General features: G+C 36.6%; 1 protein-coding gene across 1 annotated transcript; it reads left to right on the top strand.

Annotated features, from left to right (window-relative positions):
- Positions 1-2,944: 2,944 nt before the first annotated feature.
- Positions 2,945-79,647, top strand: ITGB8 (integrin subunit beta 8). Its single transcript, XM_054564511.1, has 14 exons — positions 2,945-3,514; positions 29,499-29,584; positions 38,056-38,227; positions 44,501-44,747; positions 46,136-46,301; positions 46,889-47,047; positions 57,203-57,298; positions 59,454-59,543; positions 63,329-63,463; positions 66,020-66,425; positions 68,773-68,998; positions 71,605-71,711; positions 74,599-74,762; positions 74,859-79,647. Exons 1-14 carry the CDS (start codon positions 3,388-3,390, stop codon positions 74,979-74,981), a joined length of 2,304 nt encoding a protein of 767 aa, XP_054420486.1. The 5' UTR covers positions 2,945-3,387; the 3' UTR covers positions 74,982-79,647.
- The last annotated feature ends 42,249 nt before the right edge of the window (positions 79,648-121,896 follow it).

Here is a 121,896-nt window from a genome sequence, read left to right as displayed (position 1 = left end):
ACAGTAGAACTTGATAAAGACAGGAATTAATCTGGAACATTTTTTTTTTCTGTTAGAATTCTTCAGGTAAAATAAAAAGAATTCTTCAGGTAATATGAGGAAGATCATGCCACATTTCTCCACAATATGTTGTAAATTTTCTTACAGGAAAACAAATGAGTTGTGGTGACCAATGACATTTATTGGAAATAAGGAAACTTTTTGTTCCTAGGGTACTGATTATATTTACTGTAAGAAAACTCTACAGATGATTTGCAGGGTTCAGGAGAATTGACTTTTATCTTTATAGGCCAAAATGTACAGACAGCTTGTTTGTAAACAACTTGTAAGGATCACAAACTCACAGCTGGGATATTCTGTTTTATTTTATTTTCATAATCAGAATTATAACCTCTTTGTAACTGAGAAGTGGTGATAAATAGCACTGTGTTTATTCTTCAACAACTCCATAAAAGTGACATCCTGAAATATATTTGCCTCGGCCTCACAAAACAAAATGGGGAAGTCTTTCTTTACAGGAAGAAAGAGTGCATTATAGAGTGCATTTACACACAGACCCTTGTAGGTATTATGGATTGACTTTTTTTTCTTTAGTATGGCACTGCACTGTCTCGAGGGTGGCTGCATTCCTTTGGACTGTGAAATAATCTCTGCAAAATACTCATACGCATGCTACACCACTGAAGAGTTCTAATTAGAGTTTGAATATGTTCATTTTGTGTTCAAATTTCAAGTCCCCATTCCCATCCAGCCACTTTTCAGGCCTTTCCTTTAAGACCACGAAAAGCAAAACTACAGTTATTCAAACTTGGAACTAAGGAAAGAAAATAAGTAATGAAGCTGAGCAGGATTTTATTCTACCTATCTATAGTACATTGCCTCTAGTGGAATTGTGTTTATAAGTACTGGTTTTTCAGGTTTAGATCATTCAGTTGGTCTCAAAAAAAAAAAAAAAAAAAAGGAGACAGAAAAGAAAAAAAAAAAAACACCAAACAAAAATAACCTGCTTTGTAGATCCAGGGCACTTGTAATTTTCCAAGTGGGTTCCTGGTTTGCTTAGCTAATTCTGTGGCCTTCAATGTGCAGTCCACACCTGAAAAGGGGGAGTTTTCAATGTTGTGGTTTATTAATCAGGTACTTTCCATTCACTTAGTTAACAATTAGAAAACAGAAAGAAAAAAAGAGAGAGAGAGAGAGAAAGCCTCCTACTTGTTTTTTTTACTCCAAATACGGAGATGGAAACTATCAAGCAAGTAAGTAGGGAAACTCCCGCATATTTCACCTTGACCTGGCTGGATTGATCTGATGCCTGTAAGAGGAGGCTGCTAGTGGAAAAAGAGAGGCCGGATTACGCCAGGGCGAACCGCTCCTGCCCCTGGAGGAAAAAGAGAAGCATCACCCTGTGTTTCGATTGAAAACACTGCCCTGCTTTCAATCCGGGGAGCTGGGTTTTCTTCCTTGGTTTAGCTTAGTAATGACAGGACCCAAGGAGGCGCGCGGCTTCCCTGACAGTTGCCCAGCAAAACACTCGCTCCCTGCTTGCGCCTAAATTTCTGATTTGCAAGCAGGCAGAAATGCTCTCATCTCCTTTCCTAGCCTCTCTCTCCTGTTTCGCCGCCCTTTGTAACTTCTTTGTTCCGTTTATCGGGAAGGTGACGCTTAAGGTCAAAAGACACACTAACTAGCGAAGAGCCCAGGGTCACCACCAGACCCTGCAAAGAGCAGGGCTGTCCAGCCCAAGGTCGATGCTCCCCTCTGAGTGGAGGAGCCGAGAAAATTTCAGCCAGCAGTTCTGAGTACAGCCCCTGTGGACTGGCCCAACTCTCCAAGTGTGAGCGAGACGCCGGACAGTCTTGGGGTGGGGCAAAGGGTAAGCGCCTAACTCTGCAAGCAAAGTGGGCAGTGCGCACCCGCGGAACGGAGGGTGTTGTTGGAGGTGGGGAGAGGCTCCGGGACTCCACTTTGCATACGGCAGCTGCCGAGCCGTGAGTATCTCCAAACAAAGGACTGCGCCGAGCCCGGTGAGAGGCTGGGGTTTGCGTGCAGCTGCCACTCGTGCTGAGTGAGTCTCTACACCCGCTAGGCGAGCGTTGAGGTTCGGGAATTCGGGGAGCAGGGAAAAGGCACAGGTCTTGCGATTCCTGTTGCGCGGGTACGCATCAGGAGTTCTTGAGAACTACGGGAATGGCAACCATCGGAGCCAAGGGGGAGAAAAAGAGCTGGAGTGAGCAAAACAAAGAGCGAGTGTGGGCCGCAGTGACTTCATGCCTCATCAATGTCCCGCCCACGCTGCTCCGAGCTTTTGCTGTTGCCGCGACTGCCGAGGCGAGGCGCTCCGTAGCGTGGGGCGGTTTCCTAGCAACTCACGGCCCCGAGTGCCCCTAACGATCCGCACATCGGGAGTCCCCCCGCCCCAACCCCTCACCCGGGGGCCGGGGCAGGACCACACCTCCCCACCCCCCACCAACTCGCCTACTTCGCATCCTCCCGGGGTTCGCCCCAGAGCGCGCTAGCAGCCCGGGCTCTGAACCACCGAACGCCTGAACTGCACTCTGGGGCCAAAAGAACCAGGGCACGAAGCTCCCGCCCCGCGAAGCCGGGCTTCAGCACCCCCGCGGAACCTCCTTCGCTCGCGGCGGTGCGCTCTACTCCTGGCCAAGCTGCGATGCCTAGCTCTGTGTCCGCCCGCGCCGGCGGGGGCTTCTAGGGCGCTCCCGGAGCAGCCTTCCCCGGCTGCTGGCACCCGGAGCTTTCTCCCTCGCCAGCCAGGACGCTGCTGCTTCCACTCCCCGCTGTTCAGCTAACGAGGCTGCAAAGCTGCAACTAAGTGGAGTTGGCCTCCCTGCCCACCTGTGGAAGAAACTGGCGCTGATTGATGCGCCATCGACTTTTTTCCCTTCGGCCTCACCGGCGCCCCCTCCCACAAATGCAGCATCACTCGGTGAATGTACATTAGGCTGGTTTTTCCCCCCCAGCTTCGGGCTTTGTTTGGATTTGATTGTGTTTGGCTCTTCGCTAAGCTGATTTATGCAGCAGAATTCCCGTCGGCTGGAGAGAAACAAAAGCTCTTTTCTTTGTCCCAGAGCGGGCTGCAGAGAGCCCTGCTCGCGTCGCCACCCCGGGCCATTGACCGTCGGAGGAGGTGCTTCTTGCTGAGATTTCGAGACCCGCCGTGCCGAGCTGGGAGGGCCGCGGGGGCCCTGAGATGCCTAGCGGTACCCGGGCCAGCGTACCTGCACCGCTTGTTCCGAGCCGCAGGGTCCGCCTGCCGGGCCTGCTGAAAACGTCCTAGCAACTCTTGGTCCGCCCGCGCCGAGGTGCGCCTGGGAGGCGCGAGCGCGCATCCGGATAGCAGCCAGGCGGGCGCGTTGCGGGCTGCTCTGCATTATGTGCTGCTCGGCCCTGGCTTTTTTTACTGCCGCATTTGTCTGCCTGCAAAACTGCCGGCCAGGTCCTGCCCCATTTCTCCGGGCGGCCTGGGTGCTTTCAGTTGTTCTTGGACTGGGCCAAAGTGGTAAGTTTTTTGTTTTTGTTCTTTTCTTTTGTTTTCTTCTCTGACTCAAAGGTCTAGGGCTGTCACGAAGACATCCCTGCCAGGTAAGTGGCCCGGTCACCCTCCCTGTATCTACCCTTAGAATTTCAGAAGGGGGCGGTGTGTGCTAGCGTCCTCCATCACATGTGATCTAAGGGAGGCCAGGTGTCAAGCATTTCCGCCCCGGAGTGACAGCGATAATTATAAGTGGTGATACTGTGTGTGGCTCGTGGATGCTGGGGAAGCCATAATAGAATGGACGTTCGAAGAGTGGGCGATCGTATTTACAGAAGCAAGTTTAGGGGTTCTGCCCCATCTTTGAAGGCATCCTCAAAGATGCCCTCCCTCCCCATCTTTCTAGTACATGGGGCTAACCACTAGCTTGCATTTGATTCAAGGCTTAGGATAAATTGGTGTAATGGGAGAGAGCCTTCTGCTCTCGAGGCCATGGAAGGAAAGGATGGCGGCATATAAGTTTCTTGTATTACAGTGATCAGCCTAAATGAATTAAAGTTGCAGTAGCGTTTTGGCACTTTTCAATTATATGCAAATGTCAGGTGACACCACTGGGTTACTAGCAAACAGTAAAAACATACAGTAAGTACTAACCATCAATTTGGGATGAGTTCTTATTGTTTTATACATACGCCAAACAGGTATTTGTCCAATGCAATGATTATTGCCTGCTTATTTTTTTAACTGACTTTATATGTGTTTGGACATCCAGCCCTGAAGTTCTATTAGAGTCTTTCTCTTACCTCTTCTGGTGAAGGAGAGTTATAATTGTTTTTGTAGACTAAAATTTTCTACAGTGCTTTGAATTGGTGTGACAGGTTTCTGCCTGAAGCTAATTAAAATGGTCAAGTGATAACCTTATATGTGAGTTTACAATGGAAACATCCAGCTAGCCTCACTTATTTTTTGCATATACAGTTGTCTAATATTTGTTTCAAAATGAGATTTACCCATTTATGTGAAATGAGAGCAATAAGAGTAAATTTTTATCTCGTGGGTTTTTTTGGCTTATTTGTTGATTTAAAAATAAGTGAAACTTAAGGCAAAGGAAAGAGTAACATTCATTATCAATTATCTCTTAAGTGGAACACACATTTGTTACAGCAGATTTTCCACTGAGCATAATTCCATCCCATGTTAATAAGTGACAAAGAATTTTTCTAGATTTAGTAAACACATATACACATAGTAGTAAAAGGACCAAAACCATGTCAAAGCATGTATTATGTCCCCAATACATAGACATGGAAAGAGTACTACTCGCCTCCAGAACTTGCTAATAATAGTAATAATTTTTGAATATTCATTGTGCTTGCAAACACAAGCACAATTAGCCAAGTTCTCAAGTGATAGCACTGTATTTCCAGCCAGTAACTATAACTGATTTGAAGCAAATATTATGAATGGGCTCCCTTGCACCTGCAGTTGTGAAAAGGGAATGCTTATCCGAAATCAGAACAAGGCATCCTTTTCCCAGTCTCTGTCAATATACAAAGGTTTCTCATGTATACTGGTTTGCAGGGCAGTTAAAAACATGCAAAAAATTTAAATTACAGCCAGCACAACTCAGAAAATTAGAGATCAGCATAAACTGTTGTACTTTCGTGATATAGCTACAAGTCTCAAATTATATGTCTTCACAGTGCAAATTAGACGCTTAAAGCAGAATAGAAATTTAGGTATCAGTTACAAAGGAAATCTTGTTCCCTTGCTCAGTAGTTTACACCAAGGAAATGTTGAGGGCATTAAAGCCACACAAAAGAAACCAGAAACTGCATAGCAATGTAACTTTGGGTTTAATTTTTGAAGTAGAATTTATAGGTCCCAAATCCATAGCAGACTTTTATTAATGAATATATCATGAGCAAGGGGGATATTACTAATAAAACCTGAACATTCTTCTGATCTAGACAGTTTGTTGGAGTTCATTATTCAAATTCTCCTGGTGGAAATTACCAACAATTATGGTAACAATAACACTAAAGAATGGTTAATGAGTAACTGGAAAACACTAAAGAATACCTAGCAGTTAATATTTGAAGACTTAACATGGCAACACTCTTATTTCTACATTTGCTAGTTTTGAAAAGTTAAAAATCTTGTTTAAATTTTATACAACCATATAAGATTAACACATTTCAGAAAAGTTTAAAAAGTATTAACTATTATTACAATGTAATTTCACCTCCTGTGTATAATACACTATTAATTCTTTTAAATAACAACCAGCTGGATTGCCATTGCTTTTTAATTGTAGTATTACTTTACCTCAGAATGTATTTCACAATGTAAGTGTTCTTGGGGTTTTTTTATGCTTACCTAAAGTGAGAGGATATTTAAGAGAACCATGCCTTTATTTTGAAAATTCAATCTTCCAAATTATTTGCACAATAAGCCCAAATTAAGTCTATCTCCAAGCAACTGAGACACTTTCTGATGAAAAAACAAGTTTGTGGTGTATATAAAAGCAAAGTAACTGATAAGATTGGAAAACGCCAGAAAAATTCCTGTGCCTCAAATATTCACCTATTACCAAATTATCTGAAATGGGTATCTTTGAATTAAGCATGGTAGCAACACTATGTTTCTTCTAATTTTTAAGTTAATATTATGGAAATTTTGGAACACATGCAGAAGCCGAGAGAACAGTGTAAGGAATTGCCATATACCCACCACTCAGCTTCATGAATATCAACTCGGGGCCAACTTTTTTCATCTCTCTCCCCACACAGTTCATCTCTGTTCCCCAGCTGACTTATTTTGAAGCAAATCTCTCATATCATTTTTCCTAAATATTTCAGTAAATCAAAATACTGCAGGAGGAGTAACACACTTATTAATCCCAGAACATAAATTTTTTTAGCTGAAATTTAGGGCCACAAGAATGTTCATTATCTTTGATGGGAAGAATGCAGAAGTGAGGGAGGCAAACAAAGATAGTTTCAACCATTTACTTTCCAATGGTTCTATTATGGCTCCATTAAAAATATTTTTCTTAAAAATATGCGTATGTAACAACTTTTTGGTATGCATGTATATGAAGAAGGAAAACATAACATGGATAAATCCACTTCCCCAGACAAATACTACTTTATGCCAATGGAATCCAGCAAGTATACCTTGTTTGAGTTAGTTGGAAGGGTTGTTACCCCTGTCTCTTCAATCATAGTTTTTCTCTTTTCTACTGGATCACTTACAGCATATGCATAGCCATACATGCTGTGATTCCTCTTCTATTTCTCACTCTTATTTGTAGCCAAAATTCTTGAGTTGTCCATACTAGCTGTCTCTAGTTCTCCTTATCTGCTTTTTTTAATCCATTGCAGTTGGACTTTTTTTATTACCTCTGCAAGTATATTACTCTGTTAAAATCACAATGGCCTCCCTATTGCAAAATCCCATGGCCCATTCAGTCTTAATTCTGCTTTACCTATTATATGTCAGCCATTTGATACTGTTGACCACTCCTTCCTTCAAAACACTTCTTTCATTGGTTCCTGGACCCACATTCCCTTGGTTCAAGCTCCTTCTCCATCTCTGATGTCAGTTCTTTATGTCCCAACCTCCAAAAGTACGAGTGGCTCAGGACGCAGTCCTTGGACTTTGTCTTCTGGCCATATACTAAGTTCTTAGGTGGACTGATCCAGTTTTGGGTCTTGAGTACCATTTCTATGATGACAACTCCGGTCTGATCTCCAGAGGGTACAGCAAACTGCCTATTCACCATTACCACTGTATTTCTAAAGGCAAAATTACCCTAATGTACTCAAAAACAAACTTCCAATTTTCTCCCTCAAGCTTGCTTCTTTTATACCCTTCCTCATGTGAGTAAGTGATATCAGTCTTGCAGTAGTTTGGGGTCACACTTTGGCAACATCCTGTTTTTCTAATCCTCGTTAGAATGGGCACTTTAACAAATATATTTTTCTTTAAAAGGTAGTTCTACTATACAAGGTTTAACACTAATAAGACACTTGTTTTAGCCTTCTCAGTCCGCCTGAGAAAGCAGGCTCTTGACCTTCTAGGTCAATCATTAGCAAATATCAAAATAGAGACTTTCTAGTTTTTAATCTACTTTTTACAAAGTTGTTTGCTTTCAAAATTTCTGTGATAATTATTTTAATTGATAATTAACTATAAAAAGTGATCCTGATCTTTTACCTCAATATTTATTTTAAAACTTACTTCTCTTTAGGCTATGCAAACTGGAATTTGTAGTCACTTCACTTCTAACCAAACACTAAGAAAGGTAATAGAAAGACAAACTATTCTTAACCATTTAATTATTATTCATTCAGAGTTTCTTAAAGCACCTATAGCCTCATGCAGGCACTTTTCTGGATTCTGGAGTTAAAAGAATAACAATAGCTAATATTTGTGAAGTATTTGATATATGCCAGACACCCTCTGGACATATAATATGAAAATACATCCTTTAATACCCACAACCTCTTAGGTATAGACTCTAATTATTCCCATTTTATAGGTAAATAAATGAATTAAAGAGACATTGGATAACTTCTTCAAGATGTCTTAGCTGACATTAAGTCATGGAACCAGGATTCAGACCTCTGTGGGTTTGCCTCTGCACTCTCAGTCACTACCACAGACTGTCCTTCGGGGCAGAGATGGTCCTACACTGCTCTGGCCCTCCCCACAGGCAAAGAAGCCGTGAGCCACGCCTGTCCAGAGTTTTCCGTCCTCTTCTAGATCATCTCGAGGATTCTCTGCCCAGACAGCCGCAAACCACTTTCAGGGCCATCCTGTGGGATGACTGTGCCACCCACCCATTTGCCAAACCCTAGGAGAGGGGAGGCATACAGAGCTTGGCCATGCAGGCCGGAGTGTCCGTGCAGGTAAGTGATAGGCCACTTTCAATACAGAATAAAGCTGGAAGTGAGAGAGAAGAGCGGAAGATCAGGGTTGGATGGGCAACCCTTTATACACTGCCAAGTTCGCAACCAGAAATCTAAAGTGTGTGGAATTCTAAATTCAGACCTATCCTTCTGGGACTTTATAAATGTGTACTTATCAAGTTAGGAAAATAGAACTTATTTTACTTGATGGTTTCTTAGCATGAGTTGTAAATATTTAGTCTTGTTATGCCCACCACCATTTGGACTCGTTTTGTTCCTGAAAAAGTTAGGGGCAGACTTGCCTATTAATTTAAATATTATGGGGGAGGAAGGTGGCAAACAATGAAAGCACCAGAGATTAATGCATGAAGAGAACTATCTCTCCTGTCAAGGTATTTTTATATGTTAGTAACTAAAAGCTTTTCGTTAAACCCTAAGATGTATACAGATTACACTGAATTGTATTTTCTTGCAAATGGTGTTATAGTGAGAGTCTAGTGCACGCATATTATAGATTCAGTTTTATTTTTTATATGGTCTTATTAACTTAAAACATGTCACAGGAAAGAACATTTTACTGACATGAATTAGCCAAATTTGATTTAATTATTCAGCTGGTATATATTGAATATCTATAGGTAAATGAATATGTAGGAAAAAAACACTGTCATACCACCTTCAAGGACTGAAAGGACTATTTTTCAATTTAAAAACCAATCTTAATGTGACCTGCTTTCCGTTTTCACGGTAAATTGCCATAATTTGCATATCAAAGAAAATACAATGAAAGTCAAAATGGTTTCCATTGAGATTTCACAATTTAATTAAAACGGTCCTACCTATTAACAAAACTAATGGGATCAATTTTTGTTAGGAAACTACTAATATTAAACACATATTAAATTTATCTTTCCTGAGTTACTTTAAAAGTTTCCCAACTAAAGTTAGTTTAGGAAATAAGAATAAGATCATTAAGTTAAAATGAAAATGTTGTCTTATTGGATATGTAATATTAAAATGATTTCTAAAACATGCTTTTATTTTCAATGCTATTATTCTAGGTATTAAAAGTTCATATTTTAAGACAACATAGAGGGTCTCAAAGAGTGGCCCTCCATGCTGACCTTATCAATAAGCCAACCATCGTTACTCTAGTGGTTTTGGAGATGTAATCTCCCTTTCCCAGGTATTTTGATTGTTTTGTTTTCACGAAAAAAACACTATTATATTTGTCAAAAACAGGGTCTGTTGCCATTCCAGATCAGCACTGGTGCAGTTGATTCGTCTAGAGAATTGCCTCCAAACAATGACAGTCCCCAGGTAGTTCAAAGTATGGAACCAAAATAGCTGCCAAAGGCTTATTCAAGCCAAAATCCCTGGATGAAACCAAGTTTGAAGTGGAGAGAAAGGCTAGTAATGAAGACAGGAGGATGAAGACTAGACATATGTCAGCTCTAAAGAAACGTGCCAAATAGGTCTTATTAAGTAAGTAAGATGTGCAGTGGCCTTTTGCCAGGAATGTTTTAATGTTTTTCATGATTTTGGACCCAACTTTCTTTTAGAACAAAAAGTTGATATTTAGAACAAAAGTTGATATGCTGATGTGAAAATGCAGCCAGAGTTGAGATACTGTTGTTCCACTTGTACATGAAGTACCATGGTCCTATCCTTGGAACTGAACCACATTTTCCCAGGTACAAGAAGTTTTTTCTGATTTCAGTGAGGGCCACACATTTAGTACAATTCCCTAGAAATTGTTATAGATACTGGGAGGGGAAAGAGCTTGGTGGAAATCTTCATCCTTATGGAATGAGGTATTACCACTAACTAAACTTCAGTGGCACTTTAGAACATTATAAGATCAAATGAAAAAAAAAATAAAAGAAAAATTCAAAATTACATTTACAGGACGTACCTTAAGGGGTGCCAAACTAGAGAATGTCTTTCTTAATCTCATGCTTGAGCTGGGCAAAGAGGCCAGGCTGGCTATGCCTAGGTATTCATTAACTTCAGTAGAACAAGGCATGCAGGAAGGTTTGATGGTATGCAGGAATTGCTGTAGAACTGGCTGTTCTAGTTGGAAACAAAGAACCCATTGTAGCATAACTGTATTATTTGCAGAAAAATGATCTAGCTAGTTTCTTTCTTAGTACAAGGCACACCTCCCAAGGTACTGCTCTGTTGCCTTTTTTGTGCATTTGGCTTAGATTTTTATGGTGAATTGAAGACAAGTAGACCATAATTTGCAAAAGAAAAATCTCTGGAAATGATACACGGGGCTCAAGTTCCAAAAGAATTTATCTGGAAGACAGTAACACTGAAAAAGACAATCCAAAAGGGACTCAGTTTCAGGCATCTTGAATTTTGGTTCAAAAGGTCCCTTTCAATGAGTGTTTCAGCCACAACCACATAGAACCAGAGCACTAAGTTGAGGGCCAATGTATACAATCACGGTGCCTGACCTCTGAAGTTGATCACAGAAATAGGAGGGCTAAATGCTATTTGCACTAGTCTTTAATTCAGAGGATATAGCATGTTTAATGCCTCTTAAAGAATCACAGGCCACTTGATGCTCGGTGACACCTGATGGACCTGAGACAAGGTGGGAGAAGGGGAGGGAGTTGCTAAGCATGTACATGTGCCCTTCTGAGGGCAGTGTAGCATAGCTGGTGAATAAGGAGCCCAGTGTTCCCTGTCAGTGTTGATATATATGTCCAGGCCTGACCATTGGCTACTTGGAGGTCAGCATAGCATTGATGCCAGAGGTCACTACTCTCTGAGAACAGCGTTGCAGATGAGATTATCAGGTAATAGACTTGTTGGAGTAGAAACTGATTTATGGGCATTATGAAAATTTGGATATCAAGACTTTTTGGATAAAACCTCCCCAAGATGTATTTGATTCTGAAGTTTAAAAAAGACTAGTATTACTTTTGTCTGAATTACCTGGCCGTGCAGAAATGTTTGGTCAGTTAGAACTATCCTGGGTATTATACACCACTTCCCTGCAGGATAGACTTCCAAAGTACTGCCCAGATGGCATGGGGCTCTTTTCTCCCACACTGCGTACTTAACAATTCTTTTGGGCTTATTTTTTAAAATAGGAAATCCCATGTACTGAACCAGGGTTTTGACCTTTTGACCAAATTAGATGCTTGTAGGCCTGTGTTAAAGAATTTAAGCTCCAGAGTACTCCACCAGGACTAAAGAACTGCAAGTTCTGTAGAGCTGCCATAGTAGCTGGACCTAGTAACTGGTCAATCCACTTTAGGATATTTGTTAGTGCTCCTTATGGACAAGAAGGGAACTAAACACCTAGACAATACCAAGAAATATGGTCTTACACAAACTTTAGAAGCATACCTCCCTCTAGTATAGTGGCACTCCTATGTATGAAGAAATTTGGGTCTTAAGAACTTACTCATAATTGCACAAACTCACTTTTCTAAGGCTTTGAGGATTCTGTACAGTAAATGGCCCAGTATGGTCCAAATGAGTTGCTTAAACAAGGCTGGATGTTGCACAGATGTGCAGCAACCCCCTCCATCCAAAAGATCATAGGAGATACCACATGAACACTGGGAGACTGGCAAGGAATTCTGGAATCTGAGAGGATATTACCAATTACTTATATACCCATGGCATATTTGGAAAAAGTCCTTTCATCATTCTCCTTCTAAATTGTTGGCGTGAAAAGGTGAAGCGTGCTGAAAACCTAGGTGTTTCAGGGTTGTTCAGGAGGTAAGGACACAGGCGAGTACAGAAGCCTAGAACAGAGTTTGGAGTCCAGTTGCCATTTGTTTGGAAATAGAGCAGAGCTGTCCAGGGCAGAAGGGGCAATAAACTGACCTATGTCTGCAGGCCCAGTGGATCTGTAATGTAGATCAGACAGGGTAGGGGCTTACTCTATAAGTCTTGGTCACAATGAGGGAATAGCTCCTTTCCCATTCAAATATAATCATGCTTGATTGTGTATTTTTTTAAAAGGCAGCTTGGGAGTCTTTAGCAGAAGTGTAGAGGTTGAACCTGAAAAGAGAAATTAGGTGTTGGAAGGCAAAAAGAGAAAGGAGGTACAGGGGAAGCTGAGTAGGAAACAGAGGGGTTCAGGCATCAAAGATTAGACTTGGGGTGTTGGATGTTGGCGGATGATTACATTTCTCTGAGTGAACTGCTGCTGTTTTGCCAGATTTTACTGATCCAGCTAAATGGGCTGACTCTCAATAGCAACCAGCAATACCATGTGATTTCCAACAGACAGCATACATTTGGGAGCCAGACAGAATAGAGTGGCAATCAGGTAATCATGTAATAAAGGGGCCTGGCAGATCCCTCAGGTTTTCATTGAGCTCCCTCTCTGCCCTTCAGGTGATATCCTCCTATCATCTGCTGCCTTAACGGCCTGCCTAATCCTTTTTGTAGCATATTTGTTAAGGTTCTGTCATACTTCCATATTTGATGTTACTCTATAAACTTCACAAGACAGGTACCCTCTATTCAATGCCATGAATAATACCATGGTTATGGCAGATATTAAATAACTACTCACAATTCATAGATGGATGAATGCCATCCAAATCATTATAACTTCCCGATTCCTTAAGAAGTGGAATTTTCTGCTTTCTATTCTCAGATGATAATGTCCTTTGCTTTTTTGACCTAATCTTTGCCTATCCTCTTCTTCATAATCAAGAAATCTTATAATAATCTAACAGAGTGCCCATGAGAATGTGAAAAAGAGTTATTCCCAGATTACTTAGAGTACACAGGAAAGGTGGTATTTTAGTTCCTTAAATTCACGATCATTCATATTTTGACTCTTTATTTTGAAAATCTTTTAAAGACGTATTTATAAAATTTCTTGTCATGCTAAGTACGTCGTTCAGTCTTTGAGATTTGAGGAAAGCCTCACAGTTATCATTCGATCAGTAAATCAAAAGGTCTTTCTTGAGCACCTATTAGGTACATTTGGCTTGTACCAGTTGCATTAGGAACAGAGGAGAAGTAAGGTATCGTGCAGCTGGGGTAGCTCAGCTTGGAGACCTGTGTGAGGTCATAGTACAAGAGAGGGATGTGAGGCTGAGGCGGGCGGTCTGGGCCATTTGTGCTGCAGGGCTTTACACTTCTGATTCGGACAGGACGTAGGTCAAATGTGTTCTGTTACCAAGACAGAACCTTGATGTCTCCTCGAAATGTCAATACTTCGTTTCAATATTTCCTATGCTTTAGCAGAGAATTACAGTGTAGAGCTTGACTAACTTAAGGTTCCAACTACTTAGATTTTATTATACATATGATTTACCTTCTTATGTAGAGTGTATTCCTAGAGACTGTTGTAAAATGCATCAACATAAAGCAAAATTCAGGTTGTATATCCTGTACCCTAATAGTACACATGATTAATTGCATTGTTTTCATCTATTAGCAGAAACTGTCAAATGAGTGTGTAAAGAGGGAAAGAACAGAAATATTAGTATTAATTTATCAAATGAGTATAGCAGGGATATAAAAGAGTGCTGGGGAGCAGAGAATGATGGTCAGAGAGAGTACGTGCAGTAACAGAACAAAGTCTCCCTCTTAAGAGGAGGCATCCTGAGCTATATTCCAGAGTTGACTGAGAGAAGGAAAGTTACTTGAGCGACACAGAAGTGAACATGTCACGTCAGAGACAGAGAGCACGTAGGACATGTTGGTCGATGCAGAGGAGACATGCATTCATCTTCTCATTCAGCAAATGTGTACCAAGTCTCTACAAAGGGCCAGATATTGCTCTAAGCCCTGGGGATAGGGCAATAGATAAAACAAACAGAAATATCTGCCCTCATGGAGTTTATATTCTAATGGGAGAAGGCAGCCCACAGATAATATAAATAGAATGTATAGCAGACTAAAAGTTGTCTCCATTCTGTTTATTTTGTCTATGGTCTGCCTTCTCCCATTAGAACGTGGTATGTGAGCCAAGTCTCTAAACCTGGAGGGAACTTTGAACAGGATAGCATCTACCTCAATGATATAACACTTTAAAGGAAGATTTTGGCATTTAAACATTTATTATAATCTAATATATTCTACAACTTAAACTAAAAGCCAATATTTGCTAGTCATTTAACAGAGGTTTTTCGGCAGTAACTGTGAAAAGCACTGTTTAAGGTATGTGAAAGACCTTAGGAAACAAAAGACAAAAATCCTTGTCCTCACGAGTTTTACATTTTGGAGGCAGAAATAAAAATAAAAGTAGACATGCCCTGACTAGTGTAGCTTAGTGGGTTGGGCATTGTCTTGCAAAACAAAGGGCGGCCAGTTCAGTTCCGGATCAGGGCACATGCCTGGGCTGCAGGCCAGGTCCCCAGCTGGGGGCGTGCAAGAGGCAACTGATCACTGTTTCTCTTCACATCAATGTTTCTCTCTCTTGCCCTCTCTTTAAAAATAAATTTAAAAATCATTAAAAAAGTAAAAAGTAAACATGATTATAACAAATTATGTAGCAGGTTAGAAAGTGATAAGTGTTATGGAAAACAGTAGAAAAGGTTTAGGGGGTAGGGGGAAGTTGCTGTTTTAAATGAATTAGATGGGACTGATTGAATTAAGAAAGGGGATGTTTCAGCAAAGTTTTGAAGGCAGTGACAGAGTTAGCCTTGTGGATAATTGGAGACGGAGTCAAGAAAACAGAGACTATCAAGGGATGTAAGAGATATGAAACAGATGGGAGGATGGAAGGACTGGAGGTGGCGATTGTATGGTGTCAAGATCCTGCAAGGAGTGAGTTAGATGGAAAGACAGGAGGTGTGGTCAGACAGGATGATACGGGAAACTGAGAATGTGGAGAGGTTGCAGTTACTGGTAATTACAAGGTCTAGAGCTATGGCCATGGAAGTGAGTGGTTAAATCAGAGTGGAGGACAAAATAATTGGAGAACAAGGAAGTGAGGCCTGGAGGTATTGCAAAGATGGCCTGCATATACAGGGAAATTTCCAAGAACTGAAATAGGACTACTGTTGGAGAGTGTGATAATAAGCGAGGAGTCAGAATTCTCACGGAATGACAAGACATCACCGTGGAGTCAGTAAATGCCTGCGATAATTCAGGGTTCTGGGTGACATAATCTGCGTACGGAGTGTGAAAGCTGGGGTGGGGAATACCCTGGAAGTGGCAATGAGGAGAAATAAGGAGGGCGGCTATCTGCCTCCAGGCCCAGCGTCCTGCCAGTTGTGGGAAAAACAGCAGCCATTATTTGCGAGATCAGCAAGGGAAGCCCCGTCCTCAGCGGAAGCCGGGTTTCGTAAGAGCAAGAAGGTATGGGGAAATAAATGGAAAATTGTTCCAGGGAATTGTTCTGGAAATGGACTATGAATTTTGGAGAGCACAAGGTGAGGGCTGTAAAGAGGTGCAGAGAGGGAGAGAAGAGATTGTGTAGAGCCCTGTAGGGATTAGAGCGTGAGGGAAAACTGGGGGCATCTGCAAGTCTTAGCCTCCTAGGACTGACATAAACAATAACGAGTGAGATTAGTCTCTGTGCATTCCAGGTAGATATGGTAATGAGGCTCTGAGTGGTGAAGGGGTGGGGAGGTTCTGGGCTTGTTCTTGGCTCCTGTGGAAGGAAGGGAAGATATTTGAAGAAGCCTGATTTACTTCTGGTGTGACAGGGTTCACTTTATTGGATCTCCAACTGGATCACAATTGGATTCCCAAGTGAAAGAGAGACTTGCTTTGTGTGCCGTGGTATGCCCTTGACCCCAGATGATGAAGCTGCCTGTCTGAGGAAGTGTACAATACCTGAGGGTCATACCTGCAGGTGGCACAAACCAACAATGTTTTGGAAGTGAAAGGATTTACCGAAGACTCCCTACACTACCCCTTCCTGGGGGAATTTGTTTCTTGCTAAATATATTTCCATATGCGTAATATGGAAATTATATACACATGTGCAAAACACAGAACTAAACAAACAAATAACATAACTAAGTAACATACATACAAATAACTATAAATCAATGCAGAATGTAAGAATCACAAATTTTAAAAGGATTCCAAAGTGCAGAGATCACATACATCTGACGGGAACAGGAAGGAAATGATGGCAAAGATGTGTCTGTGAGAGAAGTGTGTAAATTGCATACTGGAGGTCTGGAGGGATTGCAAAGAGGGAAATACCCAGGAAATACCCAGCAAGCAAGGAGAGGAGGCATAGATATCAGTCAGGACATAAGGCATCAGAAGAGAAGTGAAAGAGAACAGAGTTAGATAGAGGTAGATTTGTTTGAACTTTACTTTTCAGCAGGAAAGGCTTTTTATTCGATTGTTTAGTAAGGCAGTAATATGATACATTAAGGACAGTGTATCAGGAAGTGAATCTGGCACTAGTGTGTATGATGAATCAGTGGTAGAGGAGTGAGGTAAAAGACTGTGAGAAAGTTGTTACAATAAAGCAAAAGATAAAAATGTTTCTAAACTAGGGTGGAAGCTCACTAATGGAGAAATGAATGCTAAAGATGCCTAGGTAAACGCAAAAAAGTCTTGGTGACTGACAGGTCGTTAGGATTATGGTAGAGCGAGGAGTCAAGGTTGACCACAAAGGGTTAGAGCAGGGTAACCAGGAAAATAACACAATTAACAGAAATGTCAGGCAAGTCAGGAAGAGCTATTAATGGATAGGAAGATAATTTTTATTTAAGACTTACAAATTTTGAAGTTCTAACAGGAATCTAGGTGGAATTTCCCACAGATTGTTGAAAAGTCAAAATAGAAACATGGATGAGAGTTTGGAACTACAGATACTAATTGGTGATCATGTGCAAGAAGGTGACTTAAAGTCATGTTAGTTTATGAAGTCATCAAGGATTAGTTTAGTGAGATGTATAAATAGTCTAAGATATAGAAAGATAATTAGTTGTGAGAATGGAAGAAGTGATAAAGTGCCTACTCCCTATGAAAAGATGGAGGGCATTTAAACATTGCTAAATGCTATTTGCTAAATGAAAATAGGAAATCATTGTTTGCCTTTGAGTGAGCAATTCACTAGAAAGATAGAGGGAGTGATCTTGGCAAGGAGGAAAATTCTTCTCCCTCTGAAAAGAGAACATAGACAATTTCATTTTTTTAAAGTAAAGTTATTTAGTTTAGGTAATACAAAGGTAAGGTTAGGGTCATATCGTAAGTATGAGGACTTGGTGGAAGAGGTTGGAGATTTGAGGAGAAAGAATTAGAATAGTGCACGTGAAAAAATGATGATGAAAGTCAACAAGAGATGAATAAAAGCAAGGCCCAGGGGCTCGGTGAGGTAAGAAAGGAATTGGGAAGAGAGTTAATCCTTAATATGCTTATGATAGTACTCCACCATGAAGGCAGCTTCAGATGCTAAGGTTTAAGCTGTTGCATCACCCCATTTGTGTCTGATATACTGTTTATTTTCAACTTCGTGTTCAGAACTGCTGGCTCAGAAGCCTGCCTTCTGTCCTGTCCGGTGGCTCTTCCTGAATTTGTCACTCTTTCTGCTTCTCTGTGTTCTTTGGGCCTAAGAACCCTTTCATGGTTTCATGATCCAGTGGCCCCTTTAGTTCATGAGAATTCCCCACCACAGTCCCTGACCCCAGGGATTTCCAGTGACTGTCCAAGGTGAAGGGAGCGTGATGTGGGGATGATGTGGACGGTAACGTGGGACCTAGGGAGGTAGGACACCATCAGTAAGGTGATGAATACATTGTAAAATTTAGAAAAGTACCTGGTGATGATAAAAAAAAGATGGGGAAGAACATACTACATAAGAGCTTTGAACTCTGAAAGAATAGAGGCTGATACTGTTGGGAGGTGAGAGTAGGAAAGAAGACCACAAGCAGCCAGTGAGAAGGAGGGGTCAAAGCATCGGTTGGAGGTTTACCTAAGAATGAGGAAATCCGATAACTCTGGGTTTTGAGGAAGGAGAAATAGTAGTTGGACCATTTGGGGAAATATGAAGAATATGGAATGAGAATTTCATAGTATAATATGGACTATACATTAGTTAGTGATATAGCATCAGTAGTAAATGTCCTGAATCAACCACCTCTGTGATGACTTTGTAAGAGAATGTCCTTGCTCTTAGGAAGTACACACTAAACACTATGAGGTAAAATGTAGGTAATTGATATATGTATATATCTGCATATCTCTCTATAGAGAAATTCCTGCCAATCAAATTGAACTGGGCAATTATTATCTGAAATATTTTAAAGTAATTAAAGTATTATAGAAGATTACATTTCTACCTTATAAAATATTTAGGTGAAATCTTTTGATTATAATTCAAAATTTCCTTTGAATTCAAAAGTAAAATTTTAAATGCTCATTAAATCAACTTTTATATAATTTGCATCAATAAACTGCAATTATTGAAAGCGTCGATCAGTGGGTTTTGACAGGTGTACGCGTGGACCAGTGAAACCACCATTACAATCAGCATACAGAACACTTCCCATCCTTCCAAAAGTTTACTTGTGCCTCCCTGCTGACAATGTTAAAACATAAAACAATGAATGATTCTGCATTACTGGGCAACTGATATACCTAACAGATAGGGTATCAGATGGCCTTTTAAAATAACCCTTCCATATTAAAATATATTGCACCTTAAAATAGTCCCATAAACAGAATTGTACATGCCTTAAAGCACATGCTCTCCACGACATCTCCATGATGTCATTTCACTCATACTCTACTTTTTAAAGTGTTTTTACAACTCAGTGGATGAATGCAGCACATAAAGAGGAGGAGCATTTTCCCTACCTCATCAGCAAAGAAGCAAAACCTCAGCAAAGTTAAATTATGAACTCGAGGTCAGAGGATAGGCAGAGAATAGAACAAGTTGCTTGCTGCCCTATTCCAGATTTGGCTTCGAAGGCAGAACTGGAAATTCACAAATGGAAACAGCAACTACAAAAATCATTTCAAGTGCTTCTGCCTAATTAGCATGCAGCCCAGAGCCATCCCCTGGCAAGAACTTGGGGAAACACAGTTGTAAATGGAGAAGCGCTCCCCCATCCTGAAAGAGTGCCAACCAGTCAAATTCCAGCACTTGGTGAGATGTTCAGGCTGGGGTTTAGTGTTAAAACTCAAAGTTTCCTTGTGCATGGAAACAAAATGAATTTCAAAAAGGGCACTGAAAAATTTAGGGAGGTCTTTGGCACTGAAGATAGAAAATAATCCTATGGGGAGAATCTAGCTTCTTCATCTCTAAAGTGGGACTGATGACAGGAAAAATGACAAACTACTTGTGTGAAAGAATTGTCTTGACCTACATGGGAATTATTATTGAGTCATCACTTAAGGACTAACAGTAGTCCAATTAGCAAGGGTTTTAAATCATACTTTGGTATAACTGTCTTTCTTCATGATATTCCTGATTGCATATAGTGTTTAAGGGGGAAACAAAAGCCTCTATAATCAGACCTGGATCCAGACTTGGTCTCTATACTTACTAGCTGTGTGACTTTGGGATGATATTTTGCCTAAGCTTTAGTTCCCCATCTGTTAAATGGGCATGGTAATGCTTTCCTCCTAGGAATTTTCATAAAGTTTCAATAAGATAATACAGACAGGGCCCAAAACAGAGTAATCACTTAATAAATTCTTGATGTTTTCTCTAATTTTAACCTCTTGTGTACACAGATTTGAGTTTCAAGGGGCAAAGTAAAATGTAATCACAGGAAAACCAAATGTGAAGTGAACTAAAATTCACTTTGGGTTTTAATTTATTTATTTTTACTTAGAATGAAAGTCTTTACAATATAGGGTGTTTCTTAGCTGCTCTAATTAAGTGTGCACCTGTGATGCAACTTCAGGTTTAAAAAATATAATGTAGAAAATGCATTTCTTTTTTACTATCTTGAGGCATTTCTTTTATGCCTTTAACTATAGCATTTGCAGTTTTGACATGAATTATGGTGTGATTTTCTTTTTAAGGGGGAAAAGGGAAATTCATACCTGCCAATAGTTAGAGAGGAAAATAGGAAGAGCCCCTGGAACTCTAGTATGTTAAATTAAAAACATTATTTAGAGCAACAGAGTGGGAAACCGGTGAATATTTTGGCTTTTATAAAAAGGGAGTATGCCTCATAAACAGGACAGTTGGAATGTATGGAAAGGTTCCAGTTAAAACAAGACACAAAGCACATGACTAATACTGCTTTTCCAAGTTAGACAAATTCAGCTTTAACCAGAATTTGCCTCCGAGGGGCCTCTGGAGCCCTCCCTGAATCTTGAGATTTTGATCCATTTTGAAGTTCCAAGTCTGAAGCTCTACTGAAAGGTGCTGTGTTTCGAGCCGCTTCTTTTTCCCTGAGTTTCTCCTACTCTCTCACAAAGTCCCACCAGGTGAGTGAGTGTCAGAAGACAAGCTGATGAACTCAGGTAAAGAAGCAACTGAAAAACTGAATGTTGATCCTCTCCAGGAATGATTATCGTTGTGGATTGAATACCCGCTTGGCCCACCAAGAGAAACTTCGTTGTCTAGGAAATAATATGAACCACAAAGTCATTTTCAAATGCAAGGGACAATGATCCTTAATACTCTTTCACATCTTTCCTGCATCAGTGAATATATATCAAGGTGTAGGTGGCATATAATCTAAAAACTTTTAACCAGATTTCGACATGGTACTTATCCTTCAGAGCCTGTCAGTCCTTCCTTCATGTAAAGACTCCTTCATCACTAACTCTGCCGTTCTCTTTCTCCTTTCACACTTACCTGTCACCTTGATCATTGTTTTTATTTCTTGTTCTCTACCACGAAACTACTGTGCGTGTCGGGTGACCTTAGATGTCAGCTTATCTGAGGAGTCCCGGTGTACCTACACCTGCTGCGCCAGGGTAATTAGTAGTGCCCCCTTTCGACTTAACAAGTGTTCTCTTGTAGACCGTAAGCTATACCAGCATCCAACGGATGCTGCAGTCAGAAGTTTTCCAAAGCAAAGTTGATTAAAATGTGTGTCAATGAATCACAATGAATGGCCGTGATGTGACTCCACCAGAGCGCCCTCCTCGTGATGGCCTGTTTTGACACTCACTCGTGTCATCCGTGGCTTCGCAATGGTTCTGCCTGTAAATTCCATCATGACCAGAGTTTTGATTTATGCCATCCCACACCACTTTATGCCGTTCTGACTCACTTCAGGATTGCCCCGAACAGGGCAGGGCAGACTGATGGAATGCGTAGCTTTGCCCTAGCATTTCTTAACCTGCCCAGTGTTGAAAGTGGCTTCCCCCGTCCCCACCCCTTTGGCAAAAATCTTTCTACTGTGTAACAAAGGAGATTGGAACTTGTCTCTGAAACATAAAGATTACATGTAATAAAAGCCTAATAAACCTGGTTGCAGAGAAGCAAAGATAAAGTGCTATTTCTTAACAGTGGCATTATAAGGAAGTTCTGCTCAGAAAGAAATTACTTAACTTTGGGGGGCAGGGAACTTGCTGAATTGAATTTGGATTTAGATCTGAGCAATAAGAGAAAAAAGTGAATTTCATGTTTTTGTATTTGATAATGGTAGCATTTAAAAAGCACTCTTTCAATTCAATCATCCGATCATATATTGAGTTTAACTAGCCTTGCTTTAGAACAAATCAACAGCACTGTACAATATCAGAAAACCAATTATAGAGAAAGGAATTTTGTCACTGAGGTATTTTTTTTCACATTTGGAAACATCAAGAAGGGTTCATGCAGATGTGGATCATTAAGTAAATGTAATCATATTGCCTTTTTCAATAAATTGGTTTTGGAAATGAAGATTCTTTTAAAATGTAAATAACCAAGAGCTAGAAAAACCTAAGAAATTAAACTGTCAAGTTGATCTCCACTTAGAATACCATTTCTTCATCACACTTTTACTGAGTGTGTTCCAGGTGCTGGGCTCAGATTCTGGGCCTAAAAGAAACATGTAAGCACTTGTCCTCCAAGAACTGACAGCCTAGTAGTCTTACTTTTCCAAGGAAAAAGAAAACATCAATAAAAATCTCATCAAAGTGTATGGTCTGTTGCATGTGAAGTAATGTTCTGCTAAAAAAGCATCTACATTAATCCTGCTTATTATCAAAGCTCCGTTGAATTTTCCTCTTACATCAGAGACAGTTCTGAGAGACAGCCCAGAGCGGAGGCAGCGATTCCACGGGGATGTGAGTGGTCCAGGCCCCTTTCCCTTTTGCCGCCTGTAGCGCTGGCTTCCATGAGACAGGCCCCCTTAGGTCTGGAGACGGCTGTCTAGACATCCTTTCATAGGGGTGGCGCACTAACCCCGTCTGCCCTGAGTTCTGGCCCTTAACAGTTCACAGCTGCCACCTTCTCAAAAGAAGTGGCCTCCATCAAAGCAAGCCACATAGCTCAGAGATTTCAGGAGATTAACCCGCCCTAACCTCCCAGCCCCTCCAGCCTGCTGTCACCAATGACGACTGATGGGAGGGTATAAAAGCCAGACCCCGCCTCCCCACCCCAAAGTGGCACAACATTGTTGTGTCATTTGTGTTCTGAGTTCTGGGTAAAATCAGGCTGGGGACAACTTCGACTGGATTAACATCGTTGCTTAGCACCTTAGCCGGTCCTGACCTTCTTACCGTACTTCCTTTTCCCGTGAATCACGTGCCAAGACTCACTCTCTCAGTTTCTCCTTCTGGAGAGCCAAGACAGTTAGCTTTTCTTATGATGTCCCCATTCCCTCACCCTTTCTTCTGAGCTCCTATAAAGGGATTGAAAATTATCATACCACCACCTATTTCTTCAAATATACCTTTAGACTATCAAATGTACCTATTCACTGAGGCAACTAACAGAGAAGACAAGAAGGGAATCCAAGCTGCTTTTCCCTAAACAAAAATACTGGTAAATGTTTTTCCAAATACAAGTAGAGGCAAGATTATTTAGACAAAGTGGTTTTCCCCATAAAGATACTCACTTTCATTTTCATGAGCAGAATGCTTATTTGCTACAAGTTTGAAACAATCAATATGGTAGAGGCAGAAGAGGGGAATACTTTGGTCTGGGTGTTGTTGCTAAGAAGTAGTACTTTCTGAATGTATAATTTTGTAGCAAACTATAATAATTAAAATGAATTTTTCAACTAATTATATATGAGCACAGTTGAAATATGCACTTGTTGCAAAAATTATTTTAGTAAGCTGATGTTTTGCCACAATGAATTAATTCTTTTCATTATATCTGCATCGGTGTCTATTTCAACAGTAAAATTATGTTTCATATATTCTGAATGCTAGGTGAAAGAGCAAATGAAAAAGACTAATAAAGACTTCAGTTTTGTATTATGTTTATATAACGTTCAAGGACAAAAAAAAAAACAAACAAAAAATCAAGAGAAAGAAATACCAGCAATTGTGCTATTTCTTTGCTCCCTCTAATCTGAGACACTGCCTCCAGGGCTACCTTCCCCCGACTACATCTCTAGCTCTTCAGAACTCCCTACTCAGATCTACCCTTTCCGGAGAGCTCCCCATGCTTCCAGCTGACTCTGGTTTTGTTTCCTGTGCCTGCTTTCCCAAGAAATAGCTCTAACCATGCCTTCCCTCCCTATATATTTAAAGGGGCTTTTAGGAAACAATTCCTCAGTCAAAACTTGGAATAACCAGGTGGCAAATGATTAGAACACTGATTTATTTCTTCTTTTTGATTCTTTTTATCAAATGACAACACATATTAGATTTCTGGGTAAAATTTCAATAATCAGGTAACATATTTGGAAGGAATCTATAAAATTTCCATGCGCATGATATACATCTAGAGCAAGGAAACCCCCAAAGTTATACTCCAAACGTTATTCTATGTATGCTCAGTTAGCCTGGTTTTGAATGTTATCGAAGTAGAATATGTACTCATTATAACAGTGTTTACTTTGTCGTTGTTTTTTAAAGGAAGCAGCTTTTATAATTATCCAAGTTTAATTTAATTTGTAGAGTAAATATAATTAGGAAGAGGATACTGCCTGGAAAAAAAAAAGTGCATTTCTGCATTTTTCACAAATCATTCTGTCTAGGGGTAACAAGAGAATCTAGAATAGATTGGTTCTTAACATCAAGGACTACAGCATTTATCAGTTTTGGTGGCTTCTTCTTCCAGGTAACTATGGATATCCTTCAAATTTTGTTAAAAGTTTGTGGCTTAGGCTTTAGAGCAGAAAAACATTAAAAATGTTTCCAAAAACTTTCACTGATCACTTGATTTAAAGAACGATCTCAATCTAACATAATTTTCTATTGCCTTCTTTAGTTTTATTTATTTATTTTTGGCCCATTTCCTTTTTCCTTTCACTTCTATAGATTAAACATTCTCAAGATGTTATGAATAAACCCATATCCAAAGTAAAGAACACCTAAAAGAGTGTCATGAATATGTAGTTTCCTGATTTTTGTGTATTCTATCCTGTTAACAATGGATATTTATTATACCTCCTGACAGAAAGTTATAGAGGTCATTTCACATGCATCTAAACATTTAATTATGGGAAATAATTTAAAAAATCATTCAGATTAAGTCAATGTTCACTTAGCAAAGTGTGAATAAAATGAAGATATTCTAAGACATTTTTAGAAATTAAAGTATACTAATGCTAAAATTGTATTTGTGATAGATGAGACCGATGTGTGTATACTTGACTAAACTGGCTTTAAAGAACCATTTTTAAATAACAAAAATACAGTAACTTTTACCTTAATAGGTATTTTTATATATTAGCTATATTTTTAAACCTTTATCTTTATGAACCAAGTGACTTTCATTTTAAAGACAGAGAATTACATTTACAACAGATTTAGAGATGCATAATGCCTTCCTTTTTCTAAAGCTAGAATTAATACAAGTATATGAATATATATGTGTATATATGCATATAACATATAATATTAATTATAATAACACTCCAACAGTCCCTGTACTCAGTGTCTGCTATACCCTAAGCACTATTCTTGGCCTCCTTATACTTGCTCATTTCACCTCATATCAGTATTTTAATATATGAGGTCTGTCCAGAGGGTATCCAGCAATGTGCTATGAAAAATAGAGCCATTTATTGAAGCAATACAAGATATAAGAAACAATGTATATAGGACAATGGTACATCAGTCCCCTTCAAAGTAGGTACTTTAGGACCTCACACCGTTATCCCAGCCACCATCAGATGCCCTGTTGTATTTTCCTGAATCTCATTGACAGTGTGAAATTTCTTTCCTTTCAAAGGTGATTTTAGTTTGGGGAAAAGTCAGAAGTCACAGGGCACCAAATCTGGGCTGTAGGGGGGCTAAAACACCTGGGTGATTTAATGTTTCTCAAAAAAACTCTGCATACTATGTGATGCATGAGCGGGCGCATTGTCATGATGAAGCTGCCAATCACCAGTTGCCCATAGCTGGGGCCTTTTGAGTCATCTGAATAGATTTCCCAGAGGAATGTTCAAGCTTAACACAAAATTTGATGCAGAGTTGTTGCTCTACTCAGTCAGTTTGAGTGCGATAGCAACACAGTTACACGTGCTCACTCAACGGTGTCCACCACCCTCACTGACTAGTATAGCGAAGTCATCACTGTTCACACATGCGCAATCCAGTCCACTCTTCTTGGCTGCTAAACTACATGGATATCACACAAACCATTTTCATATTAACAGTGGCTGGGCTTTTTCTGGACCAACCTCATAGGTATAGTTAGTCCTGTGTTACAAGGAGGAAATGAAGCCTCAGAGAATTTGATAAGTAGCCTAAGGGCACATGGCTACTATGGAGCAGTGCTATGAAAATTAGGAACTTTGTTCCTAGTATCCATTTACAATGCTTACCTCATCACATCTGTTACCTCCAGTTGTAAGAAAATGAGAAAAAGTGAGACTCTCAACCCATGCTAAGAGATGAAGGAATAGAATTATTCAGCATGTACACACTTACTGACAATATGATGTTAAATTCTCTATTGATTTCTGTCATAGCAGCACATTTTTTAATGACATGATTTGTGAGGCACTTAGGACTAAAAAAACATGATACAGAAGAGGGTTCTGAGGGTGTGTGGTTTAAAATATTATCATTCTACCTCCATTTGCTTAAAATTTCTAGTACAATCCATAAAAAACTATCCTTAATGAAATATGGTGCTAGAACATAAAGAACAAGGTGTTTAATACCACATCACTGGACAAATAACTGGACAAGAAGCTACCACTATCATAGACGGAAGAAAACCTAATCAGGCACAACTTCTAATGAGGTGTCAGCAATGAGAGCTGCTAGAAAACCACGTCTGGAAAGTAGCCTTCCTGTGAGGTTGAATCAGGGATGGGAATGAAATGAGTAGCCCCAGAGGCAGGTGACAAACTGCCCCTGTCTGTAAACAGAAGTCACACATTGATGTGTGCAGTGTAAGGACTCTTTTGCACAGAAATGTATGTGAGAAACAAACACAGAGAATCCCCACACATAGTGACAAATAACCCCAACAGTAGCAGGTCAATTTAGTATAAAGAATTGCAATAATTGGTGTGATATTTTTGTATTAGGTATTTATTTACTTGCATGTTTTAAAATTAAAAAGAAAATCCTTAAAGTTCTGCTTACCAAAGTGTATCTGGCTTGTCTTTTGTGAAGTCTAACCATGACAGACTCCAGCAATAACATTTGACTCTATTTCCATGGAGTTCAATTTATGGCCTTCCTCCAGTTCTGCAGAACCGTAAGGCCTACCTCCTCCATATCCATTTATGGGATTATTTTCCAGTAGTTATGTAGACTCTGAGAAATGTCAGCTTTGGAACCAGGGAAGTATTGACAGAACCAAAGTCTCTATCCCTCTTGGTCATCATCCTTAGGTGTTTGAGAACAGAGCATGGCCTAGAACACTTTAAAGAAAGCAGTCAGAAAGTGGAAGACAAAGAAAACAGATTTTTTGCTTGTACATTCATTATTAACCTCATGCACTATAAAACTAGGAGCCTGACTTGAACTTGACTCTGGGTTAACTTAGGACAGAGTCAGAAAACCATTACAAACATGAAGACCAGAGTCGTAGAATCTGCTACTTCCCTTCCAGGAGATTGAAGTCTTAACTGCCAGAGCAAAAGTCCTACCTATTCAATAAAAGGCTTGGTGAAGTCTGATCTGTAATAAACTTAATTCCATTTCCCAGTTGGGTCAAGTTTAAGAGTTGGTAAAGGTCAAGTTAGGTCTGCAAATGTGCTTAATTGCTAGGCCTAAATTCTTTTTCTTTCTGGGAACAAGTAAAAAGGTCACTCCCTCTTCTGAATATTTTAGGAATAAGCAGGTTTTATAGTTTTGTAAGCTAAACCACATAGAAAGGTTTTAGGCTATGGAGTCTTCATAGTTAGGTGGCCACATGGTAGTAAAGGGAGCCCCAAACATTAGTTATTTTTTATCCTTGGTACTCTAGGCCAGTGTGTCTATTTAGTGAGGAATTTTTAGATAATGTATTTTAAAAGTTGATATAAAGCCAAGGACAAAGGGTGCAAGGGAGGAGGTAATAGAACAGCAGGGATGTTAGGAAAGGATGCTTTCAGCTTAACTCATTGGTGTCTGGGGAGTTATAGGAAGAATACCCACTCCCACCATAGTTAGCACCTTTCTGCTATGATTACTCTCTTACAGTTCCTCTCTCTTTCCTCCCCCTGCCAACACCCATCCCATGCCACCTCCCGGTCACAACTGTTTTACCCTTGTATTCTAGAATGTTTGGGGCAAGTTGAAAAAGAAGAAGATAAACCAACTGGATGGGGACAGCTAGAGACTTTGTGGCCTCTATCCTCTTTCAAACTCCCATGTCAGAGTGATTGTGCATACCCACATGCTCTTCTTTCATGCCTATTACATTTTTAAAAAGATATAAACACAGATTAGGAGAAATAAAGTGAGATGGCAAAGAAGCACACTAGATACCACAGCCTCTGGGGCAGACATCCTTGAACATGCCCTTTCCACAACCCCTGCCCTTCCTGCTGCAGCAGAGTGACAAGCTCCTCACTGTGTTCCAAGGGCCTTGGTGGTATCTCTCTTGTACCTATCACACTGTATTTCACTGTTTGCTGAAATAGTCTTCCTCTCACCTGGATGGTGACCCGCTCACAGCCAGCATTACTGCTATAAGCCTATGTAAGCCTATGTAAGCCTATTGACTGTGTGCCTATGCATGAGCCGGACAGGATGCTGGGATTTCCAGTGTCCTTGGGACATTTCACGGAAAATAATAAAGGGTGGAATGCAGGAAGCATGTAGGAAGAATATAGAAAGCATGTGATTATTCCACTAACAACTCAAAATAATTTGACTCATTATTATATTTTATGTGTTTAAGTCTATAATTATGAGCCTCTTTTTAATGGTATAAGTAGTTAGTAGCTAGAGAGATAAAGGTGAATAGTTTCTAGGCACAACTATGTTATTCAAATGTCACAGGCGAGTGTGGGTATCAATGGAAAAGTGAATAGGTAATGATCTTGAAGTAACCCAGTCAGAGAAGTTAAATTAACTAAAATAACTCCTTCATTTTAACCACTTTACCTTTAAAATACTGAGTCATATATCTGGTTTTGATTTCCTTCAAGTGAAAATAATCAATATTACAATATTAACACAGATTAATTACAATTTATATTCATCAAGATTATTCCTCAGAAAGTTCATTCACTGTGACTCAACATGGATTTACATGTTGAGATTGAGGTCTGTATTTGATTATTTTTACAGGAAAAATTCTAAATCCAAAAACACCTCATTGGTTCAAATAATATGAAATACAGTGAAACTTCAGCACATTAAAAACTTTGGAGGGTCCTCTACTATTGCAGCAGAATTCAAGCCAAACCCCAAAACTTGGCTAAAATCACATTTTTACCACTCTCATTTTCCCCAAATAATAAAACCAAATAATAAGTCTTCAGGAAATGCAGTATCTATTAATAGCTGTGAGCAGGTTAACTCTTCCCAAAGAAGTTATATATTATTTTTTTATGTCATGTACTTAAAGCAATTGTTCAGCTTATTTCAGCTTTCAAAAAACATTTGCTCTAGAATTGTGTATACTTCCCAACAGAAGAGTAAACCATAACTCCTCGTTTTGTCCTCCATTACAGAAAACAATAGATGTGCATCTTCAAATGCAGTGTCCTGCACCAGGTGCCTTGCGTTGGATCCAGAATGTGGATGGTGTGCTCAAGAGGTGTGCCTATTTTTCTCTCTCTTTCCCTCCCTCTCTCTTGCTTTCTCTCTCTCTGTTTTTCTCACAGTTGTCATCCCTCTAGCATAATTTCATTGCCCTGACATTCTGTGCCTTGAAGGTGCATCAGGAAAAAAAAATACTGATGAGCATCAGGAAATTTTATTTGGTTTTATGCTTGGAAACAGCATATCTGACTGAATATAAAGCATAACCATTTTATTAGGAAAATTATGGTAATTTTGAAATAAAGTGCAAACCACTTTATGTTTTCCATCTGTTCCATAGAGAAAATTGGCAAACACAGATAGTAACTTTTGCTAGGTCAGAAGGCTTTGTGTGAAATTCTTGCTGTAGCTTGGGGCATTAGGTTATATATCCAAGTTGGATCATTGTCTTGTACTTGCTTATTAAAGAAAAGCCAGCTAATTTATTGGTCTGTTTTATTTGTTTTCATTTGAAATACTTGGAGATAAGTAATTTACTCTATCATAACACTGTACATCAATTATTTACTTATGGGAAATGGGAGGGTGCTTTTCTTTCACATGTGGTGCTGCTCATGTGATATTGTGTACATCTAAATTCTGTGGAATGGAAAATAATTCAGAAATGTTTATTGTTCAAAATTAGTGTTTTATATTCTAACAAGAGAAACATATCCCAATCACTTCTTAGTAAAATAATTATAATGCATTCCTTCTTTCTTGGCTCTAAAGTTGTGTTATGAGTGTTGTTATTAATCTTCAGTGAGAACTACCTTATATAATAAATTGCAATGAAGAAGCCATCTGCTAATTTGGGCTTTCTTTTAAGAGACTGCTTAGGTAACTTTGCATTTCTTTTATGTAGCCCCCAGGACTGGGAACAGACAGATCTTTAATGACCTTTTGTTTGACATGAAGAGAAATCTCTAGCTTTACCTCCTCTAATTTAGCTCAAAAACTGTGCCTACCATTCTCTTTCCAAGCTTTCCTGTCCTGCTTGCTCTAATGCATCTCCCAGGAGTAAGAAAAAAGCTAAAAAGTAGCACAGGATGGTAGACATTACTTTATTTTATGAACCTTGTCAAGAAAGGTTCATAAAATAGTAGCCTGCCTGAAAATAAGTGCCTCTCCTACTGGTAGACTCAAGGCTTTCTGAATGGAGACTGGGTTTTACCAATGGGAAAATTAGATGTCACTCAAAACTAAGTAGTGCTTTACCAGAACCCGTGAAGCCAAGCAATGGTATAGACAGGACAATTCCAAAGTTTCTAGGCCCAATCTCATTTCTTCCACTTCCTATGAGCCAAATGACCACACAGAACTCACTCCATTCTCTGGGCCTCCTTTCCCTCATCTCTATAATCTTGATTTTAGAGTTTACTGCCAGGTTTTTCTCTGTTAAAAATGTGTCATGGCTTAATAGTTCCTGACCCTAACCTAATACTGCATTTTAGATTTTTATGGTATCACTAAGGAAGATCCGTAGAGTCATGAAGTTTGTGCCAGCTTGCCATCAATTGCTGAGAACTTTAGTGAGTGTTGTTCAGAAGAGCTTTCAAAACATGGTCAGAAACCCAGTTGTCAGCTAAATGCACCATGCCAACCACAGAGAATGTCGAGTTCCAGAGGGACGCCTTCTCCATCTCACACCTCTGCTAGCACGAAAAATCTGCAGAGTCACAGTTGTAGGAGGTGCAATGTCGGTCCTGCCAGGGGAGAAGGGTTTTGGAGAGGAATGGCTGGTCACATGGAAGGAGGTTCGCCAAGGGGGAAAGTTGGGCAGTTATCAGAGCAGGAAAGACAAGCCTGGGTTTGCTGTTGGTCAAATCCTTACGAAGGGATCTCAGAAAATACTCATGTATGACTTGGCTGTTCATGTCTCAAAATATTCTATGTAGTGCAGGGTGGTCTAATTTACAGGCTGAAAAAGCAGGCTTTAAAATGAGATCAACTTGGATTCCGATCCCACTTCCGTCGGTTTCATTTTAACTGCGTAAATTTGGACATGTTAATTTACCCACTCTGAAGCTCAGTTTTCCCTAGCTCTAAAATGGAAATAATAACTGCACCTATGACACACTGTTGTGAAGATTAAGTGAAATAGTATGTGGGAGGCGTTTGGCAAACAGATGTTGCCTACAAAAATTGAAGTTGTTATTATAAGAACTTTGGTGAGATTCTGGAGCAATTCATTCAGACTTAGGAAAATCAGAGGATTACCTGTGTTAAGAACACAACCTTAGAGGAAGCAACGAGCGTTAGGACTCAGAAGGAGCTGTCCACTTCCTATAGGCTGACCTGGCATCAGCAAGAGGAAGAACATAATGGTTAATTGTGAAAGATGAGACACCACTTAGACATGCACGCAACTGATGTTTCTTATGCCTCAATCAGCAAGGGTGGAGGGACAGGGAAGGAAGATGCTGTTTTCTCTGTTCATGATTAGAAGAGATAAACAGTAACAAATTAAGTATGGCTCATATAATTTTCAAAGCTGGTCAAAAGTAAAAGAAAAGCTGGAGGAGTTCATCACCACAAAACTAGTTATTACAAGAAATATTAAAGCAACTTCTTCAAAAAGAAGAAGAAAATGAAAAAAAATGAACAAGAACATATTGCAGAGAAAAAAATTCTCACTGACAAAGGCAAACACATAATAACAGCAGTGGATCAACCAACACTAAAGCTAGTACAAAGGTTAAAAGGCAAAAGCAGGAAGATCATGTGTAATTACAACAGTAAATTAAGGGATACACAGAAACACACAAAAGAAGTAAAATATAATGACAAAAAAACCCATAAACATGGAACGGGTGAGTAAAAATGGTAGTGATTTTAGAATGTGTTTGAACTCAAATGACTGTTAACTTAAAATAGACTGCTATAAACACAGCTTGGTATATAGGAAGCATGTGGAAACCACAAACCAAAAATCTACAAGAGATACACATGAAATAAAGAGAAAGGAACCAAACACAACATTAGAGAAAGTCATCAACATACAAGAGAAGAGACTGAGAGGATAAAAAAAGAACAGAACTACAAAAACCATGAGAAAACAATTAATAAAATGACAATAAGTACATACCCATCAATAATTACCTTAATGTAAATAGATTAAATGGGCCAGTCAAAAGGCCAATGGATAAATAAAAAGTGGCATATATATATATACACACACACACACACACACATATATATATATATATAATGGAATATAATATATATGTATAATGTAATATTACTCAGTCATAAAAAAAGAATGAAATCTTTCCACTTGGGACAACATGGATGAACTAAGAGGGCATTATCCTGAGTGAAAGGAGTCATACAAAGAAGGGCAAACACCATATAATTGCACTTATCTGTGAAAATAAAAAAGCAGAATAAAAAAAATAAAACAGAAACAAACTCATAGATACAAAAACAAACTGATGGTTCCCAGATGGGAGAGGGTTTAGAGGGCTAGGTGGAAAAGGTGAAAGAATTAAGAAGTACAAATTGGCAGTTACAACATAGTCACAGGATGTAAAGTACAGCTTAAGGAATATAGTCAATAATATTGTAAATAACTATGTATGGTATCAGACTTATTGGGGTGATCCTGAGTTACGTAAATAGCCAACCACTATGTTTTATACCTGATTCTGATACAACATTGAATGTCATCTGTAATTCAAAGATTTTTTTTTAAGTTTAAAGAAATTTTATTGGTATCTTTTTTCTTTAGTATTCATGACCTGAAGCTAAATTAATGATCAGTTAATTGTAAGCACTTAAGCTAAGAGACTTTTATGACTCTTGAATAAAATTAAACCTAGGACCATATAGTAGATAAAATAACTAGTACTAAAATAAGAATGACAACTGTACTATAAATAACAAAGTGATAAAAAACCTCTCTATGTGTTCTCTTTCTCTCACTTCCTCTTCCCCACCCCTCTCTCTTTCTAACAACAAAAAGTAAAAACGATTGCTAGAAAATGTATACAGAATATATGAGGTCTGTTCAGAAGGTATACAGCCATATAATATAAAAAATAGAGACATTTATTGAAGAAGATACAAGATCCAAGAAATATTATCCATAGGACAATGACACCTCAGCCCTCTTCCCAATAGGCACCTTGGGTGAGACCTCACACAGTTCTCCCAATTGCCATCAGTGCCCCATTATATTTTCCTGAATTTCATAGACAGTCTGAAGTCTCTTCCTTTTCAAAAGTGATTTCAGTTTTAGGAAAATCCAAAGTTGCAGGGTGCCAAATCTGGGCTATAGGAGGGCTGAGCCACCTGGGTGATTTGATGTTTTGTCTAAAAAATTGCACGAGACAGGATGCATCAGCAGGCACATTGTCGTGATGAAGCTGCCAATCACCAGTTGCCCATAGTTGCGGCCTTCTGAATCATCCACATAGTTTCCATGGAGGAATGATTAAGCTTAATGCAAAATTGGATGCAGAGTCATTGCTCTATTCTCTCAGTCATTTTGAATGCGAACAATCACATAGCACGCATACTCGCACAGTGGCTTCTACCGCCCCCATTGACTAGTACAGTGAGGTTGTCATTGTTCACACATGCACATTCTAGTCTACTCTCCTTGGCTGGCAAGTTACATATATGTTTTGCACACCGTTCTCATTATATTAGCAATGGCTGGACTTTTTTCAGACAAACCTCATATGCTCAATTTGCCTACCTTCTTGTGTAGCATGTTAATCTGCCATTCTATGTATTTTATCTTCTCTTTCTCTCCATGCTACATAAAAGTAATTGAAAAATATTCAAGATAGACAGATTCTTATTAATATTACCTGGTTTAATGTCTCATGTTCCCTTTTAACATATGTGAAAGACTTCACCAGTTTTCCCTTCCTCTTCTGGCTGATATGTCAGATACCGGTGATCGCATAGCCAGACATTTAGAGAGCAGCCTTGGAGCATAATTATATTAAAATATGATATGGTCCTGGCGAGGTACCTCAGTTGGTTAGAGCACTGTCCCAATACACCAAGGTTGAGGGTTGGATCCCAGGTCAGGGCACATACAAGAATCAACCAACGAATGCATAAATAGGTGAAACAACAAAGTTGATGTTTCTCAGTCTCTGTGTCTCTCTTTCCCTTCCTCTCTCTTTAGAATCATCATTTTTTTTTAAATGATACAAAGGACATTCACTGTCAAAAAGAAAATGATAGAATTCTTTCATTTCTGTACAGATTGTCAAATTTGAAAGCCGAAAGGACTCAGAAATAAGTAGAAGACACTTTTCTTATATATCTCTCCAGATTATTACATTAAATGAGCGAAAATAATAACTGAAGGAAAGCCAACCAGGGTAACTTCTACACGGGCTTTTCATTCCAAAGTTGTTACATTTTTTATTTTTACTTTTTAAAATATAAAGTAATATATTTTAGAAAGACTAGGATACTTATATAATAAACACAATGAAACACTTGTGAGGAAGTTTTTTTATGACATAAAATTTCCATGACTGTAATATAAATTCAATTAATAACCTTAACATAACTAAGTTTATACTATAGAATTTGATGCCAAATTTAAAAACTTAACATTTGATCTAAGTTTTTCTTTTAGTTTATTGGGGTGACATTGATTGACAAAACTACATAGGTTTCAAGTGTACAACTCAAAATATCATCACCAAACAGGTTTTAGATGCAGACAGTTGAAGTATGAGTTTGCTTAAGTATTTCTTATAGAAAAAGTAAAACATAAAACATAAGAATTAGAAGAAATTAAAATGCCACAAAACACCAAAAATTAAACGGGTGTGGCCTTAAATTCCTTTCTTTTACACAAAGTGGAAAAGTAGGCCACAGTGGACAGGGGCAGCATTCCATTCTTTATTTTGATGCCATGGTCTTTTCTTCCCTTTTCAAACCTAATTGTCAAATTGGCGATATTTTCATAACTTAGGGGTTTTTTTCAACAGAAGTTAGCTACTTTATTCCTATTATTATTATTTCTGGCCCCTGCATTGGCCTCCCTATTGTTCCTTGCCCAAGCCAGACATACTTCTTTCTGCCTGGGGCATTTATACAGTATGTTCCCTCTTCGTGTATTTTTTTTCCTCCAGAAATTCCTGCAGTTTCCTCTCTGATGCTTCACAGCTTTGTTCTAATGTCATATGACCATCCTATTTAAAAATGCAAACAGCATTCCACCTCCTTTTCACATTAAAAAAATTTTACATTATAGTTGGCATATAATATTAGTTTCATGTGCACAACATTGTTTTTACAGTGTAGTAAAAACAGCCATGCTGATTTGGACATTGCACAATAATTGAGACTATTTGGCCTATTTCAGCAAACTGATTTGACATTTAAAGGTCACATGGCATAGTTTGATGTGTAGTTGCAGTGAATTAACCACATTCCATTCTTTTCTATTCTGTACATACAAATAGCAAAATTCGTGGCTGAAAAGAAAAATCAGAGTTATTTGTAAGTTATTCTTTTGCTGATTTGAAGGCTTGGGGTTTTTACATCTGTAAAGCACATGTGGCCCTTGGTCTGTGTCTTGTCATGTGAGCATGAATGAGCACATAATCCCCAGGCTCCCAGGCTCTGGGACAGGTGGCATCCCTCCACCCCCATCTAGCCTGCGGCTTTCTGAAGGAAAGTTACACAGATAGAAGTATATGCAACCTTCTTCTGAGGAACTCTAAGTTGTTTATAAACCAAATCTCACACTCAGTTCCTCTAAGTTTTATCAATATGTAGGATAAATTTGGACATGAAATTAAGGCTTTGAACATTTTAAACTTGAGGCTAAAATCTAGGTGTATGATCAACAGCAAAGTAAATTGAATTTCAGTTTCCATGAAGTCATTTACTAAATGAAATATGAAAGTCTTGAATGAAAAGGAAATATTCTTTATTGTCTTCTAATTATATTTATATTACAAGTGTACTCCACACTCTAAGGATCACTACTGTGAAGGGTCACATAGTAAAATTTTTTAAGTTTTGCGGGCTACACACTCTCTCTGTTGCCTGTTCTCTTTTTTATTGTTTTATAGCATTTTAAAAATGTAAAAATAATTTTTTATTACTAAAGCCATACAAAAACAGGTCATAGGTTGTATTTGTCCTACTGTTCCTAATTTTCCAATCCCTGTTCTAACTCGAGATGGGAATTAAATGAAAGTCCTTGTACGAATGTTTTTATATAGCCTGCCACCATCCCACCTAATAACTCTCCACCACCAGGGATGTCCTTGTTCATAACTAGTGAGTGAACTCATATTCAACTAATATTAAATTTGATCATCTCTATAACCCTATGACAATCTGTGCTTCCCTGAACTTTAATGCTGATGATAATTACACTCACCTGCTTAATGGCAGAATTCATTGATGGTCTGTTGACTTTGATGTCAGACACTCATTCTATCTTGTTCTATCCTGTATTCTCAGCACCTAACAAATTTCTGTCTCTGAATAAGTATTCAATCAACATTCTTTGACTGAATGATTAATTGACAGTTAATCCAGTTCTCTGAATCAGCTGAACTAAAGGAGGAATGACTGAATGCCATATCAAAATAGCCACTGCCAGAAAGATCACTAAGCAAATGTCTAGCTAATGTGTAAGCAAATATCACAAATAATTCAGGCCAACATTATCTATAATAAAGTATATTTATATTCGTTTCAATACATATTCTGTTCTTAGGAAGAAAATCTGAATGGTTATATGAAGAATAAAATATCAACTTTTTCCTCAGTTAAGATAAACTAGATTTTAAGGTTGTTCCATTAATTCCAAGTTTATTGGATAAACATCAACTAGCCAGTGTTGAATAGTAATGAAAGTTCCAGATTCAGCTGCAAAATCAGGAGAATTTGAGCTGCCATCTCATGTCCCTGCCTCATTATAAGCATCGATCATCCTTGGTTTATTGGATTACTGTTGTGTGAATAAGAAGTTGGCAGATTTCATAGTCTAAGAAACATAGATTTCCAATTCATTCTCTTATGAATTTTCTGTACCTAATTAGGCATGTGACTTTGAAGACTTGCTCTCATATTCCAAACATAATAGTATATAATAAACACACCAGTTGAGTTCTTTGAGAACTGAGGCTTACATTTGGAACGAATGAATGGTCTATTTTGGAGAAGCTTTCTTTTGGAGCAGTCTTTCCAAAGTAAAATATTTTGAAGGAATTAAACTGGTATAATTTTACAGTGATCAGTTAACATTTAAAGTACTTGGTTTAAATCTTTAATATGCATTTTCTTCTTTTTAAATAAGATTTAGAAATTAAAGCTTTACTGAAGACAAATTTGCCAGTACTCTTATTGAAAACATGCAGCTGTTTTGAACAGTTGCATAATTTGTGAAATATTAGGAGATGGCTTCTTTGCAATATTTGTAATGTGATTTTCTTTGGTTATAATTAAGATGATATGCCTAAAAATGTCAGTGATTTTCCTTCTTTTAAACAGGATTTCATTTCAGGTGGATCAAGGAGTGAACGCTGTGATATTGTTTCTAATTTAATAAGCAAAGGATGCTCGATTGATTCAATAGAATACCCATCTGTGCATGTGATGCCAAGTGAAAATGAAATTAATACCCAGGTGACACCAGGAGAAGTATTGGTCCAGCTGCGTCCAGGTTTGGTGATTTCCAAATAAATCTATGATGATTTTTTAATTCAAAATTACGTTTACCTTTATTTACTCATATTTAATATTTTGTAGCAGGTAATGTTGTTGTAGTGAAAATAACAATAGGCTCAGAATCAAGAAATCAGAATTCTAGTCTTTAGTGTGTCTGCAGTTAGCTAGCTGTGTGGCCTCAGATACTGTCTGCAAATCTGACCACACTATATTACTATATTATAATAATGTGTTTCCAGACTTGATCACATTATGTGTGATTGTGTTCCTGCTCTACTGTGAGCTCTGGAAGAAAGAGCATATTTTATTCCGCTTTGTTTCTCTAATGCCTAGCAGAATGCTGGCCATACACTAAGCATTCCATAAGTATTTGCTGAATTTATTAGTAGAATAGCTAATTAGTAAGAGATGAGAATTAAGCTAAGTCCTTAGAGCCTTTGTGATAAACTTTTAGACACAGAACTACAATTCATAATTGTCATAATAACTTAAGCAGCTTTGTCATGGCCCCTGAGATTAATACACACTTTCCCTCCCATAATTATCTTGTATTCGCCCTTTCATTACATGGTATTCCAGAGTTGGGCATATGTAGTAGGCCACTAGAAACTATTAATTTTCCTCCAATGCTAGAGAATCCCAATGTACAACTTCATATGGCAAGATAAGTTCAGGTACACAGGGATGCATCACTCAATTAAATGCATTTAGTTTTAACCAGCATGCACTTGCCTTCAAGCCTTCATTATTTCATTATTTCATTTCATGATCTTGTCCTGTCATTAAATTTTTAAATAACTATTATTGACATACAACCTCCCTATTCCAAAGCTGAACTATTTCTTCCACAATCTTGGACTACCAGATAAAAAAAGTCCATTTCTCTTTTGGCTGTAAGTATATTCCCAGCTTCCAATTAAAACTATACTTTTCACCATACAAACAATTGTATGACACAGTATGGACATATATGAGCAACAGTATGGAAAGGGATACACAAAAAATGAAAGATTGTGATGCTTGCCACTTTCTATTGCTGCCATAAGGAAATGCCATACACAAGGTGACTTTAAATAAGAAATTTATTTTCTCATAGTTCTGGGGTCTAGGAAGTCCAAGATCAAGGTGCTAGGGGGTTCAGTTCCTGAAGAGGAAAAGAGAGTGACAGGAAGAGAGAGAGAGAGAGAGAGAGAGACAGAGGGGGGAGAGAGAGAGAGAGACAGAGAGAGAGAGAGAGAGAGAGTCTCTCTGATGTCTATTCTTGTAAGGGCACTAATCCCATCATAAGGGCCCCACCCTCATGGCCTCATCTAAACCTAAGTATCTCCCAAAGGCCCAGTCTTCAAATACCATCACATTGTAGGTTAGGGCTTCAGCATATAAATTGGGGAGACACAATTCGGTCCCTAGGACTTACTATATATAATAATATTTTCATAGGCCATAAAATATTTTCAGAAATTAGTCATATTTTAGATAAGAAAACTGAATTTTGAAAAGTAAAACTGCTTTCATAGGCCAATATCTCTAAGCACTGTGGAATAAAATTTGAAATCAAACAAGAGGATGAACAAATATTAAATCACAAAGAAACTAAGAAAAACTTCTCCTAAACAAATTCTGTTTCCAAGGATAAATCACAACTGTGGTCATAGACTATTTAATAATAACAATAATAACATCAACACACATCAAAATATATGGGATGTGACTATAGTTGCTCTCAGGAAAATTCAAACTTTAAATGCTTTTATGATTAAAGAAGAATGAACAAAAATGACCTAAGTATCCAAATAAAAATATAGGAACAACAAAAATAAAATTACCATAAGAAAAACACGAAGAAATTCATACGTTAAGAATAAAGCAAAATTAATGAAATGTAAAACAGAAATAAAAAAAGTAAAATGAATGTAAATCCAAGGGCTCATTCTTCATAAAGCCCAATCAAATAAATAAATTGGTGGTAAATCTAATTTAAAAGAGGACAAAACACATATAAACTAATTATACAGACTATAAGCAGAGAAACAAATAACAAGGGAAAAACACTTTAAGAAAATATTAATAAAAAATCTATGATAAAATGTATAAATCTTGATGATATAGATAATTTTATAGCAAAATATATGATTAAAAATTGACTCAACAAGAGGGGAAACCCTAAAAAATCTTAGGTATAAGAAGTTAAGAAGATGTAAGAAGTACACATGAAGGTTGTATGTTATTTGTATCTAATTAATGACTATATCCTTTAACAATGTCTTTTCAAAAAAATATTTGAAGATTTGAAACTATTAATACAAGATGCATTTTTATGGGTTTGTTGCATTTATATTTATACACTTAAATGACTTTAACTTGTTCCTTTTTGTAATTATGATAGTAGTTGAATCCTCCCAAGACTATAAAGCAACAGTTAAAAAGTTGGAAAATTATTTCAGTGCTGTTTCCACAATGATAGTAATGCAGTAATGGTAATGAGGCAGGAGAAAAATGGACAGACTTGAGAGATAGCAGGGAGGTAGCATCCTCAGGTGCTGGAGATTGATGAGGAGGAGCGTGGGCGTACAGGGGCTCTGGCTCAAGCAGCTGGGTGAGAGGGGGAAGGCTGCCCCCTGTGGCGGGGGTGGCAGTGAGTTGAAATCGAGACCACTGAGGTTGAGGTAGTGACTAATGCGTGTGAGGCTGAAGTTCAGGGCAGAGGTACAGGCTGGAGATAGAGACACAGGAGATGTCGACATGAGATAGTAAGTGAAGACAGTGTGGATGAGATCATAGGTAGAAGAAGAGTGGAAAGAGAAATGCTTTAATGCCTATGTTAGTCCTTATGGGCCTTGAATATGTTCAATTTCCCACTACTATTTGTACTTATATATGCAAATTAATATAACTGTCTAAGGTGTGTAAGTCATCTTTCCAACATAGCTAAAACAAAACTATATTTTATAATCTGCATTTATAGCAAATAGTCACTAAATTAGATTTACTTAGTTCATTTAAATAATGCACTGTGATATCAAGGATTTGCCAGCTTTAGGACATAATATAAAAAACTTACTGTATCAACTCCAGATATATTGAAACATCACCCCTCATAATGTGCAATAAAAGTCTTTTCCACCATGATACATGTAAAACTTGAGGGTTTGACATAATGCATACCTAAGTGTAAAATGTATCCCCTAATTGATTTTTATTTATTTGATTTAGTTATAGATAATCACTTTGTTCTTTTTTGATAAAACTTCATGACTTTCAATGTAGCATCTATTAAGAATTTTTAAAAATTTTCATGGATATTTATATTACATCATATATTGACTAAATTTTTAAAGGAATTTTAGTATATGTATATAATAGTAAATATTTAAAATGAGGTCTTTAAATGACACTTTCCTTTATGTTTCACTTTGTAAACTGTACTTTTTTATTATTTTACCTATCAATCTTACAGAAAAATAATAACAGGAATAGGTTACTGATCCTGGCTGATATTCCCTAAGAACACTGAAATGAAATCTTTAGAAGAGAGGAGACAGAAGCTGCTTCAGAGTAATATAATGTATATATAATAAGGATTAGTATAATCTATACTTCACTAATTCAAAAAATTTTTCTAATTTGATTCATTTTAATGTTGATAAAAAGTCCCTTATTTAGTATAGTTTAATTTAAAATAAAGGATTTTTTAGGTATTCTTTTTAAATTAATGTTTTTTTTCCAAAAAACATAAAAATATAGAAATTATGCATTTTCTCCCACCTCTACACATACACCCCATTTTAGCCACAACAAAAATTCAGGATTGCGCTGGAGTCTGTGCCCTGCTATTCGAATCAGTCTCATTCTTGGGACGTCTCATTCCCCTGCCCAAGTATAATTAATAGTAATTGGCTGCTCTTTCTTCCTCCTACACTTTTACACATTCTACTATGGTTTTTCAATTTCATCTAATGGAGAACATTTTAAAATTTCTTTCTTAATGTCCAATTGTATTTGTTGCAGCAAGTACTTCAGAGATGTTCATTCACACCATCATCTGAGTGATTCAAAATCATTCTAACAACTTTTAATTAATTCTTCAGACTATTCAGACCAATACTGGCAATAGCTCTAAGTAGGTCTCAACTTTCCTCCAAGTCCTCTTTCTTATTCTGTGTAACAGACTCACTTCTTCCCTTTGAAGTTAACTGAAGGAAACAAGGATCTGAGCCTTCAAAATCTCAAAAGGTATCAGGATGATGCTTTCCTGGAGATGATAATATACATAGTAGCATAAACATTTTGGGGCTAGATGATACTCCTTTCCTTTTTAAGAGAGACATTATTTAAATTCCCCCTAAACTGTGGGAAAGAAATCATGGATATTAGCATCTTACTGTCATAAATATGAGGGCTTTTGAAAGCCTATATAATAATGTCCTTCAAATATTGTCTAGTTAAAAAATAATTATGAGTGGCTATGCATGTACCAAACCCAAAGGCTTCAGAGATGAATAGACAGTTCTTACCCTAATGTTGCTTAGAGTCTAGTAATAATAATAGTAATAATTACTAACATCGAATGAAACTAGGATTTGCTTGCTAGGCTCTGAGCAGCTGGTGCATGTTGAGGGCTCTTGTGTGGCCAGAATTTGGTTGGAGCTCCCTGAATGGCCTAAGCCTCCAAGGACTGCATTTTGCTGATGCTTCACAGACTCTCCCTGTTGGCTGAGATAACTGACAATATAACAACTTGCAAAATATGTGTAACTGGTTTATTTTGCTATGACTCTATAAAAACAAACAGCCATTGAGCTTTAGACAGAGCCATGATAAACTGCAATGGTCCACCAAGATGAAAATACCATGTGGCCAGTGCCTAAGGCCTTCAGCCATATGTCCAAGTCAATGATTAAAAAACCTCTACACAATTTGTTTAAAAAAAAAACAAACCTTCAATCCTGACCCACACATTAAAGTTCAAGCTCCTCCTCATGAACCACTCTCACTAATTATACTCCGTTTCTGTGTTTCACCCACCCAGCCCTGTCTGCCGGATTCTATCATTCTGCTGAATTGAGATTCTCTACTCGAATTGCAGGACTCTTCCAGATGGGCGGGCTTTTTCACCAGATACCCAAAAAGCAGAGCCTCTCTGGAGGCAGCCCATCTTTTAAATGGAAGGCGTGAGTTGGCTGGGCCGGGTGCCACAGGCCCAACTTCTCCTCCCACACTGTTGGGCTGAAAAATTTGGAGTGTTACAGTGAAGGGGTTTCCTCCACATAACGGCAAATTAGGGATGAGTAAATAGCCCCTTTCTTCCATAATTATTATGTATCAGAAAGAAAAAAAACTTCTATTTTGAATACATTCCTTTATCTGGCTGAAAAACATCTGATTTGTAAAATAAGTTAAGAGATAATATTGCTACTTTTAAGCACATTAAGACCGAAAATACAATATGATAGATGAGAGGATTCCTTTAATAGGATCAGGCTACCAAAAATGTATCCATAAAAATAGTTATTCATTAAAATTTTTTCCACTCAAAATATTCTCTATGGACAAATAGTGATGACTTACAAAACATTTGCTTTATTATTTACAAAAGTAAAATTCACCAAGTATTTAAATTGATAACTTTTCGCCATCTCCTTCAAAAAATTAAATACTGAGCTGCCAGGCCTACAGGATGGTCCTTGGGCAGCGCCCACAGTTCTCCCTGTGGTGACGCTCTTGTCAGCTAGTTCCCTTCCGCTGTGATGCCTCATCAACATACGTTTGTTGAGAGCCCAGTATGTGTTGGACAGGCGCTGTCCCCTACATTGCCCAGGTCCTCAGGGTGGCACTGCTGGGCCCTCTTCTTTAGACCACCACCTCTTTCCCTCTAACAACTAACTGCTGAGAAGAATCTTATCACATAATTCTTGATGAGGTACTAATTATTTTGAATAGCTTAGTGTACTCAGTAACAGAGTTTTCACAGCTTATATGTAAATATGCCTTACTTACCTCAAAAGAATGAATTTATACCTGCATCCAATAAGAGGCAGTTTTTCTTAAGATATCTTTCTGGTTTTCTTCAAACCTGAAAGCCAACTTCAAACAAACACAGCTGCCTACTCTCTCTTGAGATAGAATAATACTTGTCTTCTGTGGTGCTTTTCTCGATGTTAAAAATACACGTTCACATGATAATAAATACATTCCCTCTTACATTTATTCACAGCTTATCCTGAGATACTTACAATAAATACATCATATTTGTCTTTCTTTGACCTAGGAGCTGAAGCTAATTTTATGCTGAAAATTCATCCTCTGAAGAAATATCCTGTGGATCTTTATTATCTGGTTGATGTCTCGGCATCAATGCACAATAATATAGAAAAACTAAATTCCGTTGGAAATGATTTATCTAGGAAAATGGCACTTTTCTCCCGTGACTTCCGTCTTGGATTTGGCTCATATGTTGATAAAACAGTTTCACCATACATTAGCATCCACCCAGAAAGGATTCATAATCAATGCAGGTATCTTGTATTTGAGGTGGATTTCATAATGCTAAATGAAATTTTTTTCTTATAAAGTCTCACTTTGTTTTTATATAAAGGAATTACTAAATTTTGCACTTTTGTTTTTTTAAATGGGAAGCGAAAATACTTGGAGGGGAAGTATGTTCTTACCTGAAAAGTTTGAGATTATCTGTAGCTTGGGATTTTTATTTTATATTTTTAAAAAATATCATTCACTTTTTGTCACCAAAAAGCACAAATAATATGAGTACTTTTGGACAAACTTCCAATAACTAGGCTACCATGTATATAAATACCCCTTTGAAAATGCCCTGTTTCTCCTTTTGGTGGCTTCAAATTTGTTGAATTAAGGTTTGTCAAATTTATAGTATGTACATTGCCAGTACTCCATCTATCTTCCCATCACTGTGTTGTGACTGTTCATAATTCTTTTGCTTATTATGTGACTTCACAGAAAGCTCAGCTAGCACATAGAAGGTAGGTCAAAAGGTGAGAATCTGCTTGCTATAAAGCGGCTGTTTTCTTTTCATTTTGGAAGTATAATTTTAAATAGCATATACCCAAATGTGAAACAAAAACTGACTTTAAAAATACAAGTTTCTCACATAATATTCTATAATTAGCCTGTTGAATTTTCAGAGAGAAATATGTTTAGTTCTTCTTTAATAAAATGTTTCATTGTAACATCTTCGTTCCTACTTCCATAAATTGCCCAGATCGCTTCACAGTACACATTCTAATTTACCAAAACATCTCTGTTGCAGGGGAGCGGGACTGGAATGTCTGCCTCTCCCCATGCGGATGCTCCTGAGGAATGAGTCTCACTTTTTGAGACATCATGGAATTCTTAAAGCAATTTTAATGCGCTTTGAATATTCATCAATAATTGTATACCAAACATCACTTTTAAAAATAGCATAATATTTTAAAATAATCTAGGAATAATATACAATTTTAACTAAACTCCTTAAAAAACATTTCCCAAGACATGTTTTTCAGCTGCTCCATGGTCAAATGTGATAGGAGACCACTACAAATTCTTATCTCTTCTTAAAAATTAATACTACATGTTAGCATAATAAAATCCCTTTGATGTTCTATATTATATAATATGACATATTTAATCTTCTTTATTTTTTTGAACACCAAACTGTTCTATTCTTATTCCCTGATTACAAAGAAATATCTACCAATATTGAACTTTTCCCTGACTTTATACAGTACAGATATTTTTCCAATAAAATTTCCTTCACAAAAAAATAAAATGAAAACCAAGAGCTGCATTACCTTCTCGTACCAACCACACAATTTAACTGTTAGTATTGGTTTGGATCTTTGAAGGAAGTATAGCAAAATAGAATTTGCATTTCTTCTTACCCACACAGTGACTACAATTTAGACTGTATGCCTCCCCATGGATACATCCATGTGCTGTCTTTGACAGAGAACATAACTGAGTTTGAAAAAGCAGTTCATAGACAGAAGATCTCTGGAAATATAGATACACCTGAAGGAGGTTTTGATGCTATGCTCCAGGCTGCTGTCTGTGAGGTAAGAAGTTTCACACCATTGAGTGTATGCTCAAATGCAAAACTCCACAAGAATTTAGGATTCTTATTTTATTTTTGATTTATGAAGTGAAAACAGCATAGAAGAATACCTTCTATCTGTTACTTGTCATCAATGTTACTCATTTTGATATGTGTTGAGACAAGGGGCTAAATTTAGGGTGAGCTATAAATAAGAAAAGATAAAAGGGAAAGAATAACTTATGCACTTGGAAAATGCTTTCCAGAAGGGCTATTCTTGTCACTCAGCACCATCCAAGGAAGACCCAGGAAGTGCCTGCCGCCCTCCTCACATGATGTTGGGCATTCTGCACTTCTTACACATGGCTTGTTCTTCCTCCGGGGGACACCAGAGATCTCTAGCCAAGACCTAGTGTGGTCAAATGGCTATAGTAACAAAGAGAATATACAAATAAAAGTTAATTCTGTTTATGAAACAGCACTGTATTTATGCACATCATTCTAACCTGACTTAATGTTTATGCACTTGAACTTAATGTTTACTTAAGATAAAGACCACAGTGCAGATCTATGTTATTGGACAGGGTCTAATTACATGTTTATTTTAAGAGCCATATTGGATGGAGAAAAGAAGCTAAAAGATTGTTGCTGGTGATGACAGATCAGACATCTCATCTTGCTCTTGATAGCAAATTGGCGGGCATAGTGGTGCCAAATGATGGAAACTGCCACCTGAAGAACAACGTCTACGTCAGATCAACAAGCATGGTAATTAATGTAGCTGCCGCCTCTTGGTAGTTATGATTCTTGGTTGAAGTATAAGTTTAAGTGGGCAAATTAAATCTATTCTTGTATCAAGAAACTACCTCAATGAGCATCAGACATAGTCAGGATAAGTCATGAGAGAGAAATTCTGGAATAATGAAACCTATAAATGCTAGTCAATAAAATATAAAGCTAAAATACTTTGACAATATGTAGCAACTGACTTTCTGATATGCTACAAAGCACTTTATAATTTATGAAAGCAAAAATGATAGAAGAACTTACTTTTTGTTCAACTGAAGGACAGCATAAGGGAAATATGTATATACATATATATTTTATATATACATCTTATATATTTTATATATATTTGCTTAATATAAATAAACTAGTTCCATGGGGTTGGTATCTAAAAACATATTAAGCATTGGTAAGAAAGGCGTATTTGGCCTGAAGAAACCCTGCAATATACAGATAGGATCTAAGTAGAGACAAGGGAGAAAAAATAGTAAAAAGGCCCACTTTAAGTATTCTGTACCTCATGTCTTCCCTGTGAAGCCAATCTATGTTTGGGGGCTCTTTTTTTTTTGAAATCAGCAAATACCTGGATTGCTTCCTAAGGGTATTTCACCTCTGAATCATATATTTGCATACACTCTTCCAGCATTATCTATTCTACATGTGGAAAATCGACCGCATGGAGCATCATTTACTTCTAACAGTGACACATATTTACACATTCATGCAAATGGTAGAACAGAAACTTCTAAACTTTCCCAGATCTTTGTACCCTAGTGTCTCAGGAATTTTTTCTCTTGCTCCCCTAGGCCAAAATAAAAATAAAACAAAACAAAAATCTGACAATTCTGGTTATTAAGTGGTCAGGTCCAAATAACTTAACTGTTTATGTCCAAAAACTTAGCAGCCAGTTAAAAAATAATATACATCATGAATCACACATACAGATATTTGTGTCACTCTTAGTAAGTTACTAACGGAAACTTCCAAGCCTTGGAATCAGATTGGATATCACCACCCTCATTTCCTGTTTCACGTTGATTTTCATCCTGCCCAGCTCTATAAAGACTTGATGTCCTCTAAAGGAACAGAGCCAAATGTAGTCTTAAAACTGAGAATACCTCTAGACACCTGAGAGATGCCAATGATCTGTGTTTCCCTTAAAATTGTAAGACATTTTGAGGCACCCTGGTGAGTGTACTGCAGTGTTCCAAGGCACCTCATGTCCAGTTTAGGAACTGCAATATTAAAAGCATATAAAAATTAGGCTGAACTGCATGTGGTTCCCATGAGTAAAATTTAAAATGATTAAATTTAGTTAATCTGAACACTGTGCCAGACTTATTGAAAGTCTAGAGGAGCGTTTGTACTCTTGCATGAAACAAGTTCAATCCTCGGTTAGTTTAGTCTCTTGAAGGCAGCCTCACATTTCAAAGATATTAAAAGTTAACTGGAGTTTGAATTTAAGAATTAGGATTGGGGGTTATTCCAGCTGTGTCTTTTCCCTTTGTTAATTCTCTTTTACTCAGCCATATTTTGCTTTGGTAGATCCATCCACTTCAATTTAGTCATTTCTTATCTTTCCTTCCTTCTAGTTAACCTCTTTTAATCTGAGATAGAGTTTGAATTTATTTACTGCAGAGTGAAGGAGGAGACAAGAGGAATTACTTTGTTGAGACAAAGAGAAGCTTTTTGGAAGGAAAAATAATAATCACATTATTCTCAAATTGTTCTGCATTACTCTCCTGAAGTTTGGCCAAGTCCCTGAAGTCATCTCTCCACAACTGTATTTTAGAGGATGCTCATCTAGGAAGGGTTCCTTAAGGCTAAGAAATGCTCTCATAATTTTCAACATATGCCATGCCATATAACCTTAGGGAAATAAATTCTAATTTTCTTTTACAAAGTACTGGGGCACCAATGAGATCAGGAATTTGTATATTCTATCATAAACTTCATTTGCATCCTTCAACATTGTTCTGCCTACTTAAATGAATGAACATTCCATATGTCACTGATGTGTATTGAGTAAAAACAAACAAACAAACAACCCCAAAGAGTACTGTGTTTGTTAATATCTTAGAAAAATATTTTATTTCATTCCAGGTATGTGTTTTAAGGGATCCTCTTCCTAAGAATTATCATCCCCTTCATTTCTAGGGACACTGCCCTAAAATAAAAGCTGAAGCATTTTGATTGACCCGCTGACTATGCATTTATATATACATGACGTGCTATTGCTTTGGATGCAAAGCTACCCTGAACTTAACTCTACTCACATTTACTGTTTATTTTAAAATAACCTCCATCCTCTCCTATTGGCCATTATAGAGAAATTTTAAAAGGTGTAAGACAAGCAGTCAAACACTTTGCTTCCTGAATTTATCTCAGCAGCCAATACCCATAATATTGAATGTCATCTAAGTTTTTTGGTCCAAGATTCTAGTTGTTTTATTTGTAAAAGGAAATAACTGATAAAAGACTTTTTATATGTCTAAATTACTTGGGCCAGAGTTCTGCTGCTTGTATACATAGCTATTTCAATGTGACCTCCAAAATGAAAACAACTACTTTGTTTTGAGTATTTACTAACCAAAAACACTGCAGCAAACACTGCAAACAGAATCAAATTTATCTTACAACAACTATTTAGGGCAGTCATAATAATTTTTTATAAACACAAAACTAATGGTAGAAGAATTAAGCTGACTAAGGAGACAGATAAAAAGTTAAAAAGTTAAAAAGTAACAAAGCTGGGGCTCAGTCCAGTTCAATCTTATAATATTAAAATCTGTATTCTTAACCACTTTGCCACACTGTCGCAGGGGAAAAAGTAGAAGAAATAGTGCAATGAAATTCTTGTTGTAATTTTTACTTTCTGGTTGCAGTCTTACTTATGAAAGAAATAAAGCACATAATTTGGATTACATAAATTACAAAACAAGATATAATTTAAAGGAGTTTATATTTACACATTATTATGATATTGTATATGGCAAATGATGTTATACTATTTTACATTTTCCACAGCTTTTTCTCCTAAGTACTGGAATGAAAAACTCGAGTAGTAATGTAGTTTTATAATTTATCCAATACTAATGGCAGTTTAAAATATGGTATTCTTTCGAAAATGGTAGAAGTAAGTGTAACAACTGTTGATGGTGTAGAAGGTAGGTTATTAATGCTAAGAGTCTGGAATTTCACCCCGTCTTCCCACGCCCACTTCCAGGGTAAATCCCAACCTCACACAGAGCCCTCACCAGCATTCACCCTGCCCTTGGCGGAGGCCAAGAAAAACACCAGGGTCTCCAGTAACAATAAAAGGGGGCCAAGGATCAAGTATTTGGAAGAGACACACAGGTCAGACAATGAACCCTTATTAATTGGATTTTTAAATGCTGCTATGACTCTCTGTCCTGGATGGAGAGATGTACACAGGCAAGATTTCGCCATTCTTTTCTCATTGTATTTAGTCACTTAAGTTTGGTGTTTCTTTCTTTACTCAGCCTTTTTTTTCTGTGCCTCATCATATTATAGTCAGTGATTCTTTAACCTTCCTATCATTATAACTCATCAGAATTTCCTTATTGCTAGTTTCATAGTTTATTCCCTCTCATTTGGGTAGACTAACTGCTGAATTGATCACCATCTTACAGAACTAAAGCTGAATTGCTGAAGGCTTGTTAGGCACCACTCAAGAGTTTTGCTTCCTCATAGGTAAAAAATGTTAATATTCTGCCTCTGACTTTTCATTCAGCTTTGTTTAACATGCTCTTGATTTCTAGTAAGCCATTTAGAAAGCTTTCTCTTTACTGTGTATCTCAACTACTTGGAATTATACTCCATTTTTCCAGGATTGCAGATGAGAAAGAGAGCTTGAGAAGATACTTTGCTAATTTAATTTATAATTTTGCTACCTGAGTTAAAAAAAACTCATAAAATATTATATCTATTTGTGGTTTTTTTTCTGATTCGACTATTTCTGACATTTTGCTATATCTGCTGATATCAGACAGCATTCCAAGTAAGGTTACAATTTTAATCTTTTAGTAAAGAGACAATTATTTTGCTCTGTGACTAAGAAATAGCTTCTTCAATTTCAGAAAATATTAAATGTCTCTTTTTCTTTAGTATCTGGGCTCCTTTGTTCCAGATACATTTTTATTTTACTAATAAAAGTACTGATTCACTGAGCACTTATTTTGAGCTAGGCACCATGCCGATCATATTGCTTATATTATCTTATTCAGACTTCACCATGACCCATTATAGTTGAGAAAACTTAAACTTAGAGGCACCAGGTTAATTTATGCAAGGTCACAGAGCTACTAAAATTATAACACCAGAGTCCACTGAAGGGCTTCAACCTGCTGCTATGCTGGCTGCCTTTGCCATTACCATTGACCTTGAGCTAGGTCATCTGCCAGACCCTGAACATACCTTAGCTCACTAGATCTCAAATGATAGGCATCATCACACCCATCCACAATACATAAAGTGGAGAGGAAGAATAAATATCTTTCCCAAGGTATGTGAATCTCAGACCTCTAGCTTGCTCCATATTTCTCCCCCTTAATGCTCAGTATGACCGCCTTTCAGAAAACCAGTGAATGCAAGCGATCGCACTGAAAGGAGCTATATTAGAAGTCACTTCAAAAAATATTTTAAGCATTTTCAACTCTGAAGATTCTTCCTAAATGTTGTAAACACTTGAAAAAGATGTACTTCCTAAGCCCAAATTTACAGTGTTCCTAATTTTGCATAATACCGAATCCTATAGCTAATGAAATTTTTTTTTGTTCAGGATTTTTACTTTATTTTTTCTGCTTAATATTGTATAAAAATAATACTTTTTAAATTGATTAAAGAAATAAGATCAGTTTACTGTGTTGGCACTTTTGGGTTTATGAACATACAAAATCAGGAAAGTAAAGGAAATATCACCCAGACAGAATGCACTTAAAAAGTTTTAAGTCCATGTGGAAATAAAGAACATACTGACAGTAACGAGAGGGGACAGAGGAGTGGGATAACAGGGAAAAAAAGGGAAAGATCAAGTCAGGGAACATGTATAAAGAATCCATGGACAAAGACAACGAAGGGTGGAGGACTGAATGTGGGGGGTAGGGGTGGGTAGGACAGGGGAGAATAATGGGGGGAAATGGGAACAACTATAATTGAACAACAATAAAAAAGTATAGCAGAATATTAACTGATACTAAGACTCTATTAAAGAGAATTGGCATTTAGATATTCTTGCCCTGGGGAAAGCTTATTTGGCACAGTATGATTTATTTATTTGTAGCTCTTCTCATATTTACCAGTTATAAAACCCTCTGTTAAAGAATTGCAGTACCAGATTTAGGAAAATTTATTTTCAAGTTCTGTTTAAAATTTTAATTTTCTATGCATGATTTCTATAGGTTCTGGAATTACACACCTCAATATAGGCTTTATTATTTTTATCAGCAAATATTAGCAAGCATGTATTATTAGTTCTGACATTAAATTTCTCACAGTAAAAAAAAATATTGTTACAATTTTTAAAACTAACACAATCTCTGACATCAGCTGCTCTGTGAACTGTTTTAAATTGTAAATGCCATGAAAGCAATAATCACTTCAGATTAGACCTGTGAATGCTTTTCATGGTAGCAGTAAAGTAGCCAGGAAATGACTTCTGCAAACAATATTCAGTTTATTTTTTTTTAATTGAAAGCAAAAGTTGCACACAGAATCACCTGGGCCAGGCTTAGACTAGCGTTGCTTTTGTTGGCATAATGGCTCTGATAATGAGAAAAAATAATGGTTTGCTAAAGTGGCACAATGAAAACAAAATTTGATGACAATATTTACAAAATGGAATGTTCCAATTATATGTTTCAGTTCATACTTAAGCACAAAAACCTTTTTATTACCACTCTCATTCATTGGAAAGCTTGCAAAAATTATCAATCCATGCCCCTCACTTCAGTAACTAAGATCTCATGGTTACCACTGATACTATGTTGAGAAGGAGCCTCACATTCAAACACTGCAGGGGCCAGGTAGTAAGGGTAAGTAAATCAGGCAAGTCAAATAAAGCATATGCAAGAGCCCAACCTCTAGCCTTTAGTAATGACCTCCAAGTGCATTTTATGAAGTCATATTGAAAGCTGTCTTTTCTTAGGCAGCCCTATGGTCTTGTCCCTTACATTTACATACCACCACCCAACAACCCAGTGAGGTGTAGATATGGCTATTACCTCCATTTTTGTAAGTGAGAAAATAGAAATACTAAAGAGATCAGGAACTTGCTTGTGGTCATACAGCCCTACATAGTATTGCCAACGGGAAATGCCAAGCAGTGTGACATCAGGACATGAACTTCTACTCACTACTAATCTAAGCTTAGTAATTACAGAATGGTAAGTAAAGCCTTTGCACATATTAACACATTTAATCCCCACCAGAACTCTAAGAGAGAGATACTAGTATTTGCACCTATTTTATACACATGGAAACTGGATCGCAGAGGGGTTAAGACAGCTGGCCAGTGTTACATAATTAGTAATCGCAGAACCAGGGGTTAAGGTCCCAGGTGGTCTGCTTCCAGAGCCCTTTTTCTTCATATGGTTCTTAACTGGAGCAGTTTTGCCCCCCACAGGACATTTCAATGTCCAGAGGCATTTAGGTTGTTAGAACTGAGGGAAGCAGGAGAAACTGGAATCTAGAGGCCAGGGATGTTGCGAAATATCCTCCACCGCACAGGACAGCCCCCCCGCCCCCCACCAACACAGAATACCTGGCTCCCAAACATCGACAGTGTCACTGATAAGAAACCCTGATCCATGTGATTATTGCTGTTTAGTCATGTACATAGAAAATAGGCTGAAATCACATAAAGTCTTCATCTCTAAATAAATCTAAGATCGCTTTCATGTTGTCTCTTTCCTCTAAAAAATGAACTGTAAAAAAAAAATCCAGATAATTGAGTGCTTTAATGAAGACATTGGGATTTTTTTATATTATGATATTCAATACTACAAATTCTTTATTATTTTACAAAATATTTTTATGATCCTCACTTTTATGAGGAGAATCTTAAAATCTTAAACACTTCTTTTTTGCCACTACATATGCACATTATTAAAATTCTCCCATACATCTCTACACAGTTATCTCTGACCAAAATTGCTTTCCATAATCTTTCTTAACTCCTCTCCCCTTTGGACATTTCTAAGTTATTTCCCACAAGTCACAGCGAAGGTGTTGGTGAAGGAGAAAAATGTGAAAGGAATCTTTTTGCCCTTACTTACATAGCAGCTGTCTTGGGACATGGCTTCCCCTTCTTCGTGGAATGCCTGTTATCTCTATTAATTATTTTCAGAGTTTAGAGAAACAATATGTAATGGGTTAGACAAAGGGGGAGTTAGGGATGAGGAGCAGCGACGTCACCAGAACAGCTGGCTGAGAGGGAGTGTTCCTGCTGGTAAGATACAAGACATAAAAGAGAAAATACTTAAAAGATGTGCTTCACGGGGGAAAGGGGAAGGGGTTTCAACAATGGTCAGTAATCTATAGCTCTCCAGTCAACGTGGTTTATTTAAACATCTGTTAAACATTTGTAATTTTAACAAATCTGCGTCAAGGTACTTGGAATTTTCTTTGAAAGAGATTTCTTTCTAGGGTTCAAAAAATGTGTTCTTTTAAGCTTAATAATCCAACTGACCATGTTTTTAATGAGCTTCTGACTAAACTAGAACTTTCTAGATATAAAATTTGTGTACTTTTGGTCAATGTGACTTCCTGGTTTTGAAAGTGGAAAGAGATTAAGAAGGCTCCAAGAGCTGCTTACATCTTGGACTGTTATTTAAATATTGATTTTATGTGAGTTAAGTATAAGCTGGTTAAAAACATATGGATTAAATTATCCTTACAATGTGAATGGTTTGAAAAATTAAGAAGAGGGAATGCTTGGCAAATTGCAATTATTTTTTGTAAAAGCAAAAATATTTGAAAAGTAGTTGTTGCCATCAAAACATACTTCAACCACAACTAGATGCACCCTTCCTTTACTTTTTTTAAAAATATACTAGCATTATGCAAACTGTCATAAATCTATTTTAAGAGTGTATATATATATATATATGTATGTATATATATATATATATAAAATTAGGAACAAGCAAAAGAATTTATCTGGTAGAATTTATATTTGGGGGATTATTTTTCTATTGCTTTAAAATTGTATTTTAAGAATTGCTCTGGGCAAAATGTTTCTCATGGAAATCCATGTGGTAATATTTTTTAAACTTCTTAAGAAATTGGTTTCATATCACATTTAAATACAGTTCATAAAAATTTGATTTGCTTCTACCATAGCAATTATAGATTATATAAAAATAAAAGTGTATTTGTTATGGTTATTATCTTAGTCCATTTGGGCTGCTATAACAAAAAGAAAAACACCGTAAACTATATGGCTTATAAACAACAGAAATATACTCCACACAGTTCTGGAGGTTGGATAGTTCAAGAGCAAGGCACTGGCAGATTCGGGGTCTGGTTAGAGCCTACTTTCTGTCTCACAGACGACATGTTCTAGCTGTCACCTCATTTAGTGGAGGGGCAAGGGAACTTCTCCCACTGGTCCTCTTGTATAAGGGAACTAATCCATTCAAGAGGGTTCTCCCTTAATGATTTAAGCATCTCCTCAATGCCCGCCTTCTAATACCATCACCTTGGGGGTTAGGATTTCAACATATAAATTTGGGGAGTGGGGACCCAAATACTCAGCTCGTAGCAGTTGCTCATGTTAGTGTTAATATTTTTAAGCCCAAAGCTATCTCTTATGTCTTGCATATAAATTTAATATCTCAGTCACAAAAATTAGTCTATAAGCAAAACTAATAAAATTAGCTCTGTAATAAATTTACATATCTGCCAAAATACAGAAATGTTAACCAAGATGGTTTAGCCAAATTTCCCTTAACCAAACAATTAGCACTGCAGGTTAGAAAAGGGAATAAAAACTACAGAGTAATTTGAACTTGAATCATAGGACACTAATTGAGCTCAGTACGATCTCTGGCTAATATAACTAGGCACCAAGGGACAGGTGGGGACCAGGGCAGGTCAAGTTTGACATCACCCCTCAGAAAGGTATCTATTGTGATGTTGTTACTTGAGATTAGTTTATTCTAGAAGAGCATTTATAGAAAGAAAAAATATCAAGTACAATATCTATAACTTTAGATATAGCAATTTCCAAGTTGTCAGATTTCTCATATTTGCTAAACTATATCATATTTTCCTTCTACTCATCCCAAGCTTTCTCACCACCACAAAGAATTTCATGGTTGGTTCTACATAACCTTTATTTATTGAAGTAACACAGATCAAAAAAATACATATATATATATATGGCAGAAAGGTTAAGCAGAATGATAGTAATTTGAGAGCTCTGTAACCTATACCTTGTATAAGCTGTGGGAAGTAAAAATCATGATAACTGATATTAATTTTGAGCCCCTACGCTATGCAAGAAACTGCACTAAATTGTTCACATACTAATGTTATCTTCATTTTACCAGCAATCATGGAAACCAGGTAGTATTCACATGTTAGAGAGGATGGGCCCAAGATAGAATTTTTATCATTCAGTGACAACCTTGGATTTGAGTACCAGGTTTTCTTGTTCTAAACAGAGTTTGTATTGTATCATGTGATATTTCAAATGTGTGTGTATGCATATATTTGCATTTCAACACTTTTTAATGAATTTTGCCTCAGAATTTGATTGTCCCTAATGAGTCTGTTTCTGAATATTAAATTATCTTTCAGTTATATCACTTTGATTCTCATGTTAACCTAAAGAGGTGCTGAACACTCTGTACTATGTTGAATTCAGCCCTTTTCATTTTTCTGAGCTTTATGTTTTTATGTAGCTTTTATCTATTCAAACTCCTTGATATATTAATATTGATCTTATTTCTTATTTTTTAGAAGAACTTTAATGTCCCTAGTAAAATGATAGCCCTTCCCAACAAAATACATTTTTATGTCAGTCATACAGTTTCCCTCATAAGAAATGTTTGAATATGTGTGGAATCAAGCTTCTAAATTCACTCTCTTCTTTATTTCATTATCCATTGACAGGAACATCCCTCACTAGGTCAACTCTCAGAGAAGTTAATAGACAACAACATTAATGTCATCTTTGCAGTTCAAGGAAAACAGTTTCATTGGTATAAGGTATGTTCATTCCCAAAATATAAAAATTACAATGTTTGCCTTGGTAGTTGAAACTAAAATACTTCTTAAAATCCCAAGTATGAATTCTAGAGTTACTGTACCTTGCATGGTCAAAATTGAATACTGTATTAGCTAATGTGTACTATACAGTGTCTTGAGTTAGTATTTATGTATAAATTCTCTCTATAGGACCAAGAACTAAGTGTGGGCACTAAAACTCAGTGTGGTACTGTGAAAATAATGGAAAGGACATTTATTTACCTTACAAAGTGATAACCTTGATAAGACTACTACCTATCTGGCACTGTACATACTATTACAGTGTTACTAACTATATTCCTTATGCTGTTTTTATTGCTTTTGCCTACTCTTTGTCTGCTATTTATAATTTCTTGATGGTGTTATTGTCTCTAGCAGTTTCTTCCTGTTCTGTTAAAAAAAAGAAATCCACTGCGTGATAAAGCATAACACCAGGCAGGCTTATTATTAATTGAGTTGTGTGCAAAGTAAGAATCAACAGGTTCCTAACACCTGACAAACTCTGCTCGAGTCCTGTGTGTATCTTACAGATACCTACTTTAGCTTCCCAGAGACATTTTTATCAGCCAACTTCATCTGAGTTGTAACAGCTTCTTAACACATCTCCCAAATCCATCATCCACCTGGCTGTAGGATGATCTGTTTAAATCGTAAGTGTGGGCAGAGTGCTCCCTAAAGTACAATGTTCCCAGAGTTCCCTCTGATTTAAAGGGTCAAGGTTTCAATGTGGCTAAGAGACCCTCTAGTCCTTGCTTGCCTCTCTGGACTCATCCCCTACTACACTTGTCCCTCCAGCCATGCTTCTAATTCTCCGGTACACACCGTTCACCAGACTCTCTCCTTTGTGCCAATGTTCTTGCTAAGTATCCACCATGCCTGGAAGCCCTTCTTCTCTCATTACTTGGCTACCTCTTACTTACCTTTAAGGCACAGCTCATGTGTCACTTTCTCCAGGAAACAGTCCCTGACATCCTTCCCCAGCTGTCAGAGGCTTGTGGGGTATCCCCCTCATTCGGGTCTGTACATTCTTTCTATTGCTTCACTGTACATTGTTTTCTGAAATTGTCATTTATGTACTGGTGGGATCCTTAAAAATGAAAGCTAAATGGTCAAGCAATTTAGTATCTCCAAAGCAGTACCCAATAGGTGCTCAATAAAGGTTTTATAAATAGATTTTAAAAATCGACAAGAGATACATTTTCCCTGTTACCTGAGATACCAAGTTGTTAGTGTCTAAGTAGTGGCTAGCATACAGGAGGAACTTAATGATACTTGAGAATGATAAAAATAAGTGTATAAATGGATTTCAAGACTTCATAATCTGATCTCACTTAAGTTATGCATCCTTCACCTCACTCAGACTGGCTTCTTCTCTGTTCTTATTTCATCTAAAATAAACCATTAACCCTTCACTAAGGTTTTTTTCTCACTAGGAATACCTAGAGTCTTCTCCATAATTATTCAGTAATTAAGAACATCCATTCTGAACACTTGTTCCATGAAGCTTTTACTTGTGACTGATTTTTTTCTATAGTTTGGAACAACATGTGATTAAGTTCATTCCACAGAAGAGTCATTCTTCAAAGTGTTTATATGTGTTACATGAAAAAAGCGCTTCGTGATTAAAGATATGTTGAGAAATGCTGCACTAAATAATGCTAAATCATTTCTGAATTGCAGGACCTCTCTGAACCTTTAATTTCCAAGTGTACATCTCTGAACCTTTAATTTGCAAGTGTACATTTTCAGTCACTTAGTGGAAGAAACCATGTGTAGAACTTGGCAAAGTTATCTGTCCTTAGAATCCTTTCATATTTAAAACCTCTTGAGACTATGTTCCATGGAAGATACTTTGGGAAATGCTGGTCTGTGCTTTGCTTGGATTTTTAGGGCAGCATGTAACATGTGCTTGTACACACACTGTTACCCATACACATACACACTACCATTCCAGGTATACATGTTTTAGCTGCCCTAGTTGGTCACTTACATTTCTCTTTTCTCTAATCTTTTTTGATTTATGTCACCTTCCACTGGTAACTACAAGAATTTTTACTATTTGTTTGCTAAACCGTTGCATATGATTGTCATTAAATGTTATTGGTATATTTTGTAGGACCTTCTACCCCTCTTGCCTGGCACTATTGCTGGTGAAATAGAATCAAAGGCTGCAAACCTCAATAATTTGGTAGTAGAAGCCTATCAGGTATGTGTACGGGTATTCCACATAATTTTTAAAATAAATCTTAACCCCAATTTCTGTGGCAAGGTACCAACCAGTGCCCTATCATCTTGAAAGGAGTGGTGGAAAGAACATAACATTTGGAATGAAGAACCTAATTCAGCCCTGGCTTTCCCACTAACTAGTCATGGAACCTTGGGGAAATGCCACTTGAGCCCTCTGTGCATCGCTGTGTCTCACTGACAGGAAGCCTTCCAAAATAAGGAAGGAATTCACAGGCGATCTAAATCTCCTTCCAAATCAAATATTCTATGAGTCACCAAATCACGGCTATAGAATATACTTTATTGCCAGGAAATTTCACAATTTCTCATGTCATCAAAATAAAGTAAGAAATTCATACTGTTATTTAAAGGGGCAACCTGTCAGGTAAAATGATCTATCTGTGATATAGAGATTACTAAGAGGACTCTGTTGGGGTTTCCTGGATGAGCTACTTGAATATTTGAAGAGTTGTTTTGGTAGTTTTATAAAACCAGTTTGATTAAAAGAATCACCTTAAGGGATATATTATTTTATTGACAGTTGTATGCTGTCCTCAGTCTGTGAAGAGTGGGTACCAAATGTCAAGGTTTAAAAAGACATCCACCCTTTCAGCCTGGGCCATTCCTGGAAAGAATTCTCTGTTAGGATGTTACGATAATAGTGACTGCTACTTTAACTCCACTAAGAACCAGTTACTCTCCATATATGGCCTCATTTAGTCTGCACACTGATCTATGAAGCAGGGGATAGTATTGCCACTGTGTATTTGTAGAACTCCAAAGAAGCTAAGTAAATTAACCAAAGGACAAACAACTAACAAGCAGAAGAAGCCGGTACAGAACCCAGGTCTTCCTTAACACCAGGACCAGGTGATACTACCTGTTTTGGTTTTTACATTTTACATACTTTCCAAAGATGTGTTTTATTCTACCTTGACGTTATGGAGCATTAATGAAGTCTCACTCCCCAAAATTCTCTGATTCCCTTTCTGACACGGTAGAGTTGAATAGGGAAATAGTAGCCCAAGCACTGTGAGAAATCTCAGGCTTCTCTTCTTAGTTTCTCCATGCAACATCTGCCCTCCACTCAGGGAGCAAAGGGATAGGCAGAAAGTAGTCACAGGATAAAATATGAAGGACTTGTTTAAACTTTCTTTTTTTGGTTTATATATATATATTTTTTAATTTTTTATTTTTATTCTATTACAGTTGTGCCAATTTTTCCCCCTTTGACCTCCCTGCCTATCCCACCCCTGGCTCCCACAATCAATCTCCACACTGTTGTCCATGTCCATGGGTCATTCATACATGTTTTTTGACTATTCCCTTCGAGTTAATCTTGTGAGATTTTTTAAAAGGAAAATAAATCTTGTGAATTTTCTTTTTGGCCAAGAAGTTGTTCTATGTCTGAAAATATGTGGAATGAAATAAGGAAGTGCATCTCTAATCATATATCTTTTTCACTGTTACAAAGAATCATTAGGACTTGGGGAGCTTGTTATCAAAGAAAATCAACCATGTGTGTAACATTCCCATCCGTAGTTTCTTCCCAGGAATAATCAAAATAAGGAAGGAATTCACAGTATTAGAAGCCACCCTAATTTTTACAGTATGAGCCCATTTATTACCCCAAACAAGAAATATAAATTGACAAACTTGCCAGTATGTCAGACTGCACCAATGAAAAGGAAAACAGTACCATTTGGTTTAATGTTCCTATTTGCCTAGGATAGGTATGTGATACCTTAGCTAATTCCAGTTCTGATTAACCTTAAACAATGGAAAAATACTAGTAAATCCAGCAAAAAATTACTCTGGCTAACTACTCTCCTTAAGTTGGGATTCTGTTATTATTTTACATATGTCTATATTTTCAAAATTCTTCCACAATTTCATTTTGTCTTTGTAGTCCAAAAGAAACAATTTGCAATTCATTGATGAAAACAAAGAAGAAAAGTATTTTCATTCTAATTTTTCATTTTTTGCACTTCCTTTTTAAGAGTTTAGCACATGGTGATGTGATTACATTTTATTTTTTATACTTTATATCAGGACTGCCACTAGAATTAAAATTACATAAAAATCATAACTCTAATAGCAATAGTAATTTAGCTGAAATTAAGAAAGGAAAAATAAATTACATGGAGTAAAAAAGGCTTATACATTATTAAAAATATAGATGCTACCTCTGTACCTTTTAGATCTTAAAAAAGAACCTTAAGCTTATGTCTGGAGCTTAACTTCTAAATTCCAAAATTGGGGAACATTTTAGTTATTAGTCTTCATGCCCTTCTTGAAATATATTAGTACAACTAGCTCAAGGTTCAAAAGAAGCAGATTTCAGAAGGACAGACTGAGAATACTGAGATTATTAGGAATTTCCTTCTGATCTCTCAGACCATCACCATATCAACACAATTTGCATACCATTAGAGGTTTCTGTTGGTTTGGCAAAATCATTCAATTACAATGTATGAGTTCTTTAGGAGATAAAAATGTGGCTGGTGCAGTCTTACTTAATCCAAATAAAATTTACTAAGTTGAGGAAGCATCTCGTTTTAAAAATTTACTACCATAATTCCACAATTTATTATTAATTAGCACATATCTCTTTATTGATTATAGAATTGAAGAAGAAAAATTACTCAAGTAAAAAAATTAGAAACCACTGGAAATTATTTTTTACTTCATACCCTGCTATTCACTCTCTTTCCTTAGGTACATTTGTCACCTTTTCCCTTCCTTTTGTTTATAAGTATATATTAAGAACTTTTGCATGTGGTAGGTTCTTAGTTTTATGAAATGAAATACATGCAGATCTACAGTATGTATTTAATGTAGCTAGAGTTTTATTTACTTATTATTGAATTTATTGTGGTGACATTGGTTAATAAAATTATAGGTCTCAGGTATACAGTTCTATAATATACCATCTGTTTATTGTATTGCGTGTTCATCACCCCACCTCAAGTCTCCTTTCCTCACCACTTATCCCCATTTTACCCTGTCTTCCTTCCCTCTACCTCCTTTCCTTTGGCAATCATCTTACTGTTCTCTGTGTCCATGATTGTAATGTAAGAAATGAGTGTGTGCCTAAGTCGTGATAGGCATTACATTGATGGTTTTTGAAAGACTGCACAAATGCCTGACTGGTTTTCTGCTCAGTAAGGGGCTCTATTTCAGTATTAAGAATTGTAACAGCTTTGATTGTCACAAGCCAGCTCCAGGAACTTGACAAAAACCCTAGTCCCTTCATGGGGAATTTACAGGACCATACCTAGCAGTAATTCTTATACCTACTGTATAGAAATGGCCCCCTGTAAATTTCCTTTCAATTCTGTATCAATAAAGCATTTTAGCTTTCATGTCAGTCGAAAGTATTTGAAATTGAAATGTTTCTTTAGCAGCTGTAAATGTGAGAAGCATGTTTCAGATTTGAAGCTGTCAAGATTTACTCTCTTTGACGATACACGATTATTTCTGTAACACAGGCTGACTGAGATTTATCTTCGAAGTGATCAAAATGCAAGAAATGGATGAAAATATGTTTAAAAAATAGAGTGATTAAATGCAGATAGTCTAATCCTTCAGTATTTCCTATGTATTTCAAATATAATTGGGTCATTATATGGAAATGCTGTTTTATTCCTTTTATATAGACAGAATCTTTTAGTTAAACCAAGAATAATTTAATAAACTTGACATTGTTAAGTTGTTTACATTTGATATGATACAGTATAAAATTTAAAAATGATGTCTCTGCAGAAACTTATTTCGGAAGTGAAAGTTCAAGTGGAAAACCAGGTAAAAGGCATCTATGTAAACATTACTGCCATCTGTCCAGACGGGACCAGAAAGCCAGGCACAGAAGGATGTGGCAACGTGACAAGCAATGATGAAGTATGTGGGTGCGCGTTGTTCCCATTTCAAGTAAACTAAGTTGTTTGGCATGTTTCCTCACAGAAAATCAAACCATTTGAAGAAACTTTACTTACTACTGACTCCAAAGATCTCATTTACAATTCAAAGTAACTTTTATTGTCTCTGCGAAGCTCCTATTTGTTTTAACTTCACTGATGGCTCTCTCAAACTCTCAAGTTCAAATAAATAAGTATATTAAATACTTATTCAATGATAATATCTTTAAACTTAACTGATATAGTCATGATATACTAGGAAATCACATCTCCTCAAATATGTAGCATCTATACTTAAGATGATGATAATGCCTTTTTGATTTCAAATCTGGAAATTCTCAGAGCAGATGTGAAACTGAAGGTCAACGATCCACAGAAAAGAATGAGAGTGATGGGGCAGCTGATAAGGACTAAAAATTCCGAAATCTTTTACTTTGTAATAGTCCCAATATTCTCTAAATGTTCTAGGAGAAAGTAGGGAAATGTGTTAAAGCAATCAAAAAGAAGTGTCATCATTTAACTAAAAAAGGATGAACTGTGGAAAAAAGAAGCCTGGATTATAGTAGCATCAGGAAACGGGCCAGAGGAGATAGGGATTCTCCTGGGACCAGTACAATACCAAGTAAACACAGATTTTTTAAAAAATGCTTTTAAAGGGAATTCTTCTTGGATGAAGTGATTTTTAGTGAGTCATTTTTACCTCTTGAGACATCAGTTGCCCCATATTTAAATGAATAGCTTGGACTAGATTTATAATCCCTTTTGTTTCCATCTCTAAGGCTATATGATGTTATTAATTATTTTAATGTCATGATATAGATAAAAAGAACAAGAGTTATTGGAAAAGATAAAAAGGGCCTAAGATCCTAAGATTTAATAAAATAGAATCTTCCTTTCTCTTTAATTTGAATATGTTTTTCCCTCTTGATAAATTTAGAATCTGCAGGTGGTAGAGATGCCCCCACAAGATGTATATTTGAAATTAACTATTGCTAGTTTCCAGTTCTGTAGGCTCCTCCATAATCACTCCTTGGATTTTGTTCAAAAAACATTATATACCAATTTACAAAATATATATTTGATTCCATTAAATATAGGGAAAACTTTATGATAACAAAAAAAATGCACTAAGTTACTTTCTGAGAGAGGGTTACCTTCTTAGAAGTAGTTCTTTCTTTCAAAATCCAGTTTTGGCAGAATGTATTTCCTTCCATCTTACTGTTTTTTTCCTTTGTCTACATCTTTTTCTTCCCCTTCCCCTCACTTTCAGCATGTAATATAAACAGTTTAACTCTCAGTAAGAGTTATATGACCTCTTAATTATATAAACCCAACTTTTGCTCTACTATTAATTTGGCAGTGACCACATTATTGTTCTCATCTTTTAATCCCTAACATTCTTAAGTGCAAAAAATATTTCAGATACAACACCAACTGTATTGATTTTAATGTGATGAGACTGATTCTGATTTCTAATGCATATATATAATATATGAGGCTAAATTTAAATCTTACATAGTATTACATGTACAAATATATTTATACAAATATAGAAATATAAATATATTCATGACAGGCTCTTTGTTTGGGCTATATATAGATATCTATCCATATTCATGTATCTGTATTTCTGTCTCCATTCCAAACTAAAAGTCTAGCACAGTTATTTTAAATGGTAACATTTCAGGCTAATATGGAAAAAACATATAATCTTTTTTGCCAAAGTACCTGAAGATTGTAAGGTGGGTTAGCAAATATAAATAGACACATTAAACCAATCGTGTGCAAAATAAAAATAGACAAAAAGGACAAATTTGGCAGGGGAAAGAAATTCTTTAGTTTCATGAGGAAACCAATCCCTGCCAGCCCAGGTGCACAGTTCTGGGCACTCTCTCCACTGAGATCATGTATGACTTTGTGTTGAGATCTGCAGTTCTGAGAGTGAGAGTCCTAGGTATTTTTTCCTTGAGTAAGATGGAGAAAGCCTCATGTTTTCCTCAATAATACCATGTATAAACTAAAATTTAACTCTGAAACTTTACTTTATATCCTAGAAAAGAGAAACGAAATTAAAATTGTTCATTTGAACACCCCATCTCAGGGGATCCAGGCAGTAGGAGCCCTTTAGTTTATTTGACCTATCCCTAGTATCAAATATTCAGTAACCCCCTATTATAAGGGCCGAATCCAGAAAATGACCTAGGCTCTCTCAAGCTTGCTGAGAAATCAATTGGGGACATATATTAATCATCGAAAGTAGAATAGACATTTCAAATAGTCTTTAACCCTTATACATTTAATAGTATAATATAAGCAAGGAGTAGTCATTGCATCCTTTAACATTTTAGCTCATTAATTAGGAAATAAATGAAATTAAAAAGGGATTTATATCTACATATGAACTATTACATGTGTTATTTATAAATACTAATTTCTATACGGCAGAATATTGATTCAAAATATCATTAACGAATATAATATTGGTAATAAAAATAATCAAGACATATATATATTTTCTTCCTCCCTGTCCTAAATTTAGGTTCTTTTCAATGTAACAGTTACAATGAAAAAATGTGATGTCACAGGAGGAAAAAGCTATGCAATAATCAAACCTATTGGTTTCAATGAAACCACTAAAATTCACATACACAGAAACTGCAGCTGTCAGTGTGACGACAGCAGAGGACCGAAAAGAAAGTGTGTAGATGAAACTTTTCTAGATTCCAAGTGTTTCCAGTGTGAGGAGAATAAATGTCATTTTGATGAAGATCAGTTTCCTTCTGAGAGTTGCAAGTCACACAAGGATCAACCTGTTTGCAGCGGTCGAGGAGTTTGTATTTGCGGGAAATGTTTGTGTCACAAAATAAAGCTTGGAAAAGTATATGGAAAATACTGTGAAAAGGATGACTTTTCCTGTCCCTATCACCATGGAAATCTGTGTGCTGGTGAGTATAAATATATAAACGTATACATGCAGTTTTTTTCTAGTCACTGTTAAATTAGCATACATGTTAAAGTATTTTGAAACCACATCTTTATAATTATAAACCCTGAATCTGAATTTAATATTTGAAGTTTTAAGATCCATGAAATTAGGGCATAGCAACAGGTTTATAGCACATGATTCTGATATTTATATTTTAAATAATTTTATACAGAAAATACTTAAAAATAAAAACCAAAATTTAATTGTTATCCCCAAGCATGCCTTGACTTTGTGAAGATATATATACTAGCAAAGGAAATTACAGATAATGGCTGACAGGATTTCTATAATCAGGGTATTCTTTTAGAAGGATCTGATTCATTCTCATAAGTGGTCACTCCCTCCAGCTTGCTCAGAGGATAATGAGTTATTAAAATATAATTATTATTCACTGGAAAATTTGTAATACATTATATATAGGGTATTAAAACTTGTAGTAATTTAAATCTCTCCAGTTTATTTTTGGAACAATACCAGGCATAAAATTGTCAAAAGACAGCATTCTTCAAGAAAATACTGGTTTCATTAGTAATACAGAAGATTAGTCCCAGAGGCCACACACAGACCAAATTTTAAAGCACGAATGCCTGAAGTACTTTTTGGCTAATTCAGCTTACTGCCACCTAGAGGTTAGAATCCAGAAAATCTGCAGCATTTAAAAAATTCATACAAATCATTGTTTTTAAATGAATTAATTTTTCTGTGACAATGTGCTAATCACTTATTGTTAAAACACCTTTTTAGTGTTTGCATTTTGATAAGTAAATATCAATTAAATTATTGATAAATATTTCATTGTCATAAGCATATGGAAAGTAAAAACTATATAAAATAAATTTTCTATTCTTGTGTAAGCTAAAGATTTGCCCTATATCACATAAATATGTGATGGAAAATTGCCTTTTTATTCTATTATATGCACAAAATATTTTATATTTTAAACACTTATTCAGCTCAATCTACTATCATAGGTAGAATGGATTATACTTTACTTTAGAACAAACCAGTAATTATCTACTGATCTTTTAAAGCTAATCCTATTTGGGACAGGGAAAAGAAAAAATTCTGAGGTCAATTCCCACAACTTCAATATCTTTAAAATCTCTGTTTATAGCAAAATATCAAAATTCACTGTAGTGGCACTGTTCTATATAACTATGATACTACTGACACAGGCAGTTGAGAACCTGCTTTGAATTATTTGTGTATAAATTATAAGTGCAAACTGTAAGCTGACAAGCAGTTTCTTCACTAGTCTCCTCTGAGAATAAAAACACATGTTCATAGGTCGGCTGCCTAGAGTTAGTCGTGCAGCCTGCTTACAGGGTCTGGCAGGCATTTGTTTGGCCTGGACCTCATTAGCTTTACACTTAGCAAATTGAGCCGATCCAACAGTAGACTCTATGGAACAGTTACCTTGTGAAGTGCTCCACAATAAAGGGAGGATGAAGGAAGACAGGGAAGCAATGGAGGGAGGGAGGGAAAGAGGAAGAATGGAGAAAGTTTGTTGCTAAATAAGCTTGAGAAGCATTATATAACCCTGTAAAATGTACCCCTCTGGTTCACATTATCATTTTAAATTTTGGACACGTGTGCAGTCTAAAATCCATTAGCTACTTATAACCAGTGTTTTTCCTCAACTTATTTGTCTGCATTAATGTCCCCAACACCAGCACACACACATCTACCATCTTGCTTGCTCTTGTTACCCTGTAATAATAGCGCACAGCATCCTTTTGGCAGGCCCTGCCAACCTGCTCAATTCATAATGTCCTGAAGAAATGAAAGGATTAGTTTGACTTCCCTGGAGATCTTATCTTTAAATGTGGCACTCAAAGGACTGAAGCACTAGAAGGTTTGCCTCATGGACCTTCAAACTGATCCCAGGCCTTTAGCAATAAGGAGAGACAGAATAAATTATGGAAGCTATTAATAAGGTAACCCTGTTTTCAAGTCAGGCAATTAACATTACTTCAGCCTTTGTAGATTCTTTATATTTGTGTTTTTAATTTAAAACTGAATGTACAGTGGCCTTCAAGCTGTCAGGCAGGCACTGCAGCAGAGAAGACTTCATACTTGTTGGCACAACACAATAGCATCGGGAGACTATGTACAGTAGAACAGCTTTGAAAACAGACTTCCTACGTCCTGGCATTGTGTATGTCAGACAAACAGAAAATGATGCTGTTTCCATTCACTGGACTCTCAATGTGTTACTATGGAGATGGGAGGGGAATTCACGTTTGGAAATGCTTCACAATATTGGTGGCCTCAATAACTTAGGTCCTGGGGCGTCTCTTTCGCAGGGCATGGAGAGTGTGAAGCGGGCAGATGCCAGTGCTTCAGCGGCTGGGAAGGAGATCGGTGCCAGTGCCCGTCAGCATCAGCCCAACACTGCATCAATGCAAAGGGCCAAGTGTGCAGTGGGAGAGGCACATGTGTATGTGGCAGGTGTGAGTGCTCCGATCCCAGGAGCATCGGACGCTTCTGCGAACACTGCCCGGCGTGTCACACGGCCTGCAATGAAAACTGGTACGTGCTTTCTGACGCCAAACATGCAGAAAACAGTCTCTTCAGAATCTTAGAAGTGCTAGATCTTCTCATCCAAATAAATTGTTACCATCATGCAAAAAAAGAACTGAATGTGGAATTGGGGAATTTTAAGGCTTAGATTCCAGTCTTTGGCCACTAGATAGCTGTGTAAGTATCAGAATTTATCAAGGCATTCGCTGCCTGTGCTTTTGTGAATTAAGTTTTTTTTTTTAAAGAATAAAATTCAGTAGTCGTAAGGGTTCATTGGGTTTTTGCTGGCTTTATGGATATATAATTGGCATATAATCTTATGCAGAAATCTTATGTAAATCTTAAGGTTCAAAATGTGATAATTTAGCAGCTCCCTGCCCAGCTTACTATTAATTAGCTGTTTGACCTAGGGAAAGTTGTTGAAATTCTCTGAGATTTTTCTGAGAATATTCCCTGTTAATATTTCCAATATCAAAAGTAGAGGATAATAATGATACCTTGCTATAGTTCTGTGAGATAATTAAATTAGATGTTCCATGGTAAAAAAAATTTTGTACTTAGTTCACAGTTATCATATAATAGAAAAAATGTTAGCTATTATCATTGTTTTATTTTTATTAAAGAATGATGGTGGTTATGAAGCACTATAAAATAAATGATGGATAAATGAAAGGTGATATGTTAAATGAAGTAGCATTATTATTTTGTGCCAATGATTAATTTTCTGATAACAGTTTGAGTCCTGCTCTAACAAATCCCACTACTCTAAACATCACTGTGCCTTCCAATGTGTTTTATTCAAATTTTTATGACCTTCACTTCCTTGGATTGGTAGTGCAAGTAATAGACTGTTATAGTCTATTGCTAAACTTTTCTAACCATGTCTAAATATTCATCTTCTAAAGCATCTATGCTATTTCCGTGCATGCGGTGAGAGTATTATTTATTTCCTATAGATTTTCCTCTCAAGAGAGAAAAGTCATTTTTTAATCTTATTTTTCAATTACAGTTTACATTCAATATTATTTTGTTTATTAAATTTTTAAAAAGATTTTATTTATTTACTTTTAGAGAGAGGAGAAGGGAGAGAGAAAAAGAAGGAAACATCATTGTGTGGTTGCCTCTTGCACTCCCCTTAATGGGCACCTGGTCTGCAATCCAGGCATGTGCCCTGATTGGGAATCGAACTAGTGACCCTTTGGTTTGCAGGCCAGCACCCAGTTCACTGAGCCACACCAGCCAGGGCATCAATATTATTTTGTATTAGTTTCAGGTGTATAGCATAGTGATTAGACAATCATATACTTTACAAAGTGTTCCCCCTGATATTTCCAGCATGCATGTGGCACCATACATAGTTATTACAATATTATTGACTATATTCCCTATGCTGTATGTTAAATCCCTGGGACTATTTTGTAATGACAAATGTATACTTCTTAATCCCTTCACTTTTTTCACCCAGTCCCCCAACTCCCCTCCCCTCTGGCAGCCATTAACTTGTTCTCTGTATCTGTGAGTGCATTTCTATTTTGTTTGTTTGTTTGTTTTGTTCTTTAGATTCCACATATAAGTGAAATCATATAGTATTTGTCTTTCTCTGACTGATTTATCTCATTTAGCATAATACTCTACCCTCTAGGTTAGTACTCAGTTGCATGTTCAAATACTAACAATGAACTATCAGAAAGGGGAACTAAGGAAACAGTCCCATTTACAAACACATCAAAAATAAAATAAAATACCTAGGGATAAATTTAACCAAGGAGGTATAAAAAACCTGTAGTCAAAATTATGACACTCGAGAGAAATGGAAGAAGATACAAATAAATGGAAGTATATACCCTCCTCGTGGGCAGGAAGAATAAACATTATTAAAAAGTCCATACTACCCAAAGCAATCTACAAATTCAGCGCAATTCCTATCAAAATACCAAAGTTCATTTTTCACAGAACCAGAACAAATAACCCAAAAATGTTTAGGAAACCCCAAAGACCACTAATAGCCACAGCACTCTTGAGAAAGAAGAACAAAGTCGGAGGTATCATGCCCCGCGATATCAAACTGTACTATAAGTCTATGGTAATCAAAACTGCATGCTACTGGCATAAAAACAGACACGTAGAACAATGAAACATACTAGAGAGTTCAGAAATAAATCCATGCCTATATGGTCAGTTAATATAAGACAGAGGAGGCAAAAGCATACAATAAGGAAAACAAAGATTATTCAATAAATGCTGCTGGAAAAATTGGACAGATATATGCAAAAAATGAAAGTAGACCACCTTCTCACACCATATGCAAGAATAAACACAAAATGGATTGAAGGCTCAAATGTAAGACTTGAAACCATAAAACTCTAAGAAGAAAACACAAGCAGAAAAATCATTATTTTGATTTTTACATTAACTATTTTAAGGGGTTAGAAAATAACTTTGCCATGGTATTTAATTTAGCAAGGATTACAAATAAGTGCCGCAGCTTTCTTTCCCAGTTCCACAAGGCTGCTGTACTAAAGCAGTATTCTATTTTATTTTATTTCTTATAGAAAATACTACAGGTTATAACCTTTTTAAAGACTGTATGCTTTCACTCCTGTTTCCCCTTACAGGAATTGTGTGCAATGCCTTCACCCCCACAATCTTTCTCAAGCTATACTTGATCGGTGTAAATCCTCATGTGCTTTCATGGAACAACATTATGTGGACCAAACATCAGGTAAACCAAAGCTTAATAATCAAAGCACTGAGAAAGTATCTGTAGAGAATCATCTTTCCCAGTAAGGGTCCTAATCAGCCACCCTAAAGAATGTACTAACTGCTTTGGTGGTACTCTGTAAAATCAGATGAATATGTTTGCCATGATTGGCTGAACTGTTAGATCTCCAGTCTCAGCTATCCAGCTAAATTCCCATGCTGTGCAACTCTGTGGAAGTACAGCAAACATATTTTCTAGAGAGGCCTCAGCGAGCCAAGGAGTTTCCTACGTAGAGTCCATTTCACCATTAGAGACATCTGTGGAACCATAATTATCCTTCATAACCCAAACTGGCTTCAGCTATAACCTTCTTTGTGTCAAACATTTTCATGTTTCAGTAGCAATGATCTGTTTTTGCCAAATGCATAACTTCAAAAGGGCCATTCCTTCATGGTACTTTCAATTCTGTTACCAATAAAATTTAGGGTGAAAATATAAAGGTGGCACAATGCAAAGGGTATGGAACTTTTAGTCAGAAGACCTTGGCCTAAGACATGTCCCTTGACACTATCAGCCTTTTATAGCATTTCCCTGAGCCTCAGTTTTTTCATCTGTAAAATGGAGATGGTAACACCAGTCTCAGAGTTGTATAAGATTAAATGAGCCAGTGAACATGAGAAAATTATGCGAATTACAAAATGACACATAAATGAGGGAAACATGTGAAAGTGGTGTTCAAAGACCATTGCATTAGAACCCAAAAGCCAGCATGCCACCTTGCTCAGGTGTCAGGTGTCAAGATACACACAAAGTTGAAATTAAGCTTGAAATTATGTCTTCACTGAAAACATTTACCTGCAAAAATAATATCAACTTTTAGAGAGAGTGCACAAAAAATAAACTTTCTCCAGAGTGCTTCTTCTCTCGTATCCATACTGATTTTAGCCCACAATGAATTGGGCTCTGAAAAGAGTCCATGTGCTGCCAGCTGCAGCTGTAGCAATCACTCCAGAAAGCCAAGTGCCTTTTCTAATAAATAAAGCCCTTACTGTCAACATGTCATCTATTATGTTAAGTAAATAAACCTACTGTGACCTAAGTGTGGTTACAAAAAGTGCTCCATTAAAGCTCCTTAGAAAAAGCCCTTGCTTGACCTACACCAAGAAGATAGTCATGGCCAGGGCATGCAGATTGGGGCCCTGAAAATGTTCTCTTTCCTAACCTATTAGAAATGTTTGTAAAATGTATCAGTAGCTATCGGATTCCCCTCCTCTTCACAACTATTGTGCAGGGAGAGGGAAAGGGCATTTGTTAGCCACCTCTATTATCTGTCCACTCAATCACACTTAAAGGGTGTTCTTTGCTCTTTCTGGCTAAGCTTCTATTAGGCGAGGAGCCAATGAGTGGGATCAAGCCATGTGCCCCCTCTAAGGATCTTAGCTGATTGAGTAGTTCTAAGTCAGCCAAGGGAAATGACAGTATGTCAGGATAAAAGGCATGCATGTCACAAAATTTAAGGTCGCTGTGGAAGACTCCAAGGGCGTCACCTTTGAATAGAGAGAGCATTGTGGATTCTCTGCATGTGAAGGACCTGTAACAAAGGAAAACTTGCGTTTTGTGTGTGGTGCTTCTACTTCAGTTAGTAGTCCTCCAGCCCATCTTTAACCTTTCTTTCAAGGAATCCTATTATTGACCAAAAGAAAACTGGGCTCTGTCTTCCCACTTGGAGACGAGCCCTTGCCCTGATTATATGAGCTCTTGGCATATTCAGGAGTATGCTTGATCATCCCTGGTAATTCAGACACAAATCACCCATAATTGGGTGATTGCTTTTCTAAGTTTTGGCAGGTCCCCTCCTGAAAGGCCCTGTCAGGGAGACCTTCAGACATTTAGGTGAAGTCCCCAAAGTCTGGAGATTAGGCAAAAAACACATGCCTCTTTAGACCAGGAGGTAATTTTTTGAGCCTGGGACAGCTGGTAAGTTCTGTGGAATACTTGCATATTGTGCAACCATGTTCCTTTTGGATTTGGATAATACCTCTGGCAGCCACAAGAGTCTGTAGACTTTCCAACTGGAGTTTGCCAAAAGTCTAGGGCTAAAACAGAGATCTAGTATGCCCCTGCCATTAGTGCAGCATGTCCTTTTCCAGCTAGTAATTATTTATTCTTGAAAAAATGCAAGTAGAATACTTAGATGCAAAATAAATTTGGTTAACAGACAAGTAAAAAATAAATAAAAATTTAGGGAAAAGATTTGTGTATTGTCCTGAGTTGGACACTCTTACTTCCTGGAGAAGCTATGTGTAATAATCATGAAAAACTGCACTGCAATTTCATAGGAAATATTTATTCTTCTGTTAGTGTAGTACTGATTTTAGCTTCTGCAGATGTTTACTTTATCTTCCATTACTGGTATGCAACAAATGAAGAGCAAGCACAAGAGAAACATAGCTAATAAAGAGAGCTGTTAAATAATTTTTAAATCCTATTTTCTCCTAGTGATCAAGGGTGTACACCACAAAAAAGGTCCCTCTCTCTTTAATATATATGGTTATATTTGGTTAAGGGATTTGGACATATTCTAGTTTATACTACTACAGAATCAAGCTGCAAAAAAAACAAACCAAAAAACAAACAAACAAACAAAAGAAACCCTCTTATTAAACACCTTAATTGTGATTATTCTACAAAGAAGTTTTACGTTAAAATATTTTAATAATAAATATGTAATAAAAAATCAAGGGTTACTCTTTGCATCAACAGTAATGGCAGTCCCCTGTTTTTGAAATGTAGATTTGCAAATACCTCTGGTCCTATTAATTGAGATGGTAAACACTGTTTACTTGTTGGAATCCTTTGATGTACTCATTCCAGTTTTTAATACATTTATTTGTTTGCTTCATTACAGAATGCTTCTCTAGCCCAAGCTACTTGAGGATATTTTTCATCATTTTCATAGTTACATTCTTGATTGGGTTGCTCAAAGTCCTTATCATTAGACAGGTGATATTACAATGGAATAGTAATAAAATAAAGTCCTCAGCAGATTACAGGGTGTCAGCCTCAAAAAAGGTCAGTAAATTCTAAAAAGAAATTGCTATCAGTATGTCATTGTCTACTTCCAATATTTAGATCCTTAACTAATGATAATATTTCTCCTCCATCAAGGACAAGTTGATTCTGCAAAGTGTTTGCACAAGAGCAGTAACCTACCGACGTGAGAAACCTGAAGAAATAAAAATGGATATCAGCAAATTAAATGCTCATGAAAATTTCAGGTGCAACTTCTAAAAGATAAAAAATACTTTATGGGAAACTGGATTTTTAATAATTGCTCCTAAAAATTATAGTTTTAGAAGTCACAGGAGGAGACAAATTGTGCTAGATCTTGCTAGTTGCTGGTTTTCACTCGAATGAAGACTGACAGGCATCCTCATCATCATGTGACTCACATCGCTGCTGACTTTTTCTGAGAAAAATGTGTCTTACTACTGTTCGAGACTAGTGTCATTGTAGCACTTTACTGTAATATATAACTTATTTAGATCAGCATAGAATGTAGATCATCTGAAGAGCACTGATTACACTTTACAGGTACCTGCCATCCCTACGCTTCCCAGAGAGACACAATGCTTTTGAGGTAGTTTTGGCATCGTGTCGCTGCAGGGGTACCATCCTCCCTGCATGGAATGTGCACGCGAAAAAAGAATAAGGCAGTTATACTAATGTTGCCAAACACTTCAACGTTTGCCAGAGAACAGACAAGAACAGCTAGATGGGGAAATGGTTAGTGTTTTGCTCATCCAAGAGTTGAAGAGATAAAAACCTTCATCTTGAGGGATATTGCTTTTGAAACTGTGTAGTTCTATGCATGTGTGTTTGTTTTCTTCTTTTTACAAGATGGATACTAATTCCAACATTCTCTCCTCTTTGCTTTTATAATTTGGTTTTCTTACAGGATAAGTTTATATGTGTCACAGATGACTGGATGAAATAAGTGCTAAGTTACTACTGCCATAAAAACTTAATAATACAATGTCACTTTATTAGAATACTGGTTTTAAAAGCTGAATGTTTAATAAGGGACACTGTAAAGTAACATCAAAATTTGAACAGCTTTGTTATTTGCCGACGTGGAGTTTCATACCTACTTGCCTGGTAAACTGGATGGACTATTTCACCACTTCATTTGTTTAAGCATCAGGTTAAAATGCACAAGGCATTTAGAAACTCTGCCTCAAGCCAAGTGCCACACTTTTGACTGAGCTTTCTCAGATATGCACTCCAAGTAGATAATAGCATTTTTCAAATTAGAAGCTATATTAAGCTATACTATTTTTGCCCTTCCATGAAGCCTGCGGTCATTCTTTCTCTGTATCACCTTAACCCCACTGCCAGAATTCTCAAAGTATGCAATTGGAGGGAGATAGACAATATCTTAGAAATAAGCTCATTCATCCTTTAGTTAGGGAATCAAGGCTCAGAAGGTTTAAATGATTTCTCAAAAAACATCCCAGTGGTTAAGTGGCAGCATTTGAAGAAAATTTCTCTTATTGCCAGGCTAGTGTTCATTGCACAATATCACGCTACCTCTTGAGTCTTTAAAATATCTAATTGGCAAGTGTTTTTAAATGTGATTTGCTGAAGTTTTAAGTGTATGAGCATGAGAAAATATCAAAGCGAAACAGAAAAGAGTCATTCAAACTGAATTGGCCATGACTGGCTTCCAGTCTTTCCTGCTAATCAGCTTCTAAGCACTAACTCCAGGGAAATCCATCCCAGCCTTAGCCTGCGTGAAAGGCACCCCTATTGTCGTGCAGAGCTCAACCTGAGAGACTGATACAGAGGTCATGAGCTTTCCTCTTCCGCGATGGAAACATACTCACAATTCCCATGGCCCTACAGATATAGTCCAATAGTCCTGTGTGTAGTACAGAGCTTTGCCTAGGACAACAATGTCTTCTTATAATTAACATCCCAGATTTGCTGTCTTCCAGCACTTAATCAAAGTGCTAGATATTTGCATTTCAATGAAGACTAACTCCCCTACCCTATATTCTACCCTAAAGAACATTTTAAAGTATAAAATAAGTTGTTCTGGAGCCAACAAATACGGCAGCTCCATTAGCTGTCCCCTACAACCAAGCAATTAGGACTCTAAGCTAAACTGCATTTCCTTCCCCAAATGAGAGATTGGGGACACTGACGTAAGTCAGTACTGTGACTCACTTGTGTAAGAGACCCTTGACCACTAAGGATAACGTAAAAATCATATTTTGCAATCTGTCTGTCACACATAGCATCCTTTTTAAAAGGAAAATAAATGGATACCTAACAGAGCCCCAAAAGGAAAAACTGGGGAAAATCCATTTATTAAAATGCTGACAATTTAAAAGTGAACATTACAATGTTCATAAACTAATTTCCACATGAAACGATTATCCAAAAGAGCAAAATAAAATGAAACCCTTAAAAGTCCAGGGTTTATATTCTTTACACTCTCAGTAGTTTGCACTAATTTATAATGAACTGAGGCTGTTATCACAGGAATGGACAAACTTCCTGATGGGCAGTTCAATGCTAGATGATGACTGAAGTTATGCTTGTGATGTGCTTTCGTTTTTTACATAAAGATCTAATTCTTAAAGATTTTAGAGCTTATATTTTACTTGAATAATTGGTATGTTCCTGTATAGTGATTTGTGAGAATTAATATTTGACTAGTTAGAATTAATTAAAAGGGAAGGGAAAACAGGGTATTCTTAGATTACGTAATATTTGTAAATAGAGGCTATTTTCAATATGTCCACAGGAGTCTTTTGAGATTCACGGATATTAAACACAAGTCATAAATTTTAAATGGTTAACAAAGTTAATAACTTGAACACTTTTGGTACGACAGCATTTCTGCGCCCATAAGTATGTAATGACTTTGAAATGCACTGCCCATACACTACAATATCATTGCATGCATTTCATTTCTCTGGGGACATCTTTACACTGCAGTGCACATGGATTTATAAGCATTTGATATCTTTTGCAAAATTTGTTAATATTTATGATGTCATAGACATTCTCTGCAAGACTCAGAAATTCACTAAAAATCTCACTATCTCTTAAATGTTCCATGTAGCTTAGATTAATAAAGATTAAAAAAAACTTGAGTTAAAAAATACTTTTTTTCTACAGGCAAATTTTTCAAACATCAAAATTAAAATTAGCACATGTATCAGATGCAACACTTCACTAAAGAATAAATTTCAAATATTTCTTAATATGTAATCAATATCCACTGAAGATATTCTTATGTATGACAACAGGAATCCATGAGACACTGAAATTATTTTTATGATGGACTATGAAAATTTTTCTCCACAGAATTATATTCCTCCAGGCACCTGACATAGCAAATTAGACTCAATGGCTTTTACTTCCTTTCCTTAGTCCTTGTTTTTTTCTACTCAGTTTTCAGAAGGGATTACACTAAAACTTCAAACTCAATAAACCTAATTGTGAAAAATAACCAAATGTAATGGTATAATAAAGTTCTTCATTTCCAAACATCTCTTAATGATTTTAAAACTCATTTGAATCTACTTACCTGAACAAAGACAGATCCATTAAAATTTTTAAATTTTCACAAGTGTTAGAGATTAAGTTTTAAAGGATTTAAGACTTTTTTTTTATAAAAGTGTCAAATGAAATACAGCTACCTGGGAGTTTGAGCATGTGCATATTGTATTCTGTTTTATTTGCTCTTAACATTTATTTTATGACTGTCCTCAATATTGACCTGAGAAAATCCATTTCATGAAATGCAAATTGAAATATATTTCTTTTCAAAGAAATATGGAACTAGCTTTCAGATCATTTCCCTTTTCTTTTATGATTCCTCCAGGGAAAATTTACTATGGGTAACTGGTTATACATGTTCATATTTTATTGGTTCTGAGACATCTACTTTTTAAATATAACATCTCTGATATTGCGCTGTATCTTGCAATTATTGGCACGTTAGATGCAGTGTGGAAAGTTGAGCTTAAATAAATATTACACTAATTAATTTTTAACTAAATGTCCATGGATATAGGGACATTGCTTTCTTACAAATATTTGAGAAGTCATTTATGATAACATATGAGCCAGTTTTCAGTACAAGTGAATCACATACAACTCAACATGGAGCCTAACTGATTATGAGCTCGTGCTCTGCAGACCTTTAGGTTGTGAAAGCTTTCAGCCTCCTGTTATGCTAGTGGCTATGATTTCTGCAAACCCTAGCTTAACTGATAAGAATGAGTTTTGTTAACAATTTTTTATTCTTTCTATTATTTTGTAAAGAATACTCTTATATTATGATCTTGGTGTTAAAATTAAGTGGAAGAATATTACATGTAACCATCATAATTAGATTTTGCAGCATCTTGCATGTGTTACTTCAGTGACAGGAGAAAAACATGATACAATCATCAGTGCTGTCAGAAAAAGAACTTTCTCTTTGAGCCCTTCTACTTTTTTATTCTTCTTTAACATTTCTATTGTTTTGATTAATTTCTTTCCTTAGGGTCTGATAAATTACCTTCAAGCCCATGTAATAAGTGTCATAAAACTGCATATTTAAGTTATTTTAATTATATGAAACAATTGTTCAGCTATCTGGGCAGCTGTTAATAAAATACCTGAGAGTAACAACACTACTTTTATCTACCTGAGATGCTCTCCTGCATAAAGTTTATCTTTGTAAGCTAACTCTATTAATCAGGTTTCTAACCTCTACAGCCTACTTCAGTTAAACTTATTTAACCCAACAATCAAAAAAATAAAAAAACTGCAGTCACCAAGAAAGGAAAATGTGATTTATATAAAGAATTTTTACACTGTACTACAAATAAATGTGATTTTGATAAGAATTCCACACAATGACAAGTATGGTACATAAGTCTTATTAAGAATATTGAATATAAAATATTTTAATTCTAAATTATAATAAAATATAAATGTGCACATATTAATATAGAAATTCATTTTTGTGTATATTTAACGTAACTTTAAAATTATTTTACATTTACCAGCTACTTCATTTTTAGAATTCTGAAAAAAATTTTAGAAATGTTTTTAAATTATCAGTAATATAACCTTATTTGTTTCATTTAACAAGTCTTGCCTTTGTAAAAAATGTTTAACATAGTGTATATTTTTAAATTTAAATATTTGAATATAAAATAGCTCTAAGAAACAAATTCTAATTAAACAAGTATCTTATTATTTCTGGCTTTGAATTATACATAAAATTAAATCTCCTTAAAGGACACAGAAGACTGGGGGATATGACGATTTCATATAATATACAATAAAGCTGTTCAAATAATTCTGACTGACTACTAACTGCTGTATTATGTATTTATTAAAGAGCTGATGCTGTAGTTGTGAGATGTCTATTTTTCTAACAGAGCTTATAATAGCTATGACAAGGCATTTAATTAATGCATCATTCTGTTTAAAAGTAGGTGTTTATCACTATAAAATTGTTTTAAAATAAAAAATGTAAAAATCTAAGAATTCTCCTTTATTTACCATTGTGTTCTACATGACCCTCAGAGCTGCCAGATGACAGCACATTGTCACATGAGGAAATGTAATGACATTCATATTATGTCATTGCTAGAGCACATTACTATTTCTAGAACGTTGTAGGGCCAATGACAAGGTGTGGGGCCATCCTAATTGCTCTATTTGCCTTTTGATTGCTGCCCAGTGATGGAAACAGAATGAATATCCTAATTACAAAGAACTGAAAAAGTAGCTAAAAGATAAATCAGGCTTTTTCTATCAGCCAGAGACTTCTATCAGCACCTCAGTAAAAATATAACATGTTCATAAACTTTAATCGCACATTCTGTAGAGCCATATTTAAACTACTGAAATTTGTGGAATACCCCTAGATATGATTTTTCTTTATTTAACCTAGAGGGGAGAATAAAGCAGATGAGAGGACAAATTAAAATTTAAATAAGACATCTGGACAGATTTCCTGTCCTTTCGGAGTTTTAACAGTTTGAAGGAAAAGCATCTGCAGTAAATCTATAGACAGAAGAGTTGCTTAGAGAGATCAGAGGGAAGCTATCAGGAGGTCTCTATGGACAAGGTCTTTATTTTTGGAATTCATCCCAGTGGGGTGTGAGTAACAGTCTTTCAGGATCAGAATCCTGATTTTATTATGAATATTGTTTATCTTTCCTTCCCCTTTATTAAAAGGACCCACCTGCTGAATTTCAGTAGAGCACAGAGCTGAGACTTAACTACCCAGACTCCTTTGCAGCTAACTGTGATTACAGGACTAAATGTTGGTCAGTGGGATGGGAGTTGGTCATCTAAATACAACCCCATATCTTACTTCCTTTTTTCCTCTTTTTGTTGTCTGGGACAACGAGAGCAGCTGTCTTAGCAAAGGAATCTCTGTGCTAAAATTGTCAGAGCTTCCCTTTCAGCCCTCACATGTTCACCTCAAGACATCCATGATAGGAAAGCAATCTCTTTTAGCCAAACCACAGCATTTGATGTCACACCAGATAATCTGTATTATTAATTGTCTCACTGAATTCTTAGCAATACTAAATACATTTTTCTTCAACTTTTCAAATAAGGAAAACGAGGCACAGATCGATTAGGAACCTTATATAAATGCACGTAGCCAGCAAATGGCCGAGGGAGGATTCCTACCCAGATCTGTTTTATTCTCCATAAATGAGTAAGCATATATTATGAGAGGATAGATTTCACTAGTTTAACTAGTTTTACTATCTTCCCATTACCCCCTCCAAACAAACAAAAAAAAATGCAATAAAGAAAGTTGAGGTAGTACCTGTGTACAAATGTTACACTACAAATACTACATAGGACAAAGTAAACAGATCTTTAAAAAATTAAAAACAAAATGCTAAGTGCACTCAAATGCTTGAGTTAGACTGCAGCAGATCCATGGAAAATGGTGCTTGGCTGAGGCCTTGGAGGAAAGGTGAATGGGGACATGCTGAAAGGTGACATAAAAGAGAAATAGGAAGATGGTGAAGCAGAAAAGAGTGGGGATTCCATCCAGGAACACTGAAGTCTTGTTGAGATAAAACATTGAATAATGAAAGCCAAGAACCTATAGGTCCTAAGTTATGGAGAGGTTGATTTCCAGGCTAAGAAGTTTGAACTTTGGTTACTAGGAAAAAAACAAGCCCTGAAAGTTTTGCACAGAAAAGTGATATTACTGAAATTATTTATGGTCTGATATATATATCTGTAAACTAAATATAATTTTATATAAATATTAATTTTATACTTTCCAATACTAAATGCAAATAATATTTAATATTATTAAGTATTTAGTGCTACTAAATGCTAAGTACTAAGTTAAATACTATTCTGTTACTGGAGTAAAAAAAATTTGGAAATATACAAAGGCAGAAAAAAATTCAAAATCTCACGCCTTAATAACAATCACTTTCGAATATAAGCATATTTTCTCTTTATTCTATTAGGTACTTTATAACTTTTAATGTGCTGATGATGAGTATTTACTGTAAAATATCCTAAAATACATACCAGTCCAATCCAACCACCTACAGATGACCATTGCCATAGCTACCTAGCTAGCTGGCTTAGTATCTATTTGTAACTAATAAACAAATATGCTACACATAGTCTGGTATAGAGATATTTTTTCTTCAAAGACATTTCAAACATTTTCCATGTCAAGAATTTAAACAATCATTTTAATAGGTGGATGTATCCCATTGAAAAATGTGCCACAATTGCAGCTCCTAAATTCATTAAGAAAAAGAATGAGCAAGATATGATACCAAACCTAAAAGACTGGTTAACAACTTCAGTATTTAACAAGAGGAGACTGGTTAAATAAATTGTTTTTTTGAATGGGAGAGATTGACACATTTATAATGGAAAAGGAGGCAATGTGGAGAGAAACTTTGATGTTGGGAAGGTTTGGATTGGTCTAAGGTACAATAGGGGGACCTTTCAAATGCGACAAAAAGGAGTCAGTCAAATGCACTTGGAGAATTTTTATGAGGAAGTTAAAATCTCGACAAAAGTACAAAATGATGATATATGAGCCATTGCTGCAAGGAAGATGTAAGAGAACTTGGGGACTGGCTAGGTATAGGTGATGAGAAAAGAAGTGACTCAAAGAGAATTCTAGTGCCAGCTCTGAAAGTCACTACAGACTTCTATCCAAATTGGATAAAACTCCCAATCTGGTCTCACACACCACATTGTTCTTGCCAACCCATGACTTTTAGACTAAATTCTAACTTCATCAAAATATTTGGCCAGACAAAACTAAAGCTGTGAATTTTTAAACTATGTCAATGATCATGCTTTCAATATTATCAAAATAACCCTATCTAAAAAATACACACAGTATTTCCTTTTCATCTAGTTCTTTATATATGAATTTTTATCATAATTAAAAGCAGTAGTGGGCTGCAGGGAGGGGGATGGAACATCTGTAATAATATCAACAATAAAAATAAAGAAATGGTAACTTGGCTTTCAACTTGGTAATCCTTTAGCACTTCTTTGGACTAGTATATTATTTAGTACTTAGGCCCTGGTGCTGTTTAGACTTCTTCCAATGAATTGCCTGAGGTCTAAAAAAATTCTCAGACTGTAGTGATGAAAGAGAAACTCTTTCTTTATTGGGCTTTGCCATTCTCTATGCCATTTTTCCATTGTTATGACTACAAAATACATGCTAACCATCACTAAAGTCATGAGAGATAATATATCCACTTAAGAAAATTTTAATTTACCATTAACAAAATTGTTTTTACATTTTCCTATACTTAATTCAAGATAAGCCATAAGTACATGGTCCTCAAAGAGTAGTCCCCAGATCAGAGGGATCAGTGCCACATGAAAACTTGTTAGAAATGAAGACTTTTGGTCTCTACCCCAAATCTTCTGAAACAGAAACTCTGGCAATGGGGCCCAGTGGTCTGTGTTTCAACAGGCTCTCTAAGTAATTTTGATGCCTGCCAAAGTTTGAGAACCATTTATATAAAAAGTGAAAATTAGCATCAGGAGGCCATAGTTATAGATTATGCTTACCAGTGCACCTAGGCCAGCACCTGATACCCAATACCCACTGCAGATACTCAAGTAATTGTTGAGTCAAAGATGTACTTTCTTCTATGAGCCCCTCAGACATGTCCCTGAGAAAACACTATGCTCAAATTATGTCTGTACTTGTTTTGGTTGAAATCAAAGTAAAAAAATAATTCTCTGCATATTGTTTAAAAAATAAGATAGAATTCAGTTACTTTTTTATAGCAAGATTAACATCTCATATGTAGAGGCCTACATTAAATACTTTTATTATCCACAGCCAAGTCTCATTTTTCTGTCACTGAAACCCTCCCTTATTCTTAGCAAAAGCTAAATGCATGTAGATTCGTGTGTGTGTATGAAACAGTTGGAGGATCTCCACCACTGCCCTAGGGAAATTCCTAACGTGGTCTGTGGGGTTCCATCTTAGCCAGAGCATTAAACCTTCTCCTCATACTCTCATCTCCACCAAACTCGACAACTTCTCTCCGTCCTCCCTCAAAGACACTTAAAATGGTCTAGGTTTGTTGTTTGTCTTTAGGGAACCCAGATGGGACAGTCACACCAAGGACGGCGGGGCACAGCATCCCTCCTTTCTACTTCCTGGTCACTGGAGTAGAAAATCCTTCTGCTCTGTCACATTTTGAGACATCACATTTGTTTACTCTTCTTCTCTCAGGTCTAAAACACCCCTTTCTCCCTTGCCCACATCCAATTTTATATCATCTTTTAAAAAAAAACAAACAAACATAGCTCTGCAGGCGTGCATCCAAATCTGTCTCTGGACCACTAAATTTTGTGCTTATTTTGGTAGTATTTCCAGGTTTGGAAAAGGAAAATAAAACTTTATGGTGCCAATGAATAACAGAAGTGAAAGGAAATGTGCATATATGTGTACGTATGGGTGATGTAGACTCAAAGAATAAAAAATGGTGCTGAAAACCTGTTCTAGGGTTCCAGATCCCTCGATCCATAGGGGATATAAGGAGACAGCAGAGATAGGAAGGAAAGAAGATTAAGGGAAAATGTTTAAAAGATCCCTGCTTTAGCTCTCTATTATACCCTTTACCTCCAGCCTAGTAGGGCTTCAGGGAAACTACGAGAAGCTTTGAAATGCATTCCCTAAATCAGAAAGACAGAGAAGCCTGATGCCAGGCTCATGCCAGAAATGCTGATAACACATAAAGCTATGGCCTGGGTCCTATCTCCTCCCAGGAAAACTAAGCAGGGTAAATGGCTAGGACTAGGTGTGTTTATTCTAACTCTAAGTGTCTATTCTTATTCCATAGGTTAGGGTTTAATTTTAAACAGAGTAAATAAATGTCATTTTTACCTATCAAATATCAAAATAATATCAGATTGTATATCAGATTACATTTAAAATAATCATTCTCAAGAATGATTTTGGATCTAACGATTGCCTCTCACCTAACCTGAGAATCTGAAAAAAAAATACATGTATGTTGAAAACATGTTCCATAATAGTGTTATGTTCTTCATATTAATTAGAGTTTATATTTTAGTGCATTTAAAATTTAGGAGATTATTTTGCATAAAAAATATTCACCTTAATTTACAGATTGATTTTGCAAATATAGGTTACTTTTCACTTGGCAATTTCCTAGCTTCCTTTTGTTTGGCCAAGAGCTTGTATTTTTAAAAAACAGAAATACATGATATTTTTTGATACTTAACCACATTAACATTTAAAAGGTGCTCTCCTTTGCCCTTACATGTATTGTGAGAGACGAGTTATTAAGCTTCAAGGTTTCATTACCTTGTCCTTTGATGACATTCAGTTTAAGTAAAAAATACGTAGAACTCCTTGACTCAAAATTGGATGACTAGAATGGTAACTATATGTGTCATCATTTAAATTGCTTTTATTAATAAAAGATAAAAAGTGCAATTTAAGTTTCTTTCTATCTCCTTAGTCACTTAGTAAAAATAAGCATATATCTTAACTCTCTATCTTCTAGTAATGGGTAGATAATTGTATCATTAGTCAGCAATCATTTGAAAATAAAAGTAGAATAGATGAAGAAATCCACACACTTCCAAAGAATTCGGGAGAAAGTAATGCACTCTTAAAATGATGGTGAGAGAAGGTGTCAGTGAGTCTTTGTAGTGAGTGTGGGTGGTTCAAGAAAAAAAAGAGAGACAAATGGGGAAGAAAATGTCACAGCCACAAAAATCTCCATCACTTACCTACCAGCATTTACACACACACACACACACTCATACACTTATATACACTCTCACATACATATACTCCGTATGAGATACCACATCAGTAATACACAGTTGCCCAGAGGCCCTTTAGGATTTTTTTCTTATGTATAATTTACATACAATATAATGTGCAGATTTTAAGTTTACAACTTGAGTTTCAGTAAATATACACACCTATGTAACCACCACCCCAATTAAGATGTAGAACATTTCTGTCACTTCAGAATATTCTTTATATCCCTTTCCAGTCAATAAATTCCCTCCTGAGGTGGTCAATTTTATATGTTCACTTGACTGAGACACAGTGCCTAGATATTTGGTCAAACATTATTCTGGGAATTTCTGTGAGAGTATTTTAGGGTGAGATTTACACATAAATTAGTGGACTTTGAGTAAAGCAGGTTGCCCTCCATACTGGGCTTAATCCAATCAGTTCAAGTTGATGCAGTTTGTTCTATCACTGAATTGAACAGTAGGCTGAACTCCCTCAAGCAAGAAAAAATTCTCCAGCAGACTGCCTTTGGGGCAACATCAACTCTTGGACTTCATCTGAAACATCAGTTCTTTGTGCTTCTCCAGCAGACAGACTTTGAAATCAAACTTCAACTCTTTCCTGAGTCTCTAATATTGTGCTTATCAAGCTGCGCCAATTCCTTAATAAATCCTCTTAATTATACAGGCATCTATTAATACACACCCCTTATTGGTTCTGTTCCTCTGGAAATTCTAATACATCACTTCTTTAATACAATCACTGATTTCTCTTACCATAACCAAGCAGCTTTTATTCTTCAATTACAGTTTACATTCAGTATTATTCTGTATTAGTTTCAGGTGTACAGCAAAGTAGTTAGAATATCATGTACTTCACAGAGGGTCCCCACACCGCTGCTTCAAGCACCCACCTCGCCCCATACAGTTATCAAAATATTATTGGTACATTCCCTAAACTATAATCTATATCTCTGTGGCTATTCTCTAACTACCAAATTGTACTGCTTAATACTTTCACCTTTTTCACCCAGCCTCCAAAATCCCTCCCCTCTGTCAACAGTCTGTTGTCTGTTTCTATTTAAACAGCTTTCTTATTTGTCATTTCCCTCAGAATTAATAGTGCTCACCTGACATTTACCCAAACCCATTCTTTTCATGGCAGTACTAAAGTATGAAAGCTAACATAACATTTTCATAAGTTACATTTGCTTTTTTTAAAAAGTCAGGCTTAGTAAAATAGGAAACTACAGTTTTTACAAAAGAACCTTGAAAAAAATGTATACATATGAGGTCTGTCCAGAAGGTATCCAGCCACATAATATGAAAAATAAAGACATTTACTGAAGAAGACACAAGATACAAGAAACATTGTTCATAGGACAAAGATGCCTCAGTCCCCTTCAAGGAGGCACCTTGGGACCTCACACAGTTCTCCCAATTGCCATCAGCTGCCCCATTGTATTTTGCTGAATCTTATTGACTGTCTGAAATCTCTTCCCTTTCAAAGGTGATGTTAGATTTGGGAAAATTCAGAAGTTGCAGGGCGCCAAATCTGAACTGTAAGTGGGTTAAGTCACCTGGGTGGTTTGATGTTTTCCAAAAAACTCTGCACGAGATGTAATGCATGAGCAGGCACATTGTCGTGATGAAGCTGCCAATCACCAGTTACCCAGAGCTGCGGCCTTCTGAGTCATCTGAACAGTTTCCACAGAGTAATGTTCAAGCTTAACACAAAATTTGATGCAGATTCATTGCTCTACTCACTCAGTCATTGTGAATGCAATTGCCACACATTACACATGCTCACTTAGCGGCCTCTACCTCCCCCACTGGCTACTAGTACAGGGAAGTCATCATTGTTCATGCACATATTCCAGTCCACTCTCCTTGGCTGCATCGGTGTCATCCAAACTATTCTTGTTATATTAACCGTAGCTGGACTTTTTCCAGACAGACTTCATATAGTTGTATAACCACTACCACAATCAAGATACAGAATTATTTTCATCATACCCAAAAGTTTCCAATGCACATTTATAGTTAATTCTCTCTCCCTATCCTCAGTGCTTGGCAACCACTAATCTGATTTCTGTCTCTATAGTCTCCTTTTTCCAGAATGTCATAAAAAAGGAACCATACAATATATAACCTTTTGTGTATGGCTTCTTTCCCTTAGTATAATCCTTTTGATATCCAACTACGCTGACATGTGTAAGTAATTCCTTTTATTGGTGAATTGTAAGGATCTACTGCATGGATGTACCACAAGTTGATGATTCACTCGCTAGTTAAAGGGCATTTGGATTATTTCCAGTTTTTGGTTATTACGGGTAAAACTTCTATAAGCATTTTCATAAAGGCCTTTGTAGATACATGATTTATTTCTCATTTAAATACCTCAGAGTAAAATTGTTAGGTTAAATGGTAAGTGCATGGTTAATTTCATCAAACTGTTTTTGCAAACTGGCTGTACCTTTTTACATTTCCAGCTGCAATATATGAGTGTTCCAGTTGCACCACGTCTTTTAGGCTAGTATCAGGTTTATAAGAGCCATTCTGGAAAGTGTTTACTACTCTATCTCTGTGGCTTTAATTTGCACTTCCCTACTGTCTGAAGATGTGAAATTTAACAAGTTCTTCTCTGCTATCTGTAGCGGTCATCATTCAAGTTAACTCCTCAAGTGACCCATAGACACTGGTATTCACACCTCTGTGTAGTTAGCTCCTGAATGTCATAGGGCTGTATAACAAATAGAATGCTGTAAAAATGATGGTGTGTGGCTTCTAAGGCTAAGTCATAAAAGCCATTGCTGCTTCCTCCTTGATCTCTCTTAGCTTACTCACTTTGAGCCAAACCAACTGCCATGAAATGAGGGCATTCAAAAACCCCTATAGAGAGAGCCATATGATGAAAAATTTAGGTCTCCTGACAGTATCCAGGGCCACCTTGTGAGAAATGTGAGTGAGCCATTTTGAAGGCAGATCCTTAGCCCCAGCAAGTGTTTTAGAAGACTGCAGTCCCAGCCAGCATCTTGGCTATAATTTCAATGAAAACCAGAACAACCCTGGTCAAACTGCTTCTGATTTCCTGACCTACAAAATCTATAAATGTTTATCATTATTTTAAACCACCATTTAGTAAGTCATTATGCAATAGATAACTAACATACCATTCATATCTTTACTTTGGTAAAATGTCTGTTCAACTCTCAGTGTATTTTTTAAAACAGATTATTTATGCACTTTGTGAATAAGTCCTTTATAGGACAGGTGTTCTTTAAGTTTTCTCTCCCAACTGCTGGCTTGTTTTCTTTTCATTTTATTAATAGAATTATTCAAGAGAAAATAATAATTTGTATTTTATTCAGTCTAATTTGTCTATTTTTTTCTTTTATTGTTCATGTTTTTGGTGTCATATATAAGAAATCTTGGCCTAATGAAAGGTCAATAGATTTTTTTCCCTATGTTTCTGGAAGTTTTATAAATTTAGGTTTTACTTACAGATATATGATCCACTTTTGAGTTTTTATAAACGTATTGTCTGAGTTCATTTTTTTGAAAGTCTCATTGTTTCAGCATTATTTCTTTTTTTAGCATTATTTCTTAGAAAGACTATTCTTTCTCTATTAAATAAACATGGCACCATTGTAAAAAAAATAATAAATTGACTGTATGTGCATGGTTCTATTTATAGACTCTATTCTATTCAATTGATATATTTATCTATCCTTATGCCAATATTTCATTGGCCTTATTATGTTAGCTTTATAGTATAAATCTTGAAATCAGGTACTATGAATTCTTCAGCTTTGGTTTTCATTTCCAAAATTTCTTTGTTTATTCTAGGTACTTTGCTTTTCTGTATACATTTTAAAATAAATTTTTCAGTTTCTATTAAAAAACTTGCTGAGATTTTTATTAGGATTGTATTGAATATGGATCTATTTGGGGAGAATTGACATTTCAATAATCTTAATTTCTCTGGTCCATAACAAGATATATCTCCATTTATTCAGATGCTCTTTGACTTCTTTCATTAATGATTTATACCTTTCATCATACAAACATTGCACATATTTTGTGAGATTTATCCCTATGTATTTTACATTTTAATAATACTGTTTTATCAATTTAAATTTTTCATTTTCCATTGTCAGTATTGAGAAATACAATTGATTGTTGTGTGTTAACCTTTTATCTTGTGACCTTGCTAAACTCACTTGTTAGTTTTAGCAGATTTTTCATAGACTTTTGGGGATTTTTTAGACAATCATGTCACCTGTAAATAAAAATAATATTATTTCTTCCTTTCAATCTGTATAACTTTTTATTCTTTTTGTCTTACCCTATTACATTGGCTAGGACCTCCAGTATAATGTCGAATAGGAATGATGAGAGCAGACACTTTGCATTGTTTCCATTTCTTGAGTAAAGGCATTCAGTCTTTCATTACCATGTTATTACCTATTGGGTTTTATATGTATGCCCTTTATCAAGATGAGAAAATTCCCTTCTGTTCCTCATTTGCTGACAATTACTTCATGGTGGATTTTGAATTTTTTCAAATGTCTCTACTGCATCTACTGATGATCATTTTTTAGCTTGCTGATGTGATTTACATTCATTGATTTTTTAAAAAATGTTGAATTAACCTAACTACTTTTAAAGATCCTCCACCATATAATCTCACTCTACATATTCCATCATATTTTGCATAAGGCACAGTAACAAAACTTAAGTGGTGATACCTTGCTATTTGATGTTTATCTTTTGACCCACAATACTCCTTTCCTTTCACCTATTTGGATCCCTATCTCCCATCAAGGTCTAATTTAATTCCACCTCCTCAATGAACCTTTTTCCAGTTGTCTAAATTCCCTCTTCATGGGCCAATCATTTGAACTTGAGCGCTCTTCCCATCCATTTTTATTAGCAAGAAGCCATGTCTAGAAGAGGGAGAAATTGCTGGGGATTAGTGGATAGAGATAAGAGTCGATGTGAGAAAGTACTGGGAAACATAATATTTGAGTATTGTAATTGGTATTTTTCTCCTAGTACAATAACACAGGGAATTTCTTGTTATAGTTCTGGGGAGATTCCAGTAATGTTATGCTCATAGGCAATGCTCCTCCTACCCTTACTGCTCTTATAACAATTCTGAAGGACTGTGCCCATTTTTTTTAATGGAACTGCAAAGATAAAGAGAATGTTCTGTTTCTCTGAAAATCTTTTATAAAAATATGGGTAAAAGAATATGAAAAAATGTTGTATTTATTTACTCAATGAATGCTCAGAGGTACCTTGTGTGAAACATTGTGTTAAGCTTTGTGGGGATATAAAAATAAATCTATTTGACATCTCTAAATTTAAATTACACATAACATCCTGGATATGCTTATTTTTTCTTGTGTTGAAATCCCTCTTTCTTTGTACCCTTCCACCCAAGACATACATATTCAGCTGCCTTCCAACCCTGAAAAAGTGCTACTCAGTATACAAACACTAAAATACATCACTATGTAAACACATAATTAACATTAACTTAGCACTATTTTGCATAGTTTTACACAACCAGTTTCAATTATGGAATGTACCAAACAATTATGGAATAGTTTGTAAAAATCATTTTGAATATTTTTTTCATCTTTGAACAGAAAACCCAGTTAAATATAGAAAACTGGTTTCCATTAATTAAAAAATGTAAAGCACTTTGGTTAAAGCCAGCTTTTAGAATTAAAACTGTATGGGATCTCTGAACAGTACAACTTTTGGTGCTGTTAGGATTTCCTGTGGTAAAACTGACACCTGTTTTTATGGAAGTATTTTGCCACCTATGCTTTTGGATATTTTCAGTTTTGGCCTTCACCAAAGTCTCTAGATGATTGTTAAACTACCTGGGTAAGGAACTGCAAATTGTTAAATATTCCTTTTTGAAATTTATTCGCCTAAATGTGGCAGATATAGTACAGGGTAACCGACTGGGTAAACAGAAATGGCTAAATGGTGGATTAGCACTATTCCCTACCCCCAGCCACAACTCCTGGATCAGAATCTTAAAACGCAGCCGTAAAAATTTGGTGATTTCCATGATCCAAGATGAAAAACAATGAAGAAAGTCTTACACTGTAAATGATAGTGGGGATTTTTCTCCCTTATATTAGAACTCAGCTCATTAAAAGTTCAGCTAGAATTTACAGCAGTTAATGGTCAAAATCAATATATAACTTGAACTACAAACAAAAATCAATTGCAGCAGGAATTACAGATGAGAATACTTAATGAATCATATTTTTTATGTGTTACCCACAATCAAATTCTGTGTGCAAGTCTTAATTCTACCTTGAATAATTTAGGAGCTATCCACTTAAGAAAGTCTGTGTATTCCCCTTTCTTCTATCCTTGATTTTTGGTATGTTTTTCTAATTAGGCCTTGTCAACCGAAAGTAAATATTTATTAGATCTAGTAAAAATGTGATGGGAGAAGAACAAACAGCATAAAACAATTTATAAAATGCATGTTTTAAAAGTCTATTGCTATGTGAAAAGTCTTCTTGAAGAAGACTTGTAAATCTTCTTCTGTAAATCACCCATGAAAAAGAGTAGAGAAAATCCAGGATATTTGAGCTGAGAGAAAGTATAGGAAGTACCCAGAAGAAAGAGAAGTACTGTAGTTTGTTCACCTTTTGCCAGCTCCTGCAGTCACACCACACTGAGGAAGTAATCTCCACAAACACACAAAAGTCTTCCCTCTGTATACCCCCTGATCCCTCTCTGTCCCTCTTCACACCCACCCCTTTGTAAGATGTGTTTCCTGTATTATTTGAGAATATTCAGTTCCCCTATAGAAGAGAAGCAAATGGAATCAATGAAATTCATAAGAAATATTCAATATAGATACTAAATATAAAAGTAGCCTGGGAGACACAGGAGAAACTCATTATATGTGTTACACATATATAGTAAGTTAGTTAGCTATGAGGTACCTTAGACATTGATAAAGTAAAAGAACTTAAGTGATAAATAGATGAGGCTAGAAAAACCAAAGGTATTAAATATTTGTATGGCACATGAGACACCAAAACTTTTTTTCTATTTAATATTTAATGAGGTAAAGAAATACCAGATATTCATGAGATACTCAATAGTTATGAGATTTTAATTTTCCTCCACCCATTAATGACAGCCATTCTGGCTCACATATCCTCTACATGAGACATGCGGATGAAATCTACAACTGCTCAGCAAGCAAATGGGCAAGTTACAGCTCTGGCCAAGCACCCCTGACCTGTGTCTCTCCTATAGCACAAGTATTTATTGACTCCAGTCACCTTCCATTGCCTGAGTTTTCTGCTTACTCTCAAATCTGGTCCTTGTAATCACACTGATGGTGAGGAATACTGGTAAAGCAGAAAGAAAGATAAAACATAGGAACAACATTGCATAACATAAAATTCACATGGTGTGGACCTTCTAACTCTCTACCCTTTCCTAAGTGTGTTAACCTACACCATCTCTTTTCTCCTGTTTTTCTCACTCTTTGTTTTATGTTGATTCAATAAACCACAAGCTTTGACGATCTTAGTTTCTGAGCCCTTCTGTTCTATGACCTCTGGGAAAGCTCCTCTCTTTGTACACTGAAACTCCTTAAGAAATAAATATAATAATACTAGATATGTGATCACAGGAAAGTTTTTAAACCTCCCTGTGCTTCAGTTTCTTCATCTCATTAAAATGAAAATAACAATAGTACTTATAAGGTTATTGTATTAAAATAATGTGAATTCACGTAAAGTACTTAAAATAAATGCCTAGCACTTACTGGTTTTGAATCTCTTTTGTAAACTATTTGTGCCTGTTTATTTCTCTATGACAGTCAATTTCTTTAAAAAATATTGTAAGGATTCACTATAAAAGATGTAAACCAGTTATAAAGATAATTTTTAGAATTAAATTTCATTGAACTCTTGCCATCTTCCAGGAATTCTGCATAATACTTTATCTAGATAATCTCTTTTAATAATCAAAACAATCTTAATCAAAACAATTATCCAGATAATATTTTATCTAGATAATCTCTTTTAATAATCAAAACAATCTTATGAGTATATGTGTTATCTCCTTTTAAAGGCAAGAAAATGGAGACTCATCATGGTTAATTAGTTCCAACAAGGTTATACAGCTAGGAAATACAGTTAAATCTTAAGCCAATGAATTCATCCATTTCTGTCTCTAAAGTCCATAATATTAATATTATGTCTTAGTGCCCTTTATCAAAATTTCTTACTATAACTTTGTAATATAACTTGCAGTCAAGGAGCATGAGGCCCCCAGCTTTGTCCATCTTTTTCAAAATTGTTTTGGCTAGTCAGAGATTTCTGTGGCTCACACAAATTTTAAGATTATTTGTTCTATTTCTTTGAATAATGCCATTAGAATTTTGATAGGAATTGCATTGACCCTGTAGAGTGCCTGGGGTAGAATGGGCACTTTAACAATATTAATACAATCCATGAGCAAGAAATATCTTTCCATGTATTTCTATCTTCTTCAATTTCTTCATTAATGTCTTGTACTTTTCACTATACAGGTCTTTCACCTCCTTGGTGAAATTTTTTCCTATGTATTTTAACCCTTTTGATGCAATTGTAAATGAGATTGTTTTCTTTATTTCTCTTTCTGATAGTACACTATTAGTGTATAGAAACAGAACAAATTTCTATGTATTAATTTTGCATCCTGTAACTTTATTAAATTTGTTTATTCCAACAGCTTTTTAAATGAAATGTTTATGGTTTTTATCTGCTAATAGTGACAGGTTTACATCTTCTCTCCAATCTGGATGCTTTTTTTTTCTTATCTAATTACTCTGGCTAGGACTTCCACTAATACTATGCTAAATAGACATGGCTATAGTGGACATTCTTGTCTTGTTCCTGATCTTAGATGAAAGGCTTTCATCTTTTCAACACTGAGTATGATGTTAGCTGTTGGCTTATCATATATTGCTTTCAGTATGTTGAAGTAACTTCCTGAGTCAGTTTATGCAGCAGCTCCATCAGTCTATCACTGAAAGCTGCTGGTCTCAGTGGTAATTCTCCAGCACTTCCAGCCACCTTTGAGGGTGGACCTGTTGCCAGCCGCCTGATAACAATGGAGCAGGACTGAGGAAGTATACTATAACAGTGAGGCCCAGGGAATTAGGATGGAGGTGGACAGCTGCTGCTCCAGTTGGTAAAAAGAAATGCCATTAGTCAGGATTCATGTTGAAAGAGTTATTGAATTATGGGAAATCTTCAGGAGTGAGTACCCAGTGATTGCTGTGAAGGAAATATAGTTATTAAGATGATCTATCCTTCCATTCTATTTATTTTAAGGTGATTGTCTGTTACTCTGTCAATCTACTTTTGGAATATTTTAATTACAATAATTATTTTAGGGAAAATACCTCAATTTTATATTATCCTTCAGAACTTTGCATCAATTCCCACACCCACTCAAGAAAGAAATTCTATTAGGAATTATATTAAAATTTCAAAATTTAATTTAGTAAGAACTGACCTCTTTATAAATAAATGCAGTCTTCCTATGCAAATTTTCAAATTCAACTCTTCTTTTATACCTCTCAATACAATATTATAGTTTAACGCAAAGGCCAAAGAAATGTTTTGGAGGATTATTATTGTATATGCTAAAAGGTTTTCTTTTTTCTATTCAATAAGTCAGTGGTTTTCAACTGGTGTGCCATAAGAATTTTTAAATCATTTAGTCAGGGGCACTGATTTCTTTTATTTAGATTTTCAAATAAGAAATGACAACATCCAACACAATAACCGTCTGGTGTGAATGAATCATATTACACCTATATTTTTTGTCAGATCGGCAAAAAACATATTTTTGGTGTGCTGCAGAATTTTAGCAATTAGTTTATGTGTACCATGAGATGAAAACCTTTCATTTTATCTTCATTATCTTTTAACTAGATATAAATTATATATAAGAAAGCTATTGATTTTTTAAATTTCTATTATATTCAATTTACTTTTTTAATTCTAAGAATTTTGTATTCTTTTCTTGTGTTGGCAAGGTTATAATAAGTCACCTGTAAAAATTAGCATCTCTTCTGCCTTCATAAAATTCTTTCATTAAATGTTTGTTCCTTTGAATCAAAGCATCATCTCAAAGTTACAATATCCTCACAGAGTAAGAACATATTGGTTCCTATCATTATCATCTTTATCAATGTGACTTCACTAATCAGATCCTTTATGGAGTGATATTTAATTGACATAATATATTGACTGGGGAGGGTGGCATTGTTTCTAAACCAGAGGAGGTAGGATATGAACAATGCTATTAATCTTGGCTGGGAAAATACCAAAGAAGACTGTCCCTTTTTATGCAGTTATGATTAAAGAATGCCCTGATCTCCAGTGGCCTTTCCACTTACCAAACTGGCTCTTTTACAGGTCTCCATCTAGCTACTGCTTCCATTCTACTCGATGACAAGAAAGAGTAGAGTGAGGAAGTCTTTCACAAGGAGCTTGGCCCAGTACCCTCGCACTTTCTAAATTGCCTAGGGCTGCATGCTAAGTATATGAATAGTAGAATATGCTGGATTTGATTATTACACAGCTTCATTATAAAGCACTTTGCTAAGCTTCTGGAAGTATGTTAACACAAAAAAATAAAGAGCTTCATTACTTTTTATTCTAGGATCCTAAGAGAGTATTTTTTTCAAAAAGTGCTGAAATTTAACATTACAAGGAGTCAACTTTAGGTAGAATACTAGCAGCATTTTAAATAACTGGAAATGACTAGCAGGAAGAAAGCCTTTATCTGTAAAATCAAAACTTCTCTCTCAGCATATGGTTAAAAATAAGAAAGGAAAGGAGTGAGGGAGGGAAAGAAAAAAAGTGGAAGAAACTCTTACACAGCTAGTAATTCAAGTGATTTTTCCAATGAAAGAATCAGATCTAATTCTATTTTTACTTTATTTTTCTTTAATCAGTATGCCTTTCTTCAAACTATCTTCCACAGTATATTTGAGGAAAAATTATTTTAGGGATTCTTCAGATGGAAGAACCTTTCTGAAAACTAGAAACACCTGAGAAAATTATTACCTTTAGAAAATATAAAGCCTTTGGTTATAAAAAGACTGAAGTTCAAAGCTTGTTTTCAGACCCAGTGTGCAAAGGCTTTACAAAATTGTTCAAGAATAGCTTTCATTATTATCTTTTTTGGTAAATGAACTAATATTAGCACAGTCTAACTTTTTGGAAATCATTAGGTAAGAAAATGAAAAACCCTAAAATGTAAAATTAGAAGCACATATTTCATAATTGGAACCAAGAAAACATCATCTGTTATTTTCCTTATCCAGCAATGTCAAATCCTTAAAATCTCACCTATTGCAGAGTGGATCATTAGAAAAAAAGAAATTAGCATTACACATATATTTAAGAATAAACATTTGAATATAAAACCCAGTGAAAAAATATTTTGCCTTAATCATAAATTGGAATATATTTGTTTTTTGAGTGACTTTCAATGGACCATAGGTCTTGTGCAAAATGTTGATTAACACAAAATAAGTCAGAATTTTAATACTGACTTCCTTTTGAAAAATCAAATTACCTACACAATGATATTGATTTTGAATCAAAATAAAAGTTTTTTATTATTTACCAAAAAATCACCACATTCTATATTACATGAAGCCTCTAACACCATCAGTATTTCGTGCTGTCCTGGTAATTCATGTCCCTCTTTGTAAAATGAAAATGGATGTTGGATACTTGAAACTCACAAAAATAAAAGAACTCTTAAAAATTCACTTTGCTGCCAGTCAGTGTGATAGATGCTCAGCAACACCTTCACTTTGTAGTTGCACTCATTAATCACAAACAGGTTTGCGCCCCAGAATAACTTATATAATTATAATTACACAAATAATCTAAAAACTCAAGTGCAATATCACATGTTCATCTTCTTGTCTTTACAAGGGAACTCTCCTGTAATATTTTGATTCCCTTTGTTTAATAATGAATTTGTATGGCCTTTGTCCCTGGTTACTGAAATTTTTGATAGCAAAGTCTTTGCCACTCATGCCAGGCCCTTGGAACCATACTTGGGTTTATGTTAACAAGATGACAAATGGTAACCTTTTTGATAGTTTATGCTAAAGAAATGACTCAGAATGGAGGCTGGCCCTTCCAGAAAGACCAACCATATGATTAGAGGGTTAGGGCCTTGAGCCAAATGATATCTACTCAGCCTCTGAGAAGGAGGAGACTGGAGGCTGAGTTCAACCATGTAGCCAATGATTCCATCAATCCCACCTACATAATGAAACCCCTATGAAAAAATGAAAACCCGAACACTGGGGTGAACTTCCCTGGTTGGCACTATTTATATTGTCATATACTGATGTACTGGGAAGGTAATATGTCCTGACACCACAGGATGAGGACACTGAAGCTTGTGTTTGAACACCTCCCAGACCTTGTTCTATGCATCTTTCCCTTCAGCTGGATATGATTTTTATCCTCTGCTATAAAACGATAATCATAACTAGATTTCTTTCCTGAGTTCTGTGAGTCGTTCTAGCAAATTGTTCTACCTGAGGGGATTATGGGGACCCCTGAATTTGTTGCTAGCTAGTCAGAAGTGAAAATATCCTAAAGTCCCCTTGCAGTTGATGTCTGAAATGAGGGCAGTCTTGTTACTGGTGGAAAAGAGGTTCTTGCAGTAACTAATGGAAAAGAATTTCCTTAAATGCACATGGGAAGATGTGGCTACTTGGTATGGTTTATTGAGGATGTACAATTAAGGGGGTTCCCCTCCTGACTTCCCAATGTCCCACCTCCATCCATCTCACTATGGAAAAAAGTCCAATCTTGTCTTCAGTAGGGCAAGAGGAAGGCCACCGCCCAGAGTTTCTGCTCTATATTACAGTACAGTCCAGCATCTGACTAGCTCAGCATCTAACTAGCTCAGCATGTCCAGCTGCAGTCCATTTCAGGGTCCCTCCTGCAGCCTGTGTGTGGACTTTCACAGCCATGGGCCATGTGGCTGCTAGGACCACATGGCCATGAAGAGAACAGGTGTGTGTACCATACAAGTGCAGGTCACAAGAAAGATAGGGAGAGTTTCTTTTTTCCCCTGGGGTTATAACCAGGAGCTTGGTCTTGAGACAGACCAGATGCTTTTTCAAAATGACCAATCAACTTCCCAAGTTTTTGCAGGCTTTGGATAGGGTCCATCCCCCAGTTAGACTGACAGGCCTCTATGGTCCAGCACCTCCCACTGTGCCCTCTAAAATCCAGTACTAAGGGGGGGAAAGAAGGAGTGTTAATCCCCTTGGGGAGAAATGCAGTAATCCCCCTGGGTGTGAAGATGTAGCTTCCTAGTGAAGCAAACAGCCTCCTGCTTTCAGATGACATTCTTCTAAGCCAGCGATTTTCAACTTTTTTCATCTCATGACACACATAAACTACTAAAATCTGCAGCAAACCAACTAATATATTTTTTTGCTCATCTGATTAAAAAATACGTAAAATTTTGATTCATTCATACCAAATGGTTATTTTGTGTTGCCTGTTGTCAATTTTTTTTTTACAATCTAGGGGAAAAGGGTAGTGCCCCTGACTAAATAATCAGGTATTGCATGTTTTAAAAATTCTTATGGCAAAGCAGTATGCCTCTTGCGGCATACCAATGTGCCACAGTACCCCAGTTAAAAATCACTGTTAATAAGTTCTTTCTTGTTTGCTTTCTCATCCTCTATTTGTGAGTCAATTCAGTGATTTTATAGCTAAATTGTAAGATGAGATAATGTTTTTTTTTTTTTGGTGGAACTTAATCTTTATTTACAGGACACTGTAAGATAAGAAATTTCACACAGAAATAAGAAACCCATTGAGAGGAGAAGTTTCATACAGTATGTACAGTTTGGAACTGTTCAAGTATAGTTTCATTGTAAAAAGTGCTACAATAACAAACCACATTTAAAAAGAGTTCGTAGTAGAGAAATGGTTAAGACAAACTTATACCAAACATAGTACACAACAAACAACACTTTATGCCTCAGCTGTACAATCTAGAAGTTAAAGGTCCCAGGAGTACCATCCTGAACTTGGAATGTATAGCCATCAGAGGTAGTTTCTGGCACAACATTCTAATCTTCCTCTTCCTCTACAGAGAAATACTTCTCAATCAAGTTCAATGAAGCTTTGTATACAGATTCATTTTCATGGTTTTGTAGAGCTTCAATTTCCTCAGTTATCTTCCTAGAAGAGTAAGGTGATGTCCTTACATAAAAATTAATTTCTCCAGGCCATGTTTCTGAACATAATCTTCATTATGCAAAGTATGTTAATTTTCCAAATTTTTTTAACCCTTTACTTCTAAAAGAAGCCAAATTACTTAGGATGATTATCAGAATAAACTAATATTTTAAAGATTTTATTTATTTACTTTTAGAGAGAGGGGAAGAGAAGGAGAAAGAGAGGGGAGGGGAACATCAATGCGTGAGAGATATATCAATCAGTTGCCTCTTTCACACTCCCAACTGGGGACCTGGGCTGCAATCCAGGCATTGCCCTGACTGGGAATCAAACCTGTGACCTTTCAATTCACAGGCCAGTGTTCAATCCACTGAGCCACACTAGCCAAGGCTAAATAAACTAATTTTAAAACAGAGTTTTTAAATGATTTAGCATCTATTTTGAAGGAGAAATTCTTTTCATGTCTGAGTTAAAATAAAATTTTAACCATATTTTCTACTATTTTTATAAACAGATTTTAATTTGTATTCATAATATAGAGTAATAAACAAGTCAGCAGAGAGTTTAATGAAACTCTGGAGTTGCTCTAACTCTTTTCTCCGCTAGGACACTCAGATACTACCAAGATAAAGTATTCAAGTTATAATTGTCTCTGATGTCTACATTAAACATCATATGCAAACTCTTGGCTGAAAGAAGGAATTTGCTGTTGATGGGAAATTCATTAGATTCAATGCCCCTTTGTTACGTAAAGGGTTCCCTTTTCAAGGGATGTAGTATTCCCAAGGAAGATCCTTATTGCAGGAAGAAAAAGAGATTCTGGTATTTCCCCCACTATGGTCAAGGAAGTAAATGCATCTGATTTCATTTTCTGAGATGAAATTTCAAATAAGGAAATAGGGTCAGAAAATGCAAATGTCTTTGATATGGGTACAAAAGGCAGTCTATCAGGAATACTAGCAGAGCACATAGTTCATTTACCCACACCAAAATAGTGTCAAAATCTTTGCTTTCTACTTTCTAAAAACAATGAACCAAACTGTGAGATTCATGTACACATGCTCTGAATGACTTACATCAGTGATTGTTTCTGTTATTTAATTCTCATGCTATTTTTGCTTCTGGTAACTGGTTACAGCAAAATGAGGAACTGTGCAGCCCAGTCATCTCCACTTTTTAGAAGCAATTTAATATACATACTGCTTCATTTCTCAAGAGGTAATTGGATTGAAGTAGTGCAGGATTGAGACACCATGATAAAGGTTATTTAAGGACAATTGTGTATGAGGAGGAAAATGTGGAAGGTTGACTGAATCATGGGCCATCTGCCTCCTTATATTTCATGGTTAGCTTTTCTTTTCTCCCAGGTTGCTTCTTAGGCAGTAAACTTTATGGAAAAGACAAGTGCACTGGCTTCTTTTTCTGCCCAGCTAACTTCTACTTCAGAGTTAGAACTGCCCACATGGCAGAATAGTGTAGAGAAAACAATCAAGATGTCCAATATGTTTGCATATCTATCTCCCTTCAGTGCAAGAAATGTCAACATGCCCTAGGTAAACCTAAATCTCTGGGCTTAATATTTATTGTGTCTCCCAAACTATATTCCTATTTATTTGGTTTGTTTGCTCATTGAAACCCTTCTTTGTTCACCAAAGAAGCTGGGATACCTTGAAGTTAGAGTATATCCAGTAATAACTATATAATATGAAAAAAGAGAGGTTATGGCCACACAGTCTGGCAAGTAAACAACATAGACCAAATCTATTGATATGGAGAATAAAGGGGTGACCAACCCTCAGCCCAGGATGGCTAGGAATATGGCCCATCACAAAATTGTAAATTTACTTAAAACATTTTACTTTTTGCTCATCAGTTTTTATCAGTGTGGCCCAAGACAATTCTTCTTCCTCTAGTGTGGCCCAGAGATGCCAAAAGTTTGGACACCACTGTATAGCTTCTTTAGTTAGGCTTCTAAGTTGCTGGTTAAAGTAAAAGGGGAATATAATCACTCAATTCTCATTTTGGAGAAAGAGAAGGTCATAAGTCAGGTTCTCTGGGAAAGAGACTTCTAGGCCAAGCTTTTGATTCAGGAAATTTACCAGGGAGGGCTCTCGGGATTAGCTTCTATGGAGGAGTGAGGGAAACCCAATGGGCAGAGAGAGGAGTTGGGCTATGCAGCCAAAGAACAAGGGCTCCCCAATGGGGAGAGTTGAAACTAGGGCGGCTCTGCCGAGTTGTTTCACTTGGATAACAAGTCTTCATAGTTTTCACCCAAATCCCTCCAAACTAGGCCATCACTGATACAGACTGTTTCTGAAAAGTGGAAAGTTGTTGGGCTGGGTGGCTCTCTGCAGCAGAAGGAGATTGGGGGTGGGTGGGAAGGGTCTTGCTGCAAGTCATCAGCTGTTGACTCTCCCAGGAGCTTTGTTGTGTGTGCTTCAATTCTGAAGATAATGGATTTGGATTGTACCCCTAACTGCTGAGTTACAAAAGAGAGAAAAGAGATTATCCTCTCTGGGAAAGCACATTCCAAAACAGGATAAAAAATATATTAGTTTTCATTAGTTGATATACAGAAAACTGAGTAATATGGAAAAAATTTTCATCAACAGCCCTATAGGAAACACAGTTAATAGATTTCATGGGCTTTTTGTAAGAGAATAGCATTAAAATGCCTCTCTCTGAAAGTCATTCTGTAAGGGGCTAACCAGAAGCAACCCTGGTACCCAGTCTTCTGGTGGTCCTACTTCATTCATTCATTTGTTCTTTTATTCAACAAATATTTTTGAGTGCCTACTGTATGCCCGGCATTATGCTAGGCATAATGCTAAGCATATTAATATTATGATATGGAAAGGACCCCATAGAGATTCCAGATATTAATTAAAAGAACCACAAGAACAAATTTGAAATCACACCTTTGATAATTGCACATAGGAGAGACTCACTCTCCTGTGTTATCAGAGCTTCTAATAGTGGAAACTGACCTGGTTATGGAGGTCAGAGATGCTTCCTTGAGTGATTATTTTTCCAAAGGTTGAAGGGCAAGTAGGAGCTAGCCAAAAGAAGCAGAAAGGGGCAACAAACCTGGTGCTGGAAGGTATGCAAGCAGATGTTGAGAGCAAACTTGGAAGAAGATGAGACCAGACTTAGGGAAATGCAGCCCTTAAAGATTACATTAAGAACTGTGGTCTTCATCTTAAGGACAGGAAAAATCATTCAAGTGTTTAACATAAAAGTTCTGAGTGAGGAGGTATTGCTAGTTCAAGGGAGGTCATACTCCACTGAGTCAAACAGTGAAGCTGAAAATACAGATTTGAGCCTATGGTGGACATATATTTGCCTGAACAGTAACACCTCCCAGCTTTAAATGGCTTGCCACCCCCCTCCAACTTTTCCATTTAATCTTCCTCAATCCACATGGTTTGTATACAATTAATCCAGGCCACATTAATAACATTTAAGGTGAGGCATGTATGGGATTAGAACACCACCTGTATCACTATTGGAAAATAAAAAGGAATAAGTCATATAGACTTCTCTCCAGGATTTTGTTGGCCCTATCAGGGAGACAGACTCTCTCTTCCATTGATATTTAAGATTTAAGGACCATGTAGAACTGGAGATGCCCCTGGACATCTTCTCCCATGTAGAGAGTTCTGCTGAAAATATAGAGGGAATTAAAGTAGAAAGAGAAAGAGAGTAAGGGGGAGAAGGAAGGAAAAAGGGAGGGAGGGAAAGAGGGAGGAAGGAAGGAAAGGAAGGAGAGAGGGAAGGGAGGGAGAAAGGAAAACTTGATATCTGATCATTTGTTTGAACGTTTGAATCCACCTAGGCCTATGAAATCGGAACAATTTTAGACTATCTTATTTTGTTAACCCAAAATCCCCTTTTTTGGCATAAGCTGGTTTAAGATGAGTTTTTGTCACTTGAAATCACAAGAACACTGACTAATCCAGAGCTAGACTGTGGGGAGTCCAAAATAAGGTAATTGGAAAATATTTTATGAGCACTTACTTTGTCAGACACTGTGCTGAGGGCTTGACATAATGCAATGAAAAAAACCAATTTCGGTCCCTGCCCTCATGGAAGTAACGGTTTCTTAGGGCCCTCACAGAGATCTAGCTGGGTCTCACTCCTGGTGACAGGCCTCCTCACTCTGTGTGTGTGTGTGTGTGTGTGTGTGTGTGTGTGTGTGTGTGTGTGTGTGTGTGTGTTTTAAAAAGCACTCTCACATTTAGTAACCTCTGATCTAGAAGAGCATATTCACACTTTCCTGATAACTTACTTAGGTTAATTGTTAAAAAAAAATAATTTTAGCATCCCCCAAAGCCACCTAATTAGAATCTCTAAAGATGGCACCTGAGAGCATTTTTAAACATCAGCTGTCCAGGTGATTCTTACCTGGAGAAGTTTGCGAAATATTGATCTTGCTATTTAATGTGGGTTCCTTGGGTCAGTGGCCATGACCCCACCTGGAGACTTGTTAAAACTGTAGCATCTCAACCCTCTCCCAGACCCAGTGAATCAAGATCTTCCTATAATATTTAATAAGGATAGTTTATATGAAAACTTTTAATCTGAAAACCAGAGGCATGGGGAAAGAAATCTGAGAGAGAGAGCTCACTCTGATGTCCTTTCCACCAAAATCCTTTTATTTCAAAGTCAAGATGAGATCAAGTAAAAATTAGATTTTACCTGCACTGTTTTTTGTAAATCCATTGCCAGTGATGTCCCTCTTTGTGAACTGTATGAAAGCTGAAAAATACCCCGACGTCACACAACTCTAGAAGGGACCCATTCATGTTGTGTGCCTATGAATGGTGCCCTCGGGACTATATAAAACAGCAGCCCTGGATTCGAGCACAACTAGAGATTCCTTCAGATTCAAGCTCTGAAAATGGAACCCAATAACTGCTTTGCACTGATAAGGAGACCCACTTCCATTTTTTATAACCAAGATAATTGAAAGTGATGATGTGCAAACATAAGGACATCTTTTCTCTTTGAAGAAGACTGCTTCTAGTCATTAACATAGACACTACAAAATAGCAAATATATGACAATATAAGACAAAATATGAAAATAAAATAGTTCCTGCTTTTAACCCACTCACTTGCTTTTACATTTAGTTTATTTTACAGGACCTAGGACTTGCTTTCCCTTGGCTCCCATAGCAACATTTGCCACATTCATACATTTTCAGATGAAGAAAGCATCATCATATGGCAACTCTTAGGAACGCTTCAGCCTTGTTTTGCAGGACTGCAAGGGGGCAGCTGGTAGACATTTGCCCTCTTAAGGTACCTAGTTCCAGCTGCTACACAGTGACAGTCTGTCTTAATTAAGAGCTTGGACACTGGGGCCCACCTACCAGGTTCTCATCTGACTCTATCGTTTATTAGCTCCATGAACACAAACCAGTAACTTAACTTCTCTGTGTCTCTCTTTCCTCATCCTTATAATGGGGATAATAATGGGATTTTGTCACGACTAGAGAGAGGCTCAGATTTTACCTTACTTGCGAGTTCACAGATTAACTTGCCAAGTTCCATGTATACTGACAGAAGACACAAGACTCCTAGTCAGAGATTAAAATTTGATTACAGCAAAAGCAGTAGCCACAGCATCAGCATTGCTGTGTCAATTCCCTGAACCTAAGTTCCTAGTGGCACTACAGGTTTGTCTAGGCAAATGCCGACACACACAGTGTAAAAATATTATGTTACAGAAGAGGAACGCTGCACCGGAGGAAGTTGTTGCTTTACAGCAGTCTGTAAGCAAGCATATTCTTTGATCCAGAACAAGATATTACCTTGTCTTCCAAGGTTGTCACTACAAACACAATCCTGAAAAGTGACTTATGTAAAGCGGTATCAAGGCCTTGCATTCTTGGCATTCCCAGCAAGACGAGTAGCAGTGCAAGTGACCCATGAAATACTGCCTCCAACAGGTTGCTGGAAGGTTGAGTAAGTTAAGATATGCAAGTGGCTAAGTAGAGTAACTCTGTATAAATTTAGTTATTATTAGTAGTAAAAGCAGCAGTAATAATAGTAGCAGTAGTATGTGGATGTTATCTGCCTATTAATTTAAAGTAACCTCTCAATAATACATGTACATATCTAATTTACATATATATTAAATATTTGGTACATATGTACTAGAATAAATATATTAGATGTGATAAACCTATAATAATATACTAGAAAATTTGTGAAATAAAAATAAGCTTAAATTTCTAGTAATATCACTATCAATTATTATCCACTATTTTGCTTTATTTTTTCTATGCATATGCTTATTTTTATATTCTTAAATTGATATCTAAACCCATGTAGCATTTTTATCTTTTTCCACTTTTTATTTCCTCATGAGTATTTTCCTTTTAGTAAGTATTAGTCCAAAATTAATTAATTTTAATATATGTCATGTATGGAAATATCATAAATTATTTACTCATTCTCTTTATTAGACATTTTGGCTATCTCTCTTACTCTGCTAGATGCTTAACTTCCACCACAAATGATTACATACTTATAAATGGAATTCCAATTAAAACAACATAAAACATAAAATTACATAAACTTATTCCTGGACTTTCAACTCTAACTCATTCCTTAATTGGCAAACAGTTTGTCCTGTTTCCTTGAATCCCATGAAACACCTAATCCCAAGGTCCCTCATCTGAGCTACATAGGTCACAGATAACACTTTTTGTATTAATAGAGAGTCGCTGTGACAGTGAGTTTTGGCTAAGGCCGAGTACTGATCTACAGTTGTCATAGGGGTTTACACTGTTCAGGGAAACCTAGTGTAAAAATTTTGCTATGATTCCCTATGGAACACCATCCCCCTGTCTTTTACCCATTTACTAAAAAAGTAAGCAATTTATTTCTTTAAATAAAACAAAATGAGTATTAAAAAATCCACATATCATGATATACTTTACTCATACAAGAACTCTCAAGATCAACCTATTAACTTTTATTCTACATCTAATTGTAAACAACTTCTTAGAAATGAGTATTTATTGAATCCCGCAATGTGCCTGGCACATTTGTTACACATTTTCCATGTCTCATTTTATTTAGTCTCTGCAAATAGGGAAACGTTTATAAATATTGGACAGAAAGCTAAGATGAAAGAGAAGATCTTGGAAAAGTATACCTCCATTCTAAAACCATAACCATCTTAGCCCATTTAGTGTAGTAGCTACTCTACAGGAATACCTATAGAGAATCATAAATTCATAAAAATTCCCTCAAGTTATAAAAAAAATTCATGGGCTTTTATAATGTGAAAAAGACACATGTATTCAGAATATATTTAACAAACATTTCCTCTAATGTGCTTAAAACAGTGACCTTCAGTTTTTTAAAAAATGTATTTATGTGTAACCGATTATCTTTTGAAATCAAATATGTGGAACTTTTAGCCATTACTTTGTTGAATGGGCCATGTATGGTCATTCTTTCTTTCCATTTTGCTTTCATTTCATCTGATGATTTTTCCTTTTCTGGAATTTTTACCATAACAGAAGGCACAGAATTAGCTAATCAAATAAAATGTAAAGAATAACAAGGAAGAATGAAAACATAGATCACAGATGATATTCTAACCAAAGGATATAAAAATGGAAAAAAATGTGTGCTATGAGATCTGAACATATATTTCCTTTGTTTATAAGCCAAATAGGATTGAGCTAGCCTTCCAGAATTTTTGGAAAGTAAATCAAAATAATGGAATTTTGTTTATCTGATTGGTGTCTTGCTCTTTTGGTGCTTTCTCTTCTGCCTTATCTAGGTTTGTAGAGTGCTTTAGTGCTGCGACAGCTCTGTTGGCATAAGTTCCCTGCCCGTGTAAAAAGCCAGTTACCATTCAAATTTGTGCCATTCAAATTTGTTAAGACAAAGGAAGTTTAACCTTGTTCAGGTTTGTTAAATTTCTGTTTATCTAGTTCTTCCTATAAAAGGCAAACAACTTTCTAATGGGGATCAAAGCAGTACTGTACAAGGGTGACCTCACTGTGATGCAGAAGCTGAAGGGGTTAAGATCAGGTAAGCAGAGCCTAAATTCCTCCCAAAGAAGAGTAACTTTTCTTTTCCAAGATCTTAAAACCATAGCAAGATGAGGAAGAGGAACAGACAGTGACTATGATAATGAAAGAATGAAGTCTCTATAGACTTCACAATTAAAAGAGGGAAGACAGGAGAAGCACGTCATTGGGGATGAATCAATCAAGTCTGTCAGCGAACAAGCTCCAGAGATTGCTCTCCTCATGGAGAGCGCTGAAAAAGCAGGGAGGAGAGGGACCGAGGAGCAGCAGCAATGGCAGGGTCAGAATGGCCTCTTAAAGACCACTTCAGCTTCAAAATTTGGATGCATTTAAATGCTATGATTTTTCCAATTAAACAATAATATTCATCATAAATACCAAGTTGCAAATAGAAGCTATAAATATATATATTCTTATTTGTTCTACTACAGAGAATGCTGTATTGTGCAGCTCCATACAAGAGGGAAGTCCTTAGCTTTGGTAAGAAACAACTTGCTCAACAGTAAGATCAGAGTAGCCTAATTGACTCTTTCAGCCCACTATTTTAATATTGAGCCAGGAAAAAACAAGTGCCTTGAGAACTTCTCATTTGGTTCCAATGTATGACGTTCAATCTGTTATTTTAACACAATCACTCAACTGTGTCTATGCAGATATCATTAAAATGATTCAGAAATTACAGAATCCTTAAGGGCAAAACAGGACATGACTGAGCCCATGTGTTAGGCACTTTACAAAGGGTATCTCATTTGATTCTCACAACAAATCAGAAAAGTTGAGTAATTTACCCCTTGTCCAAGTTGGTAGAGTTTGCAGGGGAAGAAGCTAGGACCTGATTTTAAAAGTTGGTTCGGCTTTGTAGGACATGCTGTGTCCATTACACCACACTAGCTTCTCTTGTCTCCTTATACAAATATGAGGAAAGGGGTAAAAATATAAACCATAAATTACTTTCCCAGTTGAGCTAGAAATGCATTGTCATGATACAGAGATAATAGGAAGTACTTTAAAGGAAGTGAGAAAAGGCCCTATCCACTGGAAAACTTTTTTGATGTTCTAAATATTTCCAAAATACTGGGGGTTCTTCTACCAGTCAGTAGGGACTAGACACCGAAGGACTGACTGGACACATGACAGGGGATGCCCCAGGCAGCACCTTCATTTTCCCCACTTCAGCACAAGGAACGATTATGCCACTGAAGAAACACCTACTACCTCCTCCATTACCCAGCACCCCACTGCAGTCTTTAAAAAATGCGTATGCAGGCTATTTAAGACACATGGAATGTGTGTAAAATAATGCAACACGCAGCCAGGTACTCATTTCCCAACTTAAGAAATAGTGTATTAATCACATCATATTTTAAGACATATCAATGATTTGGGAAAAAGAGTTTCAAAAGGAGAAAAGCTTACTTGTAGGTGTTATTACATATATTGTGAAGAAAACCCATTAAAAAGCCAAGATACATTTTTATCCCAAAAGACATTTAAAAATTTATATGAAATGCTTAATCTGTCTAAAAAAATAAGTATGCCTGATGGAAAATGTATAGCCAAGAAGAAAGAGGGATGCTTCTGTGTAGAGCTCTATGGTGTCAGAGGTACGACTTTGAAACCCTGGGCTGCGCACAGTCAAAGTAGACAGCAGGCACAAAGATGTGTCAAATTACCCACATTATGTATAGCTTAATGAACCCCCTTGTGTTGATCATGCCTGGCATTAATCAAGAGGCATGAACAGATTCCCCCCCCCTTTTTTTTTTGATGCTGCTGTGATAAACTGCAATTTCATTTAACCTTGGACAGCAGCTCTAATAGCTTCCACAGAACAAGTGTCAATACCTTCCTAGGTGTACAGGGATTAAACTGCAACCCAAGATGCATGTCATGAGTTCATGAATTTTCTTCATTCGAAATTAAAATTTTTATTCTTAACAACTATTTGCAGAAAGTATGCTGAAGACAATGAGATATGTAAAAATTTGCCTTTATCCAAAGTCAAGATATGCCACTGTTATAAAATATTAATTGTAATATTCATGAAAACAAAAAAAAATTGCACATTACCAAAACTTTGGAAGTCTCTGTGAACAGATCCCTAAACACATGCCCCACACACCCTCACAGTGTAACTACTATTCTGAATTTGATGCTCATTTCCATATTTTTATACTTTTACTCTATCTGTATGCATTGTTAAACAACATATATCATAATCTTTGTTTCCAAAACTAATTGTAAATGGTTTCATATGACATGAACACTTGCAATTATTTTTCTTTCTTTTTTTTTTTTGATGATCATTGTTTGTGAGATTCACCCATCTTGATATAGAAGAAGGCTCTGTAATAACATTTCCACTGCATGATTCCATTGTACCAATATATAACCATTTTCCTATTGACAAACGGATCTCTTTGCCATTATAAATATTCTGTTCTAAATGTTTTTATACCTGTGTTCACATGAGAGTTTCCCTAGGCTTTGCTTAGAAGTAAAATTTCTAAATCAAAAGGTATGTGCATCTTCAAGTAAACTAGATATTAAAAAATTGTTTTAAAAGAGATCAAATCCACAACCTCTTTCTCAGCTTTTTCAAGATATTACAAAACAAATTCAACTCCAAAAATGCGTTATTCTAGGTGGATGCTTATTCCAGCAGACATTAAAAGAAGTTTGTTTTTTATCCACAATTATGTTCGATTCCCTCAACCCAAGTAATTAGCTAAGGTAATCAGGCCCAATCCAAGCTGATTTCAGTGATTAAACATGGCCTTTCTTTCTTTTGGTGTGCCCATTCTGAAAAATAAAGACCTCTTCTTGTGAGCAATTTGGCAAAATTTATCAAAAGTCTTAAAAACCCACTAGTCTTTGATTCAGCACCATCTATAAATTTACTCTAAGGACATATTCAGAGGTATACATAAAAAGTGGTATATTAAGGTATTTGCCTCAGTGTTAAATATGATGCCCACTGCAATACTGTGGGTGCAAACAAACAAAACACCAGGTAGGAACTAAGTAAATGGTTGCATATTCACATAGTTGCACCCTAAGTGGAAATTAAAAAGAATGAGGTAGATGAAAATAAGCTCATATATTATTGTTGCAGTTACTAATTGCTACATAAAATCCAGTCAAATATAAAGCAATTATTTATTATTTCTCAGGATGCTGTGCATTGACTGGAAGTATTCATTTCCTCCTGGTGTCGGCTGGACCACTCATAGTGCTGCACTCAGCTGGCATGTGAACTGGGATGGGAACATCCAAAAAGACCTCATTACACATCTGTCATTTGGTATTGACTGTCTTCTGAAACACTTTAGCTCTCTTCCATGAAGCTTCTTTGCATAAAGAAGTATAGATCAGCTTCCTTAGCACATAGCAGCTGGGTTAAGAAGAGGTGAGCTGAGAGGACAGGCCCAACTGTGCAAAATTATCAAGACCCCGCTTGCATCAAGCTTGCTGAAGTCCCGTTGGCCAAAGCAAGACACAGGGCCCAAGCCCAGGCACAAAGTGAAAGAATGGTTCACAAGGGTGTGAATTCGAGGGAGAATAATTCGTTGGCGGTTATTAATGTAAATTTACCACAATTATTAAGTGAAAAAATATTTTTAAAAAACAGAATATAATAGGATAACCATTGTTTTAAAAATGTTTGCATAGACTATATCTATAAGAATACAAAACACTATTTGAATCAGTGGAATGAAATTTGCATGGGAAGTAGTCAAAAACACACTTTGTAATGCATGTGCATGTATGTGTTGCTTGAATTTTTGATAATCATTTACTTTATAATTTTAAAACTATGAAAGGAAGTGAAGTTGCAAAGGAATAACTATATAAGTGAACATCCATAATGTATCAATTTAAAAACTATTAATGATGGTTAATTTCAGAACAAAAAAGTTGTAAGCAATTTATTTCTTCTTCATAATTTTCTATATCTTCTACATTTTGTACAAGTATTACACATAAATTTTAAAATCAGAAAAAATATTAAGAGGAAACAATAAAGTCAAACCTCTCGTCAAGTATCCTATTCTTTATGCAAGTATTTCCAAATTATAGTAGCATTACTTTACCCACTTTTTATATTACCAAAACTCTCATATGTCTAATAATAACGCAGTTTTCCCAGTGGCAAAGTGAAGACTTCATGTGCAAATCTATTGTGTGTCGTGTTTTGCAATCTAATAAGATGAAGCAACTGTTACTGCTCCATGATGATGAATTTTTCCAAATATGCATTTTCAGTTTCCCAGACTCAGTCCATGTTTGCTAACTTGCAAGGCGCTCTCTGAGGAAGCACTGCCAACTGTTTTCAGCTACCATGTCTTAGCAATGTCACTGGTTCTTTAACCACATGGCAAAGTTCATTTCCTTTCTTTACTGTTTTTTGAGGACAGAATTTTTCCTCTTCATATTCCATTGTTTTGAAATATATGCATATGCCATTATTTGTGATTCATTTATTTTAGAAAATGGACATCCTTAATATATCCAGTCCCATTAAACTGAATGTGTGGTACTCTATGTGATGACAAAAATCAAAAACATTCTGCTACTTTATTAATAGAGATTTTTAAATTAAACATGTTTTAAAAATGTACTAATTAAGGTTGTGGAGATCTAATTAAATTTAACCTTGTTTATTATTATTTATGTAAGTTCCGAGAGACAAAACGAATTTAGATATTGTTTATGAATACATAAGATACCTAGTGAAAATAATAAGCTGTGTTTGTGATAGTGGCTCTTGCTAGGACTGAGAAAGTGGAAAGGCTGGAGATGGAGGTTTCCTTGGCTATAGCTACAATTTTTTCCTAAGAAAAAGAGGGCAAACTGAAAGAACTGTAAGAGCTGGCTGATGGAAAAATAACCATCTGTTATGTTCTGTATGTTGAAATACATTATAATTAAGACAGTTTTAATTAGAACCCTAAAAAGTAATTTAACTAGAGCTGGTGCCACCATCAGGATTGCTGAGGTAGCCCAGCTAACGAGGTGACTCCTGAAATAAGCCAGGCTCAGAAAAGAATCAGATGCTCCACAACACAGTCATGGCTGGGTTATTTTTAGGCCAAGAATTTGATCCAAGGCTTGTATACAACAGGGCTGCACTTTCTTAATATGTTGTCTCTCGGGCAAAAAATAAGGCCCCAATTTTGGCAATGTGTGCTCACTTTTTGGGCTCTTTTTGGAAAATCAAACTCTCTCTCCTTCTTTGGGACTACAGCCTGGGCAGAAGGAATCTTATTAGAATCCAGGCAAATCCCTAGGCCCTGGAATTTGCTTGGCAAAGAGAAAGTATCAAGGGGTGGAAACTTTTCCTCCTGTGTCCATAGTTGGTTTTTCCCAAAGATGGGGAAGAAATGCCAACGGGAGATTTGAAGGAGAGATCTGTAAGAGCTTACATTTTAGCAAATATAGGAATGTACAATTTACATAAAAATCACAACTTCTGAAATTCCTGTGCTGTATTATATGTGAGATTTCCTGGGCCTTCAGAGAAAGGACACCTACCATGTGCATACGGTCTGGAGAAGGCAAGCAAGGTTCTATATCTGGGACAGCAGTGGTTATAATTATATAACCATTATACCTGAATTATGGGTTCAGGATGGGGCAACCTTCTAATTATGGAGACACAGGATCTCAAGGGGGCACTAGTTCACTATGCCCTATACATTATCACAGAGAGCATGGTCACCATGCTTCTAATCAACTTCTCCAGATTCCCTATCAACTGAGCTCTCTAGTAGATTGGTGTCCATATCTGATAGATGACTATGATTTTCAGTCACTTTTTGAAAATAACAGAGTCCTTGCCTCCACCTCCCCCCGCCATGCCTATTACTCCCTTTTGAAACTTTGGCAGTATGGCTCTGTTGTGCGTGTGTGTGGGGGGAAGGAATGGATGGCTTGTGTGTGGTGTGTGTGCATGCACGTGGTGTATCTACGGTGTGTGTGTGTGCGTATGTATGTAAGCTCTCAAGTGGTTCTGATGTATTCTGTCCTTGGACCTTTCACTGGAAACTGGAAAAATACTTCACTTTGACTAAAAATTAATTATTACTTACACAATTCAGAGATTTACCCCACAAGCATTCTTCATTACTGATGTAGCAAGGAACCATATCTACTGCTAGAGATGGTGTATGGATCAGAGCACGGGAGCTGGAAGTTGCTATTAAAAAGATGGTAAATAGTTTTGGCATTTTAGAGTAAAAAATGGTCCTGGTTCTTGGCCTGTCTCTCTAACTTGTCTAGAAGGAATTATTGTATTGAGACTTTTAAGTTTAAGAATGTAAGTTCTGTGAGTATAGGGAATGTACCTGTTATTTACCATTCTAACTCAAATACTTGGTAGAGCGTCTGGCATATAGAATATACTCACTAAATATTTGTTCAACAAACAAATGAGAAGGAATCACAGAGGAAAGTCTGTAGCAATGGAGTACCTAAATACAAATGTTTCAGACTAAATCCTTAATCCATCTGTGCCATGATATAAAAAGACAGCCTTCATTTGAGGCCTAATGGCCTGAGGACAATTATGGAGTTGTCTGTTCCAGTTTATTTGTTTGGCTATTTGCATTGATACTTTCCTTCCTTTGGATTAGACTAAAGGCAGAGAACTTTGGAGCCCTGATGTGGTCCAGTGATGAAGGAAAAGAAGGGGATATCTCTTAAAGAGGACTCTCTTGTTTGGAAAAGAGAAACTGCCCCACCACCTACACACCACAACACACACACACACAACTTGCAGGGCCTCAGGAGAAGTACAGCCAGTAGGGGGTGCTCCCTGCAGAAGCCTGGGACCTAGACCAGTAACTACTAAGGCAGTGTTAAGTTCTTGTCTGTACTGTACTTCCTGGGATGTCCTTGAAGCCTTCATGAGAGCTATGTTAAAACCACAATTCAATGTCAGTTGGACACTGAGAATTAAGATCTGAGAATGGGGAGCTGCGGCAGCATGAAGAGACTGCTGGGAGGCAGCTGGTTGCAGAGAGCAGAAGTCCAGAACCATCACCGGAAATGGCCCTGGCAAGCACAAATCTCAGTGGATTTGGGAAAGAAGTACTTCCTGAAGCACTTACCACTGGTAGAGAAAATGCAAAATAAGATGAGAGTTTTGGGCAGGATTTTGGAAAGAGGCCTTGGAATAAATATTTGGGGTCCTAAAGGTAAAGGTGTTTTCCACAGTCTGGAGAGGTTGAAATTTGGAGTGAACACAGTGGTTGATAAGAGGACCCAAACCTATTCTTCTTAGATTAAGACACTGAATTACTATTTTAATATTCAATCAAGTTTTTGCTGGCAGCAAAGTACTGCACTGGGTGAAAAGAGATGAAGACATATGTACATATTCTAGACATGTACTAAATACGAGGTGTGTCCGGAAAAAGTCCAGCCACTGTTAATATAACAAGAACGGTTTGTGCGACATCGACACTGATGTAACCTGGCAGCCAAGGAGAGTGAACTGGAATGCGCGTGCATAAACAATGATGACTTCACTATACTAGTCAGTAGAGGCGGTAGACACCATTGAGTGACCATGTGTACTGTGTGGCCATTGCATTCAAAATGAGGAAGCAGTGCAATGAATCTGCATCAAATTTTGTGTTAAACTTGAACATTCCTCCACAGAAATTATTCAGATGATTCAGAAGGCCACAGCTATGGGCACCTGGAGATTGGCGGTTTCATTAAGACAACACACCGGCTCATGCATCACATCTCGTGCAGTTTTTTCGTGAAACATCAAGTCACCAAGGTAACTCAGCCCCTCTACAGCCCAGATTTGGTGCCCTGTGACTTCTGGCTTTTCCTAAAACTAAAATCACCTTTGAAAGGGAAGAGATTTCAGACTGTTGATGAGATTCAGGAAAATATGATGTGGCAGCTGATGGCAATTGGGAGAACTGTGTGGGGTCCCAAAGTCCTACTTTGAAGGGGACTGAGGTGTCATTGTCCTATGTACAATGTCTCTTAGATCTTTTACCTTCTTCAGTAAATGGCTCTGTTTTTCATATTACATGGCTGGATAATTTCTGGACAGACCTCATGTATATGCGCACACATAAATATACATGCATGAAATCACAATAAACATGTCATTTTATAGCTCTGATTCACCATTATTAATGGCTGTATATTATGTTTTCTTATTCATTAAGCCATTTAATGAATAATTATTGAATTCCCATACATCAGTTAGAATTCTTTCAGCGGCAAGGAACAGAAAATCTCGTAGTGCAAAGTCTTGAAAGTGACTTGGAGCTCACTTTACTACACAAAACATCTGAGGCTGGGATTCCCCTCTCTCTCAGCTTTCCCGCTCCCACCAGGACTCATGGTTTTCTCCATGGATGGCTTCCTTAATCTCAGGGCAGCTCTGTTCCCAGAAGACTCCTGTGACACCTGGCACCCCCAGAGCTAAGCAGCCTGTGTACTGTTCTACTGACACATTCAGACTCAGTGCTTGCACTCCATGGAAAAGAAGAGTATAGACACATACCACATGTTCTGGACACTGCCAGGTTCCTGTATGTCTCCAAGTGTGATGGTGGGAAGGTGAGAACTGGTCCTTCTCATCTCTTTCCAAGCAAGGCTGTGTCCAAGTGGCTACTGACATTAGTTTAGTGGCTAGACTACATGAGGGCCAAAGTTTCTGTTATTTTCCTGGCCTTTTTAAAATGCTTACTGCTCTGTGGTCACAAGTTATCTATTTGCTATCTTGACAGGTAATTTTTAAATGTAGCTATATGGTACATGGACTCAAATTGCATTCTTGCTGTGGAGCCTGCAAGGTTAAGGGTGAGCCTGTTTATCTCTATCCTTCCATTGAAACAACTCATCAAAGCAACCAATGATTTCCACACTGTGGAATCGAAAAATGTAGAGTTCTCATTTCCTCTGACCAGCAACATTTGACATAGTTAATGTCTCCCTGTTTTCTGAGATGATTTTTCACTTGATTTTAGGATAAAACTCTTCATTGAGGCTTCTCCTTCTTCACTGGCCACTTCTCCTTCCTCACTGGCCACTTCCTACCAATCCCCTTGGGGGCCCCTCTCAATCTTCCCAGATTCTAAATGCTGGAGGGCCCAAGGCCCAATGCTAAGAGCTTTTCTCATTCTTCGGGTGATCTCAGTCAGTTTGATGGCTTGTTTCTCTAACAGTTTTAAATTTCTCCCTCCAGTTCTTGAACCCCAGTTTTATGTATCCATCTGCCTCTTGGCTTCCCAGTTGACACTTTAATAATCACCTCGAATGTAACATAAATAAAACCAAAGTCCTTATTCCTCAGACCTTTCCTTCAAAGGCGAGTTCCTCCACAGATGTCCCCCTCTCAGTGCAACAGCCTTTGTTGAGTTTGCAAAGGTTACAATTCCAAAAGGGTTTCCTTCATTCAGGAAATGGGTTCTCATTATTGCTGTTAGGGTTTCATGAATCCCTGCTGCCAATCACAGTCACTCTAGGCAGAAACCTGTAGTTACCCTTGATTCCTGGTTTACTCTCGCTCATTCACTCCCTCAAGAAATCCTATTGGCTTTATCTTAAAAAAATAAATTCAGACTACTAAAACCTCAAATGCCACCACATTGCTCATAACTGCATGTCCTGCTTCAGTTCTTGTTTCCTACAGTTTATTCTCAGCATAGTGTCCAAAACAATTCTTTTAAAACATGTCAGATCATGAGCGAAAAATGAAATCCTCAAAATAGCCCAAAATTGCTACGTGAGTAAGCCTTCAATTCCTATCATGCTCTTATCCAACCTCCTTGCTGTTCCTTCTAAAACATAAGATTTTAAAAGCCAGAGACTAGCTCTGAAGACAGTTTGAGTTCAGTGTTCCTAATATCTCAGTACATATTTCACTAACTGTAATAATTTGCCACGTACTGTTAATCATGTATATCAAATGCAGCCCTTTCCCCCTGCTCCACTCTGATTATTTGCATTTGCAGAAGTTTAATTGTTGGAACTTGGCAAAGTTTACAATTCCAAAAGGGTTTCCTCCATTCAGGAAATATGTTATCATTATTGCTATTAACACTTCATAAATCTCTACTGCCAATAAGAGCATACTTAGTGAGGTTTATTTGCTTTATGTATCAGCTAACTATATAGATGTAGAACTATACATATTGTTATGTAATAGCATATTTAAGTATATATATAATCGTATATAATATATAACATAAAATATGTTACAACATTATACAATATTTTATAGATATCTTCTAATTTTGAGGAATTAAAATTTATGTAGGCACATCAAATTTGAGAATATAAACAGTCTATTGGTTACTGACTTAAGGTCCATGGAATTTATTCCTCCTAAATACTTTGGAGAAACATGCATATCGATATGTCTATTTCCTGATTCAATGTAAAAACACTGTGACCACATTAAGATAGAAACTTCTGCAAATGGAAGCACAATTCCGTCTTTTTAACTCTATATGCACATTGTTCTTAATTCCCAAGCCTTTTTAATATTATTTCATTGCTACAAGGTATAGATTTGATCTAGGAATTATAACTACTCAGTGTATTATATTTAGGCATAATTATTTACAAATTATTCATAAAAGGGAAAGAGAAGCATAGGAATACCACTGAGGTTTTATACATACACATACACACGCACATTTTCTAGGTATTTTATAAATAGGATCTCCTTTAGTTCTTAGAATAACTCAGTTGTGTATTACCGTTCTCATCTTACCAAAGAGGAAACTGAGGTTCCAAGTAATGATGTAAGGTCAAAACAAAAACCAAATTTGTCTGACTTCAAAACTAGGCTTCTTCTACTATGTCACACACCTCATAGTCTAAGTGGTAAGTATATGGTAGCAAATTCCAGTATTGCCAGGCAATTTTCTATTAAAAAAAACAGTATTAAAATGCCCCATTAATTCTCTCTGCACCAAATGCTACTCATTTTTGTCTGTTTTCAGCTGCTTATTTCATAAAGTATTTCATAAAGATGAAAACACCAAACCAAGTACCCAAATACCTACTTTATATGGGAAATTTTGTCCTGCTTTTCTTTCCCACAGACCAAATATTGACCCTAATATTATCAACTCTTTATAGCATTTAAGCTCATATTTTATATGTTGTTGCTGAATTTCACCAAATTTCTACAACTTTTAATTCAAGAGGTCTTGCCTTCGAGTTAGTAATTGAATAATACTAACAAACACAATATATTTAATTCTAATTCACAGTCACTCTTCCTTGATACTGCCCAAGAAGCATGGTTTCAGTGGCCTCCCCCCTAAAAGAACACCCTCATTGACCTACTGGATGCCACCAGTTAGGAATTCAACTCTTCATTCTTTTTTCATATAACCCCTATTAAAGTTCTCATATCCCAAGGAGGGGTTCCATTTTGAGCATGCACAAACTAAAACAACAGTAGAGCAATCTTTCAGATTCTTTCTAAACTGCTAGCCTGGCTCTTCAGGGCTAAAAAAGAATAAAGAAGCTGTCTTAAAGGGTCAGAGAGGGCACCAAAGGCGTAGTTCTCTTGCATCACAATTTTGCTTCACTTCCCCTTTAACTGCCCAACATCCAAGGAAATAAGTCTCAATGGTGGTGTCATGGTTACCCTCTACCGTGACTTTACTCAGATAAAGAATAAATCAACTTCTTAAAAAGAAAAACTTGCAACCAAATTTGTTTTCCCAACAGCATATGATTCTGAATCATTTTCCCATCTCTGACACTGAAGTAATCTGGCATTATTGCTTTTTCTTCAAAACTTTGCAATCAAAAGTCATTTAACCACAGAGCATTTACTACCCAACACCCTCAATAGCTTCAGGGGGATCCTGGGACTTCCCAAGTGGGGGCTGTGGAAGTGGGTTGCCACCATGGTGTAATAGAAAGAACACTGGCCTCATAGTCAAAAATCCCTAAATTTGAATCACAGCTCTGCCATTTACCATCTTTCTGAACTTCCATTGATTGCTTCATCTAAAACCTGGATATAATATAATCCATCCCACTAAACTTTTTCCAAGAATGACATTTGAGAACACTTAGCAGAAGGAACACAAACAAAGGGAAGGTGCTCCATAAGTGTGTTTTAGTTAGACACAGTCTGTTTTTCTTCTCTGGTCATGAGATAAAGAGCCTTGAATAATTTGAGGAACTCCTTTCTCCTAAAAATTCTCCATTATTCTGGAGCCTGAACCCCAGATTTACATGTACACACCTGAGAGGCTATAGTAGTTAGTTAAGAATGCTTAATTTAAAGAGAACATAATTTTTACCTCTCATACCACCTCCAATAGCAACTCAAAGAAATCCTACAATTCTACAATTCAAAATTAATTTTGATCAATTATTTTGATGGTACTTACTTATAGTATAAATACCCTGATGGAAAGAACATTTTAATCTTATCATTCATCTCTCAGTAGACATGACTTTATGAGGTAATATTTTAAGAGACCAAATTATGTACAAGAAGGAAAAGCCATGCAAGTAAGGTGTCTGCATGGCTCCTACCAGAAAAAAAGCCAGGAGGGAAGGTAACTTGGAGGCTCTGAAGGTCAACTACTATTCTGTGATTTTAGCATTGCACTAGCTCCATGTGGTGGGAGAGAGAACTCCTAGTCAGAAACAGGGTTCTGAACTTGGAGATAACCTTTCAGGACAGAAGAGTGTTCCTCGTCCTACACAGGATATGGTTTTACACTAGGGTTGCCAGGTTTAGCATATAAGAATAAAGAACACCCAATGAAATTTGAATTTCATCAAGACAGCCAATTATTTTTTTCTTTAAGTGGGACACAATTATACTTCTTAGTATACTTATTCGTTATTTTTCTAAAATTTAAATCTCACTGAGTGTCCTGTATGTTATCAGGCAGCCCTACCGTACACGCTTAGGCCCTCCCCTCTGCTAGACTGGCTTCCTTACATGGTCATCTCCGGCAGTGTTCCACAGGCCAAAAGCAGGAGCTTCGAGCTCAGAAGTTGCATAACATCATTGCTGCCAAGTGCTTTATTTTTCTTCACAGTACTTAACATTTTAGGATGTGATCTGATGATGTACATTGGTGGACTTATTTCCGTCTCTCTCACCAGAATGCATAGAATAAGAAGAGTTCTATGAATAATTACTGAATAAATATAAGACTGTATTTTCTTCCTTAGTCACCCAGTCCTGCCAATTCAGTATTCTAAGTAGCCAATTACCAAATTTCCATCCACTCTCACAAAAATACTGCAATGGCCTCTAAAACATCTTCCTTGTTTGGGCTCCTCCCCATCTTGAGTCTACTCTCCACGTAAATCTGAGGTTTGTCTGTTCATGCCATTTTTCTGCTTCAAAACTGTAGAGGCTCCCTCCTCACTGGCAATAGAATAAAGTCCAAACCCTCACCATGGAAATCAGAGCCTTTATGACATGATCTGAATCTCTCTTTCTTACCCCTGTTCTCATAAACTAACCCCACTAAACCCACGTATCCTGCTTCCACTGGGC

Source organism: Pteronotus mesoamericanus, unplaced genomic scaffold (genome assembly GCF_021234165.1).
Source record: "Pteronotus mesoamericanus isolate MK-2021 breed Mesoamerican mustached bat unplaced genomic scaffold, CSHL_Meso_final scaffold_85, whole genome shotgun sequence".
NCBI classification, from domain to species: Eukaryota; Metazoa; Chordata; class Mammalia; order Chiroptera; family Mormoopidae; genus Pteronotus; species Pteronotus mesoamericanus.
This window is presented reverse-complemented; position numbering and strand designations above follow the sequence as displayed.

Bases quoted from the DNA above. Each gene is read 5' to 3' on its own strand.
- ITGB8 (XM_054564511.1), top strand. From the start codon at position 3,388: ATGTGCTGCTCGGCCCTGGCTTTTTTTACTGCCGCATTTGTCTGCCTG. The intron at 29,585-38,055 runs GTGTGCCTATTT...TCTTTTAAACAG, and splicing joins GTGGATGGTGTGCTCAAGAG to GATTTCATTTCAGGTGGATC. The intron at 59,544-63,328 runs GTATGTGTACGG...ATGTCTCTGCAG, and splicing joins TGGTAGTAGAAGCCTATCAG to AAACTTATTTCGGAAGTGAA.